The following is a 134,839-nucleotide window of genomic DNA, read 5'->3' on the forward strand; positions in this document are numbered from 1 at the left end:
TCAAACAAGACCAACCCTACAAACTGAAGGGGACGAGTTTACTACATAAACTACATGCATCACATGACAAGCTGCTCTACTCTGAAATGTCATCAGAGCAATTTCCCTCCTTCCGGGATGAGGGGGGAAGGCTTTCAAGACATGTTTTACAACTTTCTATTATTCTGTCAAACCCAATTCTGCATGTCCTAAGCTCATTAAAGGCAGCAGCAGAAGCAGAGCACCGTTTACAAACAATGCAAAAGAGGGTTTATTGAATCATCACAGTTAGACCACGCCTAGTACAGCAACATTTGCAATAAATTACAGAACCAAACCGATAATCCTAGTGCTAGAAAATACACTGTTCACACAAGCAGTGATTTCTGCTAGTAGCACCCAGAGGAGTTACTGAATCAAGGCACAATTAAACCATTCACTCAATACTGCAAAAACAGTGACACAGGGGGAAAGCAGCTGCAAAGAAACTCTTGCATCATTACGAGGATGTCAGCTGGGCACTGACATTGCTAACAGGAGAACCTGGATTTCCATGTTACCAGGGAATGTATTAACAGAGGAACTTAAAGCGAGAAAAGTCTCCCAAAGCTGAGACTCCAGCTCTCCAGAGGTAACGTTCAGAGTGCCTACTTGGAAGGGTTGTGTCTGCATAGGGGTCAGGAAGGAAGAGGAAAAACTCAAACAGCAAGAATCATTAATGCACAATGCAATCCTGATGCACAGACCACGTCCCCTGCAGACTTGTTCCTTTCGAGGAGGTTCAGCGAGATACAATCTGTAGATGAGAACTATCAGTTCAACAGGCATTCAAGCTGCAGGGTTACCATTTGCCCAAGGCACAGTGCAACCAGCATAGCCAAGCTTCCCGAATCTGAGCTCAAGCCATCAGTGGGTGGGTTACCTGGCATGCTGAACCTGCTATCCTCGCTGACAGCCGCTCAGTGCCACCAGCAGGGTGCAGGCCAGAATCACAGCTGTGCAGTAAGGCATCCCCCAGGTCCAAAGGCACAACCAAGGGACGTGCAGGGCGATTGGGGCTCAGGTCATTCGCATGTCAAGCAAGCGGCAGGCTCCTGAAGGGTGGGCAAATCACGGGAACCTGAGCTACAACAAAGACGAGACTGAGCTCTGCTTCCAGCACTCAGACCATTCAAAAGACCATGTTAAAGAGAAGGGGAATTTCAAGAGAGAAGCCAAGGGAATCCATGGCACAACACACAATGCAGCCTGTAGTCCCTGTGGAGAACACTCTTGAGGGGAGCCCTCCCCAGACATGAGGTGCAGGGAGCTGAGGCATCATCCCACTGACTGCATGATCAGGGGCATCCTCAGAGCAGGGAAACTGCAGCAAGCTGCCATGGTGGGAGATTCGGTCCCCATGATGGCTAGCTCTGCTCTCTCCACTAATTTGCTCCAGTCAAGCAGCTCTGTTCCAGCAGTGAGGGCACTGAGCAGAACACTCCACAACTGTATAATTTCACAAAGGGGTGGGGGGTTGTGCATAGAGGCCAACTTAGAAGCAGAAGTGCAAGGTCAAACACTTGGTTGCTACACCAGCAAACCCCAGCAGTAGATGCTGCAGTTCATTTTGCCTGGAGGATTGTCACCTGTCCTTAGCATGAGAAAGCCTTGCCTGTGCCTGCTGGGGATCAGTTCCCCAACTCCACAGGCGCCACACACTCCTCCCGAGGCCTCGCAGGTCCTGCTCTCTCCACAGGTGAGCGCCACGCCCACTCCGACAGGCCAGCCCTCCGAGCATCCCCCCAGATGGACACAGGCAGAATTCACAGGTTTGCATTGCTTCCAAAGAACCAGGATCCCAGCTTAGCAGTCACCCCACAAGCCTGCAGCACAGAGCTCCAAGGAGCTGTGACGACCAGAGCAATGACAGGGCACAGCCCCTCCCACTGAGCTGCCCCTGTGTGCTGCCTGGCCCCAGGACATGCCAAGGGAGGCCCCAAAGGAGACGCCTCACCACTTCTTCCCCTCCCACTGCTACCTCAGTACAGAGCGACAGCAAATGAACATGACCACACTGCAATGGCAGCACCCACAAAGAACAGCACCCAAGTGTCCTACCCTCCACACGGCTGCTAGCACTGAGAGGGGCAGCGTTACCCAGCCATTAGAGCAGGGGTTTAGGAGGCAGGGCTTTGCAGAGTTCTACCGGCAGCTCTTTCCCACACTGCACAGCCTGACACTGCACAGCCTGTCTCCGTGTCCCTCTCACTCAGTGAGGTAGGCGTGCTCGGAGGACTCTCCTCACAGGGGTTGCAAGGCTGAATTCATGTCTGACGAGCAGCACCCTGGGAACAGCTGGCCAGCCTCCTGGCAAGGAACACGGGCAGCTCCACTCTGAAGAGCGCCTGCAAACAGCCCCGTGGGTCCCATGTATGCTCGTCGGCTGGGAAGATCGAGTGGAGAGCACAAGCTAGCACCATGGGGACTCGGTAGCCAGGCAGGGGCTTGTTCTGGCTCTTGCATCACCTACAAGTGGAACTTCGTTAGCAATTCTGTTCCTGATGAGTGAACCAGAGCTGAGTCAGGTGCCCTCTCGCACAGCTGCGGCAGGGCCAATGGGGGAAAAGCAGCCCACGCGTCTCTCAGTCAGCAGTAGGCTGCAGCTCTGCACCGCGGTACGCAGCAGGAGCAGAAGGCTTGGAAAACAAGAAGCTGCTGTTTATACAAAGACTTTTTTCAGAAGAGAACTGCACTTTAGTCTGTGGCTCTCCGGGGCCAGAGAATATCTGCCATATCTAATACACCTGCTGGGCTCACTCAGTACCCATCTCACTGCATTATCCCTGGCGAGCAGCACTCAGGTATTCCAGTGAGACACCAAGCACGCCGTGTCCACGCCACCCTTTGGAAAAGGCAAAAATTCCTACTCAGGAGAGAGCCCATCAGTCTATATGGACAAACGGGAAAGAAAATCCAACACCACACGCACACACACACACACACGGGAGTGCGCACATACACTCCCTCCTTATCTTGCTCTCACCTAGATGCACACGCCCTCCCTCGCTGCAAACACCCTAGGTTAGAGTAATCAACTCAGGCTTCCCTCCAGCACCCAGACATGCCCTCCCTGGGTCCTAGTTTGGGGCATGTTGGGAAAGCAGCCCCGGCTGAGGTACGCCCTGCAGCGCAGCATATATAGCGTGATTTAGAGAGGGAAAGAGGCAGATCTCCTGGAAGTGATGGCACTTCAGGGACAGCCAGGGACTGAAGCCCCATCAGCTCAGAGGCTGGCTGGGCTGGCAGCCACTTGTGCAGGATTTGGGATGCCCAAGCCCTGCAGGCTCACAGGTGGATTTGCTGTGGCTGTTTTCTCAGCAGCCAACCTTTGGCTTATGGATCAAGAACGTCAGCTTCCCACATGAGTCCGTGATTTGGGTTTAATGAGTCCACTGCTGGAGGAGAGTGCTGAGATGGCTCTCCGGGGTCTCCCAGGGAGCTCACATTTGGCTGCTGAATCGCATCCTGAAGAAGCGGTCCCTGATGTACTGCTCACTGTCCCCTGCCACCTGGCTCAGCCAGATCACCCTACTGCCAGGGATGTCCTCTTTCAGCTTCTGCTTGGCGACAGACACCCAGCCTGGCCCCTCGCTGCTCTGCGGCCTGGTCAGCAACACGTAGCAGGCATGCCGGCTCCGCTCAAACAGAACCGCTGGAACAGAGAGAAGGGGGTTACAGCCAGACCCTTGCCTGGGACAAGGGCAGGTCAGAGCGCTGCAGCCAACCCCGAGATGCCGCAGATTCCATGAGAGACAACAGTGCGAAGGGCCAGCTGCCATGGGCAGCGTCCCCGCTGGAGGGCTCTGGGGAGCAGCACTTACCATCGAAGGCGACTATTTGGTCTGAGCTATTGTTCAGCTCCAAGAGAACATTGGGGTAGGACGGATGGAACAGATACAGATTCTGGCGAGCCGCTTTGGAGCCCTGAAACAAACAGGAGGCATCAAGGCGAGGGAGCACGTCACCCTGCCCAGTTGGGCAGAAGCCACATTCAAAACACCCCCTTAGCTTAGGGGAAATAAGCCAGGTTTTGCCCAACTCTGCTAGTTTGTGCCAGATGGTGCCAAACATGAGAGCCAGGCAGCAGACATTACCAATCCAGCCTGGGCGGACGAGTCCCATCAGTACCAGAGCTGGGTTTATTCACTGGTCTGTAACGCCTCCGTCTATTTCTCATAACATTCCTGAATGCCCCAGGTGCCCATCAGCCACACACAGGGCACAGGGAGGGGAAGGGTTCAGGTAGATGTACCCAGCTGTCATGGGGAAAACACTTAGCAAGTCTGCACACAACAATCAGGCTGAGGTTGGCAAAGGTCCAAGTGGGAGGGCAGCATCACTGCCCCTCACTCAGCTCTCAATGCCCCTTCCCTGGCTGGTTTCCCAGCTCCCAGTAGCTGATGTGCCAGTTGACTTTCCCCATCCAGGCCACTGTATGCCACCGCCACAGAGCTGGCTCAGGGCACGGAGCGGCAGACAATGCTTGAGGGGCACCAGAGAATCCACGGCCTCAAAACAAGTTCTACAGGGGCATTTGCCATAAGTGTGAAAAATCAAATCTAACCCTCCACAGGGAGATCCAGCACATGCAATTTTCTAACAGCTTGGGAAAGACGTGCAGATGCTCAGACCGCAAGTCTGCCGGGCCACCACTACCTCCTGCCGGATGAGCTGAGCTGCCCCCCACTTGCCTGCCCCAGCCAGAGCACACCAAAACCCTCGCAGCCTGGCTCTCGAAAGCCTGGCAAGCGAGTGAGTAAACTTTGGCTTAAGAAACAGCTAGCTGCCCCGCAGTCTAGCGAGCACCATTCACTGCACAAAGCAGAGACCCCTCTGCTCAGCACCTGAGGCCTAGGCTACATCCCCTGCAAAGGCAGCACAGCGCCACCACTCAGGATGGGGATTCAGCCCAGGTCATTGCAAGAGGGGTGTGGACTGTGATCCTGGCCAAGAGCACTGGGCCACATGTGAGCAGAGGAGAGCTTGGAGGGACACACCCAGGTATGCACGTGCACACAGTACAGGACGGGCAAAGTGCTGCTCCAGGGCAAGCAGATTTTGTGGGGGGAGGAAGGGGAGGAAGGGGGAGGGTGTCCTGCAAATTCCAGTTCAAGATCAGAGTGAGCCCAAGGGGCTGTGTGTGCTGCCCCGCTCGCCAGCCCTCACCGTTTCATTGGCCTCTGCCTGGTACTCTCCCCAGAAAAGGAACATGGACCGGTGATCTGCAGTATTGAGCGTGGCAGGCCTTGGACTCCTTGCTCTTGAATTCAGCTCCAGCTCCCAGTGGACTGCTCCAGAGCCACTCTCAACAATCATTATCTGTCAGAGAAGAAAGACCAGAGCTTATCCTGGAACATACAGCACACAGAGAGTCAGGGGCCCAGCTCTACACCTCCCTGCGGGAACAGGGCTTGGCTACATGGGGAAATCAGATCAGGGCAGGCTGGCTGAACCCAGACTCCATGGAACGAGCTTGGCACAGCTGTCATTTGGAACCTGTGCTCCAGTTCCTCCTCAGAGCTACACAACTTCCCATAGCTTCAGTCCCAGGCTCCTCTGACTGCCCCAGCACCTATCCTGAGTGTTTGCTCTCTCTCCAATTTGGGGGATGATCACAGCTGAAACTGACACCATAGAAACATGCATGATGCAGTCACGGAGGGGGCACCTAGGGGTCTTTATGTGTAGTTAGCCATGTCAATGCAGAGTCATATCTGGAGGTGCTGGGAGAAATCAGACCCAGAACTCTGCCTTTGAATTCACCTGTCGTTTATGGTTAGTTATGTGCAGGAGGGAAGAACTCCATACACTGTCTGGGCTGACGGAGGAACCTCCTGGAGAAAGAGCTGCACATCTCAGCAAAGGCGTCTGACATCTATCAAGAGAGCCGGCTCCGCTCCGCCCAGTGCAGGGCTAACTCCTTGTGCACACGGCATTCAAGCCCAACCAAACGCATACTGTAGCCAGCAAGCGAGCAAGGAAAGGGGGATCAAAGCAAAGAGCTTTCAAACCTTCTTCCTGTTGGGTCCAACTCCACTTTCAAGGACTATGTGGAGAACATCAGGTGTGTAGTAACCAAACACTGGCTCGCTGCAAGAGGGACAGGAGAAGGGGACTGAGACAAGGTACCAAGCAGCTAGGGAACAGGCGTCTCAGGCCCAGTGCCACACTCAGCCCACACTCAGCCTGGTGAGAGACTCAACTGATCCCACAATGGCTCAGCATTTGGCATTACTCACTGGGAGAGCTGGGGGTCAGGCCCCTTTGCTCCCTAGGTTGAAAGCTCTGCCAAAGCAGCACCCAGGTCCTACTTCTTCCCTGAGACAGTGGGAGCTTCATCCCCTGAGGCACAGGTAACCAGGCTGGGGCACAGAAAGGGGAGGTTCACGTAGTCGGCGCTGGCCTTCAGAGAAGATGTAGGATGACCCACCTGTCCACGGCATATAAGGTAATAAGCAGGCCAAATTTCTAGCCGCTCATATGGCTACAATATTTGGGGTGGGGGTTGGAGCCAGGTTATTGGGGAGGGGTTTGCAGCAGAAAAAGACACACACCAAGTACAATGACCTTCTCTGCCCTCAATCCCTACTGCGGCTCCCTGAAAGAGACTGCCCCGGAAGAACCACAATACCGCCCTCCACTCCACGAATTGCAGCCACGTCAGCAGGAAATTGACTGACTGAATGAGGCTCTCCCTCACCCTCTCTAGAATCAAGGCAGAGCGTCAAGCTCTCCCCTTTGTGAAGTGATACCAGATCATATGAAAAATGCACTTCACACGAAGGAGGCGCCATGTTTCCCTGGAGCCCAAGTGTCACTGGGTAAGCTCTTGGAAAGGAGCATCTCTCTCCTGCAATGGCAGCATTACCGCAAGATGTGGGAGGCGTTGACAGTCCACAGGGAGTCAAGAGTTTGTCCATTGAGAAGCTCAGCCATGTCTGACTTCACAACCAAGATATTCTCCCCTGATCTCCCGGGAACCTTCACCAGGTAACGAATGTCTCCAGAGCTGAACAAGGAGAGGCCAAGACAAGGAACTAATGAGCTTTCCTAGCTGAGAATACCACTTTATTCTTAGTATGCCCGATGCAGAAATCAAAGGCTATCATCCCGCCAGGAAAAGGAAAGGAACACAAGACCATGCGCCAGGCCAGGCTCTGCTGAAGCCAACATTTGGGGAGGAGAAGCTGCAGGTTGCCAGCTCTCCCCGTCCAACTGGGCACTCTCCCTCCACAGAGAGCAGCTCCCTCTGGGTGCCACATGCAAGAGAAGTAAAGCATTCGCTCTCCCTGCACTCCAGGCGGCTGTATGAGGAAAGCACTCTGGGCTTCTGCCCTTTGTTTCTTTATGACTGACGGATCACTACAACCTGGAAGTGCTCCCCTCCCGCTCTGGGGAATAAAGAGGTTTCCCTGCCTGGTCATTGCATGAGAAAGTCAGGTGCTGTCTAGTGCGTGAGTGAGCAAAAACATGTTCTGGAAAATTCCTTTAGCCTCTGCAGTTATACGTGATTCTGGTACCTGCCAATATCCCGCACTCAGACACACAGCCTGATCTCTGCCCTCAGGCTTTAGCCATGTCCAAACCCACAGAGCTGTTAGTAATCTATCTGACTGTAGTGGAGGGGAGAGTTAAGGTTGTGCAGCTCACGTGGAAATGCGTTTGGGTGTGCAATGTTTAAGTAGCCACTGGAATTGAAAAAATGTCTGTAGTGGAGCTGGGGAGTCAGAGCGCGTGGGGGGAAGCTGGAGAGTTCACACTGCTATGGATTTGAAAGTTCGCTTAATTGGCGATCGTCTCAATTTTGAGAGATTGCACAGACTGGGATTGTGCTTTACCTACAATGCAGTTGGCTGTTCAAGTCTGTGTGAGCGTGCATGCGTTCCGGTTTGTATTGATGGTTTTAGTCTAAACGAATTTGAACCGGAACGCTCCAAAGCCTGAAACCTGGCATAAATCACAGAAATAAAACACAGAGGAGACATTACACCATCCAGTCCATCTCCTTGGGGCCAACACAGGACTGGGACATGCAGGACATTTGATAGGTTTTCTTTGATCTGTCCCGATTGTTGGGCGTCCCACCCCTTCCCTCTGTGGATGATTCCACAATCTGATAGATCTTACTGCCAGGAAGTTTTTCCTGCTATTTAGCCTCAATCCATGCTCTCAAATTAATCCCTTTCGCCCTAGTTCTAACCCCTGTGTGCCACACTCAATACGTCCTCTCCGTCTTTGGTGTCTTTCCCCAACCAACATATAACAGAATTACATCCTCTCCACTTTGTTGTCACTCACTGAGTCAGTCTCCAAAGCCTTCTCCTCATTGTCTGGCACTGGAACATGCTCCTGGACAAGCCAAGAGCAACACTGCTAAGTGGATCTTAGAGACAGCTAAACCACACTGCCACATGCTTCAATCAGTGGATCAGAGCCCCCCAGTTAAATCACAAGGTCAGGAGAATGTAGTGCTGCTACCTGAGAAGAGGTATGTGATGTGTGGGGCTCTTGATCTTCTTCTCCCACTGAGGATCTTGCTTGAGGCTGGTGAGTTTACTTTCCACCCCCGTTGCCATGCTGTAGAGATCCTTCAAGGCGTAGCCATAAAGAGAATTTACTGTGCAAACAAAGAGAAATCAGAGTGACGGAGGAAGCTTACTTTGACTATTGTGCTAAACTGTGCAAATGAGGCCTTCTCTCCTGTCCTTTCCCCTCAGATATTGTGTATTAGATCCTTAGGGAAGCACAGACTAGCTTAGCAACATGCCCTATACTCACTTGGCAACAGTGGCTGTGTTTCAAACTTACATTTCAATGCACTGTCCAAAGAACATGACTACATGTAAAGAGCGCTCTCTGGGTTCACAAGATGAACTCTTATTTTCAGTACAGGGCTCCTTCTGTTGCTTAATCTTGAATGTCACTTCAGAACCTGGAAGCTAGTCTTGTGAGAATGTGGAATACTGTATGACAAGCTGGAAGAGTATTTATGAATTTCAAAGTGTTGGTCACTTCTCAGTACTGGGAGTATCTCTAGTGTTCAACCAGCAAGAGGCCTTACCAGTACTGAAGAGAACGTAGTAGGAACCAGCCTTAGTCACATGCATGAGATAATCAGGCCTTGCACCCAGACTCAGTCTGCCACTGGTTCCGATCTGCTCGCCCTTCTTCCCCGAATAGATGAAACTTTGAGTCTGCAGAGAAAATGAAAACCATAAGAATCAATATTTATTATTAACACCACTGTTGTAGGCTAGAATTCTACTGCTGCTGCAGCCCAAACCCTTGGGGAGGCTGACGGCGTGAGACAGAAAGGTGGCTGCCTGAGCACAGCTTGCACTCTGGCTCTCCCATCTGTGAGGAGCCTTCTCCAAACATCAGAAGACACTTTACATGCCTTAGATCACTTTTTGATGTTGACTTAAGACAGCGGTTTTCAAACTGAGCTCTCGTCAGGGGGTACATGTGAAAAATCTGTGATGCTGAGCAACACATTTTATTTAGCAAGACTTTGCAATCCAATCATAGGTATACTACGACCCTATTCCAGATGGGGGTATGCAGTAGACTACATTATTTGGAAAGGGGTATGCAGCCTTAAAACAGTTTGAAAACCACTGACTTTAGACAATACAATTCACAACACACCACCGATTCACAACATACCCATCTGGCCACTAGGTGTCACTGTCTGGCACGAGCCTCAATCTTTTTGTTGCGCATAATTAACCATAGGACAAGGTTAGGCCTATTAACAGTAACAAAGGTGACTGCAGAACAACTGCTTCTGCGTTTTTGCTGTTGTATTAGGTACAGTAACTCCTCACTTAACGTTGTAGTTATGTTCCTGAAAAATGCGACTTTAAGCAAAACGATGTTAAGCAAATACAATTTCCCCATAAGAATTAATGTAAATGGCGGGGTTAGGTTCCAGAGAAATACCAGACCAAAAAAAAAATATATATATATACACACACACACACACAGAGTATATGTTTCAAACAATTTAATACTGTTCACAGGTCTGATGATTGAAGCTTGGTTGAGGTGGTAAAGCTAGAGGGTGGAAGAGGATAGGATATTTCCCAGGGAATGCCTTACTGCTAAATCAGTGGTTCTCAAACTTTTGTACTGGTGACCCCTTTCACATAGCAAGCCTCTGAGTACGACACCCACCCCTATAAATTAAAAATACTTTTTTATATATTTAACACCATTATAAACACTGGGAGGTAAAGCAGGATTTGGGGTGGAGGCTGACAGCTCGCGACCCCCCATGTAATAACCTCATGACCCCCTGAGGGGTCCTGCCCCTTTTGAGAACTCCTGTGCTATATGATGAACTAACACTTGGCTGAGTCCTCAAGGGTTAACACGTTGTTAATGTAACCTCGCTCTACGAGGCAGCAGGAATGGAGGGAGAGGAGACAGCATAGCAGACAGAGACAGACACACACCTTGTGTGTGGGAGAGAGAAATACACACTGTCCCTTTAAGTAAGCTGACCCACTCTTAAGTGTGTCAGGGACTCTAACCCCCAGACGGCAAAGTTTGTTGTCTGACCGCGAGAGAGACAGGCAACACCCGCAAGGTCCGATCAAAAGCTTTTTATTGACAAGTGCACGCATTAATGAAGAGCAGCTTGTTTTCAGAGAGAACCAGCCCGCTCTTTACATCTTAGTATAAGCTTATATAGACAGTTCCGTCGCGTTATAAATTATTTACTGGAGCAAACCACCCCCTTTTTTTAACTAGAAACTAGACACCTTTAGTATACATGCATGCCTAAAGTTAGAAATGTAGGGGAGTTAAAAACAAACAAAGAACAAAACCAGGGAGTGAAAACAAGGAGGCTGGGAAACTAGGGCTTTTATTAGTTTTTTGAAGGAGCTGCCCTAACACAGCACATTTGGTACTATGCCAGGAATGCAGCTTCTCTCTTATCGCACTTTTTTCCAGCGCTTGTGAGACATGCTGCTGCTTCTTAGTGTTTTTTACTCAGGGATTACCCACAAACCTCTGTTAGCCTGACTTTGGTCAGGTTGGCATACTTGGTTTTGTCTGCTATATCTTCATTCAGGCCTAACAAACGCATTGTCTTTTTAAGTGGATCAGGAAGTTGAGACAGCAGCTGCTGCCCCAGCCTCTCTCTTTCTCTCTCCCTCTGTGTCCCCATCCTGCTCTATATGGAGAAGAAGGGGTAAGGCGGGGAACATCCTGACATTAGCCCCTCCTCTTCCCCCCTCTGGACAGCACATGGCAGTGGGGGGAGGGATAGCTGCAATTGCTAGCCTGCTGGCAACTGCTGTACAGGGAACTTAGAGGAGTGGGGAGCTGATAGGCGCGCCACTGGTCCACCCTGGTTCCAAGCCCCCACCAGCTAGCTGCAACAGGCTGCTCTTCCTGCAAGCAGGGGACAAAGCAGGCGGTTGCCAAACCACGTTAGAAGGGAGCATTGCACAACTTTAAATGAGCAGTTTCCCTAATTGATCAGCAATGTAACAATGAAATAACATTAACCAGGAGGACTTTAAGTGAGGAGTTCCTGTAATGGACATTTAGCTTTACAGGACACTTGTCTTACCAATGGCAACAGAGCGACTGGCCAGGTCTTACCTCACTGGTTTATTGAGAGAATGTCTAGGACACCAGCTTTACTCTACTCTTTCTGAACAAACCAGCTGATCTCTAACATCCGTTTGGCCAGAAAGAAGAGCAGAAGGCACTTCATTTAATGTTCCACAGTCGTCCTCATACCTTCTCAACAGTGTTTTACAGGACCCAAGCAGGACATTTCAGAACCTGATTTCCTGGTGCTGTTTGCATTTCTCTCAGCCTGGGCAAATGGAACAGGCCAGGCAATTGCACTCTTGTTCACTGTCAGTCACACGCTGTGGCTCACACACTAGGCGGGGAAGGTACCATGGCTGGGCTGCAAACTCAGCAGAGGAATAGTTACACCAAAGTACGTTTTTCATTGGGATTTATATTTTTAAAACAGTGAAATATTTCTATTCATTTGAGGGAGCGGTAAACTTTATTGAGCTAAAAGCAGCAAGACCATGTCCCTTCTGGGTGGGGAAGGGCAATGGGACCTGCCCTACTGAAATCTGCTAGTCTCACAGAGGTCCTCAGGGGGTACTTCCTGCTTTAGGATGGCACAGTAAGCAAATCTCCTGTCACTCCTAGCAGTATGTGCAAAGGGTCTACCATGGTTCAAAGTGATGCTGTATGTACCTCATCTCCTGCAGTGGTAAAGATCATCACGTCCTGAACACCGTCCCCATCCACATCTGGTATCTTTAACAAGGGAGTCACCACGGTATAATTAGCTCCAAAACTGTTAAACTGCCTCCATTGAACTTCCCCTGAAAAACACAGTTATTCCTGTTATGAGAAACATTTGCTCAGAATATTGTTTACTGGCTCTGTAGGACTAAGGAACGATTTGCCATTACTGTTACTGTTCTCTGAGATACCCCACAGCCTGACAGCCCATCCTGCATCATCATTTAGCCCTGCACACTGGGGTGTCAGATTTGGCACGTAGTAGTTACAGGTCTTCTTCGCATTTCAATTATAAATTCAAACGTTTCTGGGTTTTACTCATAGACAAAGCTCAAACCGAGCTTTCAGCTGGGGAGCCTGAATGGAAAGGACCTAAAATACAACTGGCACTGAGACAACTTTCCTAATTCTAAACAATGAACAAAAACGTGTCTGCATTGCCTGGGACTGGATCTCAAGTATTCTTGTAGGGTCTGCTCTAGGAGAAAGATTTTTCTTTGACACTCAGAAGCTACTTCTGAGCAAACTCCAAAATGAATGCATGAGCACACTACAGTATGCCACAGCTGAACTCCTGAGACACAGGGGATCTGGGAGAACCTCACCTCTACTGGGGACTGATACCTGCTGATAACAGCTAACACCAGCCCCAAGCAGATAACTGGCATGCGTTGTTCCTTTTCGTGACCTGTAAATTTGATGTGATCTACCGAGGGAAGATCCTGTGTGATTTTTAATCAGACTCCTAAGACACTACATAGAAGCCTAGATTTAAATGAATTAACCATAAGAGCGGCCATGCTGTGTCAGACCAAATGTTCATCTAGCCCAGAGTCCTGTCTTCCGACAGCAGTCAATGCCAGATGCCCCAGAGGGAATGAACAGAACATGAAATCGTCAAGTGAACATCCCCTGTCGCCCATTCCCAGCTTCTGGCAAATAGAGGCTAGGGACACCATCCCTGCCCATCCTGGCTAATAGCCATTGAAAGACCTATCCTCCATGAACTTACTGAATCCTCCATGAACGTATCAAATTAAATTAAAGTAGTCTTCAGAAATTTCTTACTGATATCTTTGCTTTGCACAGAAGCAGATCTGCCAACCTGGATGTTAGGGGACACACAATCACAACTGAAGATATAAACTGTATGTGCCCAACAACTTTTAAAATAATGAAACCTCTGTCAGCATCTTACCCAATTTACCAAGGGTAGTGGTGGATTCCCTATCAGATAATTTTTAAATCAAGACTGGATGTTTTTCTAAAAGATCTGCTCTAGGAATGATTGTGGGAAGTTCTCTGGCCTACAGTATGCAGGAGGCCAGAGCAGATGATCACAGTGGTCCCTTCTGGCCTTGGAATCCATGACTCTCCTGTATCTGAGAAATTGACACACAGCTTGTCTGATCACTCCTTTGCCAATTGTTTTTGTGTAAATGCAAGTAGCGATATTTTGATTTTGTGTTTATTATCCCATTTTATCAGATCAGAAACAGTGAAAAGGGCTTTGCTTAAATTTTCCAAATACAATTCAACCGCTACACACATGCGGTTTCAGACTGAAAGGTATTTTACCCTTCCAGGAGTGCTGGGTAATCACAGGCTCGTTCACATAAGGGCAGCAGTGCTGAATAATAAGGAAACGTTGTGCTGTCTGCAGTAATGCAGAGCAGGCTGCAGCCATGATCTCAGTAGAACGTTCCCAAAGCTTTGAAAACAACATCAGAATTTGTTACTATCACAACAGATTTGGAATGGGAGGGTTCCTCTGGGGAGCAGAGGGTAGTGGAGAATTTTACCCCCACAGATAAGAGCAAACAGACAAGGGCGGGAGAGAATATAAGTTGTACCCTAGTGATACCCTGACTCCAAAGTTGCCTAAGGCCATGAAGGGAAGGCCAGGCGGATGCCTCACATATTTAATTGCAGGTGGTTTTATTCTTTTCTGGGTAGGCAGTGAAGTGAAGCTGGAGGAATGTGTCCCAATGCTTCCAGATGGAGTCTGATTTAGCACAGACACAGGCTTGAGCAATGGCCATTTTACTCCAACACAAGGGAACGTTGGTACTTTCATGCCCTTATTTTGATCCTCATTAAGGATGAACAAAGAATCCAATTACCTCCAGTCTTCTGCTCAGTTGAGGGAGAATTTCAGTGGTGTACAAAGACCTAGACTACAACTGCACTTCCTTAGGGTTTTCAGAGTTAAGACAAGTGGAAGGCAATGAAAAACAGAGATGGAAAATGATACATGCATATGTAGGAAATCTACAACAGAACGTACTATTTTGTCTGCAAAAGAATTGTGAGACTAGATCTTTGAGGTGGTGAGAGCTAAGTCTCGCCACTGATTTGAAAACAACCAGATGAGGATGAAATGTGAGACTCTCCTTTCAGGATGTAGGACTCCCAAGGCAAATACCTTAGAACAGAGATACCTGGGGGGTTAGGACCTTTGTTAAACCATGCAAGCAGGACTCTCGGGGGGGAAAAAACCTTGCCAAATGCTCTCCTGGATTTTACTTCTAGGGTAAACTATCACTGTCCTTTGGTGGCTCTCTAGGATCATTGATTTGTAAAGGGATTATTGGGAAGGAGCTGTTTATTTCTTTGACTTCTAGGCCCCTGAAAAGGTGACGAAGTTTGGAAGGCAAGCACTGCCCTGTGCCGAAAGATATCCCATATGGGCTACCCATAAAACGAACTGCGAGCTTGACATGCTCCACAAAGAAACTGCTGAAGATTTCCGTGGCACCAAAGGCCTGGTGTGGAGAAGTGCTCACTGTATGGCATCAGGACAGAGCATCAAATGACTTACAAGTAGGCATTGCCATGCAGCCATCTGCAGGGGCGCTGGAACAATTTTTACAGTGGGGGTGCTGAGAGCTGGTGAACCAAACTGTAAACCCTGTATATGATGGAAATCATTTTAAGACAGGGGGTGCAACAGCACCTCCTATCACCCCTAGTTCCAGCACCTATGGGCATCTGGCATGGTCAGCAGAACTGTGGGAATCTGAAATTAACCAGTTAACACTGGCAGGTAGCGGGGCAGTTACAAAGCTAGTCATATTAATGTGTTTGTATATTATTGCCATTTCTCCCACCCTTTTATTAAAAAACAAAACAAAACAAAACAAAAACAAACAAACAAAAAAACAAAAACCCACTCTTTCTTTCTCACATAGGGTGACCAGACGGCAAATGTGAAAAATCGGGACGGGGGTAGGAGGGTAATAGGAGCCTATATAAGACAAAAACCCCAAAATCGGAACTGTCCCTATAAAATCGGGACATCTGGTCACCCTTCTCTCACTCTCTCACACATATACACACACACACCTCTCTTTAGGGCAGAGCTTGGCTCTTCATATGCCTTTGTACCAGCACTCAATACATTCAGGGACTTCTGTAAGGGAGAATGACTGGCTCAGTGTTACCAGAAATTTAGACCCTGGCTGACTGACATTCTGGAGTAGGCGTGAGAACTTTTTCTACATTTTGTAATGTACCCATATTGAAGCAGAACTGCCTTGTCTACACAGAGATGTTAACAGGTGTCCTAAATTTTGTCATTGAGCAAGACCAGGGTTTACTTTGACCAGTTAACATGTTGGCTTGTCCACACTAGGATCTTAAAACATATGGGCTGACACTTTTTCTCCTGGTGAAGCCAAGGGCTTGGTGAAGATGACACTTAATAGGGAGACAGCACTCTTTTCGTGCTAGTCTTGCTCAATGGAAAAACATAGGACCTGAAAGCAACTAAACCAGGGGAGGACAAACTATGGCCTGCGGACCAAATCCAGCCCATCAGGGTTTTCAATCTAGCCTGTGGGATTGCCAGCCCCATGGCGCACCGCAGCTAAGTCAAACTCCCTGCCTGCCCTGGCGCTGAGTCGCTCCTGGAAGCGGTCAGCACCATGTCCCTGTGGCTCCTGAGGTGGGTGGGGGCCCAGGAATGGGAAACCGCAGCCAATGGGAGCTTCAGGGGTGGTACCTGCAGGTGAGCCACTGTCAGACATGCTGGCCACTTCTGGGAGAGGTGCAGGGCCTGGGCAGGCAGGGAACCTGCCTTAGCCCCGCTACGGCCGCTGCCACTCCAGAGCCACTTGAGGTAAGCAGTGCCGGGCTGGAGTCGGCACCTCAAACCCCTCCTGCACCCCACACCCCAACCCCCTGCCTTGAGCCCCCTAACCCCCTGCATTGAGTCCTCTGGCGCATCCCAACCCCCTCCCTCGTGCCCCTCAACCCCCTGCCACACTCTGCACTCCCTCCCACACCCCAGCCCTACATTCATGGCCCTGCATACAACTTCCCCACCTAAATATGGCCCTCAGGCCAAAAAGTTTGTCCACCCCTGAACTGAACCCAAAATGGGCATGTAAATAGCTTCCATTATGTCCACAGATAAACAGAGTAAAATTGATTTATTTGGGGTTTGGATCCCATTGGGAACGGGGTGCTGGAGACAGGAGTACTTGCTGAGCTGTGTGCAGTTAAGTCTGCAGCTTTTGGGGTGTGTTTCAGACCCTGGGTCTGTGTTGCAGCAGATTAGCATGTCTGGCTCAAAGAGACAGGGTTCTGGAGTCCCAAGCTGGCAAGGAAGACAGGCTCAGAGGTAGTTTCAGCACATCAGGTGACAGCTCCAAGGGGTCTCTGTGACCAAACCCATCACACCTATTATATCAATATCCTCATTCAATACCAGGCACTCAAGTTCATCTATCTTAATATTTAGAGTTACTGCATTTGTATACAAGCATTTATAAAATGTGTTAAAATGTAGTTGTCTGCCTTCATGTGATGTAACTGAATGGGACACTTTCATTTGCCTATTCCTCTTCAGTTACTACCTGTTCTTGATCAATCATAGAATCATAGAATATCAGGGTTGGAAGGGACCTCAGGAGGTCATCTAGTCCAACCCCCTGCTCAAAGCAGGACCAATCCCCAGACAGATCAATACATATCCTCTCCTGTTTACCAAGATATAGAATCAGGCTGTTAATAAATCTGCCATGAGGGATGTCTCTGTCTGAACCATGTGTTCATCCACACCTGTTGGCTTTCCCCTAGTGTTTAGTTTATTTCCACTAACTTTTTAATTTTACCTGCCAGCAATCTTGTTCTATTTTGGTTTAGGTGGAGCCCATCTTTCCTATATAGGCTCCTCCTTTCCCAAAAGATTCCCCAGTTCCAAATAGATCTAAATCCCTCCTCTCTACACCACTGTCTCATCCACCCATTGAGACCCTGAAGTTCTGCCTAACTGGCCCTGCGTGTGGAACTGGAAGCATTTCAGAGAATGCTACCATGGAGGTCTCGGTCTTTAACTCATTGTCCTCACCTGGACTGCTGGAGGCAAAGTAGCTGGGCTGTTCTCCCTTTGGAGAAAGAATCTCCTGAATGGGAGCTGTGAAAAGGCTGCCTGGTGCATCTACAGTTAAAATCTCCAGGCTACTTTCTGTAGTAGAATAGGCTGGGAATTCTTTTGAAGAGATGAAAACTTGATTAAGAACAAATTCATTCAGCTCTGATGAATCCTTAAATGAGCTCGATGATGGCTCCTTTAGACATTAAATTCCATCAAAGGGAGCCAGGGATGACTAGATTAACTTTAATGGTGCAATCGATATTCAGAGTTTTTCAGTATCTCAGGCAACTGCACTGGATAACAAAGGCCTGGAAAACAAGCATGTCAGGCCACAAGCTGCATCATACACAAACAGCAAAAAGACTGTAATGATTCTAGCAACTACCAGGGCCGGCTCCAGGCACCAGCATTCCAAGCTGGTGCTTGGGGCGGCAATCTGCAAGGGGCGGCAGTCTCTGTGTTTTTGCCCCCAAGCAGCGCGCCAAATTGCCGCCGCAGATGGCGGGGGCAGTCCGTGTGCCCTTAGGGCGGCAGGCGCATTTCCGCTGTGGCAGGCGCGTTTCCGCTGCGGCGGCAACTTGCAGCAGCTTCTATGTTTCGCTGAAGCCACCGCGGACAGCTAAACATAGAAGCTGCCGCTGAATTGCCACCACCACGGAAATGTGCCTGCCGTCCTAAGGGCACACGGACTGCCTCAGCCATCCGCGGCGGCAATTCCGCACGCTGATTAGGGTGGCGAAAACTGTAGAGCCAGCCCTGGCAACTACTTCTGATTATGGACTCAAAATCTCTTGAGAGGGAACTTCGCTGTCTATGCTGTTTTTGTGAAGAGGAATTAGGAACTTTAGAGTCAATGGCAGAACAGGAGAAGGAAAAGCGTACCAGATTTCTCTGTGAATTCGGTACCCTTCTTTGTGTGTTATGAAGGGATATTTCCCCCGGAATGAGCTAATTGCGGGGTGGGGGAAACTGCTGATTTTATGGCCTCAGAACAGGAATGCCAGCTTAAGTGGAGCTTCAAAAAAGGATGGAGCATCAGAATTCTCCAATCACAAACATGTTTTTAACCTGTCCATCAAACTATTTCCAGTGTAGATGGGAGAGAGGGCTGGGGAGAGGAGGCACACAGGAAGTTAGAACGAAGGCCCAATGGTATGAGAAGGGGAAAGGAAATGAGGGGAGGAGAGGAGGCACACAGAAGGGGGGAAGAGGAGCTGGGGGACACACAGAGCCCCTGGCTTGAGTTTAACAAAATACACTTTGTGCTGACCATGACCCCCTTCTGGTTTCCCAATTTTCCCCAAAATCAATAGGGTTCTGCTCACTGATGACTAGAAAGTTTGGAACTGAGCGGATTTGGTGTTCCAAAGTTATTACATTACACACAGAGAAATGTCATCCAGATGAACGTCAGAGCTTGCTTTGCATCCAACAAAGTGGGTATTCATCCATGAAAGCTCATACTCCAAAATGTCTGTTAGTCTACAAGGTGCCACAGGATTCTTTCCTGCTTTTACAGATCCAGACCAACACGGCTACCCCTCTGATACTGGACCTTGCTTTGCTTGGTAAAAAGTACAATTATTTGAGCGGCCTTTCCTAGCAAACTAGTAATCTTTAAATATAAGTCTGATACCATCCCTGAGATGCAGAAAAGATATACTGATACATAGAGGTTACTTTGCCAACACTGAAATGCAGCCCTCGTGAGAGTGGACATAGCAGCTGTTGAAAAATATGCACAAAACTAATTCAGAGACTCACAAAGTTTAAGCCCTGAAAGGGACCGTTAGATCTCCCAGTCTGACCTCCTGCATAGAGCAGGCCATTACATTTCATCTATACTGAGCCCAATAACTTGTCTTTGGCTGAAGCGTATCTTCTAGAAAGGCAGCCAGTCTTGATCTGAAGACATCACGGATATGTCTACACAGCAGCTTCCCAGCATGGGCAGACAGACTTGGGTTAGCCCTGCCTGCTTGAGCTAGCACACTAAAAAGAGCAGTGTGGCCACAATGGCACAGGCAGCAGCTTGAGCCAGCCACCAGAGTGTGCACCCAGGGGTGGGCAGATTTGTACTCGGTGTGGCTATGGAGGCACAGGCCAGCCACCTAAGTATAAACCCACCCAACCCCCGGGGGCACCCTCGGGTGGCTAGCCCAAGCTGCCGCCTATGCCACTGTGGCCACACTGTTATTTTTAGCACACTATCTTAAAGAGATCTAGCGCATCTGTCTGCCTCAGTGGTTCTCAACCTGTGGCCCAGTCATCACACAGCTGCAGCCCAAGTGACATCCTCAGGCCATACTAGTAGTACATATATTGCGTAGCTGCAGCCCACATAACACAGAGAGAGCTGCGTATGCAGCCCACAATGGTAATTAGGTTGAGAACCACTGGTTTACCTGCACTGGTGGTGATCATTGCGGAGCCCCACTAGAAACACACCCATTCAGAGAGGATTCCCCATTGACAGCTGCTTTTCGAAAACTGTTGGTCAAACCATTTAATGTGTTCTTTACTGATACTATACAACGCTAATCAGAATGTCGTGCAATACTAAGTAAAACCGCTTACAAAATATTTGGTATATTACAGCTATGCACTGATGCCAGTCAATATAGCTTCATTATATTCCCGTTCCTAAGCTCTTTATTAATGAAATCCAGTCTCAGGTTTTCCATTATTTTGCCTGGTATTGATATCCAAGCTAACCAGCCTCATTACTCTCATAATCCATCTGGCTCTTTTTTAATATTGACAAACCATTAGCGGGATTTAGCTATAAAGGTGAAAAAGCTGCTTTGGTGGTATAAGCTGCATCCACACTAGGAGCACTCTGCCAGTGCAATGTACCAGGACAGGTATAGTATAGGCAGAACACTGGTATAGCCATACAGGCAAAACATTCCTTGTTTACTCTTGGCCTATGCAATTACCAACTTCCAGTCTAGTGGCATATTCATCTCTACCCATCCTAACTAGAGTTACCCAGTGTTGGGAGTGATAACCTTTGTGTTAGAAAATTATCTTCTATCATTTCAAGACACTCTAATGATGTTTTCCTACTAGCTGCAGAAGACCCCCCAGATTCATCCCCCAAACTAAGGTCCCTCAAAACGACACAATTTCTCTCTCCACACATTACAGACTGGTGTTTTGGGAGTAATTCATCCTCTTCTCTGGTTTGATTTGGGCGTTTGTAACAGAGCCCCATGCATCCTTCTGAGCTTTGTTAGTCGGCACATCGATCCATGTACATTCAAGTCCGTGCACTTCTGAGTTCCCAATAAATCTAAAACAGGTAATGGTGTCTAATGTAGAGTGCCTCCCTACACACACACTTATTTTAACAACTTGGTCCTTCTTGAACAGGTGATAAGCAGTGATTTTAACATTCCAATCATGTGAACAATCCCATCAGGTTTCAGGAATGCCAATTATATCACATTTCTCCTCAATGAAAATTCCCAATTGCTTTTGCTTGCTACCTGGACTCCTAGCATTGGTATATAAGCAACTGAACATTTCTTCTCTTCATATCTGACACACACACAACACGCATGAGAAATATTCACAGCTAGGGCTGAAAGTTTCTTCTCATCTCCCCCCAGCATATCTGAGCACTGCAGAGGGATGTTAGGGACTACAGCACAGATAGTACCCAACACGCACAGCAGGACAAAATGGCTGCTTCAGAACCAAATTGGCTGGGAGCATGTTGGTTTCTCACAGCCTTAGCGATGTCTGCAACGTGGATGCATTGGCTATTTTCATGCTGATGAAATACCTTGCATTAGTCTGTACCTTATTCATAAACCAACATACCATCAGGGTTCCCCTACCGCCAGGGGACAGAAGGGATAAAAAGCAATAGCAGAGGTGTGAATCCCCTGTGGTTCTGCCCCTTAGCTTACCTGTGTGAGGGCTGATTGCAGTTAGTAACTCTGGGTTCCCAATGACAAGACAGCCTGGAGACTGAGCCCCACCCAGCTGCTCAATGGCGCACTCCATCCACAGCAGGTCTTCGGTGACAGGCCTCTCCCAGAGTGTGCTGCCGTTGGTGCCCGAGACAGCAGTAACAAAGACACATGGAGCGGAAAGGCCTGAAGAAAGAACACATAGCAGAGGGAAGAGTATTGTCCTCCCCTTTACCTGTCCGTGAACACAACCAGTTCAGTGGGGTAACTTGTCCCCCCCTCCCATCCCCAGATGGCCAGCGTTAATGTTTCCCCTTTATATTCACACTGTCTCTCTCAATTCTCCCTCTTTCTTCTGGCTTGGTGAATAGTGGTTCCTGCTTCAGGACTGACAGAAGACAGCAGCACGGCTAGACACGTGCTGCACAGACATCGAATGCTAGTTCCTTGGGAGATTTATTCCTCATCTCTGTTGAGGACAACTCCATCCACCCAAGGGGTCTCTGTCATCGCAGCATTACTGACCAGCACTAAAAAGAGAAAGCACAGCCCTCACCACTATGCATCTGTTTGTTCCTGCTTAGAGTCACAGTTACCTTCATCTGAGCAGGATCTGTTAAAACTGCTGCTGCCATTGGTATCTTTGAAAACGAAGATAACATCTTGCACTTTGTCTTCGTTCACATCTTCTACAGCCAGAAACTCGTAGGTCACTGCAGAGAGATCACAAACCGGATGCTAGAAAGCAGTGCTTGGATCAACAGGATTGAAGGGCACAGTGACAATGCAGGTAAACTGGAGGAAAATGCATTTTCTTAAAAGCCTGATTGCTGCCCCCTCCTTTGTTCTTTGGAAAAGCAATGCCAAGATAGATCAGCACTTTATTTATACTAGTGTTTAAACAGTGCCTAACGGGGGATCTCTGGTCTAGGATGGGGGTCCCTAGGCACTACCACAAAAATACAACAACAGTTGTATCCAGCAGTAAATATTAGGAAACCTTATGCAGTTAGGGGAGTCAAACAGTTAAGAATTTGATTATCTCTGAAACTGTGCTAATGTAATACACTGCTTTAGGGCATGCAATTGGCTCTCTCTAATGGCTGGCACTTGCAGCTATAACAGCCTGGTACTAGCTCGCCTCTTAGGCCATGGCTACACTCACACGTCACAGCGCTGCAACTTTCGCACTCAGGGGTGTGAAAAAACACCCCCCTGAGCACTGCAAGATACAGCGCTGTAAAGTGTCAGTGTAATCAGGGCAGCAGCGCTGGGAGCGCGGCTCCCAGCGCTGCACGCTACACCCGTAAAGGATGTGGTTTACGTGCAGCGCTGGGAGAGCTGTCTCCCAGCGCTGCCGCTCCGACTACACACACACTTCAAAGTGCTGCCGCAGCAGCGCTCTGAAATTCCAAATGTAGCCATACTCTTAGTCAATGGAGCTCTCCTTTAGGTCAAAGGGCAGAGGCCAGTGCTTATAGTGCTGGAAGCACTGGGTTTGATCTCTGCTGATGTGCGTGATGTCTGTCTAATGTGGCCATGGTTTGTTACCTCAGGAACACACAAGACAGAAGCGCTGCTCCTCCCCTTAAACTGAAGGAGGACGATTGAAGTGGCATAGCAAGCTGTAAGGGCAGAGAAGGCTGTAGTGTCAAAGGTCTGGCATACAATGGAGCTCTACCTAGCTTTTCACAGAAGAGTTCAATAAATGGACATTTCTCTTCAGAATTAAGCATGAGAGTAATTTACAAGAAAGACACAATTCTCTTTCCTCACTAATCCAGTGACGGTAAGATAGAGGTACTCATTTCTGATGGAGGAAGGACCCCGTCACTGCTCTTAAGTCTCAGGTCAAAGGCACTTAAAGAACATTTTAAGTTAAAGTTCAACCACAATACATGTCAATTAAGTAAAAACATCCTCTCAAGCTTTGCCCAACCAAGGGCCAATCTGTTAACTTTCTAGTGCTTGAGCGCAGCACTAATTTGCCTATGTATAAAAGATTTCAAACACCTATCAGAAGGCCACTCCAATTAAGATAGGCCATTGCATATCAAGACCTGGGATATCTGCAGCGCACACTCTCATGGGCATCATCCTTGCAGGCCCTAGATGGGGTAGGCAACCTATGGCACGTGTGCCCAAGGCGGCACGCAAGCTGATTTTCAGTGGCACTTACAGTGCCCGGGTCCTGGCCACCAGTCTGAGGGGCTCTGCATTTTAATTTAATTTTAAATGAAGCTTCTTAAATATTTTTAAAACCTTATTTACTTTACATACAACAATAGTTTAGTTCTATATTATAGACTTCTAGAAAGAGACCTTCTAAAAACGTTAAAATGTATTACTGGCTCACGAAACCTTAAATTAGAGTGAATAAATGAAGACTCGGCACAGCACTTCTGAAAGGTTGCCGACCCCTGCCCTAGACTGAGGCCACACTTTGGCCAGGGTTCTACAATCCTGATTCTGATGAGCACAGGAAAATGAGCGCTTAGAAATACTGTTTAGTCCATCAGACTCACCCGCACGGTCATATTTCCTGTTCCATGTCCTTTGTGAAACAGGCCTCACTGGACACGGGATGATGAACGAAAAGGCAAACACCACAATCAGGCACAGGAATAATGAGAGGAAGAAGGCAGCTGTGCGCCATCGGGAGAGCTGAGACAAGCGGGTGGGCTTCCTGCAGAGTCCTTCTTTCTCTGCACAGTTCTCATGGTTATCTGGAGCTTTCCCATCCTCATTCTTCAGAGGGTGGATCTCTGCTTCCAAGTCCTTGTTATCCATCACAGAATACTCGTCAGAATTCATCAGACAATTTGCGTCACCTGCAGTAGCAGAAAGGATGGTGTTACAATAGACTTCGGAATAGATCAAAGAAAGCAAGGCACAGGATATTCAGGCACTACCTCAGAGCTTCGGATTGGAAAGCACTGAATTATTAACAGTGCCAGAGCAGGAAAAAAAAACTATAGGTGTTAAATAGGAGCTAAGCAAACAATATCACATGGCCTCAGCACAGCTTCATGTGAAACAGGAAACAACGACTAGTATTAGAAGATTCCCACGCTGCAAGGAGGGGAGAAAATGTGGATGAAGAAATATAGCTCTGTTGACATTCACCTGCAAAACTCAGTACGGGATACAGCTGAAATAGGGAAGATAAAGAAGGGCCACAAACACTTCAGTATTCTAGACCGGAGGGCCCTGACAGGAAAAGCGTGCACTGCAAGCTTTTCACTGGCACACTGATCCTTGCCGTGTAATGTAGATTTCAGTACAATTCCAGGGCGATAGAGGCGGAGGGAGACTGTGAGCTTCATACGCTGACACAAATCAGTAAGTCATTCCCTAGTGTAATGAATACAGGAGTTTTCCCAGGAGAGAGAAAAGCAAACACTGAGACATTCTACACAGGAGCTAAACAAACCCATTAACCCCGTCTCTGAGAAACCAAAGGGCACCCGACACTGCTACACACCAGTTCCAGCCTCAGGCAGGAAAGCAAGGGGGTGGGCTAACACACTGCAGCATCTGGGGACGAAGACTCCTTCCCAGAATAAAATGAAAGATAGGAGCTTAAACTAGAGTCAGCCAGTAATATTTGTGGTGCTTTTCTATCAGCAGTTGAATAAATTAACTCAGGCATTAATTTTCCTCCCTTATTCATCCAATTTTATAGACAGTCAAAACAGTATGTGTCAAAGACATGACTTTCTTTCTGGCAATCAGCAAGTAATTTATAAGTAGCACACCATTATTTGGGCAGCTTACTGAAAACCTCTCTTTCACGCATGGCAGAAGAGAGCAGGCAGTGCCTTGCTGGCATTACCACTGGCTCCAGGGAGCAAAGGGAATGCCTGGCTTTATGTCGGCACTGCAAAGTGCAGGACCCGAAGAGCACTAGACCCTTACTTGGGAGCTTCCTACCTCCCAAGTGAACTCACAATCCCATGATTCTCATCAGCCAGTCCCAACCCTCAGTAAAAAGTGAGGATCATAAGGGAAATAAATGAAAAATAGTAGATATAGATGAAAATGAGCTTGGGTAAACGCCTTCCTTTGGGTCTACTAAGGCATCTTTGGTTTCTATGTCTGTCAAAACAGAGTCACATTCATGAGATCAGTACAGCTCATGTGACACGTAAGCAAATAATCAGGTTGGTTTGCTTGTTAATTTATTCTAAAAGCCACAAGTAAAAGCTTTAAAAAAAATCAGGCATGTTACAGAAACCCAGAGCTTAAAACCTACAATCATAATAAAAATCAGCTTTACACCAGGTTAGTTTTCAGGCCTCATTAAACTGTTAGGGGAAAGAGAAAGGAAGAATGAAAAATATAATGTTCCAATGGCCTTGAACAAAAGCTGCACTACAGCTTGTCATAAAAGATTGTTTAAGAGCCAATAAACATGATGACAAAGTCAATTTTCCAGAGCCATGCCCTCAGCAGTCACATGCCCAATTTCTGTCTGAATAATTTACCTCTCCAGGAGTCTCAGCAGCAGATCTCATAGACTTTAAGGCCAGAAGGGACCATCATGATCATCTCATCTGACCTCCTGCCCATTGCAGGCCACAGAACCTCACCCACCCACTCCTGTAATAGATGCATAACTAAGGCTATGATTTTGGCACGGGTATTTTTTATTAAAAGTCATGAACAGGACGCAGGCAATAAACAATAGATCAGGAACATATAAACAAACCTGAAGCCTGAGCCCCGTCACCCGGGGCTGATGCCCGAGTCCTGCTGCCTGGGCTTCATAGGGCCCCCCCGGCTTGGGGCTCCGGACAATTGCCCTGCTTCCTACCCCTTAATGCAGGCCCTGGAAACAATGGCGCACGAAATAGGATTTTTGACACTTGTTTTAAAGGAAATAAGTGATTTGTCATTTTTTTCTCAAATCTAATGCTTTCATTGGAATTTTCAAGAACACAAAAACATCTCTTTGTATCATGGAATCTTTGACCTCCATGACAGAATCGCAGCCTTATGCATAACCTCTGCTGAGTTACTGAGGGCCTCAAATCATGATTTAAAGACTTCAAGTTAGAGAATCCATCATTTACACTAGTTTAAACCTACAACTGACCTGTGCACCACACTGCAGAGAAAGGAGAAACCCCTCCAGGATCTCCGCCTATCTGACCCGGGGCAAAACTCCTTACTAACCCCAAATATGGTGATCAGTTAGACCCTGAGCATGTGGACAAGATTCACCAGCCAGAGAGAGAGAGACGCTCTCACACACACTCTTCAATGTTAAAAGGAATCACATATGGTCATTACGGCCTGAGGCCACTGGTCCTTTGGAGCAGATACTGCATGAACAGAACTGCTTCCTCCCTCAGACCTGGATCAACTCTTATGCTGCATTTTTTCCATCTGGCAAGGGTGAGTAATAAGAATCCTATGTGCCTAATGGCAGGGCCGGCTTTAGGAAGTGCGGGGCCCAATTCGAACATTTTCGGTGGGGCCCTGGCAGGGATGACTTAAAAAAAAAAAGTAGAAAAAAAAAGCCTTTCATTTCTTTCATGTGTTATTTACTTTCCATAACTATATAAATAATAAAATTATATATTATGTACATTGCATCATATATGCTGTCGATTGGTTATTAATGACTGCCGTTTCACATGTGTGGGTCCCAGCTGCTCAATGAGGCAGGTCCCCCCTCAATGAGGCAGGTGTGCAGGGTTACTGGCCTGGGAACTGCAGGGCACAAGTGGACATGGGGCTGGTTCGAGGCAGGGCAGGGGCTGACTGGAGGTAGGGTCTGGCTGCAGGCAGGGCAAGGGGTGAGGGGCTGGTTGGAGATTGTGGGGCAGGCTGGCTTCAGGCAGGGCCGCAGGGGGATGCAGCAGGGGTTGGCAGGGCTGGAGACAGAGGAGTGAGAGACTGGCTGGCTTCAAGCAGGGGGGTGCAGCAGGGGTTGGCTGGAGACAGGGCAGGGTGTGCAGGGCAGGTGCAGGCAACAGTGTGTGTGGGGCTGGCTGGCTTTGGGCAGGGCCACAAGGGTGTGTGACAGGGGTTGACTGGAGACATGGTAGGGGGTTTGACAGGGACTGGCTGTGGGCATAGGGTGCAGAGCTGGCTGCAGGCAGGGGGAGCAGGGCTGGTGTGGGCAGGGCAGGGAGTGCAGCAGAGGCAGTTGGAGCCCCAGCCCTTTAAATTGCCCCCAAGCTCCCTGCTATCCCAGGGCTCTGGGGGTTATTTAAAGGGCCAGAGGCTCCCCAGCTTCTACCCCACCCTGGACCTTTTAAATAGCTGCAGGAGCCCTGGGGAATGCATGGGGGTGGCGGGGCTCTGGCTGCTATTTAAAGGACCGGGGTGGCAGAGGCAGCTGGAACCCTGGCCCTTTAAATAGCCCCAGGAGCCCCTCACTACCCCAGGGCTCTGGAGGCTATTTAAAGGCCCGGACCTCCAGCCGGGAGAGCGGGGCCACAGGGCTTGTTGCGCTCCGGCCGGGGCTCCAGCCAGGAGAGCGGGGCCTCGGGGCTTGCTGTGCTCCGGCCGGGGCTCCAGCCAGGAGAGCGGGGCCACGGAGCTTGCTGTGCTCCGGCCGGGGCTCCAGCCAGGAGAGCGGGGCCATGGGGCTTGTCGCGCTCCGGCCAGGCCTCCAGCCAGGAGAGCGGGGCCAAGGGGCTTGCTGTGCTCCAGCCGGGGCTCCAGCCAGGAGAGCGGGGCTTGCCGCGCTCCGGCCGGGGCTCCAGTCAGGAGAGTGGGGCCGCGGGGCTTTCTGCACTCCGGCCGGGGCTCCAGCCAGGAGAGCGGGGCCGCGGGGCTTGGTGCGCTCCGGCCGGGGTTCCAGCCAGGAGAGTGGGGCCACGGAGCTTGCTGCGCTCCGGCCGGGGCTCCAGCCAGGAGAGCGGGGCCATGGGGCTTGTCGCGCTCCGGCCGGGGCTCCAGCCAGGAGAGCAGGACCGCGGGGCTTGCTGCGCTCCGGCCGGGGCTCCAGCCAGGAGGGCGGGACCGCGGGGCTTGCTGCGCTCCGGCCGGGGCTCCAGCCAGGACAGCGGGGCCACGGGGCTTGCTGCGCTCCGGCCGGGGCTCCAGCCAGGAGAGTGGGGCTGCGGGGCTTGCCGCGCTCCAGCCAAGGTTCCAGCCGGGGCCGCGGGGCTTGCCGGGCTCCAGCCTGCGCTTCGCTCAAGGGAGCAGGACCACCCGGAAGACCCTGGAGCAGATCGCAGCCAGGGACCCGGGGTAAGTTAAAAAAAAAAAGTGTCTAAGGCGCGGGGCCCTCTTAGGCGCGGGGCCCGATTCCTGGGAATCGGGTGAATCGGCCTAAAGCCAGCTCTGCCTAATGGTACAGCATAAGATGGTGCCTAGCCCTCCAATGGAAAATCCCAGATAAAAGGTGGACAAAGCCGCTTCAAATATCTGATTAAAGAAAAGGAAAATTGAGACGGCCTTGTTGATCAGAGGTTGTTTGCATCTGGGTTCCATTTTATCCAAACTAGCAAAGTAAAGTGGGTACAAACGAAAAGACAAGCACACCTTAGCATGGGAAGATCTGCTGGAATCTAACACAACTTCAGTGTTTCTGGAAGCAAACTGTTTGTCTGTGGAGAGCTTACCGCTCCATTTCTATCCCCATAAGAGCCATCGGGGAACCGGGGGTGGGGTGGGGGATGAGGAGGAGGGGACTGCAAAGTGGTGACCGAAAACAAAGGGCCTTGAAGCAGAGGAATGAGAGCACTGAGAAAACCATGGTGCTACCAGAGCCAGTGGCAGGTGCTCACGTGGACAGCCAGTAGTGACTCAGAAGGCGAATGAGACTGGCCAGCTCACCCATCCACCTACTACATTTTATTAGATTTATACAAATGTGTTTTAAGCAGCATAAATCCCTGGCAATTTTTTTTTTAAATAACATCATTTTGTACCAGAATAGAGCTCCAATAGATATAACTGCCTCCGTATTACCACAAGAGTCAGCAATAACTCGGGGGGAGGGATAGCTCAGTGGTTTGAGCATTGGCCTGCTAAACCCAGGGTTGTGAGCTCAATCCTTGAGGGGGCCAGTTGGGGATTGGTCCTGCTTTGAGCAGGGGGTTGGACTAGATGATCTCCTGAGGTCCCTTCCAACCCTAATAATCTATGATAATTTAAAAACCTCACCTTTTTCTACAGGCCCTGTCCACATCTAGTAAATCAACCTGCCCCAGAAGTCAGAAAAAACTGGGTAGTGGACTAGGGTTGCCAACTTTCTAATCAAACAAAACCAAACATCCCTGCCATGCTCCTTCCCTGAGGCCCTGCCCCTTCTGAGGCTCTGCCCCCACTCACTCCATCCGCCCTCCCTCTGTTGCTTGCTCTCCCCCACTCTCTCTCACTTTCACCGGGCTGTGGCAGGGGGTTGGGGTGTGTGGGGGGGTAAGGGCTGCGACTGGGGGTGCGGGCTCTGGGGTGAGGCTGGGGATGAGAGGTTTGGATGCAGGGGGCTATGATCTCTGAGGGTGCAGGCTCTAGGTGGGACCAGAAATGAAGAATTTATGGTGCACGAGAGGGCTCTGGGCTGGGGGAGGGGGTTGGGATGCAGGGGGGTGCAGCCTCCAGGGTGGGGAAAGGGATGAGGGGTTGTGGGTGCAGGAGGTGGCTCCGGGCTGGGACAGAGGGTTGGGATGCAGGAGGGAATGTGAGGTCCTAGCAGCACTTACCGCGGCTCCCAGGAAGCGGATGCCAGGTCCCTGTGGCTCCATGTGCTGCCCTCACGCCTGCAGGTACTGCCCCTGCAGCTCCCATTGGTCATGGTTCCTGGCCAATGCGACCTGCTTACCTTGCACTCAGAGTGCAGGTAGCGCATGGAGCCTCCCTGGCCACCCATGTGCCTGGGAGCTGCAGGGACCTAGCAGGACCTAAAGCCTGCCTTAGCCCTGGGCCCCTGCTGTGCTGCTGACCGGACTTTTAACTTTTCAGCTGGATGTTCTTTTCAAAAACCAGACACCAGGCAATCCTATGGCAGACACAACTTGCTTCCTTGTGACATTGGGTGCTGCACATCCACCAGCTCTGCTGGCCAGAAACTTGACATGGGAAGAGTCAATGCTAGGAAGCATTCCAACTAGGAATGGAACAGAGGAAGGAATGGACTTGCATATAGATTTCCCACTCAGATTTGGCCATTTTGCTGGTTTGCCACTTTCTCCTCCTTGATCATCTGTCTGAGCAAGTGAACCAGGTATCATTTAGTTCTTGTAGCAGGAGGCCCTGGCAATACAGGTAATATTACACTGGTAAGCACCAGGAAGGGAGCCCCGAGCACCAGGACAGGTTCTTGGGATGATTCCCCAGCCATAGGCTGAGCATCCAAGTAGTGCTGCTCATTGCTACATTAAGCATCAACTGGAAGCCCTAGAGTAGCTCAACCCAGCATGTCCGCACTAGGAGCTGTGCTGTTATGCTCCAACCATAAAGCTAGAGCAGCTTCTGACATGATAGAACGCACCCATCACCCATAATTAAACACGCCCCCTATCCTACCACAATAGCAGGAAAGTGGATTCTCCACTGGACTTGGTTTGATGATAATGCCCCAAACCTTTCTGTGAGAAGTTATTTTTATAATGTGATACAAATCACTTCAAAGTCATTTAAGGTTGGACAAGGGTAATAAATTCTGGGGTAATTATACTGACAATCTCAGCAACTTTCCCTTCATTTGCAACAATGACTAACTCAAAAATATGACCCACAGCATTTGTTTCCCTATTTGGGCAGTACTCAGGGCAGGTCTACACTACAGAGTTCCAGCTGTACCACAGTAGCACTTCTAGTGCAGATGCTCCAAGTCAATGAGAGGGAGCTCTCACACTGACATAGTGCTGTCTACACTAGCGTGTAGGTGTGAGGCCAGGTTTACATTACAGACTTATATTGGTATAACTATGTCGCTCAGGGGTGTGGATTATTCACACCCGAGTGACGCAGTTATACCGAAGTAATTCTGCAGTGCAGACCAGGGCTAAGGGCTCATCTTCACATACAACACTACAGTGCTGCAGCTGCGCTGCTCTAATCCTTTAGTGAAGATGCTCCTACACTTATGGGAGAGCTCCTCCCACTGGCATAGTAAATCCACCTCCCTGAGAGGCAGTAGCTATGCCGATGGGAGATGCTCTCCTGCCAACTTAGCGCTCTCTACATGAGCGGGTTAGGTTGGTATAACTACGCATAATCCACACCCCTGAGTGACATAGTTACACTGATTTAGGTCTGTAGTGTAAACCTGGCCTCACACCGCTGGAGTAAAGGGAGAGTTGGAGTGCCCATTTGGAAATCCAATCTGCTGGTGATTCAAATGCAGCTGGAAAGCTCAGACCCTGAAAATGGCAAAGAACAGCCCAGCCCTACCCCACACTGTTTGTTCTTTGAATCACAAAGAAATCTGGTCATTAGTTTTCCAGTCGTCTCTAAACAAACAATAGACCCACTTTCAGATGTTTTCTCCGGTCTTTTAACAGCTGATGTTTTGTCTGCCAATAGTATAGAACACAGGTTACTCCCATTTGCTAAATTAATCCAAAACAGGTGTTCAAATCTGGTTAAGTATGCAATTATGTAATTAAACTCAGCTGTGTAATCAGCATCTTAACTCCCACTGACTCAGACTCACTGCTCAAAAGTGGTTTCTTATTTGAAAAACCATTTACATGCTATTACTTGCTGGGATTCCAAAGTATATGTACCAAAAGCTTGAATGAACAGCAGTTGGACTGTCACTGCTGTATACCATAAAGTAGACTCTCTCAGCCCAGGGGAGCCCCAGGCTAGTCCAAGCAGTGCAGGCATAGAAGAGAAAAGCTCCATGGCCTTGCAGTCAGGAGATCCCCTCTGCAAGTACGCTTCTGCTCCTGTGGGTAGTGGTAGTAGGTGGCTCCCCATGAAGCTCTCTCTCAAGGATGCAGCTTTCTGGTGAGTGAGGGGATGGGGATGGAGGGCCACCAGGGAAGAGGCAGTCACCAGGGGAAAGGAGCTAAAAATGATGACAGAGAATAATACCAAAAAAGAACAAACACGAAGGGGGGGGAGGGAGAGAAAAGGAGACACAATGGCAACTGCGCAGGGCATAGCACAATGGGACAGGCACCAACAAATCCGCACATCCCAAGAAGGGCTCCCAGGCAATAAGGCTGGGAACCAATTCCTTAGCAGAGGATTTCACACACTTACCGATTTAGTCCACGTTACAAACTGACCACCTTCAAACTTCTAAGATTATTCTTCTTTTCAGTGGAGATAAAAGATTAGAATCAGTCACACGTCAAAGTGAAGAAGGGCGTGGAATGGAATGTATTTATATGCTTTCCATACAACAGGGTAGGTTGCAGGGTCGCAGCTGGAAGACACATTCACTCACCGTTGTGGGATTTGACTCTACTCCTCTGCTGCAGCTGCACTCCTGTGATGTAAATGTGAATGAAACGTGCTATTTAAATCACTAAAATGTTTACAATTAACTCTCTGCTTTTCATCAGTTCATCCCCCATCTTCTCTCCAGGTTTTCTTCCCTTTAGTCTTTAAGAAAGCAAGGTACCACTAAATTTCATGAATGACTAATAACTCACTCTGTACTAGGTATAGCTACCCTCCAAGCTTCTCCTTTCAAATTACCTGTAGAGCAGCTGTTGAGCTCAAACCTCTCACTTGTTCTCATGTCACTCTGCTGGATGGATTAGCTCACTGTCCATGGTCTGAAACACTGAGCTGAAACTACCTACAGTAATATCCCACATGATGCCAGTTTTACCTCATCCCTGAACAATGCATCATGGGCAAGTAACTTTTTCTAGATCTGAGGCTAAAGTACAGTTTGTTTACATCTTTCCCAGATGGATAAATCTGTCTGAAACACAACTTGCCATTTTAAGGAACTAAACACAGCGTTTTCACATACCTTAAGGGTGAAACATTTCTGTATGCCAGACAAAATGTTTGAAACTATAAAACGTGATTGACGGGATGAAAAAATAGACAGCTTCCACAAATTGTTCTCTGTGTAAAAAGTTACATGCTCTTAAGCAGCATTCCTTTCACACTTGATGTCTCCCACAACCACCCATGATCTGCTCCCATTTTTTCTTGCGGTTTTGCTACATTCTACATGTGTCTGTGTGGAGCCTCACTGAACTCACTAGGGACCCATCTGCAGAATCAGGGCCTGACTGGGCCAAAGTCTGCTCTGCTGATGTCAGTGCTTGGGGAGCACCAAGTACAGTCAACTTGAAATCCGGAAGAAACTTTGCAAAAATCAAAAAGAATTTTTCCTCTCCAAAAAGACCTGCAGCATTTTAAACAGCAAAGTCACTTTGAAACACCCACAACACTAGGGCAGCACTAAACCTCTGCTCTGAATAGCTATTTGGCAAAAGCCTAGAATTTAGCTTCAGCCAAATAATATTTTGAATACATACTGGAAGCCAAATAGTCACAAGGCAAAACTCCATCAGCCACTTTAACCCATCTCCCTGTCAGTTATGATGATAGCTCAGCATGGCGAGGAGGAGGGTGGTTCTGAGGAGACACTGCCCCTTTTTGGCCCCTACGTGTGGCACGAGTCCCTTCTCACCTCCTTATTGTCAATGTGCATCCAATTGCCATGTCCATCGCCCCCTCACTGGCATTCTGTCTCATCTTCCTTGCAGTATCAGACCATGCCCCAAAGAGAACTCAGGACCCTGGCAGTGCATTAAGCTGTATCTATAGCTTGTCTCCTGTGAGGTTGTTCATTTCTCACTCTTCTCATTTTGCCACTGGCACCAAACTTCTCTTGAAAGCAGCACATATCTCATCCAGGAGACTTATCTTAACCCTCTACTGCAGGTGAACAACATAAACCAGAGAGCATTCAGAGCAAGTGCTTTAAGCTTCTGAGTGCTGTTCCACTTCATATCTTAGAAAGTAACGCATATGCCATTTCGTAAGAGAACAGTCATCCTGTCTGGAACAGTTCTCATTATGATCATGAGTTCAAACTGTGAGACATTTGCTGTTTTTTCCCTGAAGGGTGTCAATGGGCACAGCAAGTTATTAAAAGTAAATAGGAATGTAGCATTAACTCAGCTGGAATATGAGGGTAACTGACTACTGGTTATAATTACTAACTTCTTGATACATCGAACAATCAGATGTCATGCACGCAAGTGCCATTTACTGCCCTGCAGACTATGCAGCTTCAGTCCAATGCCACTTGTTTGGCTGATTAGTTTTTTTAGTGTGAGTGGTCTATCTGTAATAGTCAGCAACTTAACAGTATCTGTACTGATTACTGCAGAAACTATCCAGCTCACACCTCATTCATCCACAGGTGGTGTAATCTGCAATGAAAGCGTAGTGACTTCTCCAAACTTCCCAAAGGTTAAATAGCAGAGGTTTCTGCAGGATCTCTCATTACTAAAACAAGCTCCTTGTCAAAATACACTGTGGTGCACTTATTAATACATTAAATATGATTTTAAATTAAAACTAAAGCTACAATTGGGGGGGGGGGCGTGTCACATGGCATATAGAGAAGGTGGCTGCCTGACTCCTGGTCTCTTCAACTCCCCATCCCACACTAATACTCATCAATTAAGGGTTCCCAGGTATATGAACCATAAATGTCTCTGAAATATATTAATTAGATGAAGGGGACCCTTTTTGTTGTGTTACTGGGGAAAAATCAGTGGGTGCTCTGAACCCATTGGCAGCCAAGCTCCTCTCACCCCCTGCCTCCCCTCCTCCTCCGCTTCTCCCCCGAGCGCACAGCGTCCCTGCTCCTTCGCCTACCTCCCAGCGCTTCCCCCTGGCCGGCACCAAACAGCTTTTGGTGGTGTGGCAAGCTCCGGGAGGGGGTGGAGGAGCGGGAACATGGCACGCTCAGGGGAGGAGGCAGGGCCAGGATTTGGGGAAGGAGTTGGAATGGGGCAGGGCAGTGGTGGGAAAAGGTGTGGCGGGGCAGGGCCGCATGGAAGTAGTGGAGTGGGGATGGGATCGAGCACCCAGGGGAAAGTGGGGAAGTTGGCGCCAATGTTACCATGGATCCAGCTGGGAAAAACAAATGCCAAACGACCCATGCCAGCTAAGGCCAAGGAAACCCAGCTGTTTCTCACACTGGACTTTGCAGCTATGAGGACTTTGAAAATACCAAATTCGATTTTTTTAATCTCAAGACATACATGAGCTTTCTCATGATGTGGGAGAAGTCAAAGCTCGTTTGATCTATTTAGATCATGAAGAAAAAAGAACTGCCATAGAAAAGAAGGAAATTAAAATGGAGAATACTTCATTAAGGCAAAGAGTAATCCGTCTTGAGGAGAAACAAGAAAATATTGAAAACAGATTACAAAAATAATTTGTGGTTACTAACATAGGCATAGTTTGACTTCTATATTTGCAGGGGGGGGCACTCATATCACGCCAATGGAGCTGCATGGGGGTGAAAAATTCCATGCCTGCCTGAGGCTTGTGGGGGGCATTACCCTCCCGACCTTCCCCACAATACACCCTGGGTACTAGGGGTCCTTAAAGCATGGGGAAGGGAAAAACCATCAGTTTGCTCCAGAACATAATCGGAGATACTAGATTTGGATCCCAGTTTGCCTCCCCTGGACACTGAAAGGGACATTCAATGGCAGGGGCCAGCAGGAGAGAGACCAAGAGACCAATAATAACCACAAGCCCACCCTCTTTAAACTGCAAAGATTTAATGACAAAGTTAAGCTGATGACTGCTCCCAGGCAAGAATGAACTCTTAAGTATAAGGATTTTAAATTTTCTTTGTATCCAGACTAGTCTATGAATTTAAGCAAGAAGAGAGCACCACCAAATAGCATCAAATGAGCTCTTCTGGGACCAGATATTACATACATCCTCAAATATCCTACAATCTTCATAATGAAGCTGACACACACACTGTGAAATACTTCAAAACCCCAGCAGACACTTGGCAAGCACTATAGGAATTAAGAGCAGATCGCGCTACAGGTATCAGCATGATCCTCTGATAAAGGAAAATAAATGGAGATTATAAGCCCTAGAGAAAAGGAACTGTGATTGGGAAAACTAGGCAACTCAAATACACATATTTGACATATTTGATATATTTAATAGTGTTACAGGGGTATAATTATCTTTAGTACAGGTAGATAATAAATAGTTTCAATATACTGATATGCCAACAAATAATATATATGTTAATAACTATATTACGCTTATCTCCTTATACTTATAGCTATATTTATAAGTCAACTCATATGTTTATAATATATATGTATGAATATATTGGCACCATAACTGTTTACTTGCATGTTAGTTGTGATATATGGCCACTTGCATATTTATTGTTATGTTTCTACTCGTACTTAAAGTTTATATAGTTTAAAATATGTGTATGGTGGTAATATTTTCAGATTTGTTTGCAAACATATCATTTATGTCACTTCATGTTCATCTTTTTCTATTAGCCTACTGGCATATTTATATACGATGTCCATATTGGTATTTATATACTATATGCTATTACTTATGCATTCGTATCTATGAAGTTATAGGTTTAATTCATTTATACACCTTGGCACATCTAAGTATTTTGGTAAACACGGGTATAGTTCTGGCAGATTCCTAATTAATTCATATTGTAGAGGTGCGGGAAAGGGTGGGTGCAGGCATACACTATGTGAGATCTGAACATGCTTGTACTGGAAATCTGGGATGTCATGGGTAAGGCAGGTAGTATTTGCATGGAGAGGAACTCAGAGGCTGTCAATCTATTGGGCATCAATTAGCATCTAAACAATCACTGATTTTTCATGAATTCTATTAAGTTTTGTTCCTGGAACATACTGGGGGCTTAATGGACCCTCCAAGATAATCAAAATTTTGATGCACGTAATCAAATGGATGTCATATAGCTTCCCTTAAGGAGATCCATTTAAGGAATGAAGATGCAGACAGATATAAAAAACTATGGGTGGGGAATTACTATCACACCTCTTTCTGAAGCAAGGGAGTTGTGTTACTAATCCACAAGAGCCTAACTCTTCAATTTAGGGCTTGGCTACACTTGCAAGTTAGAGCGCATTAAAGCAGCCCCGGGTGCCCTAACTCCTGAGGTGTACACACTGGCAAGGCATGTAGAGCGCTTGGACTCTGCAGCTGGAGTTAGAATGACCAGATAGCAAGTGTGAAAAATCGGGACAAGGAATGTGGGAGGGTGTAATAGGAGCCCATATAAAAAATCCCCAAAATATCAGGACTGTCCCTATAAAACCAGGACATCTGGTCACCCTAGCTGGAGCACTCCTGATAATCCACCTCCATGAGAAACATAAAGCTTGCTGCGCCCCGGCTGAAACGCCCGGGCATCAATGTGGACGAAGTGTTGCATTTCTGCGCTGTGACTGGTCTCCGGAAACGTCCCATAATCCCCTGAAGTCAAGTGGCCACTCTTCTCATTGGTTTGAAATCAGCTTCAGGCATGCAGATATTCCCTTTCAAAGCCCCGTTTCTGACAGCCAGCATGCTTATCTGCTCCGAGACAAAGTAAACCATTACTGTGGGATGCTGCTGCTGTGAGTGTGTGGGAGGGGAGGGCGAGGTCTGCTGCTGTCTGAATTTGCAAGACAGCATGCTGACACGCGCTCAGCCCCCCAAAACACAGTATCTCCCCCTACATACACACAACACACTTCCTATCACACTCCACCCTCACCACCCATTTGAAAAGCATGTTGCAGCCACTTGCACGCTGGGATAGCTACCACAATGCACTGCTCTTTGTGGCACTGCAAGAGCTACTAATGTGGCCATGCCAGTGCGCTTGCAGCTGACAGTGTAAACACACGTCAGCGTTTTCCCTGCTGCGGTCTCTGAAGGCTGGTTTAACTCCCAGCGCTCTACCTCTGCAAGTGTAGCCAAGCCCCTAGTCAGTCACAGTCAGATCCAGAGGGTAGGTACATAATAGCTGAAAGTATTTTCAATACTAAGAGGATAATTTGTGGGGAGTGTATATAATCCTAGTAGTGGGAACGCCCCCTTTATCACAGAAATAACTGACATTATTTCCACAGAGCTGATGGCCCAGTGGAGCTAGGAGGAGATTGGAATGCTGTCATGGATGATATCAGAGACAAATCTGTGCTCCAGGTGAAAATCTCAGGCCAGTGCAAACCATCCATTATCTCTACTGAAGTATATTGGACTAGTGAGTATTTGGAGACTGAAGCACCCTACAAAGCGTGACTACACATATTTCTAGACAGTTCATGCCTCCTATTCCAGATCTGATTTGTTTATGAAATTTAAGGTGCTAGTTCCTGCATGTCTGGAGGCTCAAGTCAGTAATATCATCATCTCTGATCATGCTCCAATTTCTCTTCACGTAGATAGTGGTCATAGCGCTACAAGAGCCTCAAGGTGGAAGTTAAACACACATCTCCTTAATAAAGACCCTACATTTCTTCAGATGATTGAAACTTCCATTACCAACTTCCTGAAGGAAAAGACAAATACTGTCTCCTCTACTCCAACTTTATGGGAAGCACTGAAGGCTATCTTAAGGGGAGAATGCATAAAATTTGCACCTGAGAAGAAAGGAATAAATTACTTAGTTCTTAACAGAGGAGGCTGCTAAGGTTTTGTGTACACTGACAAGTGAAAAATAAAACTTTTATCCTTCAGAAGTGTTAAAAAACAATACAAAACAAAAAAAACCCCACGCTCTGAAAGACAAAAGTTTTGTCTGAGGACAAGCACTGGTGTGAACAGGGCTTTATCGGCAGGAGGACTCTCCTGCTGACAACGGTAACGCCACTCGCTAAGGCCACTCATTGGAGGTGGAAATTTTTTGTCGATGGGAGAGCTCTCTCCTGCAGACAAACAGCGGCTACCCTCTGCACCTTTTAGCAGCACTGCTGTAGCGGTACAGCTGTGTCACTAAAAGCTGCGCAGTGTAGACACAGCCTAAGTGTGGAGAAAAAAACCAAAGATGATCCTTAGAATAATGAGCTGCTGCACTCTCACATGACCTCAGAATACAAATACATGAATGTATGTCCACCCAGATTGAATTCATGCTTAATAGAATTAAACAGAGGCATTAAGAATGCGGGGATAAAGCAAGCAAACTTCTGGCGAGGAAAATTAAAATGGCTTTATCCAATGACACTACATCCTCTTTGCTACAGGACAACAGTCATTCTGTACTAGAACCTGATAAAATTCACAGTATAAAGACTTTTATGCACCCCTTCATACATCTCACAGTAAGTTCAATTCCAATCTATTTGACCAATTCTGACAAATGGTGTTATCTCCTCCACTTTTCAGTTAACTCAAGGAATGTATCTGGGGTACCTTCTATTGCGTCTATTATTTGATATAGCCATGGAATCATGAGCAGTATATATCAGACACCCACCCCTCCATTGAAGGAATTACCATTTGGGGTAAAGAGTACAAGATCAGCCTATACCTGGATGATATTCTGCTCACTCTCAAAAATTCTTCCTCTTCGATTCTCCCTGCAGTAACCTACTTCAGCGAGATCCCAGATTTTGTATAAACTGGAACAAGCCTCAAGTGACGGACATTTCTTGTAGACCAAATCCATCTCAAATACAATCATTCTCCTTTCATTTATGCAAAAAGATAACCTATTTAGGCATCAGGATATGTTCTGATTTATCAAAGAACGCAATGCCATCCACAGCCTCAGAAACCACCCTGACATTATCATCAAAGAGGCTGATAAAGGAGGTGCCGTTGTCATCATGAACAGGTCTGACTACCAAAAGGAGGCCGCCAGACAACTCTCCAATACCAAATTCTACAGGACACTTCCCTCAGATCCCACTGAGGAATACACTAAGAAACTACAGCATCTACTCAGGACACTCCCCACACTAACACCAGAAGAAATCAACATACCCCTAGAGCCCCGACCAGGGTTATTCTATCTACTACCCAAGATCCACAAACCCGGAAATCCTGGACGCCCCATCATCTCGGGCATTGGCACTCTCACTGAAGGATTGTCTGGATATATGGACTCTCTACTCAGACCCTATGCCACCAGCACTCCCAGCTATCTCTGTGACACCACTGATTTCCTGAGGAAACTACAATGCATTGGTCACCTCCCAGAAAACACCATCCTAGCCACCATGGATGTAGAGGCTCTCTACACAAACATCCCACACACAGATGGAATACAAGCTGTCAGGAACACTATCCCTGACGATGCCACAGCACAACTGGCTGCTGAGCTCTGTGCCTTTATACTTACACACAACTATTTCAAATTTGATGACAATATATATCTCCAGATCAGTGGCACTGCTATGGGCACCAGCATGGCCCCACAATATGCCAATATCTTTATGGCCGACCTGGAACAACGCTTCCTCAGCTCTCGTCCACTCACGCCCCTTCTCTACCTACGCTACATTGATGACATCTTCATCATCTGGACCCCTGGGAAGGAGACTCTGGAAAAATTCCACCATGATTTCAACAGCTTCCACTCCACCATCAACCTCAGCCTGGACCAATCTACACGGGAGGTCCACTTTCTTGACACCACAGTGCAAATAAGTGATGGTCACATTAACACCACCCTATATCGAAAACCTACCAACCGCTATGCCTACCTTCATGCCTCCAGCTTCCATCCCGGACACATCACACGATCCATTGTCTACAGCCAAGCACTGAGGTACAACCGCATCTGCTCTAACCCCTCAGACAGAGACCAACACCTACAAAATCTCCACCAAGCATTCTCAAAACTACAATACCCGTACGAGGAAATAAGGAAACAGATCAACAGAGCCAGACGTGTACCCAGAAGCCTCCTACTGCAAGACAAACCCAAGAAAGAAACCAACAGGACTCCACTGGCCATTACATACAGCCCCCAGCTAAAACCCCTCCAACGCATCATCAAGGATCTACAACCCATCCTGGACAATGATCCCACACTTTCACAGGCCTTGGGTAGCAGGCCAGTCCTTGCCCACAGACAACCTGCCAACCTGAAACATATTCTCACCAGTAACTGCACATCGCACCATAATAACTCTAGCTCAGGAACCAATCCATGCAACAAACCTCGATGCCAACTCTGCCCACATATCTACACCAGTGACACCATCACAGGACCTAACCAGATCAGCCACACCATCACTGGTTCATTCACCTGCACATCCACCAATGTAATATACGCCATCATATGCCAGCAATGCCCCTCTGCTATGTACATTGGCCAAACTGGACAGTCTCTACGGAAAAGGATAAATGGACACAAATCAGACATTAGGAATGGCAATATACAAAAACCTGTAGGGGAGCACTTCAACCTCCCTGGCCACACTATTGCAGACCTTAAGGTGGCCATCCTGCAGCAAAAAAACTTCAGGACCAGACTTCAAAGAGAAACTGCTGAGCTTCAGTTCATCTGCAAATTTGACACCATCAGCTCAGGATTGAACAAAGACTGTGAATGGCTTGCCAACTACAGAACCAGTTTCTCCTCTCTTGGTTTTCACACTTCAACTGCTAGAACAGGGCCTCATCCTCCCTGATTGAACTGACCTCGTTATCTCTAGCTTGCTTGCTAGCATATATATACTGCCCCTGGAAATTTCCACCACATGCATCTGAAGAAGTGGGTATTCACCCAGGAAAGCTCATGCTCCAAAACGTCTGTTAGTCTATAAGGTGCCACAGGATTCTTTGCTGCTTTTACAGATCCAGACTAACACGGCTACCCCTCTGATACTTATCAAAGATAGTATCTGCAAACATGAATGTCATACTCAGAGAAGTGACAAAAGACATTGAGAAATGGCATTCACTACCAGTATATTTATTGGGAAAGGTAGAAGCTATTAACATGAACGTAGGACCAAGATTAATGTATGTGTTTATTTTAATTCCACTTAAATTTCCTGCTTCGCCTTTCACAAGAATAGAATTGTACAACAAATTTTATGGAATACAAAGATACCACGGATAACCTACAAGATACTTAAGAAATCATGGCAAAATGGAGGGCAGGAGATTACCTGATTTGCAATTTATATCACCTGGCTTTTCAATTAAGGTTTTTAATAAGATTGTTCTGTCCCACCAACTCCTCCCAATTCCCATTGTGAGTTAAGATTGAAGACAAATTAGTTAACCTCTTGGGTGCTCTCTCTCGGCACTTCCATTTTTAAAATGGTTGCTTGCACCTTTAAGGAAAAACACAATATTTACCTCATCTGGGAGTGTTTTTCAGAAAATCAAGTTGATTGCCACTTCTAATCTCACCAACTCTCCATGCAGCAGCAGCTCTATGTATTTTGCCACCCCAAGCAGGGCAGTCAGGCGGCTTTCGCCGGCATGCCTGCGGGAGGTCAGCTGGTAATGCGGATTCGGCGGCATGCCTGCGGGAGGTCCGTCGGTCCCGCGCCTTTGGCATACCCGCCACCAAATTACCACTGAAACCACGGGACCAGCGGACCTCTTGCAGGTATGCCGCTGAAGGCAGCCTGACTTCCACCCTCACGGAGACGAGCAGGCCGCCCCCCGCGGCTTGCCGCCCCAGGCACGCACTTCGGGAGCTGGTACCTGGAGCCACCCCAGCTTCCATGCCAATCTGGAATAATCCTCATTTAAATTTGCTAATAGCTCAAAACTCAAATCTGCCTGGTTAACCAAGGACATATTAACCATAAAAGATATTGCTGAACACACAATTTTAGCCTTCTTCACATATTTTAGGCCTTGGCTACACTGGCGCTTTACAGCGCTGCAACTTTCTCGCTCAGGGGTGTGAAAAAACACCCCCCTGAGCGCAGCAAGTTACAGCGCTGCAAAGCACCAGTGTAAACAGTGCCCCAGCGCTGGAAGCGTGGCTGCCCATGGGGAGGTGGAGTACATGCAGTGCTGGGAGAGCTCTCTCCCAGCGCTGGCGTTGCGACCACACTCGCACTTCAAAGCGCTGCTGTGGGAGCGCTCCCGCGGCAGTGCTGTATGGTTGCAAGTGGAGCCAAACCCTTAGGGCTTGGCTACACTCGAAACTCCAAAGCGCTGCAGTGGGAGCGCTCCCGCGGCAGTGCTGTACGGCTGCAAGTGGGGCCAAACCCTTAGGGCTTGGCTACACTCGAAACTCCAAAGAGCTGCAGCGGGAGCACTCCCGCGTGGGGATTAGCTGGCAGTGCTGGGAGGGGAGCGCTGGGGCACTGTTTACACTGGCGCTTTACAGTGCTGTAGCTTGCTGCGCTCAGGGGTGTGTTTTTTCACACTCCTGAGCGAGAAAGTTGCAGCGCTGTAAAGCGCCAGTGTAGCCAAGGCCTCAGTGATAAATGCCAGCTACCAATAGAACAAGGTCCTTTCTACAATAAAGTTCAACTCAAAATTATAAAGGAGCTGGAGAATGGCTGGCAGGTCACAAATACTCCACTTGAATTGCACCTTAAAATGAATAAGAATGTTAGCCAAAAATATTTTGCAGGTAACACATACAAATGGCTGAACTCCTTAATCGGAATATACAGTACCATAAAAGAACAATGGAAAATGAAGCTAAAAATCTCCATTTCTTCTGACAAGTGAGATAATATCTGGCACAATGTACCCAGAACATGCAGTTCTTTGCTTTTGGGTTTCTTTCTGAACAAGTTTACAAGCATTACTGGACTCCTGGGTGACTGCGATAAAGCTGGACTCTCTCCACACAATAAATGTTGGAGATAAATAAATTAATGGAGGTCACTGAGTCCAGCCCACTGCCTTTTCCCTAGCAGGACCAAGTACTGACTTTTGCCCCACATTCCTAAGTGGCCCCCTTAAGGATTGAACTCACAACTCTGGGTTTAGCAGGCCAATGCTCAAACTACTGAGCTATCCCTCCTCCTGGAGCTATGACAGCTCTAATGCAAACCTGCCTTACACTGACCATACAAAAACTAAGTATATCCACACTTTGGGGGAAAAAAATGTGTGGTGTTCTACCGAAGGCAACTAGGGTAAGGATTTCCCTTAAACCAAGCCTCTGTGTTTTGGGCATTCTCAAATCTCTACTCTTTTGAGTAATGCTAAGAAATGGACTACTGCAGCACATATAGTGGCCAAAAGAGTCATTTTGCAAAAACGTAAACCTGCTGTTCCCCATCACATTCTTCAAGCGAGCCAATATCACCCTCATGGAAAAAATGACATTAATCTATAGAGGCTTAAGATCCAACTGCGAAGACACTTGGTTGTTTATGAGAGCTTGACAAATTGACTCCAAGTACATTGAGCTTCTGTTGTGCCTTTTTTGAGAGTGTGGAGATGGGGGGGGTTGCTATAATGCTTAGGAGTACTTATCTGTGAATATTAAAATACTGTGTTATTGTTAAATGTGTACTCGTGCTGCGTTTTCTTTGTCACTGTACTTCAATGTCTGTATGGATTTATTAAACTTCCGAAAAATAAAATTAAAAATAAAACTGTTAAAATCACCAAAGTACATTTTCTGATGCAGTCTCTTTGCTCTATCATTTTCCTTCATTTATTTGATCATTCAAAAACTCCACAATATGCACTAAGTCTCTCAGTCATTAATTTACAGAAATGAGGTCTTCAGCTGTGTTGAATAAAATGGACTTATTTCACTGTAGTGAGGCAGTGTGGCTCCCCTCAGGCCCAGAGGAGGAACCCACCCTCCACCCCAGGCCCCGTGGACATTTTTATCGGGCCCCTGCCCCGTGGACCCAATCGGCCCCCTCACCCTTTCACTGCCAGCCAGCTGCATGATCTGCAGCCGGTTCTGTTCCAGACCGCGCCACGGAAACATCTGTACACGCTCGTGCTCCATACCCTTCACTACCTCACCCTCGCATCCCGCCCCAATACCAAATGGCGAGACCTCCTGCCACCTCTCGAGGGTGGGGAGCCCTGGTGGGCCAGTTTGTACTCTGCCCTGGTCCCGAGGCCCGCCGGGAATATCAGTTGGCGGCTCCTTCACGGGGCCGTGAGCACGGGCGTGTACTTGGCATGGTTCACATCTGTCCCTAGCACCTGCCCTTTCTGTGGTGAGAAGGAAACCTTGGCGCACATTTATTTGGAGTGCGCCAGGTTGCAGCCCCTGTTCCGGCTCCTCCTGAATATTTTCTTGCATTTTTGGTTGCACTTTTCCCCTCACCTTTTTATCTACACGCTCCCCATCCGTGGCCCCACAAAGTCGCGGGATCTCCTTCTCAACCTCCTTTTGGCCCTGGCCAAACTGGCCATCTACAACACCAGGGAGAGGAGATTGGCCGACGGGATTTCCTGCGACTGTAGGGCCTATTTCCGTTCCTCCGTCTGTTCACGCATCCGGGCAGAGTTCCTCTGGGCGGCGTCCACTGGCTCCCTTGACGCCTTCGAGGAGCAGTGGGTCTTGTCCGGGGTTCTCTGCTCGGTGTCCCTATCTGGTTCCCTTCGTTTGGCCCTATGACCTCACTCCCGATCCTGTTTTTTCATTAGTTGCCCCCCGTAATTACTTGGTGTCCCAGACCTGTGGGTCCTCCCCTTAGGCTGGGGGGAGGCCCTTTAGAAGTGGGCGGGCTTTGCCCGCCCACCCCCGCTGGATGTCAATAGGCCCAGAGGAGGAAGAGCCCAGCCGGAGTGGGCGGGGCTAAGGAACTTTGAGCCCGCCCCTCAAAGGGTCAGATGCTGACCTGGAACTATAAAGGCCGGCCCTCAGAGCTCAGTCAGGCTCCAGCAGCTGGAGAGAGCAGATGTCCTGCAGGGAGTTTGAGACTGGGAAACTCCTGTGACCCAGGCCGGCTGCCCAGACTGGCCTGAGCTTCCCCGTGCCTGCTACCTGGAGGAGTCCCCGGAACTTCCCCGTGCCTGCTACCCGGAGCAGCCCCCAGAGCTGTCCTGGCCTGACTATCCGGAGGAGTTGCTGGACCTACCACGCAGCCCTGGCTGTGATGAGCCCATGCTTGTGGACCCTGCAGAGGCTGATGTTAGGACCCAGGTAGATCCGAGGGGGAGTTTGGAATGGGCCTGGGGGCAGCTGACCTCAGTCTGGCTGCAGCCTTACCAGAACCTATGTCAGTGTGTTGCAGTCAGGATCCCCACTGACTGAGCAGTGGATTGTTAGCAGCTGCTAGGGCCCCAGACTGGGATGCAGTGGAGTGGGAGGGCCTGTGTCCCCCCTGCCACCCCTCCAGGGGTGGCAGACTCCCCCTCTCCCTGGCCTGAGGAGGCTGAACCCGGTTATTGTTGTTCAGCCCTGCCCAAGGGCTTGAGCTTCCTGACTCAGTGTTTGCTGCCCCGCCCTGACCTAGCCTGAGCCCCTTGCCCCACAGGGCAGGCGATTGCCACGAGGACTGCCGGGCCAGTTTCCCGGACCCACCGGTGCATAGTGGGCCAGCATGGCTCCTCTCATCTCCCCCCCGACCCCCCCGGAGAGGGTCGAGCCCTGGCCGCACTCATGTACATGCACCTATTCTTGTCTTCAGAAATATGATCTTCCATTTCCACAAGATCATTTGCCCACTCTCTCCCTCGATGGCTTTCCCTAGAAATAACCCACTTCTCTGGAATGAAAGTTTGTTTCCTTCTTTCCTACACTTTTATGCTGGAGACCCAGATAAAAGAAATATCAGATACTTTATAGAACATTCAGCGTGCTGCCACAGGACCCAATCTTGTGAGATGCTGAATGTTTTCAATTTCCATTGACAACTCGAAACCCCTCAGGATATAGCCCTCATTCCTGTGGATTGTCTGTTAACATTAAAGCCAACCACAGTGGACAAACCCCATTAGCTGCCTGTTTCATCATGAAGTGTACATCTGTTCTAGCACATGCAACTGCTCTTCCGGTAGGAAGGCAGCAACCTTTTGCAGCGTGCAGTCATGTGTTCCTTTCAGGAAAGTTTTAGTTTTTAAAAAGAATTAGTAAGAAGTTGTGATTTCACACATACAGGTCATTTCTTAACATGTTAAAGCAGTGGTCCCCAACACGGTGCCCACGGGTGCCATGGTGCCAGCCGCGGGCACCCACCTAGTGCTCAGCAGGGGAAGAAGCTGCAGCCCTGCGTCTACTGGGGACAGAGAACTCCAGGGCTGCGGGTGCCGGTGCTCTCTGTCCCCAGCAGGTGCGGGGCTGTGGCTTCTTCCAGCCCCGCATCTGCCGGGGATAGAGAACTCCAGGGCTGCAGGCGCTGGTGCTCTGTCCCTGGCAGATGTGGGGCCTGCCTAGTGCCCAGCAAGGGAGAGATGCGAGGACCCCCTGCCTGCTGGGGACAGAGTACTCCAGGGTTGCAGGCTGTGCAGCTTCTCTCAGGTTTCTCCCTGCACTGCCCAGAACTGCTGCCAAAAAAAAAAAAAACGCTCTGCCTCTGCAGAATGGACCGAGTGCTGCCCCATAGCACGTGCTGACACAGGCACCTGCTTGCTCCACTGGTGCCTGGAGCCAGCCCTGTATGTGAGTATTCGTCCTGCACTGATACTGCTGTTTTCTTGTGCTTTGAAATTTATTTTTTTTAACATTTTGCTCCAAAATGAGTGGCTCAAATAAGAGACAACGTACATATTATTTCAACCCAGAGTGGGAAGAATATTAAGTATGATTTTCATATTTAATGTACAAATACAAAATAAGCCTTGAAAAATTGTTGGCGCCCACCACACTCTTCTGAAAACATGAATGCGCTACTGGCCACAAAAAGGTTGGGGACCACTGTGTTAAAGGATTTTTCTCCCTGTTAGAACCAAGTCTGCAAGTGTCAAGTTGTAAAAATTAAATTGATTTTGGTTATCCATTTGAGGGAGGAGGAGCTCAAAACCCCTACCCCTCCTCCCAATAAAATGGCCAAATAGAGAGAGAGTGAATTAATGAAAATTTATTTTAAACTGATTTTTTATTTTATTTAAATTTTCTCTTTTTTAAAAATAAACCTGCTTAAACTGAAATCTGAGTTTAATACAAAATGTTAAGGACTAAACTTACTATATATTAAAACATTTAAATAAATATGCTGAATCCATGAGTATCTACCCTGAACTCTAAGAGTTAAAGGCTGCTTGTCTAGATAAAGAGAATCTGTGGAAAAACATACAACTTTTGAGGTCAAACTTTATAAATAATGCACAATAGGTCAGCCTAAGTTACACTCATTTTCAAGAGACTTAGGCAAGTAAGAATTTAAGCTCCAGTTAGGAGCAATGGAAGCTCCCTAAAAGTGTGTGTGTGGGGGGGGGCCTACATCATCCCTTCCCCTGAACCCCTCCCCCACCACCCCTTTCTCCTGAGCCCCCTGCTTGCAGTTACAGCCAATAAAAAGTGATGGGGCCATGCCCCCTGGACCCAGTCACTTTCACATGGGTATACTTAAAATTTTTCTCAGGCTGACTTGAAATAATCCTTTTAATTCACTGATTAGTTAATCCCTCTGTTCCTTTAATAACTCATTTAGTTGTAAATGTTAAACATCTTCTGGTAAGAAGTTTAAATATGCAAAACATTTAAGATTGTTTTGTTTAATTAAATTCCATTTACCATCCCTAATGTAGCTTGACACAATTTACAAGCAAAAAGTTAATTAGCTAGTAAATGAGCAATATAGCATTCACTATTTTCTAACATACTAAAAATGTGCAATTAATAAGAATTTGAAAATATTAAGCGATAATTGCTTAAATCAATGTAAATAGCATACCTCCTAAGTAGCAAAAAGATTAGCAAATCTAGTGTAAAGGCACTATTTAGCTGTAAATCAACGTTTTAATGGTTATATCAACCAAGGAGAATGCACCTTTTTCTAGGCAATCACTGAACTATAAATGGAAATGTTGATTACAATCAATTATTTAAATAGAGGCTTTCCACTTGGTGATTTAAATCAATGCACCCTGAATAGAATGTAACAAACCAGCCAGAAAACCAAGTTTTGAGTGCTAACCAGGGTTTTTTTCCAGCAAAATAGAAAGCACTTGGAGGCAGTGGCTTACAAGGAAAGTGCCTCCTCAGCATTGCTATGTGACAGTCATCTAAAAAGAATGAATTCATCTGAGGGGGGGGAAAAAAGAGGATTAAATACTTAAAAAACTGGAGTACTTGTGGCACCTCAGACTAACAAATTTACTTAAGCATAAGCTTTTGTGGGCTACAGCTCACTTCAGATGTAACACGAAAGCTTATGCTCAAAAAAATTTGTTAGTCTCTAAGCTGCCACAAGTTACTCCTGTTCTTTTTGTGGATACAGACCAACATGGCTGCTACTCTGAAACTTAAAATTGTGACTTTGCAGTAAGAAGTAAGAAAATGCGATAAACTGACTAATGAATGCTGATAAGCTGGGAAGGTGTTTAACATCCTGAATTCTAACACTGTGAGCTTGTTGTGTGAACAAGGCAATTTTTTACTGAACCCTCCCCATCGCCCACTCCAAACTCCCTTGGCCAATAACCAAATGGCTGAGGCCATCATGCAGCAGAAAGCAGGAGACTGAAGGAATTGTTTTGGTTAGAAATCACAATCACAGTAGGTATTAGGGAACCTCTCTCACAGAGGAGTAGGGACAATTTGGGAAGAGAATCTTCATCTTTAACATATGGAAGTTCAGCCCATGGAGATGAAAGTTCCCAGTACTGCAGTGTTTCACCTTGCGCTGAACAGCCTTGTCAAGATGGACCTTAATTAAAGACAAAGGCAACTGCAACTAATCTAATTCATACCAGCTAAACACAGCCCTCAGTTCCCTGGTCAGTTGTCAAGTGTGGCCATCCACTGGGCACGTCGTCACCAATTTACCATTGCATCCTTTCCCTAGAACAGTGGTTCTCAAACTTTTTTTTCCGCAGACCACTTGAAAATGCAGAAGGTCTCGGCAGACCACTTAACAATCTTTCCAAATGTTTGCACAGTTAGTTAATTATTGTAAAGTTGTTAAATTGAGGCTCTCCACTTGGTGATTTAAAGTGTGTGCTTTTATTTGTAGAACAAAAGTTAATAACTCATATTTTAATATCAGTAATCTTACCTTTCTAATGAGATGGATGTGCCCTCTCCCTCCCCCTGTGGCAGCCCCCGAGCTGGGACTAGGAAGGGGTGGGGTGGGGAGAGCTCCTCTCTCCCACACCACAGCATCCCCACAGCTGGGACTGAGAAGGAGGGAGGTCTCTCCCCAGCAGCCATAGCCCTGGAGCTGGGGAAAGTTGCCTCTTTCTCTTGCCACCGCAGCCCTGCACGTCCCAAATTCTCCCCACCCCCTCACCTTACATGTGCATCTTCTCCAGGGTCCAGGCACCTAATTAGAGGAGCAAAGCCTGCACGGCCCCACTAATTAGCTAGATGGCCTTCATTCACTTGTGTGAGGCCGCCCAGGTGCACACCTTAGAGGGAACTATCCGTGGACCACCTGAATGGAGCTCACAGACCACAGTCTGAGAACCTGTGCTCTAGAATCAAATCTATTCCCTTCTCCAGGTGTGCAGCAAGCACATTACACAAGTAACATTGCTACAAGGAGTGCTTCCTTGTATGCACACAAATCCTTCCAATCTCATCATTCAAGCCATTTTTTAAAATCTAGGAACAAAAAGTCATCGTTTTGGCCTTCTGCTCCAAAGATCTTTAGTGCATAACTTAAAAACAAGCTGCCACAATTTGTATTAGACATTAGCTGCACTGGCTTGATGGAATTAAATGAACTATTCTTGGCTCCAAAGTCAATAAAACAGAGCTTCCAGACTTTGGTTTCAGAGCATGCAGCTAAGAACAATTTATCTAAATCATTGCTCCATGTGAGGGGAACAACAAGCTGCTAACACACATCACTGCACTAATGGCACCTTTCCACAAGCACTGAAAAGCCCAGGCCTGGCTGTCATTATGCAGTCATTTAAGCGAGTGGACAAAAGGGGACTCATTGGCCCTGTGGATTACTACCATAGGCTTTCGCCCATGTTAGAAGAGAGCTTGCCAGCAGAATCCTAGCCAATAATGCACATTTGAGTAAATAAAAAAAAATTACAAAATTCAACACAATATTCAAGAGACCTGGAACAGCTGGGAACTTTGCAGGTCAGCACTGCAGTACAAAAGCAGAGATACAGTTTAAACAGGTCCTCAATTTCTATAGCACCCTAAAAAAAACTACACTCAATATTACAGTTGCAAGCAATGCCCTCAAAAGCCAACAAGAGCAAAGCAGATCAAAGCAAGCATATCTATCACACTGAGGAGATTTAAACTTCAAGACTCCTTATATGAAATGGAAAGGGAGGTGGATATTTGCTGTTTTTTAAATTAAATAGGCAGCTAATATTGTGTTAAAAATTATGAAGAACAAGTTTAAGCTTTGTTGTAACATGCGCTGTTTGCCTGGACTGCTCCAGACCTGAAAGCTTGTGTAGGAGGAACTCTGAGTTGGCTTCTTAAATATCTTCATGCTGTTTCACATCTGGTGCTCCTTGATGAAACATACGAGCCTTGTCCTATAACAGGTTTATTCAAAGTGATACAAGCTACAAAAGTGAGATCTTGGAAGAGTTTCTATTTTCATAAAGTAATAAAAATACTGTAATGATAAATAAGTGTATAATAAGCATGACAAAACAAATTTTATATTTCCAAGATCATTGCTTTTAAAACTTTTACTCAGGTAAAGGAGAAAATCCCTTGAAGTATTCATTTTTTAGCAGGTGGTTTGCAAGACTTGACATTCTAGCGAAAGGGGTTCACAAATTGTTAAAGTTTGGGAACCACTGGGCTAGATGGACCTTTGGTCTGACCCAGTTTGGCCGTTATGATGTAGGGTGGCTCTTTCCTTGCATTCCCAAAAATGGAAAAACTAAGTAGTCTAAAATGTTTGTCTAAAATCACGTTTTTCAACAGTGAAATGTAGAAGGTTAGTTACTTCAGTATGTGCCTCAGAGCACATAGCAAACTAATGTAAGAATTTCATTGCCTGTCGCTGAACTGGAGTTACTTTGGGCAGGGAACTCAAGCGTTGAACTTGCACATAACACAACAGTTTAAGCCGTACTCCTCTCACATTACATTTGAAACTACCTGGAGAATGTTGGGGAGACTGATTTACATTAATCAAGCTGAAATTTGGCAAGGAGCTTTGGGCTAACACCTTCATTCATGTGAAAAGTTTTAGACCTCAGTTTTGGATGTCATACAGAAAGATACCTCCAGTTGTAGCATACTCTGTCAGCCCCTGCTGAGGAATTAGAGAGTATCCGGAGATAAAAGAATGAATAAGTGCAGCTTGAAGTTCTGCTCACCGTATAGAATACCACTTTCCACATATCAAGCCAAAAGAAACAACTCAGTTAATTTTGTGTGGTTAGAGGATATCTTTGAAAGTAGTTCTTGTGAGTTGAACTGTACTAAAAATAAGCGAGCAATACCAACTGTTTGAAATTCCTGAAATGAAAACAGTAATGTCTTGGGGCCCGATTCCACGGAACATTCACCTGACATCTGGGTGGAGGCATAGTGTGCTTGTGCAATACAAACACTGGACCCAGGTTTATTCCCTTCTGATTTTTTATAAGTTGACTGTAAGCGTTAGAGATCAAAAAGACATACTTAAGTGCAACGTAAGTGCATATCCAAATCCATTGTCACCGAACAGTGTTCTCTTAAGCTTTTATAATACTTTGCTTTAGGGAGTGTGTTTTCATGGTAGCATTCAGTTTACAGAAAATGTTAGCAGCAGTCTTGTAGGTTCCATGTCAGTTCAGTCTGAGATAAAGGGCTGTGCTCACTACAGGGTGAATAGTTGTTGATTTCTGAACATCGGGGAAGTTAATCTGAACATCTGTGATGTTAGGAAGTACTTACTATTTATTTGTATTACCATAGCAACTAAGAGTCCATGCCCTGAATCAGTACCCCATTGTGCTAGGTGCTGTATAAACACAGAATAAAAAGACCTTTCCTGCTCCCAAGGGGCTTACAGTTTAAGTATAAAACAAGAGACAACCGCTATAGATAGATGGGGGAGCATGAAAGCAGTGAGAGTACCGTTCAGCATGATAGACTGTGGTCTCAGCATACCAGCAGACTAACCGCTATCAAGTTTATTGAAGACATCATGGCAAAGGAGTGTGTCAAGGAGGGCTTTGAAGGTGGATACTGCAGAAGCTTTGTGGATGTTTACAGGGGCACATCCCAAGCCCGGACCTGAGGAACAGAGGCTCAGTGACTCACCTAAGGTCACACAGATAATCTCTGACTGAGCAGGGTATTGAATCGGGGTCTGCCAAGTCCAGGTTAGTGCCCTAAGCGCTGGGACCTCAGAACATAAGAACAGCCATACCAGTCAGACCAAAGATCCATCAAGCCCAGTATCCTGTCCTGTAACAGTGGCCAATGGCAGGTGTCCCAAAGGGAATGAACAGACAGGTTATCAAGTGATCCATGTCCTGTCACCCAATCCCAGCTTCTGGCATACAGAGACTAGGGACACAATTCCTGCCCATCCTGGCAAATAGCCATTGATGGACATATCTTCCATGAATCCATCTAGCTCCCTTTGGAACCCCGTTACAGTACTGGCCTCCACAACACACACTGGCAAGGAGCTCCAGAGGCTGACAGTGTGTGTGAAAAAATACTTTGTTTTAAATCTGCTACCTTTTAATTTCATTTGGTGGCTCCTTGTTCTTATGAGGAGTAAATAACACTTCCTTATTTACTTTCTCTATACCACTCATGATTTCATAGATCTCTATCATATCCACCCTTAGTTGCCTCTTTTCCAAGCTGAAAAGACTTATTAATCTCTCCTCATATGGAAGCCATTCTATACCCCTAATAACTTTTGCTGCCCTTTTCTGAACCTTTTCCAATTCCAATATATCTTTTTTGAGATATAGTGACCATATCGACATGCAGTATTCAAGGTGTGGGCATACCATGGATTTATATAGGGGCAATATGATATTTTCTGTCTTATTTATCTATCCCTTTCTTGATTCCCAACATTCTGTTCACTTTTTTGACTGCCGCTGCAGATTGAGTGGATGATCTCAGAGAACTATCGACAATGACTCCAAGATCTTTTTCTTGAGGGTAACAGCTAATTTAGACCCCATCATTGTGTGTGTGTGTGTGTGTGTGTGTGTGTGTGTGTATATATATATAATTATATAGTTAGGATGTTTTCCAATGTGCATTACTTTTCATTTATCAACATTGAATTTCATTTGCCATTTTGTTGCCCAGTCACCCAGTTTTGTGAGATCCTCTTGTAGCTCTTCGCAGTCTGCCTGGGACTTAAGTATCTTGAGTAGTTTTTGTATCATCTACAAATTTTACCATCTCACTGTTTACCCCTTTTTCCAGATTGTTTAATAATATGTTAAATAGGATTGGGCCCAGTACAGATCCCTGGGGGACACCACTATTTACCTCTCTCCATTCTGAAAACTGAACATTTATTCCCTATCTTTTAACCAGTTACCGATCCATGAGAGAACCTTCCCTCTTATCCCAGGACTGCTTATTTTGCTTAAGAGCCTTTGAGGGACCTTGTCAAAGACTTTCTGAAAATCTAAATATACTATATCCACTGGATCACCTTTGTCCACGTGGTTATTGACCCCCTCTCGAAGAATTCTAGTAGATTGGTTAGGCATGATTTCCCTTTACAAAAACCACATTGACTATTTCCCAATAAATTACGTTCATCTCTGTGTCTGACAATCTTGTTTTTTACTATAGTTTCAACCAATTTGCCTGGTACTGAAGTGAGGCTTACTGGCCTGTAGTTGCCAGGGTCACCTCTGGAACCCTTTTTGAAAATTGGCATCACATTAGCTATCCTCCAGTCATTTGGTACAGAAGCTGATTTAAATTATAGGTTACAGATGACAGTTAGCAGTCCTGCAATTTCAGATTTGAATTCCTTCAGAACTCTTGGGTGAATACCACCAAGTCCTGGAGAGTTATTACTGTTTAGTTTATCAATTTGTTCCAAAACCTCCTCTCCTGACACCTCAGTTTGGGACAGTTCCTCAGATCTGTCACCCAAAAAGAATGGCTCAGGTTTGGGAATCTCTCTTACTTCCTCAACAGTGAAGACCGATGCAAAGAATTCATTTAGTTTCTCCGCAGTGGCCTAATCGTCCTTGAGTGCTCCTTAAGTATCTCGATCATCCAGTGGCCCCACTGGCGGTTTAGCAGGCTTCCTGCTCCTGAGGTACTTCATATATTTTGCTATTACTTTTGGAGTGTTTGGCGAGCTGGTCTTCAAATTCTTTTTTGGTCTTTCTAATTATATTTTTACACTTCACTTGCCAGAGTTTGTTCTTTTCTATTTCCTCATTAGGATTTATCTTCTAGTTTTTAAAGGATGCCTTTCTGCCTCTGCTGCTTTTACTTTTACCTTAATTTATGTCAATGGGAACATCTACACAATAAGTAGAAACCTATAGCAGCAGGTCTCACAGCCCAGGTCTACAGACTAGGGCTCCCCCTACAGCATTAACAATAGCTGTGTAGACATTCAAGCATGGGCTAGAGTTTAGATTCTGAAGTCTAGGGAGGGTGGCAGGCTGCAGAGCCTAAGCCTGAACATCTATACAGCTAATCTGTACACCTGGCCTCTGAGGCTCAGTACTGTGGATTTCTGTCTACCATGTAGGCGCACCCAGTGCGACTGAGATGTAAACATGGGCTTCAGTGTGCAGGTTGTAAGGTGCAAGGAGAACATAAGAATGGCCATACTGGGTCAGACCAAAGATCCATCTAGTCCAGTATCCTGTCTTCCGAGAGTGGCCAGTGCCAGGTGCATCAGAAGGAATGAACAGAACCGGTAATCATCAAATGATCCATCCCCATTGCTCATTCCCAGCTTCTGGCAAACAGAGGCTAGGGATACCATCCCTGTCAACTTTGCTAATAGCCACTGATGGGCCTATCTTCCATGAACTTACCTAGTTATTTCTTAACCTTGTTATTGTCTTGGCCTTCACAACATCCTCTGGCAGAGTTCCAAAGGCAGACTGCATTGTATGAAGAAATACTTCCTTTTGTTTGTTTTATCTCAACTCAAGTTATGAATAATCTGTTCCTGGCCATGATCTGCAATTTGTAGCCAGATGAGCAATATGGCTGGGGAGGATGGGAAGAGGGCGTGCATACACACAAACTGGCAATGAAATTAGCTAGAGTGCTTTTAATTAGACTCTTATTATTTATGGAAAGTCTGTAAGCAGACACTCTTATTGCAAATTAAACAGGTTTATTTCAATTTAGTTACACTGAAATAAACCATTCTTAATCTGAGCATCAGTGCCCAGAGCCACACAGATAGGAGCAATTAAAGACGATTCATGTATTTTAGCCAGGCAAGTAATCACACGTTCAGGCATGAAAGGCATATACACAACCTGAGTGTTACAGGGTTCCCTACAAACTGCTGAAGCCTGGTGATGGGTGGCTGTGGTCACTTTCCAGAGAGCCCCAAAGAACCAGCTATCCATGGCAGTCCTGCCACTCCCCAGCACATGGGGCACTGTGGGTACTGCTTCTCCCCACCAAGCCCCATACTGGTAAATTTCATGCCCTCCAGGGCCCTGGTGTCTGGGAAGGATCCTGCATGGGAGGGTCACCAGAAAGGGCCCAGCCCCATACAGGGGAGTCATGGGAACCTCCTTCCCCCCCCCCAAAAAAAAATTGTAGGTGATGGGGGGATAACACCATCCATTCCCCCCCCACACACACACATATACACAAAGTCATAAAGACCAGTCATGATGAGTACAAGCCACAAGGCGCGGGGGGGGGGGGGAAGAAGACTACATACAGGAACCCCCCAGTACAAGCTGTAAGGGGCGGGAGCTAGCCCTACACTAAGGGTCCCTCCCCCCAAGTACAACCTGTGGGGTGTGGGACTAGCCCTACACTCCCCCCCCCCAGGGACCCCTCCCAGTACAGGTTGTGGGGGTGGGGCTAGCCCTGCACACACACACTCTGTACAACCAGTGGGGGTGGGGGTAGCTCTGACCCACACACACAGTCACGTACGCAGGCCCCCGGCGCAGATTAGGGGTGGGGGGCCCCGTACCCCTCCGCGCACGCGCACGCGCACACACACTCACCCTCCGCCACTTGCCGGCCGGCCTCCCACCAGCTCCGCTCCACTCTCTTGACTCCGCCCCGGGGCGTGTCTCCGCCGGAAGAGAGGAGGCAGCGCAAGCACCACACCTAACTCCGCCCCGCTGAGGGCATGACGCCATTTCCGCTTCTGGTCTCCTTAGGTTCTCTGCCCGCGGAGTTCGTTACCAGGTGCGCTTGCGCGAGACCGGAGTGGCCCGCTGGCGGCCGCCACACGAACTTGTGCGCATGCACGGGTGGCTGCTGCTCCGGGTGCGAGCGTAGGGCTCCCTGGGGCCTGGCCCGAGGTCTGGGTACAGGTGCCGCTCTTCCAGCCGTGGCGCCTAGGGCCGCTGGTGTGGGGCAACCCTCCAGGATTAGCCTGGGGTCTTCAGGAATTAAAATTATACCTTGTGATGAAATCTCCAGGAATACCTCCCACCAAACCTGGCAGCCCTCAGCTGGAAGCTCCTTGGGCGCTGGTGGTGCCTGAACAGGAGCCTGGTTAGCATCTGCATCCACCAAGCTGCACTTCATGCTCAGGCACCTTGGTCGGAGGGGAACAGCTGGGGCAGGCACCACAAAGCAGCAACACAGGTTGGCCCAAGCTGCTGTGAAAGTCAAACTATGTTTTTCCCACCTGTGATTATCCTGCCACTTGGCCTAAGAACCCTCTGCCCAGCGCTGCAGAAATCTTGGCCCCAGATTAATAGCAGTTTAGGAAGCAGGAATGATTTTGGAAATGTGTGTGTCCGCAGTGCAGAGAACATGCAGCATGGTGCTGCAAGAGAACTGACCAGTAGTGCAGCACTAACTACACCCTACCCTCTACCTGCTACCGGCCTGTGATTAATTTAAGGGCAGCAAGTCACCCCAGAACCCTTTCAAACCAATATTTTTACTTGAACCAGAACTAAATCTGAATCAAAATTCTGTCAGTAAAACAAAATTTGGCTTATGCTTAAAATATTTTTAAGCTCACTAGTTTAAAAAAACACTGTGATCTTATTTGCTTTATAAAATAAGAAAGTGATCTAAGAGAGAGACACCTCTGAATATGTAAAATCAGTTATTCTTAAAGTTGTTGCTATATATGGAATCACTCCAAGGCACACATGTTGTATTACAGTAATGGAGCAAACGTAAGGACCAGGAAACTGAAGAACAAGCATAACAAATTCAAAATAAAGGGGAAACACAGAATTTACTCGTCAGGGAAGCTGCTCAAGAAGATACAGACCAAGATTGAACTGATTTGAGTCATGTGGTTCAAGAAGCTAAACTTAGGAGGCAATAGATGTAATATTGCAGGGAGGTCATTGTTCTACCCATGCACTGGCAGTTGAAGACTCATTGAAGGAATGTGCAATTCTACCATAACTTGTAAAGCTTGATATCTAAAGAATAGAGAAACCAAACAATATTGGTAATCATTAGATAGGGATAGATAATATGATATATAGAGGCAATATGATATTTTCTAAATCCATGGTTCGCCCACATCTTGAATATTGTGTACAGATGTGGTTGACCCATCTCATATATTGGAATTGAAAAAGGTTGCCCTTTTCTGAACAAAAATGATTCAGGGTATGGAACAGCTTCCATATGAGAAGAGATTAAAAAGACTAGGACTTTTCAACTTGGAAGAGACAACTACTATGATAGAGGTCTATAAAATCATGACTGGTGTAGAAAAAGTAAATAAGGAAGTGTTATTTACTCCTCATAACACAAGAACTAGGGGTCACCAAATGAAATTAAAGGCAGCAGGTTTAAAACAATCAAAAGGAAGTATTTCTTCACCCAATGCAGTCAACCTGTGGAACTCTTTGCCAGAGGATGTTGTGAAGGCCAAGACTATAACAGGGTTCAAAAAAGAACTAGATAAATTCAGAGAGGATAGGTCCATCAATGGCTATTAGCAAGGATGGGTAGGAATGGGGTCCCTAGCCTCTGTTTGCCAGAAGTTGGGAATCAGCAACAGAATGGATTGCTTGATGATTACGTGCTCTGTTCATTCCCTCTGGGGCACCTGGCATTGGCCACTATCAGAAGGCAGGATACTGGGCTAGATGGACCTTTGATCTGACCCATGATCGAACATGAACTGTCTATGGGTGATTTTTATGATACGGGGTTAAAATGCAAACTAGAAACATCAAAAGTATCTTCTTTTTACTGTCTTCAATGAAAAAACAAGACATCTTTTTTGAAAATTATATTTTCTCTCATTTATGTACCTTGGCCCTAGTGATCAACTCCTGTCAGAGGTCGACAAAATCAAGGCAACATTTAATTTACCCAAAATGTGGACAAAAATGGAAATGTTTCATTTCTCAAGCTCATGGAGCACACAGTGCCCACTTTAGATCACCTTTTCCAGACAGCCTGGCCTCCTGCCAACATTGCAATAATGGTGTCGTGTAATCAATGTCAGACACATTTGAAATATCTGATGATGATTTGGAACTTCATAAAGCTCATGAAATCTCCAAAAAGGAAGAGCTATCTGGACAAAGGAAAGTGCAAAAAAGGGACTGGGACAGTTCTTGGTTCATTTACAGATGAGCCATGTCTCAATAAGAAAGAAAACATATTAAACTACTGGGGACATCATAAAAATGGCATGTCCAGGCTGTATCACCTGTGAAACTGTGCTGGCAGTTCCGGCAACATGAGTGAGTGCTGAAAGAATGTTTTAAGCTTCCAGTGTATCCTTTCACTGCAAAGATCCATTATGAGAGAGCAAGCATTGTTTGCAGTGTTGCTGGAGTCATGTTGGTATCAGGATAACACACACAAGGTGGGTGAGGTAATATATTTTATTGGACCAACTTGTTAGTTATAGAGACAAGCTTTCGAGCTTCAATCTATCAACATCCTTGAATTGTGGGTATCACAACTGGACACAGTTCACTAGGGACTTGTCTAGCTGAACACTTAGTTCATGGCAATCTGCGTTGTAAATCTACCCTGCACTGGCCTGCTGTGCACCAATTATCTGCATGGACTCCATCACCCTGCACTAGAAGTCCCACCGTCACTATAATATATATTGCTTTGAGTGGGAGTAAATTAGAGCACACTACGGAACTCAGTGAACAACCGCCAGGTCCACAGGGACAGTTAATGTATGGCTGGCTAGAGCAAGTTAGATATGTACCCCTAGGGTGACCAGACAGCAAGTGTGAAAAATCAGGATGGGATGGGAGGTAACAAGAACCTATGTAAAAAAAAAAGAAAAAAAAAAGCCCACAAAATCAGGGCTGTCTCTATAAAATCAGGACATCTAGCCACCCTAGCACCACTGCTTGCTGCAAACTAAGTGCATAGACAGAGCTTATGTTAAAATGCCCTGAAAAAGGGGCAGTTGCATGAACAAGATGAAATAAGTCTCAGTTCTAGTCCCATGCTAGATAGTACCAGAAAGCTTAAAAGGCAGGCCAGATTAGTCACAGCTGAAGATCGATTCCTCAACCACCTATCATGGGGGGAGGTGGTAGTGATGTGGAGATTTAGGCTGCTATCTTATGTTTTAACCCCTTCAGCAGTAGCCACATGCTTGGAGCTGAGAGGGTGAGAGAAGAAAAGTGGAAGTGCAGCTAAACACACTGGCCAGGAGAACAGTATGCAAGTCATAGCATTGACACTTGCCTCAGTGTTTCTAGCAGAATCCTTGCTCAGTGTATTTGATAAGCTGCAGTATTTGCACGGATTTGGTAGTTTCAACCATGATGTCATACCATATACAGGTACCAAGCTAGTTAGTAAGGAAAAGTATCAGCATTACTTCATTTGCTTAGTAAAACATCTGAAGTGCCAACAATTCCCTCCTTTTATTTATAGGTGAAGTATGGTGCACTTGGTGAATACATTGGCACTGAAAATGCAACACAGTATTGACCAGCATATGCTGTAGAAAGGCACAGGAACAGCCCTTTTGGATGGGGTAACAGCAACAGGTAGGTACAGAGACAGTTCTGGCCAATGCAATAAAGAATTGCCTTGAATTGCAATGAACAGAGTCTCTACCCATTGAGCACTCACTCCAGGAGGTGGCAGTAGCTCAGCATTTGGAAATGCACCATAAAGGAAGCTGCACCTTTCCCTATGCAACAGCTTGTTTTCACTCTTATCAATTTCCAAATATTTAAATATAAAGGCAGCAATGGTTTGCATACATAAGAGGCATTACATTCCCCATGACATGGAGCAGGATCGCTGTCGGTACTGGTCTCCAGAATGATTGTGCAATGATTTTTCCAAAATTTATAGTGACCCAGTAATTTGCAGAACTTACTGGTCAGATAAATGGCTTTGGGATCCATTAAAAGGGACCATGTCAGTGCAACATCAGCAGAGTGCAGACACTAGACTTGTACACAAAAGCCGGAGTACCACTCCAAGCCACAAACATAAATCTTTAATGTGAGTAAGACTGGCAAGAGAACAGCATATTTTACTTACATTTTTATACTTAGACCAAAACTCCTCATAAGCAAAGGTGCTATAAAGAACAAAATGCTCCAACATGATAAATCGCAACATACAACAAATCAATGCATGGTGGGTTCCTTTCTAACACTCCATTACACTTGTGTGATCAGCTTTAGAGTTTTATTTGTTATTAAAGCCTTTGTGTTCCTAGAAAGGAAATATGCTGGGCCAGGCCCTGCTCTAAGCAACATGTACATCCCTGCCATTGGCTTCAACAGGAGCTGCAGGTGTAACTGAAGACAAGAGTTGAGCCCAGCATATCAATCAGCTGCCAACCTGTGTGATGTTCCCTCATCACAGGTTAATTTATTCTAATGATGACCTTGTAAATAAGAGCCCTGAAAAGCAGGAGCTCACCAATTGTGATACATAGAGATTACAAAACAATAATTAAAATGCAGTATTAGTTGTAAAACAAAAAGGAACTAGATTCCCCCGCAATACCTAAACATGCATCTAGAAGACTAACACACCAAGGAAAACTCCTGCACCTCTTCAAAAAACAAAAAACCCCACTCCCTTGCAAATTAAAGGAAATTGAAGAGTTAAGTGAATTATCAGAGGCTCAGCAAGGAAAAAAAATGGCTGGAAAACCCTAACACGCTGGCCACACTAATGCAATAGTATTTACAAATACCTTAAGTTTCCACTACGGGAAAATGGTAAGATTTAACTGTTAATTTCAGATACCTGCCTAACCTAATTAATGAGTAGGTGGGAAGTCAAAACTGGGCAGCAGTGGCTGGAGTTACATTACTTTAGTTCATGATTCTGCACATACTAACTGCTTCAGCTAAATTATTCTGTGAAAAGTCTCACAATAGCACGATCCTTGTGATCGCCACTGTGGCTGGCACAGTGAACTCAGAGGAAGTTTTTCCTCCCTAATTTTAAAATTCATCTAGTTACAGGTATTTGATTCTTCCCACACTGTGTTACAGTCCAGGCTCCTTTCACCTCAGTTGTAAGCACCAATGAGACAAGTCAGTTCAGTGTAAATTCATACACACAAAAACCAGGCCAAGGGCCCACCCTTATTAGGCAACCTTCTGTCTTAAGAGGCCATAGCTCACGGTGCCATTACATGTACAAAGTACAATTCTGCTCCACCCTGATTGGAAGGCTTCCTCCATTAAGCATGACTGAACTCCGTTACGAAGAGATCAATCCAGATATTGTGTTTCACTTGAACACAGGCCTTTTTATAGTAGGTATGTGTAAATATTACTAGGGATAGGCCCAAGTGTATCTCAGTATTGTGCCCCAGGTACTTTGGTCATCGTCATGAAGATGAACTAGAGTTGTTTAAGAGGGAAATTAGGGGCTAGTTTTGTTTGTCCTAAATTAGCTGGAATACAGAGATGTTTCTCAAACACTGGAAACACAAAATGAGTTGCTAAGCACTTAAAAAAAGCAAGAAAAACCTTAAATTCCTCTGAATGTGCACAAACCAAAGGAAAAATGTGAACTGAGGTAGCACCAGTGCTACTGATGATCTCAAACTCGAATTGTGTGAAGGGGCAAGTGGACATTCCAAAAGGGCATCAGTGTTACAAATGATACAGCAGGATACGTTTCCAATCACAGCACTAGCTCTAATTGCTGCATTCCTTGGGTCATGCCAATCAACACATGTAAATCACTGACCTGTGTTGAAGTCAATTCATCAGATTTATTTATTCCTACTAAAACAAAATCCTGGTAACCAGTACGTAACTCTGTATCTCTACAAACTCACAGCTATCTGCCAAATAATACAAATTCAAAACTACAAAAGATGAGTTGTGTTCAGTAAATATAAATGGGAAATTTAGGCTTGTTGTAGAATGTTTATCAGACTATTTACAATGCAATACAGATCATTGGAGTTCAGATCTCGCCAGCTTCTCTCTCTTCCGATCTCTTGGAACGAGATTTGCCGTTTGTGCTCTCATGCCGTCTTTCAGAAGAGCTCTTCTCTTTTCTCTCTCTGTCTCGTGACTTTTCTCTTGAAGATCGGTCTCTAGAGGATCTGAAGTACAAACCAAACCACTGTAACATTTTGCCTCAAAAAGCATTCATGAATGTGCACTTGATGGCAAAGAGCTGTTCCTATCAGGAAATAAAGTATGTCTCAGGAGGTACATGCACAGATAATGCTAGGTCAGGACTACAGGTCACCCTGCAGTGAACTGAAAGATCAGACAGTCTCCGGTGAGCTTTGTGTAACAGCCACCATCATCTGACTATTTGTAGAAGTCAAGGAACATTTCTCAGTGGTAAAAGAGACGTGTAGGCTTTGTCACTCTTCCCTTAAATAGCTTGACACAAGAGACTCTTTAGGGTGTTGCCTACAGGGCAACAGTAGAAATGTGTATGGTTCCTCTCACTTCAGCTCTATTTCAGGTTCTCTTACAGCACTTTTGGCGATACTTTGAGACAGTGGCTTCATGCCTAGAGTGCTCCTTTACATTAAATTGACTCTCCTTCTTGGACTCAAATGTTTGTGTAGTCCTGGGCTTTTGGTACTTTGCCTCTTGAGAACTGTCAGTTTTGCCAGCATCCTCTGTTCAAAACATAGCTGTAATTTTGGACTCAGGGACCACTCTGCTAGCACGTTATCATGAGGTAGCTAGGATTTTAATCAAGGCTTGACTACTTCAGCCTAGGCAGAATTAAGTCAACTAGCTTCCTTAGGCCCAGTCTTCCAGTAGTGACCTATGCTAAGAGTCAACTAGTCATCGAGCAGCCTTCAAGAGGTGCTATTCCCATCAGGTTCCTTACACCTCCAGTACCTTCAGAGGGCATGGGAAGCATTTTATTCTAGAGCTCCTACGATATAGGAACATTTCCTTGAAAGTCACAAAAGGTTGGCATAGGGTTTCATTTACACGCAAGCTTCAATTACTCTAGAAAGTAAGGCTGAGACACTATATCAAACGCTTTCATAAGAACCCAGATACATCAAAGCCACCATTTTGTCTTCATCTCTACTTCAGTCATTCAGCCCCCAAAACAAGCTAGCCTGTTTGAGAAGGTGTATTCTTTAGCCCTTCCCCTCAATGGTGCCTCTTGCCCATAATTCCATTAGTTTCGAGATGTTTGGAGAGCTCTGCTTTGCTATGGAACAGTAATTGTCAGGCTCACTAATTCCTTTTTAGAAAATGGAATTGCCACCGACTTTTCGCCAATCTTCTGGAACCTCCCCAGTTCATGAGTTTTCAGAAATGCCTGTCACTGGAACAATAAGTTTGTTAGCCAGTTCCTATGGGGCACATGTTATCCAAGGGGGCTAGTTTGTATATGTTGAAGTTTTCCGAAGTATTCCCTTACCTGCTCTTTAGCAATAGTTATTACAGGGTCTTCCTCACTTCCTAATTGTCCAAACTTCTTTTCTTTATTTTTCATGTTCAAGACAGATTTAAAAAAGGACTTTAGTATCTCAGCCATTTGTGAGTCAACATTATTTTCATGCCCCCCCTTATTTATTAACAGGCCTACTTTCTCTCTGTTGATCCTTTCCCTCCCCCTTCACATATCTGTAAAAACCCTTCTTATTCCCCATAGCTCCTGAGCTAGCAGTCGCACAAGCACCATGTGTGCATAATGCATTGTATATCATTTGCATTGTACTGAGGTGGGTTCAAGAAGGGGATGCAGTACTAAACACAGCTTCCTCAAGCTGTCCAGAGCACCGTTAGAGCATGCTATGGCCGACTTCAGCAAAAAACCTGGTGACATGCGTGCACACACAGGATCAGCATTTAGGTCTTTGGCTTTTGGTCTTACAAGTACTGCAAGGGAGCATGCTCATCCCTTGAGGTGCAGAGTATTTAATATTACTTAGATGCCTTCTCCCACCCTTCCAATAACCCAGGGACTGTTTTAGGGGCCAGCTCCCAAAGAGACACATCAAGCTCTTCTGTAATATGGGACCTTGAGGGAAGAGAGAAGTAAAGGGGAAATGCCGTAACTCCTGCAGTCCCCTTGCCCTCCCAAAACAAGAGAATTCCTAGAGAACCATCCATCCCTCCTGCCAGAACATGCCAGAGACCATCAAGATGTAGTCCAGGCTCCAGCAAAAAATATACCCCTTTCCCAATGACAACCCACCAGAAAAGAACATGTGTCTGAGACCCCCTTAAATGCTGAGATGATATAGAACCATACCAGGAGGCAGCTGTGCAAGCAGTAGCCAGCCAATGGCATGCTGATGCTCAAACATCCCTTTTGTACTTTGCTTTTAGCAGGCCAAGAGGGAAGTTCCAGATTTGCCCCAGCAGGCTCTTTGGCCTTTTTCTATAGAGGCGTGAGTGAGGGAAAGGTTTCCCTAGCAGCGGACCCTCGCGTTGTGATTCAAAAAGGAAAGCAAAGGTTCTCCTCTAGACACACATCTCTAAGCTGGGACTCCATTACACCAGTCATGCCTCAACTTACTCCCTGGCACCATCATCTGCAGATGACCATGGGGAAGAACGTCACAGACTTGGGGGTTAGTCACAGTTCTTACAGAACAGTGGTTTTCAATCTGAGGGTCTGCAGACCATGTCTAAGATTTCCAAAGGGGTCCACACCTCCATTTGAAATTTTTTAGGGGTCTGCAAATGAAAAAAAAGGGTTGAAAACCACTGTCCTACATGCTTTAGTTCCTAACTTTAAGGTTAGCCCCACTACATCTGGGTGGAAAGCCATTCACAACATCAAGGACTCCCACAGAAGGGCTCCCCCTGCTGGTGGTGTTGTGTGAAAGGGAGTACATACTTGTGTTTTGAACTCCTGTCTCTGGAACCCCGGCGGTGACCTCTGCTGTGGCTGCGTGAGCGGCTCCGATGGCGTCTGTGTCTATCTCGCTCTCGGGACCTGGAGCGGGACTTCCGTTTCTCACGGGAAGCGGATCGTGAGCGCCTTCGTCTCCTGTCTCGAGATCGTGACCTGAGAGAACACACAAGCTGTTTCAAACCCCAAGGTTCTGTAAACGTGAGACACCTCCCTGTCAACATGGTCAAGACAGGGGCATTCCAGAGTAACAGTGCATCTGAAGAGACAGCAACAGCCAACTTCAGTTGTGCTTCACTATACATCCTTCCTAACATAGAAGGCAGCCCAGCCCAGGGAGCACACACCAGCCTGGGATGGAGGGCAATCAACCAGAACCCAAAGCTGGTAAATTCCAAACGGGAAACCAGCTGGCAAGCTCCTAACCTCAACATCCATTCAAACACATGCTGATATAGCACACAGCTACAGTGCGGCAGTCAGAAATGGGATCCACACATTAAAGGAAAAGAAGCTGAGGAATAAATGGCTATGGGAAGTGCCATGCAAGATCTTTTGAAGGACTGCAAACGAACTCTATCCTATGAAAATGCTGCACTTTAAAAAGTAAACTCATTTCAATCTGTCCTAAAACAAGCAGCAGAGGGTGACAATATATTTGTAAGGAAGTGGGGAGAAAAGTTAAATGATCACAAAGTTGTTCCTGGCACAGAATGCCATTGTACTGGATGTGCCAGGGACATCCGGAATCCATCTACAGTTGCAGGAATCTCAACAACTTTGTACTTACAAAGCGCATTCCATTCAGGGACTGCAAAGCTCTGTGCACACAAACGATACAGACATCTATTGCAAACAGGAATCCAGCACATTCACTTGTTTAAATGCTGGAGTTAATGTGCGCCATGCCTGGATGTCTGGAGTAGTTGACACTTCTTTTCTCTCAAGTTACCACATTCCTCTGCCCGCAAAGATCACTTTTAGAGACTAGGGAAGTGTAGGGTCCTGAAAGTGCACTTGTGGCAGTTCCCATTTTCATTCAACGAGGGCAACAGGTGGGTCTGGGAAATCACAGCAGCTACTGAAAGTATTACTAGGCTTCTGATTACCATACTCAGGAACCAAACACAATTAAACTAGGCAGGAACAAGCATATGCATATGCTGCATTTGAAGAAGCCTTCGTAAGATTTACATACTCACCTTCTGCGATCTCTATTTTTGGAGCCAGACCTAGAAAGAAGAGCAAAGTTTATTTCAGAGAATGAACAACAAAGACATCACTATGGGTTTTCATAAGATCCTCCATTCTATAACATCGCTGTTCTCAAGGACACTGCAGCACACTGAGTAACTTGGCCCCTCAACTGCGGCCACCAGTGTAGTGGAAATCAGATGTACATCAATGGCTTGTTCAACTCCAAAAAACTGCACTGGTCCAACTTGGTTTCGGGTGCTCCACGTAACAATAATTAAATGCAAAACCAACACACCCCCATTCGCTGTAGTGTTAAGTATGCACGCTGCCCTCTGTTATGTACAGTCTTAACATCTCATTTGTCTACCACCTTAGACCAGTGGTTTTCACCCTGTGGTCCGTGGACCTGAGAGTCTGCAGACTATGTCTAAGGTTGTCATTACTATAGAACAGTGGTTTCGAACCTGGGGTTCGTAGACCTGAAAGCCACTGCCTTAGACACATGTAGCTGAGATTTCTTGGGACCATGAATTTTAAAGCTATCTAAGGAGTTGCACAGTAGTTCAGACTTAAGGTTGCATGTTCAACCTTTAATTCTGCAATAACTCCATTCTGGCAGTTTAACCTTGCACACATCCATTAACAGAAAATTACATGAAAGAAATGTTGAGTGAAGGGTGAAGTCTTGTTTTAAATGGACATTATTAAACAAACAACACTTGGCTAAGAGAACAGAACCCCATACTCAGGAAGAGACTTTACTGAGAGGGTGCATTTACTGAATGAAGTCAGTATGTATCATGACTTAGCCACAAGGAAACATTATTAGTTAATTACAGCACTGGAAGAGAAAAAGGGAGCTAGACAGATTGAGCACATGCTGACAAGCTGGGCTTAAGGTACAGCTGATACATGAGAAAGAAGTTAAATCAATGTTGTCTTGCTCCCATGATGTAGCTCAACTTGACAAACAGAACAGCAGAGCCTTCTTATAGGCAAGCAAGGTTTAAGATAATTTTTGGTGTTCCCTACTGTATCTTCAGATAAAAATGTCACGCTCTAACAGGTATGGAATTTGACAGCTTTAGGAAAAAAATGTTCCCTTCAAAAGCACTGACCACTATCCGACTCTCCAGAAGAGGCCTGAACTTTCAGACGGGTGGGAATGTGTGCTCTGTATGGGTCAAAGGCTGAAGTAGGGCTGTGATATCTGCTCAGGCAAAGCCATATGGGGGGCCTGCAGGTACCAAGTGAGGTTCCAGGCCAACAGTTTAAGCACTTAGCATGTATAGCGTTGTGTATGTCCAGAAGCATCACGCTCAGCTGGCTCTGGCATGGCATCCAACACTAATAGCTGGCACACCAGCAATCCCACACCTAAGGAGCCATTAACCTGCATCTCCCTCCTGACCCTCAGGAACCAGGCTTTTGGAAGGATATAAGTAAGGAGGAGCTGAGAAGGGGCAGCCTCTGGGGGAACTGAGCCAGCATTGTTGGACAGTCTGACCAAAGAAACTGAGTATTTTCTCAAGGCAGCCAGGTCAGGTTTGGTGACTTTCTGGCAGAAACAAGCTCCACAGTTGAGAGGCTACCATGGAGAGGACTCTCCTTAAATAGACAAATGACAGCATCCAGGCATGCTATGACCGTGAGGTGGGTCAGAGAGAGAGAGGCTACCAGGAGGCAGCTGGATCGTAAGCCATTTAGGGTTTCATTTTTAGGAACCAGCACCTTGCATTTTTGTGGGTTCAATCATGGCAGCCAGCACAGTGACCTCATCCACCAGCCACATCAGTGCCTGCTGGGCAACCCCCCGATCAGTCCAAGGTAAAGCACATTGTAGCAGCATTTCCTAGATGCCACAAAGGCAGGACGACTGAAGCAAGGTCTCTGATGAGAGCAGAGAGCTCCGTTTTTGGCCATCCAAAGGCAACAAAAGGATTTTCTGGACACCATGTTGGGGGTCTCGTTGCGGAGATGTATGCAGTAATGCCCTGAGACTGTGGACAATTTTCACAATGAATGGGGAGATGCTGCCAACTGATAGGGCACTCAGATGTTGCCAGTTCCCCCAGAGGCTGCCCCCTGCGAACAGGCACGATCGTGTCCAGGCTGAGCTTAAGCCAGCTGGTTTCCATGCAATATCCTTGTCTGTCAGTCACACTGGTGGAAGCAGGAAGAGCGTTCTTTCTGGGTCACCAGCATACAAACACGATAGCTCACGCTGTCTCACTCTCCCCTAGGGTATCTACATCCACACTGAACAAGAGGCAACAAGAACCACCCACAGCTGAAAGCCACCACGAAGAGCAAACATCCTCTGGGATTTCTCAAACAGGAATGAGCAGAACCATAGCAGGAAGATTCCTGGCACTCCTGTTGTGTCCAAAGGTAAGTCAAAAGCACCTCACTGGTAAGGTATGAAAGGCTGCTGAAGAAAGGGATAAATAGTAAGACAAAATATAGTATTGCCTCTATATAAATCCATAGTATGCCCACATCTGAATACTGCGTGCAGATGTGGCCACCCCATTTCAAAGAAAGATATATTGGAAAAGATTCAGAAAAAGGGTAACAAAAATGATTAGGGGTATGGGACAGCTGCCATATAAGGAGAGATTAATAAGCCTGGGACTTTTCAGCTTGGAAAAAAGACAACTAAGGGGGGATATGATAGAGGTCTATAAAATCATGACTGGTGTGGAGAAAGTAAATAAGGAAGTGTTATTTACTCCTCATAACACAAGAACTAGGGGTCACCAAATGAAATTAGTAGGCAGCAGGTTTAAAACAAGCAAATGGAAGCATTTTTTCCACACAACGCACAAAACCCGTGGAACTCTTTGCCAGAGGATGTTGCGAAGGCCAAGACTGTAACAGGGTTCAAAAAAGAACTAGATACATTCATGGAGGATAGGTCCATCAATGGCTATTAGCCAGGATGGGCAGGGATGGTGTCCCTAACCTCTGTTTGCCAGAAGCTGGGAATGGGCAACAGGGAATGGATCACTTGATGATTACCTGTTCTGTTCATTTCCTCTGGGGCACCTGGCACTGGCCAGTGTTGGAAGACAGAATACTGGGCTAGATGAACCTTTGGTCTGATCCAGTATGGCTGTTATGTTCTTAATTAGTGAAGATGGCTGCCATCTGCTCCTTGCCTCGACATCTTCACTCACAGATTGGTGCTGTTTCACTACAATGTCCTCACCTGAAGTCTGTTCATGGAATTAGTGCATGGCAGGAGCTATTTGAGCAGACCCAGCAGCACCTTCTTAGTAATTTCAGAAGGAGAGAGACTGGGCCATAGCTGAAGCCGTGCGTTCAGAGTTAGTTTCTTAAGCAGGGGATAAGCCACCAAATGCCTGAAAGTTCCTAGGAGCCTCTAGCTTTCAGCAATGCAGCTGAAGATTTAAAAAATAAAAAGAAAAAGTCTATGTAGTGCTTTTTTTCTTAATCAAGTGCACTCCTAGGAGCTTACACAGGGTCAACAACTTAGCCCTTAATGACACCATTATTTTGGAAAGGATCCGTCTGTCATTTTCAGGACTCTTATAACAGCCACAATTAGGAGAGCTGCACTCTTTTACAGCCCATCCCTGCAGAAGGACTCATTTGCTTTCACTCACCGTCTGCCCATTCTCTCCTCTCTCTCTCTCTCTTCTCTCCGCCTCAGACGATCTTGGTTTCTTTTCTCCTGTTTTTCTGCCACCATTTTCTAAGTTGAGAAAGAATTCACACACGGCGTTAGACACACAACAAGGGAGTAAACTAAGACAGCAGGAAAACCTTGCAGTTGGAGGCAAAACGCGGTAATTCAATAGATTTGTGCAACATTTGCCTTTTCCAACACATCATGTCATCTCTTTATTGGTTTGAAAGGGATTCAGATTCCAAGGCCACAAGGGACCACTGCGATCATCTTGTCTGACCTCCTGCCTAACAGGCCACAGAACATCCGCATAGACTCCTCATTTACAATTTCACTTTGAAACCTATTAGCTAGCCAGCTTTTAATCAATTTGATGTGTGCCATGTTAATTTTTTATCACTTGAGTTTTTTAATCAAAAAGTGTTGTGCGGCATCATGTCAAATAACTTACAGAAGTTGCAGTATATTATTACAGTAACCCTACTACCTTTATCAAACAAATCTGTAAATCTCATAAAAAAGACATCAAGTTAATCAGACAGGATCTAATTTCCACAAACCCATGCTGATTGACATTAATTATATTATCGTCCTCTAATTCTTTATTAATTGAGTCCAGTATCTATTACATTGCCCAGGATCGATATCAGACTAACAGGCCTATAATTACCCATGCCATCCTGTTTATGCTGGATGTGAGGATATAAAGAACTGCTTATGAGATGAGACAAAACATGGATGGTACAGACTTTGTTACAGATTATTTAACACCTCAAAAGCAATTGCTTACTTGCCTGCCAAGACCTCTATTCAAAAGTCCTGTGTTTCCCCTAAATCCGTTGAAAGCATCACTAACATATACCTGTGCAAGGCATACAGCTCTGAGTGCCTGTGGCTGTTAGCAGTAGCATTAGCGGTTTAGGCTGTAGGCTGTATGGGGCAGGGATTGTCTCTCACTGTTTGTATGTAAAGCACCTAGCACAAGGGGATCCTGATTTTGGTTAGTGCCTCTAGGCCTCATTATAATACAAATACTCAATCATAGCACAGAATGGAGAACCCTGATCCGAGCAAGCAGAAAGCACCAGTTCACTTGTAAGGTTTGTGAAGTGACTGACTTGGCTGAGTGTCAGTTCTACCATTCACATGAGCCAAGCTACTGTCTGTGAATCCAACTTCACTTCAAGCTCATGTTTTGAAAATCCTTCCATCATCAATACTTCAGCTTCTGCTTCACTTAGACCTTCATTGTCTGCACTCTGTAAACACACTCTGCAGAGCTACAGCATCTCACCAGTAGGTCTGAGTGCTTTATAAAAACACTAAAAGCCAAAAAATATATGTATCATTTTTAAAACAAATGACAGACTTCCCACTGCAAATTGTGGCCCAGTCCTATGGACTCCAGTTCAGAACATACCAAGAGCCCCATTTATGCAAGGAGGAAGCCAGTCTAGTGTAATTTTTTGCCCTGTTCCTCTATGGGTACAATTTCAGTTACGCAGACATTACAGGGCTGAACCAGAAGTGAGGTTAGGCAAACCTCCACTTGGAGTTTCATCGATCTTGAATTCAGCGTGTTTCAGAACAAAGACTGTGTAGAATTTCTATACAAGCCAAAGCCAGCAGGTTACAAAACAAATTAAATGAATAAGTATTCACAGGAGAGCTGTCGGGCCACTGCTGGCCAAAGTGGAGGGATGGGGTTTAAAATATAACTGATTACCCTCAGCTGGTCCAATTTTTCACGGATCTGAATGAAGCCCAAGTGTAATTTGCCTCCAAAGTGATCAGCGAGACGCCGGTCGTTGTCATGGAGACCAAGATACGCTGAGCAGACCTCACAGACGCGCAGCTTCTGCTGCTGGAAACTGGATGCGGGCATGGAATTGCGGTATTCTTCCTGCGGAGAGGCAGACTGAGCTCAAAACCAGAGGAAACCACCCTAACACATACAGGACACATGCAACCCTCAGAAAGCTTGGAGTGAGTATTTTAAATTTAAACAGGAATCTCATTCTCAACATTTGGACCACTTCTAACGCTCCAGTAAAATCTGTGCAAGAAATTACTATTACTGTGCAACCTCCTGCTTTAATAAAAAAAAGACCTAAAAAGCACCCACTAATAAGAACACAGGAACTGCCAGATTGGATCAGACCAATGGTCCATCTAGCCCAGTATCTGCTCTCTCATCATGTCTAGTACCAGCTGCTTCAAAGAATGAAACCCTGCAGCAGGCATTGTTAGATGGATGAAAGCTTAGAGCTTCTTTCATTCTTTGAGACCAATCACTTGCTAGCTCACTGTGCAGCTGCAGAGGGGAGGCTGCCCAGCTGGCTGCTATGTGCTCTGTTTACTAATTCAGTTCACCATTACATAAAACATCGGAACACAATAAGTGTTGATATTGGCAAACCTCTGCTTCTTTCTTCTTTGCTCGGACCTTCTCCACTTCCATCAGGATCTTTTGGGATTCATCCACATTTCCTTCAGCTCCCAGCTGCTCAGCTTTAGCCAGCAGTTTTCCTATGTCTTCATTCAGCTCGTGAACTTTTTCTGCCTAAAGACAGGAGTTTGCTTTTAATAAGACAAAGAACCCTGTAAAGCTTGTGGGATTTGCAGACAATGAATCCTTCACTTGCATTCATAGCTACAGATACATAGGGACCTACAATAAACTATTCCATCGCCACCATGACCCAGGGCTGGTTCCAGTGACCTGCAGTCCCCCCACAGAGAGGGGAGAAAACTGTCCTCTCTCTCCAGATCCCAATTTCTATCCCTTGTTGTTCCTGCCTGCCTCCCACCACTACCAGGATCTTTTAACGATGACTGGAACTTCCTTCAGGCCCACTCCCCCCCCGCATGGATGACAGCTTCCTTGGGGGATTCCCTCCCTAGCATTTGCTAACACCCCCGCCTGAAGTTTTAACAAATGGGATGGAACAAATAATTACACAGGGAAGGGCCCAACATCCAGGTGCTTGAACCAGCCTTGCAAGTTTCACTGATCTCTCCCCAGCCAGGGCAGCTCTGGGGCTGGGGCCAGGGAGAGGCACCTCTCCCCATCTGCGTGGCCCTTGATAGCCTGCTGTGCAGCACGCAGCTTAGAAGTAACTTAGATCTCCTGTTTTAGAAATCACATTTTACCATAGATAGGCCTAGTCATAACAATGCACACAGGCCCTCAAAACAAATGTTGAACTGAAGAGTGATACCTTTGCAGACACTTCAGCACTGATCTCCTCTTGAGTTTCGGCCAGACGTTTCTTAGCCAGCTCAGTTCTCCGGTCACACTCTGCGATAAAGGACTCCAGGTGATCCATAGCCTGTGTGTGTTCAAACCAAGAACTGTAACTATGGATGCTTTTTGCTATAAAAGCACCACTTGCTGGGCTCTGGCTCTCTCACTAATAAGAGCCAGCCAGGAGGATTCCTTTACGGATCACAACCCACCACACAGCTTTCCTTTTTTACCCGAGTGGATGTAGGGCAACATTTTCAAACTGGGATCAGACGGCCCACTGACCTGATCCAGTACAGCAATTCCTATATTCCTCATGCTAGCAGCACCCACTCTGGGGAACACACACTTGTAAATGGATGGTGGAGATTAGCCTGTCTTTTTCCCTTCATCTGTTAGTCTTTTGAAGCAGTGATACAGTTGGGATTTGAGCTCCTACTCCACAAAGGAGGTTGTGCTCAGCCCTAACACCGCCTCCCCCCCCATATATATATTTTTTAACTCAGTGTCATTTACTCCTCTAAGGGGCCAGGATACAGTGTTTCCTCAGGCTATGTACACACTACCACTTACTGTGGTATAATGTACATCACTCAAGGGGGTGAATAAGCCACCATCTTCCCCACCCCCTGAGTGACATAAGTTATGCCAACCTAAGCGTCAGTGTAGACAGTGCTATGTCGGTGGGACAGCTTCTTCGGCCGACATAGCCATCACCACTCGCGGGGACAGGAACAATTAAGTTGACGGGAGAGCTCTCTCCTATTGGTTTAGAGCGTCTGCAGTAGAAGTGCTGCATTGGTGCAGCTGAATTCACAGCTGTAAGCTCTGTAGTACAGCCATAGCCTTAGTGTGAGGGAAGAGAGGTAGGATGCGAAAGGAAAGGTAACTAGGAGACCAGGATATCAGTGATCTCATAAAGGGGGGAAGGGGAATGGCAGGGTGCCAGTAATTAATGAGACAGTTGAGAAGACAAATTTACAGGTTTAGCTAGAAAAATACTGAGCTAATAAAGGAGGAGGAGATAGAAAACAGTCAGCAGAAAGAGCATTGGGTTCTGTTATTTCAAGAGAAATGAAATTAGGGCAGGGAGCAACAGAATCAAATGCCAGACTCTTGTGACACCAAGATGAGGCAAATTCAGAGTCAACAGCTGCTTGAATGCTTAGGGAAGGGAATTTCACTGACCCTTGTCCCCCTCCCCACCTTTCCCAGGTAAGTAACGACAGCAGGGTCATTACACCTTATTTTGAACATAGATGTGAACAAAGAGAATGAAGACTGCTCTGAAGAGTTTCTGATCTGGCTGTAACTTGACAAAGTCTCTACATTCTGAGATCTAGCAGGGGATTCACACTTAGATGGCAGATGTGGTGCACTGAAACACCACTACATAGAGAACTGGTGCACACAGATATGCCGGAGTAGCCGGGCTGGGAAAGCTAGCATTGATTTTACCCTTGAGCAGCTCCAATGCACAAAATCAATGTGGAAGCACAGGCTGACAAAGGTACGATTACACAGAGCAGGTTTCTAATGTTAGAATTCACCTCTCTTCGCAGCTCATCAGAGCATGATATTTCCCGCCTTGCTGAGGACAGTGGCAGTTCTGAGCAGGAAAGGAATGCAGCCTGTTTTTATTCTTAGGTTTTGCAAATGCCGTAATTAATTTTAACCTTTCAATTCATCATCAGGCTGACATGGGGAAAGGGACTACAAATTAGCAAATAGTACAGTAAACAGAAAGATGAGCAGAAATGTCAGCTGGACTCTGCTGCTCTGATATCAGAAGTTACACTGATCTGTTTACACACAAATAAGTAAAAATCACAATACTTACATCCAGCTCAAAAAACAGGTCCCTCTCTTTACTTGCAATCTCATAGTCTGCTCTCAGCGCCAAGTCATGGATCTTTGTACATTCTCCCAGGTCCATGCGCTATGGGAAAGTAAAGATAAGGTCAATGTAAGAACTTTCTACTGCTGCAACAAGCACTGATATTTAACTGCTGACAGCTGTGTAAATGCTCATTTCATGTATCACACCCGCAAAGGCAATTTAGAAACCGATTTTCTTTCTTGATTTACCAATATGAGAAGTGGCCACAAGAGACATGTTTGGCTGGATTATTCTTCCAGGTGCTTCTGAAGTAGAACTATTTGACTATATGCAAGCAAAATATATCATTCAACAGTCAGAGGCAGATAGAATGAACTAGTTATCTGACTCCTAATATTAAAGGGCAACAGGAAAAATGCATGGGGTTACTGAGAAAGCGTCCAAGGAAACCCAATACAACCCCACAGCACTCAGGTGCTGCTTCCCAGTTAAGAGTAACTCAGTCTGAAGGTGAAAGGATGGGGCCAGTGACCAGTATGTCCACATGTCTGCTAGCAACTAACTTGTGGAGTAGTATTAAGAGTTCCATTGACAGCTACCTTGCACAGGGTTAGCCCAATGCAGCTATGGATATGAAGTCCCGCTGGACCAACGCGGTGGCCTCTTTTGCACAAGCCCATACGAATGACCTGACTAGCAAGCAGGATTGATAAAAATAATAAAAAAAAACACTACTTAAATAAAAAAAGTGTTTTAATTTAAATTACACATTTAAAAAACCTATTTACAATTAAATTTAAAATTGATAAACTATAATTATTAAAATCATGTAAATTAAACAAAAAATAGTATTAAGGAGTATGTGTTTGCTGACCAGCTTTGAAGCAAGTCAAACCACTGAACTGGTGGAAATCACTAGCTAAGCACCGGGAACCAAAGTTTGTTGAAATGCTAAACCAGTTTTTGACAACAGTACCCTTTTCTGCAAGTGGAGAGAGAATATTTTCTTCACTTCAGTTTATTCAACTACTTCAGGCCCATGACTAGTTAATTTGAAGTTAGGAGTTGAAAAAGCAGGAAAGCTCTTCCAATCGATGAATAAAACTAGGTATGAGAGGGTGACATCTACTAGTTCTAAAATGTTGAAGGACATGGTGACCAGGAACAATAAGGTCAATTCAACTAATTATAGGTAATACTTCCTTAGTTTTAAATGCCAAACATGTTTTGATAAAAACTCTTTTCTTATGCATCCTGCATATTTAAAGGAAGTTTTATGCAATAAAAATGTGAAATGCTGTTTGTGTGTGTTTTTCATTACATTTGAATTACAATCCAAATAGCGCTTGACACAAATCAACAGTTAAAAATTAGTTTAATAAGAAATGCATCAATCCCCATTTTCTAACATAACAAATAACGTAAAAGAATAAGACTAAGAATATATATAAGCGGAGTTATACAACTGCTTAAATGAAGGTATATAGATATAGTTTACCCTCCTGGTTAGCAAAAAGAACCAACAAAATAACCACCAAATTTAGTGTAAAAGACTATATTTAGTTGCAATCAACATATGTTAATGGTTACCAGCCAGTGAGAATCAACCTCTCTTTAGGAAAATAACTAAAAAGTAGAAACACAAAAAAATTAAAATACGTGATTTAAAATCGCATTGATTTAAAACTAATCCGCCTTGCTAATAAGAGACTAAATGGGACTGCCTCCTTGCCAAAAGAGGCTTCAATCACTTATGCCATCTGTTCCCAATTTTTAAATCTATTTCCAAGGTTATCAACCAAAAAATTAAGGGGCTTCAAGGTTTTAATTAAAATATTTACAACTGACCCCTCTAGTTTCATCCCTGCGTTTATCAGCATCTACTGCCACGCACTTGGGTTGTTTTGTTTTTTAAAATGGAAAAAAAATTTATTTACTATCTGGAGAGCTCCAGAGCCAAAGGCCCATTTAGGAATGGAGAACAAATTCCATCAGAGCTTATAGAGTCATGCCGCAGAGATGTGTATGTATGTATCTATACTCCCAGATGATTAGCGGGGTTGAGCAGGACTAAGGTTAAAACTAAATATCTCTAAATTAGCTAGCCAGTAACTGAAGAAAATACCTAGAGAACTGCCTACAAATGTCTGATCTATAGGGAACAATCTTGGAGCAGCAGCCCCAAGGTGATGGAGGACAGCTCCAATTTCTATTATTCTGCAAACAAGAGAGAGCAGTGCAAGTCATGCGCACTAGCAGAACAGGTACAAAGGAGGAGGGCGGCTGAAAGTTTCAGAATGAAGCAAGCACATTAACACAAAAAAACAGACTACACAGAGATGAAATATCAGTTTTAAAATGATTACTTGTGACATCAACATCATTGTAGTTATTAACAATGAAACAACTGCTCTAACTGACTTATCAAGCCATTTACTCTTAGTTTGAGCTGCCAAATGGAGACATGGCTGTGGCCTTTAAATACAGCCACCACTTCCAGGAGCAGCCTTGTTCCAAGATCCCTTTAACAGGGTAACATTTGGATTAAGTCTCTAGAAAAAAGCTCTGAAGGACTAGTAAGATATTACGATCGTGTCGAGCCCAAATTTCTCCAAGGGAATCTAGAGTGGCTTCAGGTCAGTATTGGTAATTACAGCTTTCAGCAGTATCAGACCGGCGAGTATCCTTTCACCCCTTTTGTTCTGTGGGGCCATTCTAGCAGAATTCCTTTCCAACACCAGCCAGAGGAGGATTTTCCATGAGATAAGGAGGTCCAGTCACAACCTAGAACCATCTTCTCCTGAAAACAAGGTTCAACATTTTTTGCAAACAGAGATAACACTTCTCCGATTTGATAGGCAAGCTCTCAGGCTAAAGACCTCACTTTCAAGAAGTCCCCCAATTCATTCTACACTCTTCCCTTCTCTCTCCAGATCTCATGAAAAAGCAGTGCATCTCGGAACTTATCTCCCTTGGGGTAATCATCCTGCTTTCAATCAGCAGAAAAGCCTTGATTTCTCTTCCACTTTTTTTTTTGTGGTAATCTAGATGTCTAAAGGTTTTCACAGAGCCCTTTACCTCAGCGTACCAAGCTGATTTCCTGTTAGAACACTGGCTTTTCTGATCAAGAAAATCTCTCAGAATTTTTCGAGTTCCACAGGCCTCAACAGGCTTATCTTCATCTGCCAATATTACCCGGCCATTAAACATTTCTATGCTATAAGGGATGACCACTATCAATTAAAGGCAATGTCCTTTGGACTATCATCTGTTTCACGGGTGGACTATGCAATTGATGTCTCAGCATGGCTACCAAAATGGATAACAGGGCACTGATATTTACCCCCTCCCTATCTTAACAACCTACTGATTGCACGGTCACCACACTTGCCTAGCCATCCAGATCCTAGGGCATCACATGTTTCTAAAGGAGCTCTTCTGCAGATTCAATAACTCCATCACAAGAACTCTTAACCCCAAAGAGCATCTTTCAGAACTAACTTGGATGCTATGAGTTGCCCAAGGAAAAATTTAACCAAATTCAGGTCCTCATGGATGAGATCTCTGCCATGCCACAGGTTTCATCAGCTCACCACTGTTTCTTGCTAGCAGGCACAATGGTAATTTGTGCCAATACAATTCTCTGGGCGACGCTCCACCTCTGTCACTCTCAAAACTATACGATCAGTTCATAGAGCTACCCAATTTAGGAAATATTACCAGCCGACACTTCCTCCAGAAGTGCTGCAGTCCCTCCACTGGCAGAAATACTGCCATTGTTTGTTCCACAGCAATCTGTTGGCAGATCCACCATCGATCTAGACAACCACCAGGCCAGAGCTATCTGCATTCACTTCAGGACAAGTAGTCCCTCAGAAATTCCAGCTAAGCACCAGCCTCTGGGAGTGCAATAGTCCACCTCCCTCCTCCATGTTTCTCCACCTGATTGGTTGCGAATTCTGAAGGGTGACAACAAAACAACTGTAGCTTGTCGCAACCCACGAGGTGAAATGGACCACAAAAGCGTAAACAAAGTCTTCTTCACTGGGAAACTCTGTACCGGCTCCCTACGCCACACAGGTCTGGAACCAGGCTCAGCAGTCATGAGACAGCAAAAAAGAGAATGGAAGCTGAAGCTGAACCAACAAGTCTGATAGATTGCTGAGAGGTGGTTTCTCCTGCCAGTGGATGGTTAACAAACCAGCCCAATGGGAAGAATGAAATTCCATCCTGGCATTGGCATTCGCAAGCCTGGTGAGTGGACATCCTGTCCCCAGGATAATGACTTTTCATGCTTCCTTGAAATATCCATGATGGCCAGATAAATCTAACAGGAGCAAGCCACAGTTGTTACAGGAGACAGCCAGCTCTGCTATAGTTAAGGTGAGAGCACCTTTCTGTTTAAAGGTTAACTCTTGTGAGTGCTCTAAAATCTGTATGGTTACTCGAGATGCCTTGACATTTGGTGTGCCTCATGGGGTTGCCAGGTGGGTTTAATGATCCAAATTTTAGATCCTTTCGGCAAAGGATTCCCAAGGTATATCCATCCTGAAATAAAGCACACTAGCTTTTCTTAAGTTGACAGATTCTACCAACTTTCTTTTAGCAGACCTAGGGATCAAACTAGGTCTCCAAGAGTGGTCACATGGTCTGATTAGCTGGACTTTTAACCCCCTCGGTAGTGCATGGGACCCACCAACACAAATGTGCACATAGGGTGCTTAAGAGGTTTGCTAGCCAGCCACAACTCATAGGACCTGCACAGCTCAAGAGGACATATTACAGCCATCAAACCTGAGCAATACTGAGGCACTGTAAATCCAAATCCAACTCTGGGCAAAAAAACAAAAAAGAAAGAAGTAGGCATGTTGCTATAATATGCCCCTGTCAAAGGATTTGGGGGGGGGGGAGGGGGAGAAAAATGGAGGCGGAAATCTGAGTACAGCAGAAAATTCAGAAGGTGCTCAAATTCTGTCTGAAAAGATGATAGATTAGACATGTGAAAGGGGAGGGGAGACAGAGGTGGGTGGCAGGGGAATTGGGATAGGCAGGGGCATTGGTTAGACTCACATTCTCCCCTCTAGGGGTGTCTGAGCCCCCCTCTGTGCCACCTCATATGTGCCATGATCTAGGGGGCCTTGCCCCTCTTGGGGACGTCCAAGACCCCCTTCGATTCTCCCCATGTGAGCCAGCACCCTGGATAGCTCTGCCCTTTTGAGTGAGGAGTTAAGAATTCGCATGTTAGGAACATACACAAGAATATACAACATGCTGAAACTGGGGTAAGGAGTTGAGACCAGGCATGCTTGATGTATATCACCCCCCTCTTAAGTACTAGGGAGGAGGTGACGAGAACACTCACTGACATGAATGGGGCAGATTACACGTCTCAGTTCTATTTTTTCAGGATGTATTCAACTCCATGGGGTGCTTTCAATCTGCTGACACCATCACATTGATATGAACTGAGCCTCCTATGTATTCAAGATTATACTGTGTGGGGGATCTGGACACAGCAAAGCACTTGCTGATGATTAATTTCATACAATTATTATAGCAGAGAAGACTGTTCTTTTAAAGGACGATTTTTTAAATGCTCTAAAATCTGCATGTTTACCTTGAAATTTGCTGTGCTTCATCGGGGATGATCCAAATTTGCAATCATTTGGGCAAGCAGTTTCTAAAGCAACTCCTGAAAATTCTACCAAAATTTTCTGTATATACCTGGCTTCTAAAAAGTTGATGGCTTATTAGGATGGGAAGTAGAAGTTGAACTAGAAATGATGGCAGGATTGGAGGCAGTGATGAGAGAGAATGTCTTTTCTCACATGCTTAAAGTTCCTGTAACCACCATCTAACTGTCAAATTTTGGGGACACAGACCATGTTTGACATTTCCCTCACCAGCTCTCTTAACAAGTCCAGGACCTTCAGAGTAGCATTCTCTGAAATGCTTTCACTTTCTCCATGTGACAGGTTGAGCGTTCTGGAGGGTGACAACAAAAGAACTGGAGGCAGTCAGACAGAACTGCAGGATCTCAAAGCATGGATGAGAGGGTGATTTTTGGAAGAGGGATTTAGATTTATTAGGAACTGGGGAACCTTTTGGGAAAGGAGGCACCTATACAGGAAGTAAGGGCTCCACCTAAACCAAAATGGAACCAGATTGCTGGCATGTAAAATTAAAAAGGACATAGAAAAGTTTTTAAACTAAGGGCTGGGGAAAAGCCAACAGGCACAGAGCAGCACAAGGTTCACACAGAGACATCTCTTAGGTGAAGATTTATGAATGGGGCTACTCTATATCCTAGCAAACAGAAGAGGATAGAAGCTGATAAAAATACAGGTAGGAACTGAAGAGCAAGTTAAACAAAAAAGAGTCCCATTCACTTACATCAGATGAAGGCAGACAACTAAATACTTACAAATTTAATAAATGCTTGTTTACAAATGCCAGAAGTTCAAATACTAAGCTGGGTAAACTTGAGTGCCTGGTATTAGATGAAGATATTGATATAATAGGCATCACAGAAACGTGGTAGAACAACAATAATCAACAGGGCACGATAGTACTAGGGTATAAAACATGTAGGACTGAGAGTGTGTGTCATGCTGGTGGGGGAGTGGCACTACATGTGAAAGAAAGCTAAGAGTCAAACATAATAAAAATCTAAAATGAATCAAACTGTACCACAGAATCTATATGGATAGAAATTCCATGCTTGAACAAAAGGAGTATAGCAGTAAGACTATTCTACCAACCATGTGGCCAGGATGGTGATGGGGACTGTGAAATGATCAGGGAGATCAGAGAAGCCATAATATCAGAAAATAGTAACGGGTGATTCAACTATCTCCATACTGACTGGGAACATGTGACCTCAGGATAGGATGCAGAGATAAAATTTCTGAACGCCAGTAAGGACTGCTTCTTGGAGAGCTAGTCCTGGATCCAAAGGGGAGAGGCAATTCTTGATATAGTCTTAAGTGGCACACAGGATCTAAATCAAGAAGTGAAGATAGCTGAATTGCTTGGAAATAGAGACCATAATGTAATTAAATTTAAAATGCTTGTACAGAGAAAAAAGAAACCCACCCACCCATAGTAGCATTTAACTTCAAAAAGGGGAATACACAAAGATGAGGAAGGTAGTTAAATGGAAATTAAAAGGAACATTCACAAGAGTGAAATACCTGCAAGCTGCATGGAAACTATTTAAAAACACCTAATAGAGGCTCAAACTAAAACATATACCCCAAGTTAAAAAACAAAAACAAAAAAATAGAGGACCAAAAAACCACCACCGTGGCTAAACAGAGCAAGAGACTGTTAAGAGACAAAAAGACATCGTTTAATATCTGGTAGTCAAATTCTACTGAGGAAAATAGAAAAGAGCAGAAACTCAGGCAAGTCAAGTGCAAAACTATAATTAGGCAGGCAAAAACAAAACTGAAGAGCAAGTAGCAAGAGACACAAAAACTAATAGTAATTTTTTTTTAAGTACATCAGAAGCAGGAAGTCTGCTAAACAATCAGTGGGGCCACTGGATGACTGAGGTGTTAAAAAAGCACTTATGGAAGACATGGCCGTTGTGGGAGGAGCTAAATTAATTCTTTGCATCACTTACTACTCAGGGAATTCAAAATTAACCTCCCTTGCAGATTTTACTTTCCCCACAGAAAAATGGATTCACACGCCCAGGGCATGCGTCTGGTTTAGATGTCAGGAAGACAGAACCTTTCCTCTTGTTAGCAGCAAGTATGCCAGCTCCAGCTCCCATATAATAAAGAGAAAGCTATAAATAGTAACTGCATTTTAAGCAGTTTAGCTTGACTACAGCAATATAAAATGACTTCTTTTATAGTACTTTAATATTTACCATCAGAAAGCAAGGCTACAGAAGAATTCAAGTATTTGAATTTATCTCCAGCATGCAGCACCCTAGTTCTAGTGTGGCGATGACAGAACACATGTTGCATTTTCTTTTGAAATAATCTCAGTTTACTGTATCTGTCTGGTGGTATCCATTTTCCGTAAGTAATTTTTTTCATCTTTACTCAGTTACCCCAAATTAGGATACTTTTAATTGCATAAAATCTCATCAGCACCATCAAAATCCTACATTCTCTTTTTTGCTCCTACAGAATGCATTTGAACTGAACACTCAAGATGAGCCAGATTTTTCCCAGGGAAGGAGGCAGAAACTAGAAAAGCAGGGAGGTGCAATTGGGTTCCTTCTTTCATCTGCAGATTAAACAAAATCTGCTTCGACACTTAAACATGCTACTTAGTCAAACCAGTCCTAAGAACTAAAATTACAGTGAACTACAAATTGCCATTAATGCTTTAATATATTCCCCATCAAAAGAAAGTTGTTCCCTGGGGAATCCATCAGGACAGGGCCACATGCAGTAAGATTGGAGACTGGAAAGATGAGGAATTGAGAATTAAATTAGATCGAAGAGAAACAAGGTTGTTTAAAAACATCTCAGAGTTCCACAAATGAGCCTTGATCCTGCCTGCTGAGGGCAGAGGGTGGGCTGGAAGGGGAAGTGGCCATGTCCCATTTAAGATTCATACATTGCAAAGTCAGAAGAGACCATTGTGATCATTTAGTCTGACCTCCTCTATAACAGAGACCAGAGAACTACCCCACAATAATTCCTAGAGCAGATCTTTTAGAAAAACATCCACTCTTGATTTTAAAATTGTCAGTGATAGAAAATCCACTATGACTCTTGGTGAATTGTTTCAATGGCAAATTACTCTCTCTGTTAAAAATGATGCCTTATTTCCAGTCTGAATTTGTCTAACTTAACTTCCACAGCCACTGGATCACGTGAGACCATTCGCTGCTAGACTGAAAAGTCCATTATCAAATATTCACTCTCTGTGTAGATACTTTACTTACAGACTGTGACCGTCACCCTTTGAGATATGCTCAAAGGGCTCAGTCTATCACTATAAAGCAGATTTTCTAATCTTTTAGTCAGTCTCGTGGCTCTTTTCTGAACCCTCTCTAGTTTATCAACATGCTTCCTGATCTGTGGACACCAGAACTGGATGCAGTATTCCAGCAGCGGTCACACCAGTGCCAAACACAGAGGTAAAAATCTCTCTATTACTACTCAAGAGACCCCAGTTTTATGTGCCCACAGATCTCATTAGCCCTTTTGGCTGCACCTTGAGAGCTGGTGTTCTGCTGATTATCCACTATGACACTCAAATCTTTTTCAAATCCTGCTCCTCAGGATAGAGTCCCTCATCCTACAGTCCCCCGCTGGCCTACATTCTTTCTTCCTAGATGGGTACATTTATATTTAACCATATGAAAACACACTGTTTGCTTGCACCAAGCTTACCAAGAAATCCAGATTGCCCCATCAATGACCTGTGCTCTTCATTATTTTCTACTCCTTCATTTTTTGGGTCATCTGCAAACTTCAGTGATGGTTTTAGGTTTTCTTCCAGGTCAGTGGTAAAAGTATTTAATAGCATAGGGCCAAGAACCAATTCACCTGTTCAGCGATGATTCCCCAATTACAATTACATTTTGAGACCTATCAGTTAACCAGATTTTAATCCATTTAATGTTTGGCATGCTAATTTTATATCTTTCTATATTTTTAATCAAAATATGTGATACCAAGTTAAATGCCTCACAGAAGTCAAGAATATTACATGAACGCTAATACCTTTATCAATCAAACTTGCTAATCTCATTTAAAAAGATACCAAGTTTGTTTGAAATTATCCATTTTCCATAAATCTATGTTGATGGACATTATCCACTTTTAATTCTTGATTAATAAGTCCCATAACAGCATTAGAAAGTTTCAAAGGCACCGAGTATGTCAAACTGACAAGACTATTCTATTTTAGTACCAGATACAGGATTCCTAAAACCCTTCTCTTCTGACCACTTCCATATAATTCTACAGGCAGATTTTTTTCAATAGCAACATCTGTGTGTCACAGATGGTCATACTGAAAGTCATGCACTAGGTACATTGAGAATGTGCAGAGAGAGTCTGATCTTTCCTAACTGGCATCTCCTAAGATATATATATGGCACAGGGATGTGATTTGAACAACTTCCACTGCCTTTTATTTCACCATATCTTACTACTACCAAGACAGTCACTTACTGTTCCTGCTAGGATATCATGAGGGCAGCAGTCCAGGAGGTGGCTCTTGCAGACACGATCATCTGTAAACTTCACCCTTTGCCTGGTTTCATCTCCTGAAATTCATGTGTTGGTTTAAATAAGAAAGCATTAGAATGCTGATAAAGCATGATGGTGCTGGTATGATCATTTCGCCTCTATATGCAGATTAAAAATACTTCATGTTCCTGTTCCCCAAGATTGTTTGGAAAAGCTTAGAGGAGAATAAGGTATTCTGGAACTTTTATAATTGGCAACTGAAATATTAACATTGCATTTAGATAACCAGTACACCACATATTAAATGCAGTGCTGGAAAGCCAGATAGCGCCATGGCCTGTTACCCCTGCAAATAGACAGCCTAGCCAGGAAAAAAAGACAACCTGGCTGATAGCCCAGACAATTTTTTTATTTTCTCTTTTAAATATACAAAGGATAGGGGCAGGAGATACCGAAACCCATGCTATCAGAGGGCCATGAATCACAAAACAGGGCTGTGCCTGGCAATTTCTACAGGCAACTGCTACTTACTAAATCCAATAAGCTAATACTTCAATCCTATTGGTTTGGACAGCCAAATATGCAGTGTGTTTTCCAAGGCCATGCGAGGAACGAAGCTTTTTAAGTGTCGGCCTGGAACACAAAACATGTACTTCCCACCCCACCATCCCACCCTCAGAACACACTTTACACTTGGGAGCCACTTAAACAAGACAATATCAGAAAAGCAAAAAAGAAAAAAAAAGAAACGAAGTTAGTCAATACACACTGCGAGCTCCAACACATACTATACCCTTCTGCATTCTTCAAGACCTCAGCTGCAGAATTTTATGCCCACTGTTGAAAAGTTTTAAAGGAAAAGTTTTCTTGCCCACACCTGCAGTAAGGAAGTCAGGGGAATGATACATAAAAGTAAAGGCAAAGTGGCAATGGTATGTGACAATTTTATAGCTAATCTGTGTATATGACACAGGTATGTGTAATACTAAAGTATGAATATAGTTTAGGATTTGCAAAGCATCCAGGATTAATGTAGTGTCTATTGAAAATGTTTTTTTTTCTCTCTCTCTTTCTTTCTTTCTTTCTAAGCTACACTCTTAAAATTACTTGTGAAAAAAACCAAACACTTTTTTTTGTTATAACAGCTTTAAAAATTGGTTGTGACTCACGGCTCGATGAACATGAGGCTTTTCTGCAACTCCCTTGCAGATTGATGTAGGCAGGCAAAGATACACTGAACCTTTATAAATAAAATAGAGGGGCCACAATTGTTCAGTTTGTATGAAATAAAAATATGGGAAGCAATTCAAAAGCAACTCAATACACAAGAAAGAAAAAGCACTTATTCACTTACGAAAAAAAGTGCAAAGTACCAGGACAGCCCTGCTAACGTGCCAGAATGAGTTTAAATATTATTAGCTCAGGAGAAAAGAAAATACAAACCATCGCAGGAAAATAGTTTTGCATAGGATGCAACATTCCTGTCCTTGGCAACTGGTATGAGCTCAGTTTCTACATACAAACCTATCTAGCATGCATCTGCGTGTAAAGCACTGACTGAACACAGAGCTTTTCCTCTGAGCTTAAGGCCGAAAAGTCTCTCCATATAACTATATATTAAGTCAGGAAAGTTAGACTTCCAGCTCACCTTGCAATGCAATAGCAGAGGCACTCAAGGCTGTTTTAGGGGAGGCTTAGATTGTCTCTGTTACAGAACCGCACACTAAGCACATATCCTCTGCTGAAGTTTCCAAAGAGTCCCAAGAGAAAGTCTGCACAGGCTAGACCTAGGCTACTCTGATTAATTACTATAAAAGAAGAGGCTCCACAATTTCAAACCCAGGCTCCCTATAAAGGAGTCAGCCAAATCCCACCTGTGGGAACTCAAGTTGACACAAACAGAGAGAAGTGTCAAACAGGCACTGGAGTCCTGAATCGAGTTGTTCAAAGGTGAGCTGCAGGCGCCCTGGTGAGACACCTGGGCAGTCAATGTGCCCCCCTCCCGCCCAGGATAGGTACTGAAACAATCACAGACTCTGGTTAACTCTGACCATGCAGATGTTTCCAGCAGCTGCCGAGGGCTCTACACAGATGACGACAGGCGCCACAGCTGGACAGGGCCCCTGCAGGCAGAGGCTAGGGGAGCATCAGCAAAGTTCAGGTGCTGGATACGGAGCCTCCACAGCTGGGGGCAGCAAGAGAACCGGGCTCTGCCCCTGCTCGGGAGAGGGGCTCAGGCCCCGGCGCCAGGGCCCCCGCTGGGACGGAAGCGAGCAAAGGAGCGAAGATCAGTCCTGGGAACCAGACTCGGGCCCAGGAGCCAGGCCTGGCGGGGGAGAAGGGGGCGGGCTCAGCCCAGGAGGCAGAGCTCGAGAGGGGCGGTCGGACCCCGGATGGGCCCCCCACGGCGGGCGCTGACCCTTCCCTAGCTGGAGCGGCCCCGCTCAGAGCCCTCGCTGGCGCTTGTCCGGGCCCGGGCCCAGCGCGGCCGATGCCGGCCCCCAGCCAGGCCGCGGCGCTTCCGGCAGGCCCCGCCCGCCCCTACTCACCGTCCCGGGCCGTGCCCATGAGCTGGTCCAGCAGCGCCCGCATCTGGGCCTGGGCCGACATGGCGGGAAGCGGGCGGCGCGCGGCTCCTCACAGTGGGGACGGAGCGAGCGGGGGGCCCAAGCAACGGCTCCGGCGCCGACTCCGGCCGCAACAGCAGCCAGCGCGGGGCACGCTGGGCGGAAACAGCCCCGCCCTGCTCCCGCGCGGCATCCTGGGAGATGTAGTCCTGCCCAGAGCCGGGCTCCTAGGAAACCGGGGAGGGGGCCCGCTCTGGTCCATCACTCCCCCCCACCCATGGGCCTTCCGCAGCCACCACCGCCGCCGCTCCTCCTCCCACTGACCCGCCAGGGCCGGGCTGAGGATGGTGGGGGCTCCCGAGAGCCCCAATAGCACCTCAGCACCAGGGGTCTCTTATTCCATATCCCAGCCACCACCACCCCCAACATACCAGGCCATGGTCTCCAATCTAACCCCACGTGTCACCCAGGGCCGGCTTTAGGAACTGCGGGGCCCTGGCAGGAATGACTTAAAAAGAAAAAAGTGTAAGAAAAAGCCTTCCATTTCTTCCATTATTATTTACTTTCCATAACTGTATAAATAATAAAATTGTATATTACGTACATTGCATCCTATATGCTGTTGATTGGTTATTAATGACTGCCGTTTCACATGTGTGGGTCCCTGCCACTCCCTGGGGGTGTGCACATGTGTGGGTCCCCGCTGCTTCCTGCCCCCCCTCATTGAAGCAGGTGTGCAGGTTACTGGCCTGGGAACTGCAGGGCAGCAGTGGACATGGGGCTGGTTGGAGGCAGGGCAGGGGCTGACTGGAGGTAGGGTCTGGCTGCAGGCAGGGCAAGGGGTGTGGGGCTGGCTGGAGACAGGGGTGTGTGGGGCGGGCTGGCTTCAGGCAGGGCCACAGGGGGTTGCAGCAGGGGTTGGCAGGGCTGGAGACAGGAGTATGGGACTGGCTGGCTTCAGGCAGGGGGGGTGCAGCAGGGGTTGGCTGGAGACAGGGCAGGGGGTTTGGTAGGGGCTGGCTGTGGGCTGGGGGTGCAGAGCTGGCTGCAGGCAGGACAGGGGGTGCAGCAGAGGCAGCTGGAGCCCCGGCCCTTTAAAAAGCCGCCAAGCCCCCCCGCCCCCCCGCTATCCCAGGGCTCTGGGGGCTATTTAAAGGGCCCAGGGCTCCTCTGCTTCTACCCCACCTGGGACCTTTTAAATAGCCGTGGGAGCCCTGGGGAATGCATGGGGGCAGCGGGGCTCCGGTGGCTATTTAAAGGACCAGGGTGGCAGAGGCAGCTGGAGCCCTGGCCCTTTAAATAGCCCCCAGAGCCCCCAGCTACCCCAGGGCTCTGGGGGCTATTTAAAGGGCCCGGAGCTCCAGCCGGGGCCGCGGGGCTTGTCGCGCTTCGGCCGGGGCTCCAGCCAGGAGAGCAGGGCCACGGGGCTTCCGGCGCTCTGGTCAGAGCTCCAGCTGAGAGAGCGGGGCTATGGGGCAGCCGTGCTCCCGCCAGCGCTTTGGTCAGGGGAGTGGGGCCATGGAAGACCCCGGAGCAGACCGCAGCCAGGGTAAGTAAAAAAATTTAAAAGGTGCCTAAAGCGCGGGACCCTCTTAGGCGCAGGGCCCGATTCCCAGGAATCGGGCGAATCGGCCTAAAGCCGGCCCTGGTGTCACCTCTACCCCAGAAGTTCTGCAGTCTCGCTCCAACCCACCCAGAAAGCTCAACAACCACGGGCATGGAGCGAGGGGGGGGGGGATGAGCCTTCTCGGGCCCCGCCCGGCCTGGGACAATTGCTCCTGAGAGGATCCCCACCCATTTATACCTGATGTTCCATGGCTCTGCTGTAGGCCGAGGCCATTAGGCGTAAGGCGTCCCCCCGCAACACGGAGAGGGGAGCACGAGCGCTCCAGACAGGAGAAGCTCAGTGGGTTGCTTGTAACAAAGGCAACCATGGACTTCAACCATGCAGGCCTCCTGTCAGAACTGCCCCACCTGTACAAGCAGCACCCACACGCATTTTGGCTTGCCTTGGCAGGTCGCAGGGCCCAAAGACCCAACGTCCTGCAGCCCCAAGCCCCTCCGTGATGGGCCCTTGCGGACAACGCCACTTTGTGAGGCACGCCCTGAGAGGATGTGACCTCGGCCAGGCTGTTTCTGCCTGGCCTGAGATGGGTGCAGGTGCTATGGGAGGGAAGGGAACAGTAGGCAGAACCAACCTATGGCACCAGACTCTGAGAGGTCCCCCCAAGCACTGAGCCCATTGGTTGGCCACACCAGGCGGGCTTGTCCACATGGCCTCACCAGCTCTAGAACTCATGGAACAGCTACCCCGGGCCATCCTGCCAAATGGTGGTGCTGGAAAGGGCAAGCATGCAACACCCAGCAAAATGACGGCAGTGGCCTGTGCCCAGCTTGTGGCTCCAATTGCTTCCCCTGGCCCTGACCTCTTGGAGCATTTACCCTTATTCCACAGATCATTGACCTCCTGCCCCAGCTGGAGGGGCACGTGGGGTTAGAATGGAGGCCCCTGGTGGTGCCGGAGAGAGTAGAGGAGGCACATGGGATTAGAATAGAGGCCCCCAGTGTGTGTGTGTGTGAGGGGGAGTATAGAGGAAATACATGGGGTTAGAATGGAGGTCCTGGGTATGTGTGTGAGGGAGAGTAGAGGAGACGCATTGGTTAGAATGCAGTGGGGAGGGTAAAGGAGGCACAAGGGATTAGAATGGAGGTCTCTAGTGGCGGGGCGGAGGGTAGAAGAGGAACATGGGGTTAAGAATTAGGGATGCTTGCACCTCCTCCCACACCTCAACCCCTAGCCCTGAGCCCGCTCCCACACTCCAAATCCTTTGTCCCCAGCCTGAAGCCACCTCCTGCACCCCAAACCCCTCAGCCCCATCCCAAAGCCCACACTCCCAGCTGGAGCCCTCACCTCCTCCTGCACCCCAACCCTCTACCCCAACCTGGAGCTCCCTCCTGCACCAGACTCCCTCATTTCTGGCTCCATCCCGGAGCCAGCACCCACAGCTGGAGTCCTCACTCTGTTGGGTAGGAAAGGTTCAATTTATTAGTGTCCATAGTTGTCATTTTGGATTGGTAAAAGGACAACTTGTCCTCCATCTTGGCCCCCCTTCTCCTTCAGCTTTTTGGCACTCTTTTCAAGTTTGGAGTCAAAACAAGGAAAAGGCGGGAAAGGCAGTGTCTTGTGGCAGTAGAATCTGCCTAGCAACAGGGTACGGATATAAGGGAGTGTCACCCTCGAACAGCACTGTGTGTCTGTGGATGCTGTGAAAGCAGGTCATCCCGGTGAGGCATAGAAGACAGAATACCAGCCTTGCTATTAGCTAGACCCCTGAGGGATTAGGACTTGAGGTGAACCACTAATATCTACCAAGTTTCCCTTAACTTGCTGCCACTCACCTATTCCATCGTCATGGGAGATTGTCCTGCATGCTGAATGCGAACACTATGAGATCAAGAACATAAAGCAGAAGACACCATACTGAAGATCTACTTTACCTGTCACCAAAGTTCCTGAGATCCTGTTCCTGCAGCGTTCCTGTTTCTGGCACCTGTCCCTGAGATCCTGGTTCCTGTCCCTGTTCTCCTGTCCAGTGTCTGCAAGATAATGGTATAGTCCTTCTTGGTTAGTCCTGTGTACCCCATTGTGTATAGGGTTTGGGTTCATTTACATCATTTGTGTTAACAACCAAGCTGTTACTGTATTTTCTTCGTTTGCAGGGGGTCCTAGCCTGTTAGTTACTCTTAATAAATATAACCTGACTGTTTGCAACCTCAATCTGCCTTTGTCTTAACTACACAATTACTGATGCTAGATGTGGAGGGGGTAGAACGCTGCAGTTAGCCCATCTTCTTGTAAAGTAAAGCCCGTGACAGTTGGAACTAGGTTAACAACCCCCTCCCACACTCCAACCCCCTGCCCCAGCCTAGTAAAAGTGAGTAAGGGTGGGGAAGAGCAAGCAACGGAGGGGGGAGGGCTGGAGTGAGGGGGGGCCGCAGGGAAGGGGTGGGGCAGGAGCGGGGCAATGGTGTTCAATTGTGTGCAATTAAAAAACTGACAACTCTAGCTAGAATGGAAGCAGGGGGTGGGGGACAGAGGGTAGAGAACACACATGTGGTTAGCATGGAGGCCCCTGGTGTGTGTGTGTGTGGGAGGGATAGAGGAGACACGTGGGGTTAGAATGGAGGCCCCCGGTGCTGGGGGGAGGGGGGTAGAGGAAACACATGGGGTTAGAATGGAGGCCCCTGGTGGGGGGAAGAGTAGAGGAGACACATGGGGTTAGAATGGGATTATATGAGTAATTTTACCAGGTGTTCTATACTCAGCAAAGGGAAATATGGTCACCCTAAGTAAAGTCCTCTCATCAGCCAGGGTTCTCACAGCAAAGTTCTTGGTGGCCTCAGTGTGTGGCTACCAACTCTTGCTGGTGGCTGCTATGATAACTTTTTGTAAAATAATTAACTTTAGGAAAAAAATAAATATGCACATATACATGTCCAAACCTTAGTAATTTATATATGTAGGGATTATTTTTCAGACAATAAAAATTATGTATGGTTGCCTCTATTCTTTACTGCAGTGGTTTTCAACCTTTGCAGACTACTGTATCCCTTTCAGGTGTTTGATTTTGTCTTGTGTACCCCAAGTTTCATCTCACTTAAACTGTTGTAAAATTAAGCATATGTATAGATGAGTTGATGTACCCCTTGGAAGACCTCTGTGTATCCCAGGGTACACATACCCCTGGATGAGAACCACTCCTTTATTTGATCTAAGCTGAATAGAAACACAAATAAGATGCTTTGCATGTTCTTGTCTTTTTTTGTTGTTCCTTTTGCTTTTTTGGTTGCTTTTTTTTTTTTTAAAGACTTGCTGGTTAGTAAGTCTGCTTCTGTGAAAAGTGATATTTGTATATTAATATCACTTTTCACAGCAGCAAACTTGTTAGCTAGCTGGGAGGCAGTGAAAAGCATGTAAGCAGAGTCTGAATGAACTCTCCCCTGACATCTAGTGGTGAGCTGTGGAAAAAGACTTCAGGCACTGATCTTGTTTGCATGGACACACCCACCCTGGCTACCTGCTCAGCACTATGGGACTGCTTGCCAAATAATCATTTATGGTTGGTGTTGGATCCCCAGGAGCCTTGTTATTGGGGCAGGAGTAATAAAGCGTTGTTATCCTGGTTGTGTGACCCAAGGGCAGCAAAACTGTACCTGGCATACCCTGATGGAGGGACTCACTGGGCAGGGGACATGGATTCCAAAACCCAATGAGATGAGAGAAGGTAGGCACTGGTGTAGATGTCCAGACACCATTTGACTCCTCCTCTCTCGATGGTATAATACAGGGGTCAGCAGCCTTTCAGAAGTGCTGTGCTGAGTCTTCATTTATTCACTCTAATTTAAGGTTTCATGTGCCAGTAATACATTTTAACGTGTTTAGAAGGTCTCTTTCTATAAGTCTATAATATAGAACTAAACTATTGTTGTATGTAAAGTAAATAAGGTATTTAAAATGTTTAAGAAGCTTCATTTAAAATTAAAATGCAGAACCCCCCGGACCGGTGGCCAGGACCCAGGCAGCGTGAGTGCCCCCGAAAATCAGCCTTCGGCACGCTTGCCATAGGTTGCTTACCCCTGGTATAATACAAGAACTAATTTAGATTCAATTGATAGCTTTGTTATATGCTGCAGAGCTGAAATCACTGATACCTAGGTCTAAATATTAGACCTACTTTGGGACAGTGTCTTATTGCATGAGACTGCCCAGTGTGCACCAGCAGTGAAGCTCCCCCACTAACAGTGGAATTCACTAAGAGCTGTGTTAAGTGGGGATCCTTGAAGATATCTTGGTGAGTGGCCAGCCAGGCAGCTGGCGGAGAGGCGTGGTGAGTGGCCAGCGGGGTGCCGGTGGAGAGGTGTGGCAAGTGGCCAGCGGAGAGGGCCGGAGCAGAGCCCTGCAGAGAGGCACAGCAATTGGCCATTGGGGCAATGAGCGAGTGCCCAAACAGTGGAGCATGTAAAGTGCCTGCTTACCCTGCCCCCCCTCCACACACACGCAGGGTGGGAGGTGTCATAAACAGATTGTTAAGGGTTAATGTCTCTTGTACCTGTAAAGGGTTACAAGCAGGGAACGGGACACCTGACCAGAAGACAAGATACTTTTAAATTTGAGCGGAGGGAAACTTTTGTGTGTGTTCTTTGTCCGATGTGGATTCTTCTCTCAGAGGGTCTGAGAGAGACCAGACATTACTCAGGCTCTCTAAGTTTCTTTTCTAATAGTAAGTAAAAACAGGCAGTTTAGGTTTTTTTGATTGTTTTTTTTTCTTTATTTGCAACTGTGGATCTGGCTGGTTAACTTTTGTGTGTGTAATTGCTGGGAATATTTTGATTTGTATTGGTACTGGGGGGAAAGTCTCTTTCTGGTGTCTGTAAGCTATAGGACCCTGTAATATTTACATCTTGAAGTGACAGAGAATTCTTTACTTTTCCTTTCTTTTATTAAAAAATCTCTTTTTAGAGAACCTGATTGATTTTGTTTTGTTTCCCTTGTTTTAGTCCAGGGGATTGGGATAACTCACCAGGACGGGTGGGGGAGACAGGAGGAGGAGAAACAGAATCTCTCTTTGTTTTCCTTGAATCTGTTTGCCTCTTTGTGGAAGGGAAGGGAGATGCTTCTCTGTATGGTGATTTAGAGGTTAGATCGGTATCTCTCAGGATATCCCAGGGATGGAAATTCTGAGAGGGGGAAAGGTGGGGGGAATGGTTTATTTCTCCTTGTTTTAAGAACCCAAGGGATCTGGGTTCTTGGGGTCCCCGGGGAAGGTTGGGGAGGTCAGAGTGCCCCACAACACTATATTTTTGGGTGGTGGCAGTGCTATCAGATCAAGCTGGTAATTAAGCTTAGAGGATTCAGGTGCTAGTATCTCATTTTCCGAACTCTAAGGTTCAGATCTGAGAAGGAATGCTATGACAGGAGGTGAACTCTGCAGATGAATCTCTGAAGTCTGGGGCTGCACTGGCCAAGGACAGCAACTCTGAGTGCGGTACAGAGAAGGGATGAGTACGTTAAAGGAACTTTTGGGTTGCTGGACTTAAGAATCTGAGGGGGAAAGGACACTGCCCAACTTACTTGGGGGTGGGTCTTTTGCTCATGGTTTATGTTTATGAACTCTAGTTGTGGTGTTTTCCCAAATTAATGCTGAGTTACTTCCCTCCTTTTATTAAAAGTTTTTGCTATACAAACTCTGTGCTTGCAAGCAGGGAAGTATTGCCTCTTAGAGGCTCCAGGAGGCAATGTGTAATTGTCCCAGGTCACTGGGTGGGGGCTCAAGCCAGTTTTGTGTTGTATTGTTGAAAATGAACCTGGCCCTTGTTGCTGCTGGCTCCACCTGGCAGAAGGGTTGCAAACGGTTTTGGAGCAGAGCCCGCAGCTGGAGCGCGGAGCAGCTCCAGAGCAGTGGAGCTGCAGGTTTTTGCCTGGAGCTGGAGTTGAACTGGGGCACAGCTCCAAAGCCTTGGTTACAAATATCACTTTTCACAGCAGACTTACTCAGCCCTGTCCAACTGGGGCACAAATTAAGTGTTGGCTGGAGAGGTGGGTAGGGAGGCACCAAGGGCTGGGGTGGATGGGTGAGGAGGCAATGAATGGGGTGGTGAGGCTGAAGCCCCACGGCCAGGGGATGGAGACCTGCGGCCAGGGCCTTGCAGCCAGGGAGCGCTGCTGGACAGCCAAAGCCTGCAGCTCTAGGTCAGAGCCTGTGGCTGAAGCTGGAAGCTTGCGCTCCACTGCACCCAGGAGGGTCGGGAACACACAGTGGCTGTCTGCTCCTCCGCTCTTTGTGGCTCCAGAGCAGGACAGGGCCCAGGATAGATTGAAGTACCCAGGGATACTGTGTGTGCCTCTCACTTAAGGCTGTTTAGTGCCTGAGGACTTTATACTTATTAATTGGTTGGTGAATTCAAAGTACAGAACTCACAACCAATTTAGGGTTTGTGCCCTGGCTCTTAACAGTCTGCCCTGAGGTTGATACTCGGGCTTGTGTACTGCAGTACAGCTTGACAGCAACACTGACCAATGAGACTGTGGACAGTGACTATATACACTGGAGAAATGCAGTTGCCCAAATGCTCCAGGGCCCACAATACAGGTCTCCCCCAACCCCAGGCTGGAATCACTCCAGGTCCTGCTAGCCCAGCCTGAAACCCTACCTGGCTGTGCTGCAGCAGGTCAGGTTGAGGGGAAAAGAGGTTTTACCCCATGGAGGAAGCGGTGCTGGGCAATGCTCCAGTGCCAGAACGGAAGTTACTGCAGAGTCTGCAGTGAGGTCCTGATGGCACTTGGCAGTGCACCTCTCTCTCCCCTTAGAGAACTGAGATGCCCAAGCCCAGGAGAATCTCCATAGTGGCCTAGGGCTGATCTCTTGTAGCAGGATGCGGCCAGGGTGAGAACAACTAGCTGCAACCCAGAGGGACAGGGTTTTGGGGTCCTTCTTGACCATGGAGCCCTTTCCCAAGCCCTTGGCATGGTAGGGAGAATGGGGGACCCTGATGTGTGTGTGGGAGGAGGACAGAAGGGAACCATGCTCTTGGAGTGGCAGGGCAAAGGAGGGACCTCTTCTGTTAATTCAGATGGAAGATCTGGGCCTAAAGAGTCAAAGGTGTTAACAAGACTGTCACTGTCCAACATAAAGTTTTCAACAAGGTGCAGGGTTTGACATACAGAGCCCTCAGCTGCTTAGTACCACAGCAGACACACCAGAGTCACGCCACAGGTTACAAATTTACCAATTGAAGCGCATGCGCGCGCACACACATGCTTTACAAGCCCCCCAGTCCCCTTTTGGGTCAGGACTCCTACAGTTACACCATCATGAAATGTCAGATGTAAGTTTCTGACACCATGAAACTGACTATTTTTAAAATCTTATAACCATGAAATTGACCAAAATGGACCATGAATTTGGTAGGGCCCTAGGTATGAGATTGGCACCACCATTGCCTGGGCAGAGCCGTGGGAATGATCCAGGGCTAAAGAGATTTTTAAGGGAAAAATTAAGAGCTCTGTGGGTCCCCAGGAGGGTGTGCCCCCTCCCACCCCACAGCTCCCCAAGAGGATCCATGTGTTGAGGATGAGAAGGGGCAGTTCCCTGTTCAGGGCCTGTGAGTCCATCTCCTAAGCTGCTCAGTGACTTGGGAAAGTGGGAGTCAGTCTTTCCAGCCCCTGAGGCTCTTCTGGAAATTCACCCTCATCTCTCTTGGGTTTGTCTTTCCTCTGGATGCCAGGGGCCCCTCCCCTGATCCTTCCTAGACCTGCAACTCTCAGCCTCTCCTCCCCAGTCTCCCCTCTGTTCTGGGAGCACCAGCTCCAGGCAGAGGCAAAGGACAAGCAGAAGCAAGCAAGATGGCCATGGAAAGCCCAGCTCATCTGTGCCCCACGGGGCAGCGCCCCCATGCTGCAAGCTCTCAAACGCCCACTAGAGACTGGCTGCAGAAGCTGGACCCCACATGGCCCAGGCACACAGCACCCCACAGGAAGAGATGAAGAGTTGCTGGGACAGCTTGCTCCAGCTAGGGAGGGCTGCGTCCCCCTGAGGCCGAGCAACTGTAATGCATGTGTCACAAGGTGACCACTAGAGGTCACCCACATTCCGCCTCCCCATGTCTGACAGGTTGTGGCTGTTGGGATTCATGTGGGTGGTAGGGCTGACAGTTTCCGAAGTGGCTGCCCCAGTTGGTGGCTGCCCAGCTTGGGAGCCCCTCACTCAGCAGTGGTCGTGTTGTGGTGGGAGGCCCCAACTGCCAGTTCATGTGTGTGGATTAGGGGAGCAATCCTGCTTTCCTTTGTAGATAGTGTCGAGTCCCCCACCCCACTGTGAGGAGAAGCCTGATTACCATAGGGCCTGCATGTCCACAAAGGACAAATCCAAGAACCCCAGATGGAGATGTGTCCTGGGTGTTAAGTCAGTCTGTAATTCTGGGGGGCATGAGTCATGCTCTGTGAATGCTGGGGACTGGCAAGCCTGAGCCAGGGGGCAGCAGCAAGCACTTGATAGTTCTGAAAATCCAGTTCAAGCACCTTAAGGCTGGGCACCCAAAAATGGAAGCTGCCCAAATAAGTAGCTGCTCCTGCAAACATGGGTGCCTGTTCCTTGGTTTACACAGATTATCCAGGTGTGAGCTCAAGTTCCCCTGCCCCTGGAAAGCTGGACATGAAGCCTCTGTCTATCATGGCAGCTGCCCCATAGGTAACCAGGCAAGTTCCCAGGCAGAGCCCTATTTATCACTCTCCTCTAGAATCTGTACATAACAATGTATGGGGCTGAAAATTAGAAGGGTGCCTCTGCAACAGGTTTCACTCACCACTGGAAGCACCCCCTGGTGGCTGGGCGATCAGCTCTCATCTGGTCTAGTACCCCTTCCATCACAGGGCTTGGGATGCTCTCTCTTCATGGCTCAGCCCTCTGGCAGGCCATTAGGTAGTTTTCCTCTTCTGAGGTATCAGCATCTCACCAGACCAGCTTCCTGGATGCTGACTTCAGCAGTCCTGTGCCACTTCCCAGAGGCTGGTAGGGGGATCCAGGGCCTACCTGCTACTCCAGCTTCCAGCCCAGGGACCCAATGAGCAGCAGCAAAGGTCTGCACAACCTCAGTGCTCTTTCCCTGGACTTCTTCCCATTCTACATGCTTTCTTTCCACAGCTCCTCTGGTAAAACCCTTCCTGCAGGGCAGGCTTGAGCTCAGGCTTCCCCTCAGCAACTGCAGCCTCTCTCCCTACAGCCCTCTTCTGCTTGCAACTGCCTGGCTTTATGCAAGCTCAGCCTGCCCCCATCTAGCTGGCCTACATCATCAATTAGCTTCATCAGTCAAGCCTGGCTCTCCCCCAGGTGCAGCCTATAAGGTTAATTGGCCCCTTCTGAGCCAGTTGAACCCCCTCAGGGCTGGGGTGAACCCCCCATCACTGCCACTAGGGTGGTGCCTGTGTCATTTTTTTACCAAGTTTCATGCAAATCAAAAGGAGGGTTTTGAGGCTGCAGCTCCCCATTGTGTGCCAGGTGCTCACAGCTTGCAAATTCATATAGTTTGTTTTGCTCATTTGTAACTCCGCGCATAGGGCTGCAGACGTGAACCACCCATCAATGGACTCCTGTGAGCCTCTTAATGTGGCCCTGCCCCTAACAATGTCTGGGGCAGGGTGAGGGAGAAAGCCGTAGGGGTGGTGCCCAGTGAAGCAGAGCTCTGAGCTCCAGTCCTAAGCTAGCCTTGGATCCAGTGAACTTCTCCTGCTTTGCTGGAGAGAGAGGGTGCTCTTTCTAGACAAGCTGGCACGTTCTTGTGGGCACAAGTCAGTTGCTGGGAGATTTGGGAAGGAAGCTGTTCCCTTTTGTCACAGCCGGACAGTCACAATGGGAGCATTAGCAAAGCAGGAGGGAGTCTCCATCCCTCTCTGTCCTGCTGCTCACATAGGCCATACGTAGTCAGATTTCACCACCTCACCGAAGAGCGATCAAACAAGGTGCTGCCATCCCTATGAGGGCAGAGTTAAAGGTATAGGGGCAGTTTCACCCCCACAAGGGCTGAGTTATGTTGTAGGGGCAGTGTCACCTCGCAAGGGCAGAGTTAAGGCTGTGTTATATGGACAGTTTCACTTTAATGGTGTATTTCCTGATTCTTATAACATTTGTTTTGTTTCTCAATGCCTCACTAGCATCATTATAAAGGGTGTGAGTGGCATAGACTCAGTAGAGGTCACGCCTTCCTCTGAGTCAGTCCTGAGCAATGCCCAGCCTATGGTGCCAAACAGCACATGAGATATTAGCTGAGGTTCTGACCACTCGAGGCCATTGCAGTCACCATGTCAGGTGAGGGAGGAAAAGGAAGTGGAAGCACAATAACCTGACCATTAATCAGAATGGAGCCCTTGTGTCCCAGGCCCAGCAGGAGCCAGCAGCAATGCAAGGGGAGGAGAGGGCCCTGGTGCCTCCAAGGCCAAACAAGGGTGGTAATATGATCTGTCTCGAAGGCTTTTGGCAGTGGTGGGCAGCCAGGGGCCAAGTTCAAGGGAGAGTTTCTGGAGCCCAGGACTCTCTGTGGGTCAGACCCCCTGCTGGTGTAGCACCACTGAAGTCATCAGAGCTGGGGTGAGTCACAGCCAGTGAGGACCTGACCCCGGTTTATAAATGCACCTAGTGCATTTGATTTTGCAGCTCCCAGAAGAGAATCAAGCCAAATAGCCTTGCCTCATGGCTCAGGGCCAGGGTTGCAATGCATTGGCTGGCCTGTGATGTGGCAGAGGGGAGTTCTAAGCCCCTTTGTGGCTCCATGGTGTGCCCTCCTAGCACTCCTCCCTGCTGCAGGGACACATGAATTAACCCCTGGCTTTGATTAGCTCAAAGCACACAGAAAGGTCTCGCGGGAGGGCCTAATGTTCTTCTAATGGCTTGGGGCGGGCCGCCGTGCTGCTGTGCTGAGTGGCTGCTGTCATTTCCTGCAGCTCCTCTGGAGTGCTAACATATTGGGCTATTGATTTTCCTGCAGGAAGATCAATAAGAGGTGTGAGAATAGCAGAGACTCCGAATCCTCCCAAAGGGATGGAGCAGGCAGGGCTCAGAGCAGGGCTCAGGCTTCCAGCCTGATGGGGTGATAAGGCCTAGGTTGGCAGGGAGCTGTGTTTTGATTGGAAAGAGGAGGCAGAAGAGGCCATTCTGCAGAAGCATATGCTGGGACATATGCTCCATCTTCCCTGACTGCATCATCAGGGTGCTTTATTATTGAACAGCCAACTAGGCGCCTAATCAAACACCCTGTTATGAGGAACAGGTTGCAAGATGTCCCCCCAGCCTGGCCACTCCTCCTCCAGAGCCAGACTTTGGGCTTGATGAAGCCCGCAGCCTCAAACTCCTTTGACTGGGGGGGCCTAGAAATGTGGAGGAGACTCCAGGCTTTCACTGACTAGATCGGTGGGGTGCTGGGAGCTGAAAGCCCAAGTGTGCATCTTCTCCTGGCACCGGGGGCCTGGCAGTATTGGCCACGAGCCCCCGAGTTTCTAGAGGAGTCAGACCCATTTGTGTTGAGGCCACACAGGTTCCCTCCCAGCAGAGCAGGCTCCTCCAGGAGACAGCCAGCATAGCCACTGGCTGAGAGGTGGGGGTTGGGGAGCCCAGGCCACCAAGGGTTCCTGCCTTAATCCCAACTCAGACTCAGCTACTGGAGCACGTCAGTCGTATATATCTCTACCCAATGACTCTGCCCCAGCAGCCACACACCTAGCTCTGGCATGAGCAATCCCTCCTGGCTGTGCAGCCAGCATCCGGCACCTCACCCAGAGGCAAAGCTTCAGCCCCTTGGCTCTCCACAGGGGTCAGGGAGGGATTCCCCCCATATGCTGGTTTAGTTTGTTTTTCCCACCCTCCTTCCTCTGCAGCATGTGGGTGCAGGTCATGGGCCAGGATTATCTGGGTCTCTCTCGCTGTTGGGCACGGGGCACCTTGGTTCCCCCCGAGCTCTGCATGTGGCAGGGGACAGTCTAGTCTCCTGTGAACTGTGATACTTCAGTCTGCTGCAGGCTTTTGGGTGGAGTGGAGGTGGGGGTGGCATTGGCTCTCTTAGAAAGCAGGGCCCTGGAGCCATCACACCAGGTGAGGGAGCATCCAGTGGATGTTCTTCCCCAGGCCTCTTCTCCCTCCAGCTGTTCTGTCCTCAGGCGAGCAGGCTCCCCCCATACCCAGCTCCTGTGTTCCTTCAGACCCATCCCACAGCTGCCATGCTCGCAGCAGGCATAGACTGGTGGCTGCTATCCCTGAGTCGGCCTCCGCCGTCCTGCCCCAGCCGGCCCAAGGGCCTGTCAGCCCCCTGCCCATGGGATAGAGTGGGTGTGCAAGGCTCCTCCAGGGGACACTCCTCTCCCTGTGCCACAGGACTGCCAGAGAGGCTGCTCCATGTCCAGCCCCTGGCGCCCACAGTGGGGCAGCTCATCTCAGTTTATCCAGTGCCTGGATCCAGCTGGTGCCTCCACCCCAGTCCCTTGCACGTGTGCCTCCGGGTGTTGGGGGGGGGAGCGGGCAGAGTAAGAGACCACCTCAGACCTACAGATGGGGACAGTGAGGCAATGCCACTCCCTGCCCCTCCATCGCACCAGGTGTGGGGCTGGCATGGAGGGATTTCCCCATCCCTTTCGCATAGATGGAGGGCCGCAGCAGCCAGAACCCAGGATGGTGGGGCTGACTGGGGAGCCAGGCAGAGAGGCTCCTGGGGTTCCCATGTGCTGCTTGCCTTTGGAAGCACCTTGAGCTGGGCTGCGGCTGGGGGCGCTGGGTTACCCCTTGTGCCCGCTTGCTGAGCTCTGCCTGAGGTAGCCCCGGCAGCTGGCAGGGAGCCTAGGCAGGGCTTTACGAATGTGAGGTGAGTGGCCATGCCGTAACCATGGCCTGTCCCCAGCCTCCCCGGGGCACGCAGCATCCTCTGTGCTCACCCACACACCCTTTTCAAAGTCTTCTGGGCACCCACCACAGCCCCTCTTAGCCCCCAACCTGTCAGCTTCTGAAAATCTGGCCTAAGCCATGGCTCACAATGCCCCAGGTGTGCTATGGCCTTGTGCCCAGCCCCAATCCCAATCACACCGCGACCCTGTACCCAGACCTGGCCCCTGCTGTACTGCAGCCCCATGCTCAGCCACGCCGTGGCCCCATGCCTAGACCCAGCCACAGCAATGCAGCACCCCTGTGCCCAGCACCAATCCCAGCCATGCCACACCATGACTCCAACTCCAGTTCTGTGCTCCATGTGCACCCTCCTGAGAGCTCTGCGTTGGAGACTGCAGCTAGGATGCCGTGGGCTGCGCCCCTCAGTGGGGCAGTCCTGGTCAGTACATGCCTGAGAACCACTCGGGGAAAGTTCTGATCACGGGGGCAGGAAGAGCTGAGAGTGTCATGGGGAGAGGGGTGCTGGGCATCAGCAGGGGCCTTCTGCACATTGCAAACTAGGCCTGGCTGTCAAAAAGCTCCCTGAAGGCAGCCCGGGAGGCTGCTGCTCAGGGAGGGAGGTGAGAAGCAAGTACCTTATCATTACACCACTGGGAGACGCTTAGACCTCCCTGCACTAGTGCACTGAGAATAGCACTGTCGCTGTGGGTCCATGGGCAGCGGCAAGAGGGACTTGTCATCCAAAGTACAAACCCACCACAACCCCCTGGCTACGTGCCACTATCTGCTGCCTGCAGTACTGTGGCTCTCCTACTATTTTTAGCACACGAGCCCAGTGAGATCTAGCAGCTCCTCGGGCTGGGAGCCATCACCCAGCTGCAAGTGGTGACGGAGCCTTCAGGTCCTGCTCGGGGGAGAGGAAGGCGGCTGGCGGAGATCAGGGGCTGTGCACGCAGGACCAGCATTGCTTCTTCCTCTCCCTGTTCCCATGCAGCTTCAACTGCGGCAGAGTGGCTGGGATGTCCTAAATCAGCCACTTCTGATCAGTTGGCGTCATCCTTCCTGGAGGGTCCCCGAGCCCTCCGCAAAGCTTCATCATGCTGATTTTCATACTCAGGAATTTTAATATGGCCTCCAGCTCTTGCCTTTGGACACAGAAATGGGCAAACCCTAAGATGTGCCAGGGCACAGTCTGGGCACCATAGTACAGATCTGAGGAGCCCATTACGTGATGGGGGCAGCCTATTACAGGCCCTACATTTGAAAGGCACCACATCTGGGGTGGGGCGCTGTCCCTGTGGCAGGGGTAGGGGGTATTGATGAAGGAGATCAGTGTTGGGGGCTCAGGCATTTCCAGCTGTGGAAGCACAAAGGTCAGCTCCAGGATGCTCAGGATCGACTGGTGCCAAGGGAGTGCCAAGAACAGTCCCACAGGGCATGGGCACAAATAGCAGAGGTTGGCTGCATAGTCCCCGCAGCATTTGTAGCCCAAGGAGGTGAAGTGACAGTGACATCATGGCACCATAATGAAGGCTTGTCAGCTGCTGCTGGGATCTGGCTGGAACTAATCATGTTTGCTGAGCAGGCAAATGGGCTAGATGGCTGCTATTCCAGCAGGATCATTGCCAGTGTGAACATTTGGAGAAGAGAACAGTAAGTGCTCCCACAGAGTGGGGGCCACCCTGTGAAGGGTACAGGGAATGGAGGCCATGAACAGTGCCACAGGCCTTTGTGACTGGGCAACAGAGGACGGCTTCCTCTGCTCTCCTCAGCTATGTACCTCATAGGATCTTGTTTCCTGCACGCTGTACCTGCCCAGCAGCCTGCTATCTGCAGAGGGCAGTGGACATAGTATTGGAAGGCAGGTGCAGTCTGGCTTGGAGGAGACACCCCAGAAGGGCTCTCTCTCTCCTGGGGACTTGACATTGGTTCTTTCTTGCTTTGTTATTTTCTCCCTAACCCCCAGAGATACAAGGCTGAGATGGTTGGAGCTCTCTGCTGCCTCCTATGGGAGAAAGGGGAAAAGTCATCTCTGGCAGGTTCATTTACATAGTAGCATTTCACCTCAGTGCATTTCTATGCAGAGTTTCATGCTTGAGTGTTCGGAGTTTGGTGCGTTCTGGTATTAGATGATGTGTGTAAACATATCTGGTGGGTGGAAGAAGTCTGAAAGGTACAACCTGCAGAAAGAAGGTCACCACAAGCCAAGAGTCCGTGGTCTCTGGTTGGGTAATGCAACCAAGCTCTCCAGTAAGAGAAGAGGGGCTAGAAGTGGGAAACTGATAAGAAAGAGGATTCTGCTGTACAAGGGATCTCTTAGCCAGAAATTTTGGACTGTGCATGGAATGGAGTTTTGTGGCTGGACTGCTAGAAGGTGAGGATCCTGTTCTGGATTGGTGGTTGCTGCCCCAGCTGTGTGGACTCTGGGGTCTAGGCTGAGGATGCAGAGTAGATTCTGTGAGACTGGACCAAGCAGCTGCAGTTCAGAATAGCTACAGGTCTAGAGGAGCTGCACTGTCATAGGGAGGTGTACAAAGCTTCCATCCTGGTGCCCACTCAAGCACTGCTGAGCCTGTTTGGACTGGTGGGAGGGGCTGTCTGCCTGAGAGCAGGGCTGGCTCTAGGCACCACCAAACCAAGCACGTGCTTGGGGTGGCAAATTTTCAAGGGCGGCATTCTGGCCATCTTTTTTTTTTTTCTTCCAGCGGCAAAAGCCTAGAGCTGGCCCTGGCAGTAGCAGCACGTCGTGCACGGGTGGGTGCCCTGGGGCTGCTGTGGTTCGCGCCATGGGGGAGCAGCGCCCAAGGCTGGGGTGGGGTGTGTGTATGTGTGGGAATAGAGAGCCCAGGGTTGGGGCAGCAGGGGGTGTATGTGGGGGGGGGGGGGGAGAGGGAGCCCAGGGCTGGAGTGGGGGGGGGGGTGAGAGCCCAGGGCTGGGGCAGCAGGGGGTGCTTGGGGGGTGGCAAAAAACCTAGGATTGGCCCTGCCTGAGAGTGTGGGCCCCCAGCAAGCAAGGTAGCATGAGGACTGGGATCAGGGAGGCTGCATAGCCCTCTCACTCCCTGGATGTGCTCATTTTCCTTGCAGTGCCACTAACAATGATCCAAAGGGCTCCTGTGTGTGCAGGAAGTACCTGGAAAGGGAGATTGTTTAGCTCCCTGAAGCTAAGAGTGGGAGTTTGTCTCAGTGGGGGACGGGGCCTCAAGCCAAGCCTTGTATTTTGTTTAGAAAAGGTCCCCTAGATGGATTATTAGATTCAAACCTCACTGCTGCCATTGACACATGGCAGAGGGGAATATCCCTTAATTAGAGGGGCACCTGGGATTGTAATTAGGTTGCCAGAAACTTTCCACTATAAAAGATTATTGTGATTTTGTGTTTTCTGAGATACTCATTAATGCCGCTGCTGTTAGCAGCAGGGCCTTTGAAATTCAGCAGTGAGACGCTCTGGGGCCAGAGAAGTGCCTTTTCTTTGTCCGGGGAACTTCTGTTCAGATGTGGCAGAGATGTAATCCTTTGAAAAGGGCCCTTTCCCTGCTGGTTGGTTGCTTCGTCAGCAATGGTTTGGTAGCTTGTCAAAAGAATGGAACATGATGATGTGAATCTAAAGCCAGGCTCCTGGTGCCCCAGCACAGCGCGCACTGTGCTGGGAATGCCAGAACCAGACAGCCTCTCTGGGAGGTGAGAAGAGCATGCCAGGCTGGGCACCCCCAGTCCAGCACATGGCACCAGTGGACCACATGCGGGAAGGAGCTCTCTCCCCCGCCTCAGGATAACAACCTTCTTCTGCTGCCACCTAACATAGTTAGGTCTGCGGTTCAAGCTGTGCTTAAGGGTCCTGCCCAGCGCTGTTCCTATGGAATAGCTCCATGCGTGGGATGAGAGTGGCGAGTGCTCGCTCAAGCTCCCAGGTCACAAACTCTGCTTTGCACTAGCTTGTGGGTTTGTCTCTCCCTTGGTTTGTACAGCACCTCACACAATGGGGCCTTGAGCTCAGCTGCAAGCATGCCTGCAGCAGAGGCCAATATTGCCTTAGTCACGATGAATGTGCAAGAACTGGCAACAAAATTCACGCACAGACATGTTGGGAGGCAGGAGGGGGAGCAGGGACAGCTCAACAGGCAGCCAGACCAAAAACCACCATTCAGTCCTGTGTTAACTCTTTCCTGGAGGAACTAGACACCTGATTCTTGCCCTTTTGGGGCTGGCGATAAAGGGGAAGCAAAGAGCAGATCAGAGCACCTCTCTGGGGGCCATTCCAGCCTGGGCCCCTGGTGCTGCAGCATCTCTGAGGGCAGGTGCAATCCACCTCACCACCTTAAGGGCAGACTGTATGGCCTGGAGTTGAGTCCCGGGGACTGGTCCCTGCCTCCCTCTGTGAGGGCATATTGGGAACACGACCCCTGCCTCAGCAAAGGTGGGGGGACCCTGTGCACATGCCTAACCCCCTGGGAAACATAGTGGTCCCTTGCTCTGGAGGGGGAGCAAGGCCATTCCACCTCATTACAGGCACACAGTAACCAACAGTCTATGGGGGAGCCCTGGCCCTTTATCCTACAGCTTTTGGGCTGGAGCAGACAGCAGTCCCAGCATCTCTTGGCCTAGAATGAGTCTGCAGTCACCCCAGGTGTGGGATGGCAGCAAGGGGTAGGGGGACCTGGGCCCATCCTACTCCCCCAAATTCCAGCCCAGGGCACTAGCAATGGCAAGTGGTCCCGCCACTGGATCAGCGGGGAAACCACTGAAACATGCTACCTCACTTCCCGGCAGCACAACCGGCTCAAGATCTAGTTTCCCCTTGGCTACATCCTACCCTACTTAGTTCCTGGTGCTCTGTTGAGCTGAGGGCTCTGTCTCATTGCCTCGCAGTCAGGTGGCAGCCACTTCAGCCCCTCCTTGGGATCTTGTCTCCTCAAAAAGCAGGGTGCTGCTCCACTCAGGGTTCTGGTCTGGAATCTTGTAGAGGGCAGCTCAACTCCCTGGAAGAGATGTCTGGTCCCTCCAGTGATCCAGCCCTAACTGAGCTCCAGGGCTCTCCTTTTATACTTCCTGTCCTGCCCTGGTACTTCTGGCGATGGAGGTGGGGTAGATTTGGCTCTGCCCACCAGGGGAGAGTGTAGTGGCCCCTTGCTCTCCAGTTTGGAGGGAGGCCACTCCACCTTACTGCAGGGAGTGGTGCTCAGTGTGAGTGGATCCTTGCAATGAGGTTGTGTGTGTGTTGTTGTGTAAGGTCACAGCTGTGTGCAGGCTGCTCCCCTGGGCATGGGTCCTGGTGTGAGCGCTCCCTGCTCCGGTGTGGGGGATGATTGGGCTCATCCATAGCAGATGGGCAGTTAGGCAGGGAGGGGGCCTGCTCCCATGAAATCATTGCTAACACCACTATGTGGGCCTCTCAGGCTGTTTACAACCCACCAGCTGTTGGAGGCAGCTCAGCGATTCCCTCAGCTGCTGCACTTCCTGGCCTGTACTCCCCGCTGAGGGGCTGACCCTCCGCTACTCTCCGGGGTATGAACCGCTGCCCATTCAGGATAGCACCCTGCCCTGGGGTGGGGCGCAAAAGAGCAGGGTCACTGCAGAGTCAGGCCCCAGTGGCTGCAGGGGCTTAGCACAGGCTGGGAGGGCACTGCACAGACTGGGTATGGCCCTCGTCTGGCCAGAGGCCTCAGGTCAGTCCCAATCAGCATTTAATGGGGCCGCAACCTGCCAGCCTCACAGCCACTTCCCAAGCCCTGGGTCTGTCTGGGGTTTCTGAGGGTTTATCCTGGTGCTCAACGCTGTAAGGCCAGCCTGCGTGTTAACTGTACCCATATGTTTGTGTCCGAGGAGACGTTTCCATCCCACGAATGCAGCTGGATTCTATGAAGCCACCTCAACTGTACCGGCGTTTAGCCTCGACGCCCTTGTGCAGCGCACTGCCATGGCTCAGCCTGCGAGCAGAGACCCACCCGGCACTGTGGGCCCTCCCCACCTCTCGGGGTGCCCAGAGCCTGGCTCACCCACGGGCCGGATGGGAAAGTCGAATGACACAAACAAGCAAGAAAGAAGAAAAGCAGAGTCTGCCCCAGGAGGCCTCACTCCATAAGGCTAGTGCCTGCAGCCTCAGCCCCTGCTCCCTAGACTCTCCATCTCTGTGTGTCTGTCTGGTTGCTGGCTTTGGCTGGCTTCACCAGGCTAGTGCCACCCCTGCAGGCAGCAGTTCCTGGGGGTAGCGGCTGCGGGGAGTTTGCCTTGCAGAAAGCAGAGACCGTGTGTGCTCCCAGGCCGTCCTACAGCCCTGTCCTCCCCTGGCCTGGTGAGGGCTGTGCCCCTGGGATCACAGGGCACAGGCTGGCCATGGGGCTGCAGAACCTTTCAGCCAGGCCCCACTGTCACCAAAGGAGCTATGCTGGCCAGCACTTGGTCCCACCTGGCTTGTCAAGCTGCTCGCTGGAGGCTGCCCCGTGCTAGGAACATCCCCTACCAGTGGAAGAAGGGACAGGGCACCTGGGGTCAGCTCCTGGCTCTGCGAGTGACCTGGGCAAGTCCCTGCATCACTCTGGGCCTCAGTTGCCATCTGCACAATGGGGATATTGGCCCGGCCATGGCACGGGGGACTTGTGAGGATAAATGCATTAGGCCTGTGATGGCGATGGGGGCCACAGGAGCAGACAGACAATGGGAAGCTGGCTGTGTGCAGAGCCGGGAGCTGAGCTAACCTCCTGCAGAGATTCTCCCATGGGATTCCTGGACACCAGGCTCCCTGTGGCTTGTGTGCATGCAGAACCCAAGCACCTGGCGCCTGGCCCTGAAGATGAGTGGGGCCTTGGGGGAGGGGCTGTGCACCCAGCACACCAGTGGCAATCTCTGGGCCCAAAACATGAGGAAACGTTAACGGACCAGCCCTGAAGTCAGGACGCCCCTGGAAACTGGAGACCTCGTCTGTAAAGCGATGAGTCCTCGCTTGGACTGTCCCGCTCCTGAGTCCGGGCTGTCTGCCATGCTGCTTCTTAGAAGAGGCTGGGGGGGCTGTGCTAATCCCAGGAATTGTGGGGCTGGCTGCCCGCTGTGCCTCCCAGTCAGGGCAGCTCATTAAGGCCTGTGCGTTCCTAGGCTGGGCTGGGAAGTGGGGGGCTGTGGCGAGGGAGCATGCTGCTGGAGCAGGCTGAGTCCCCGAGGAATTCAGCACACTCTGGAGCTGTGCTGTGCCCTGCCAGCAGAGGGCGGTGGTGTTCCCCCAGCAGAGGGTTTGCAACACAAGAATAGGCCGAGGCCAGATAACAAAGCTGCTGTGTTCTCCAGCTGGGTGTTTACTAAATAAAATTATGAGGCTGTTATCTGTAATTTACAATAGCCACTCTCACCAATAAATCAATTACACCAGGGGCTGAGCTTTCCCAGTAAATCACTTACTAAACCATTAGTCCTGAGCTTCCGATCACACCAGCTTGTGTGGGCGCAAGCCGGGCAGGCTAGTGAAATATTTCAGCGGCTAATTAGCCCTGGTGCATTTGGGGGTGAAACAATTCTTGCATAGGGAACTGATGAATGAGTTCCTTGCTCTTATCTGGAATGTTTCGGAGCCAGTGTCTCAGGCAGTGTCATAAACAGATAGTTAAGGGTCAATGTCTCTTTTACCTGTAAAGGGTTAAGAAGCTCAGTAAACCTGGCTGACACCTGACCAGAGGACCAATAGGGGGACAAGATACTTTCAAATCTTGGTGGAGGGAAGTCTTTGTTTGTGCTCTTTGTTTTGGGTGTTCTTTGCTCTTGGGACTAAGAGGGACCAGAAGTACATACAGGCTCTCCAAATCTTTCTGAATCAGTCTTTCATTTTTCAAAATTGTAAGTAATAGCCAGGCAAGGCGGATTAGTCTTATGTTTGTTTTCGCAACTTGTGAATGTTTCCTTTTGCTGGAAGGATTTTTACCTCTGTTTGCTGTAACTTTGAATCTAAGGCTGGGGGTGGAGGGTGTCCCTCTGGTCTATATGAATCCGAGTACCCTGTAAAGCATTTTCCACCCTGATTTTACAGAGATAATTTTTACCTTTTCTTTCTTTAATTAAAAGCTTTCTTTTTAAGAATCTGATTTTCCTTGTTTTAAGATCCAAGGGGATTGGGTCTGAACTCACTAGGGATTGGTGGGGGGCAAGGAGGGGGGATGGTTAATTCCTCCTTGTTTAAGATCCAAGGAGTTTAAATCTGTGTTCACCAGAGAATTGGTGAAGTCCCTCAAGGCAGCCCAGGGAGGGGAAGTTGGGGGGGGGGGGGGGGACAGGGAGTGTGCCAGACACTGAATTTCTGGCTGGTAGCGGCGTACCAGATCTAAGCTAGTAATTAAGCTTAGAAATGTTCATGCAGGTCCCCACATTTGCACTCTAAAGTTCAAAGTGGGGAAAGAAACCTTGACAGGCAGTGGGAATGTGATGGCAAAGGGTGAGAGTCGCTCGCAGCTGGGGAGCTGAGATCTGACTCTGGGCCTAGTCTGGCATGGCCCCCATGCCCAGGGATTCATCTGGTTAAACCAGGAGTGTCTAGAAAGTCTAGAAAGGCTGCAGGATGCTCCCTGCCACTCTGGAGTGAGCGCACTCACATCAATGGAGCTGCCCTGCTGTAGGGAGAGATGAATGGAGTCCTGTGTCTGTAGCTCTGCTGTGATAACTGGGCCTACCCGTGTATTCGAATGGTGACGGGCAAAAGGGAGATGGGCTGAATTAGTCTAAACCAAAAGGCCTCATGATAATTCAAGAGCTGTATTATGATCATTCCTGGGAAACGAGACGTGCAGGACCAGAAATCAACGGAGCAAAATTGATGTGTCAGTAATTAGGCCTAATGAGTGAACATAACCCTGAGGGGATGGGCTGTTCCGCTGGCTGAGCCTTCCTACCAAGAGTTTTGGGGGGAGAAAGCTGGCTGTGGCGACACTGGAAGACAGGAGGGGAAGGGGCAAACTTCACTATCACGGCAGCCATCTCCTGGGGGACGGCCTGTTTTGCAACCCTGCTGTAAGCTGACAGCAATGCCCTAAACAGTTTGCCACTGGTAGCCATTTGCCAGCCCTCAGGGTGACCGATCAGGCTGTGGGCATGGCCCGTGTTTTCCCTCACTAAGGCTGCACCTGAAAGCCAATAGCAGTGCCCGAAGCTGCATCTTCTCTCTGCTGTTCTTCTCTCTCCCCAGTGCGTGTCTTGTTTTGTCTTCTAGGAAACAGGACTGGACTTTAACAGCAATGACAGCTCCAGTGGGCTCAGCGAACTCCCTTTCCCCAAAAATACCAACGAAAAGACCACCAGACAAGGGATTGTCTCTTTGAAAGACTCTCGCCAGCTAAGGATGTTGCTGAAATTAAAGCCTTTCTTCATACTTTACATTTCAGACCCTTTGACTGGTTTTCCTCTGTATTTTTAATAAAAGGTTCAAAGGCTGTTTAATGGCGTACCCTGGCACTAGGCAGGCGGAGGTCTCTGTATGCCAAACCCCAAACCTTGTTTAACACTGTTAATGTTGGCCAGTGACTGGGTTGTGTTAGCACCTGTGGGCCCCTTATTCCATCTAAACCAACACAGCAGATCACAGGCAACTGGGCTGTCTCTAGTCCTGCAGCTGATTCGAGAGGCTGTTTCTAACGGGGAGGCCCCCATCTAGGGCATGTCCCTTGCCCGGTGTGGCCAGTATTTGCACAGGGCTTGTTTGATGAGCATTATGTTCTTCAGAAGATGCCTACTCCAGGAGTCAAAATAGCATGAAATTTAATTTTACGCCTGTTTGACAAACCTTGATTTCGCCTCCAATCAGCAGTGGAGATAAGAGCCCTCTGCACAAGTGTGCAGGGCGGTTTGGCAGCTGTGACTGCAGATTTAATAGGTGAATCTACAGGAACAACACTTGAAAATCCCCTGGGAAGTCAACCATTAAGGTGAGCCCTATCTTCCGTCCCACTGGCTCCCTTGCTGCAGTGTTCTCTGGTTGCTGGGCGCTAAAGCAAACCAAAGCTCTGTTTACTGAGTCTACTATTACAATACAGCTACCAAATATTTGCCAGCCGTCAGTCCAGCTCCACTATAAATACTTCAGCCCCAGGTGGAGGGATGGCCAGGGGAGAGAGAGAGCCTGGGATGCTACGCATGGCACGGCTGCAGCAGCGAGGTAAGTGCTGAGGCTCCAGCGAGGAGGGTGCAGTACAGTGACTTGGTGCTGATGACACCCAGCGACTGGGGACTGGGTAGGAGGCACCTGGCTTGTTAAGGAACCAGGATGGTATTACAGTCGCTTGCGCAGCAAAGCTGACCTCTTTCCCCCTCAGGCTGATCGCCTGGGGGAGCGAGAAGTACTCTTCTCCATGCATAGCTGCAAGCAGGGCTGGCTTTATGGCCTGCGGGGTCCAATTGGAATACTCAGCGGTGGTTTGGGGCTTCGGTGGCACTTTGGCAGCAGGGGGTCCGCTCCGGTTCTTCCGCGGCACCGAAGGACCCCTCGCCACCGAAATACCACCATAGACCCCTGGAGCAGACCCCCTGTCACCAAAATGACACCAAAGACCACTGGAGCGGGGCCCCCTTAGGTGCGGGACCCGATTCCAGGGAATTGGGAGAATCGGCGTAAAGCCGGCCCTGGCTGAAAGAGAAGCTGTGGAGTTGGAGTCTTCTTTCTAACCACTCCCTATTTAGCACCTGGCTCCTCTCTCTCCCCAGCAGCTGAGCGCTGCCAGGGACAGCCAGGGTCAGAGACTGGCACCCAGGGTGCATTGAATGAGTCAAGGAGAAAAGGGACATTCTGCCTGGGCATGCTCAGCCCCCGGTGCTCCCAGCCTTTGGCCACTCTGCGTGCCCAGTGCTGAGAACACGAGTGGGCCCCGCAGATGAGAGATCCCAGCTGGATGGGGGAGGTGTCTGGGGACAGCAAGGCTGGGCTGTCTGCAGTAGGTTGGAGGTGGGTGAGCAGTGGCTGGTGTGAATGATCCCTGCTTTCCCGGGCTGGCTGGACTTTCCCGCTGCGCGATCCCCTCGTGAAAACACCATTGGCCCAGGACACGGGCGGGGGCAGCTGCTGGGTGACGGCACTGGTGGGGTGGGATCCTTCTCTCGTTTGCTGTAGTTCAGAGAGACCCCCTGCTATCAGTGGAGCGCGCTGGTGTGCAGGAGCTGGAGCTCAGGTTCAGGCCCATTCTGCATCTGTCTGTAGCATCCCCTACCTAAGAGCTGAACTCACTCCCACAGTGGGGCATCCCCAGCGTCCAAGCATCTCCTCCCTCAGTACACCCACGGTCCCTGTTTTCCCGGGGTAGCACCATTCAGTGCAGGGGTGACCCCCGGGCTGACTCCCAGGCTGACTCCAGCCAGCTGGCTCCCAGCACGGTGCTGTAGTTTGGAGCATCCTGCCCAGCTCCCAGCCAGAGCATTGCTCCTGCCCTGTATGGGCGGCTTGGGACACTACTCTAGCCCCTGCTAAATCCTCTCTCATCCCCTCCCATCCCACCTGCATGCACGCTGCATGGGATGGTCCTGCCAATGTGCAGCACACCGGCCAGACCCTTGGATTCATGGGGACAAGGGGTGAGGCTGCCCACTTGGCAGCAGGCTGTGTGTGTCAGTCATACTTTGCCCTTCTCTAGCATCCTCCATCCACAGAGCACAATGTGCCTCGCACACTACAGCAGTGTCACCCTTGCTTTACACATGGGGAAACGGAGGCACAGAGCAGGGACCTGACTTGCCCAAGACCACATGGCAAGGCACTAGCAAAACTGGGAATCAATCCCAGGATTCCTGATTGCCAGTCCTCTGCTCTAGCCACTAGACATGGCTCTCCTACCCATCAATTCCTTTCCTAGGGCCTTGCTGTTTGTTGTGGCTCTCCTAGCTTTCTTTGTATTGGGAGTGCTGTACTGGTAAGAGATGGGGAGCTGAAGCCACCTAGGCACAGGGCAAGTGATTTGTCCTCAGTTTCTCCTCCAAGAACATAGAAATGTTGCCTATTTTCCAGGACACTGCTGAGGTGCTGGGACTGTTTGCCAAGCGCTGTAAGATCCTCTCTGGGAAGGGCAAAGAGTTGTTAGCATCTTTGCTGATGATGGGAATGCCCCCCACACACACTGAATGGGCACGGAGTGCCCTGAAGGCAGTGAGCCAATGGGGGCTGCTCTGCAGGGGACAGGCTGCAGGAAGCTTGCGCTGGGTGCAGGGAGCCCAGTTCTGCAGCTGTCTCTGCATTCCAGACTGCAGGGGATGGGGATCTGCAGCTATGCCGAATCTAGGCGTGGAGGGGCATGCAGCAGCTACTGGGGCTGGACCAGGCCCAGTGGAGTTCCCCAGCCTGCAGTCTGCAAGCTTAGACACAGGGTTGTGGCGCACACGTCTCCCCTGCTACTGGGTGGGTGCCACCAGCCCTCTCTGCTCAGTTTGCTCAGGGAGGTGAGTGCAGGGAATGAGGGAACGCTGGCGGGTCTCTCTGGTGTTCTGGGGGGTGGGTCCCACTTGCATAACACCTGCTATAGGGCCCTCCCCACCTGCATTACTGGCCTCTTGCCTGCCTTGCCTCATCCTGGGGTGGGGCTTCAGTGCCTTCCCTGAGCTGTGCGTGTTCTACCCCCAGCGGTGTTCAGGCAGCAGGGAGGGACAGCCCCAGAGCTCCAGCACCTGAGGGTGGGGGCTCGGGGTGCAGCTATAAAATGGCTGGGGATGGGTGCTCTCTACAGTAGTGAAGGAAGCCAGACACTGGTAAATGCCATGCCCCATGCACGTGGCTAGGGAGCCAGGCTGCTACTGTCAGCAAGGGCTGGGCCTGTGGGGAGGAGCAGATGGGGGCCATGCCCTGGCACCAGCAGCATGCCAGGAGGACTAGCTGGGCAGTACAAGCAGCACTTGCAGTGGGGGGTGCCCAGCAGGAGACGCCTGTGCCCCAGTGGCTGAGTCAGCACTCACAGGTCCCCAGCTGTTTTCCTCCAGCCGGGTGGCTAGTCCTGGGGCAGTGGCAGCGGAGCTGTAGCGCAGACAGGGCATGGCAGGGATGTATGCACTGCAGTACGAATGCCCGTTGTGTGCCCGCACCCTTCCAGCCCTGCCAGAGCTGCTGTTTGCTAGCGTAGGGCCTAGAGATAAAGGCCCAAGTGGGGCAATACAGCCCCAGCCAGTGCAGCAGGCAGGCTGAGGGAGAGGGAGTGTCTGTAGGGCAGATGGTTCCCTAGCTTCCCTAGGACAGCTGCTGGGGAGGGGAGCGCATGTCTGGAGCGAGGCGCCCAGCTGTGCAGGGAAGTCATCAGCACAGTGCGCCAGGGATCGCAGGGGGGAGTACGTTGTGTACAGCTCCTTACACTTGCCACAGACCTGCGCTTCCTCAGCACCCGCCGCTGGCCACGCACCCGCCTTCCGATCAGCAGCTCGTGTCCCAGCAGGACAAGGAGGTTCCTAGTGAGGCCGCTGGAATTGGAAGGCCCTATAGACATGACTCTAAATCAGGGTTTCTGAAACAGGGGTCATCGTTTGCCTAGGGAAAGCCCCTGGCGGGCCAGGCCAGTTTGTTTACCTGCCCCTTCCGCAGGTCTGGCCGATCGTGGCTCCCACTGGCCGCGGTTTGCTGCTCCGGGCCAATGGAAGCTGCTGGAAGCAGCATGGGCTGAGGGACTTACTGGCCGCCACTTCCAGCAGCCCCCATTGGCTCGGAGCAGTGAACCGCGGCCAGTGGGAGCTGCAATCAGCCGAACCTGCGGACAGGGCAAGTAAACACACCGGCCCGGCCCGCCAGGGGCTTTCCCTAGGCAAGCGGCGACCCGTTTGAGAAACCCTGCTCTAAATGCCTACAGACCATGCAGTCTCCTCCCAGGGCTGGGAGGGTCAGTTATGTTCTGTCGGATGCTTGGAGAGTGGCCCTTCCCGGCGCAGCTCTCTGGGGCTGTACCGGGGAAGTGTGGGGGGGTCACAGCCCTGTGCCTTTCTCCCCTGCCAGCTCAGCCGCCACTCCAACCACCTCCCCCCGGCTCAGGCAGGCAGTGTAAAGCCGCTGAATGGGCATCAGCACTGGGAGGAGACAGAGGAGCTTCGGCTTGAGCCCCAGAGGGGCCAAACCCAGCCCCTGGGTCTGAGAATCCCACCCCCCGGGTCAGCTAGCTCTGGGGAATCTGAGATCCCAGTGCTTCGGCTATGGGATGGGGGTTGGGCCGTGCTCAGTTCTAAGCAGGCTCCAGCTGCACATGGGCAATCGGTGCCTCCCTCCCAGAGCTTTCCCGGGGCTGGCCCAGCCCATGCTGTGCCTGGACCTTAATGGTATAAGAGCTGAATGCCCTCCCCACCCCACCCCACCCTACCCCCTCAGCACGCCCCGGGCAGGCGTGGGGTGACCATCATGGCAGGGCAAGCAGACACAGAGGGGAGATGCTGATCTGTTACCCTGGGTTCTCTCCAGTTACTCCCCATTGACACAGGGTGACCGAGATCCAAAGCAGGGGCTGATCCCTGGCCTGGGTCATGGGAGGGAGGCTCTGCCTCCTGCTCCTGCCAGACCTTGCTGACAACAAATGCCCCAAGCTGCTGGTTGGAAAATGTGCCCAGCTGCACACCAGGTTCTCTCCCTGCCCCCGGCTGGCTGGCCTTGTGCTTCTCAGGCCCAGCAGATGTTAGGGGGGTTGTTTGTTTGCTTAAGCAGCATAAATCCCATCTCCAGTTGTGCAATAAAGCTGTTATCCTGGATCCGACCTGCTCCACACATGGCAACAGCCTGTGGGTTCTAGTAACACCCGCGCTGCTGCCCCCAGAGCTGCTTCCAGCCAGCAGGGGCCCTGCTATGAGTGTCGGTCACGGAGCGGGGTCACCACGATCCCATACTGCAAAGCACCCACCTTTGAGCTGTAGAGAACAGGCACTAGCCCCAGACCGCAGCGCACCTCAGCAAAGGCAGGGGTGCAAAACAAGACTGCGGGGGGAGGTGCATGAATACAGAGCTGCTTGAGCCATTCCCACTGTAACTGACAGATGGACAGGCAGCCCCCAGGCGCGTGGAGAACCAAGTGCAGGATCCTCCAGCTCTCAGCACCACAGTTCAGCGGGGAGGCACTGACATTGCGCAGGAGGAAAGCACCTACACGGCTGGGGTGGGGAGTTAACACACAGAAGGGAGCAGAAGTATCACTGCATCAGCCTTAGCCCTCCACCGGGTCCCATCCACACAGCCCTAACCATGCGTTTTCCCTTGTGTCCTCCAGCGTGACTGCACGGCCCAGCAGCACCTGTCCATACACAGTGAGGTAAGATGGCTGCAGGAGTGATCAGGAACCTGGCAGAGTTCAGGCTGCCCACTTCCTTTCAACACTCATTCCTCCACCCCACCCCTCCCCAGGACATAGACTTCCAAGACCTGTCAGAGGAGGAGGAGGAGGTGGAAGAGGAAGAGGACTACGATGTGGAAGAGGACAGCCATCCCTGTCACAGTCCTGGCACAGAGGGGCAGAAAGTCACAGCTGATTGCAGCCAGAGTGATGCAGAAATGACCCTGCAGCTCCTGAAGTTCTCCGAGCTGATCAGCTGTGACATTCAGAGATACTTTGGAAGGAAGGCCAAGGATGAGGACCCCGACTCCTGCAACATCTACGAGGACTGCTTCTCTCCCCGCCGGCTGGGGCGGGAGCGGTACTACGCAGACCTGATGCGACTTGCCCAGAGCGACGAGCTGGATGACGAGGATGCCCAGGGCCCTGCGCCACCCCCGGGGCAGCTCGACCATCAAGTCTGGAGGTCCATCTGTAACAAGGATGGGGCGCAGAAGCTGGGGCCATTAGCAGAGCTCTTTGAATACGGATTGCGCCGCTTCCTCAAGCAGAGGGTGGCTGATGGCAGGAAGCTACAGCTGGAGAAGAAGTATGCCCACATCATGCCCATGCACAAGAGGAAGCTGCCACAGTCCTTCTGGAAGGAACCGTCACTCAGCCCCCTGTGCATCCTCAACACAAACCCGCCTGACTTCAGCGACCTCCTGGCCAACTGGACCTCAGAGCCCGGGCAGGAGCTGCCCAGCGCCGGCAGGGAGCTGACCGAGGAGCTGGCCAGGCCAGCCATAGAAACCGATCAGTTCAGTGTGCTGTGAGGCAGAGGAACTGGGAACCCAGCCAGCCCGTGCTGGACAGACGCTCCATGCCCATAAAGTGCTGCTGAGGATTGGCTCTGGATGGGAGCACCATGCCCACCCACAGTTCTGACTCCAGACTGAACCACGCCCCCAAACCAACACCTGGCCTATGCACCACGGGCTGTAGCCTGCTCTCACCCCTGAAACCGGGCAGGCTCCGAGTCCCTCCAAGCTGCAGCATCAGCCTTTGTGCCCATCCTGTAAAACCATCCACGTCTATGTGTCCTGAAGGGATGTTGGGCAGTGTCAGGCTGCAGCTGCTGCCATCTGATAGTTGCATCCCCACCATGTGCCATGCTGGTTAATGATAAAGCTCACTCCCTTTTTATGAGACAGGGCTCTGATGCCATGGGTGGGGGTTGGGAGACACATCACCTGGGATTTACCAGCAACCCAGACCCAGGCTGTGGCAATGGAGATGTTTGATTTTATTTTCCTCGGATTGCAGTGGCACTGGCTAGGGCGAATAAACGCTTCTTTTGAGTGCATGTGTATCAGCAATGCCCTCTGATCCCACACATGAGGGGCCCACGGCACTGAGACAGAGGCTGGCCCCAAGGGCAGCTCACAGACTGGGCCAAATCCTAGTGCCACTTATTTCAGGCTTTGATCTGGCTCCTTGTACACTGCAGGCAGGTGGGGGCCAGTGGGATGGGGTGTGCGTCCCTGCCCTGTTGGACACACTGTACTCTGGCAGTGCTGAGCGCTCACTGCGCTGGCAGTCAGAGGAGAGGGGCCTGCAGGCACTCAGTACCGCTGAGGAGAATCAGGCCTGAGAGTCTCACTGTGGACACCCAAACCACCCGCATTTCACTTCCAGGGCAGTTGAACAGAGGGGACGAGGAGGCAGACACTCCAGTGTGGTTGTGGGGGGAGGCTCTCACTCCACATTCGACTCCAGGGAGGGCCAACTTCTCTTGCTCTGGGTGCCCATGAGCATCCTCTATAGTGGCTCTATGCAGGTGAAGCAGCGAAAGGGGGCGTGGCTGAGGAAAGTAGGTGTGGCCTGGACTCCCCAATGCTGAGCCTCAACTGTGTTTTCAGCCCCTCCTTTCCAGCCAGTGTAAGTTAGAGCAGCCTATAGACTACTCTAAAGTGGGGCAGGGAGTGCAGAGGAAAGCCTTATGCCACCTTTGCCTGCTCCCTGAGGCTGGCAGCACCATCTCCCCTGCTGGGCACTGTAACCAGTTCTCAGCAATAAGACAAACCTTCTGTCTACAAGAAACAGCCCAGGGAACACACCCCCATGGGGCCTCTCGGGGAGTGGCCTCTCCCACAGCACACCGATGGGGAATGTCACTTGTGTTGCTGGCCCTAGGAAGTTGTGTGTGCCTGCCTCCCAAAAAGACTCACCCAGCATCCATGCAGCCAGATCCTGCTCTCCTGGAATGGAGGTGGGGGCTTTTAAATCTCTCTCAAGCAACTCCCACCCTTCCAGTCATCCCCCTTGCTGTTAGCAAACACTTCTTGTTCTGGGGGGCAACACATGATGGGGGTGCTCTACTCACTGTAGGATGATGCCTCCTGGCCATTGTGGGGATTAGCTCCAGGAGGCCAATGCCTCTTCTGCAGCTGTATGCCATGTCTGTGTCTCTCTCTCACTCACTCCAGGAGCTTCTACTGCCGCTTCATGACTCAGCCCTGGGCCAGGTCACTCAGTGTTCCCCCCCCCTCCCGGGGTACAGTCCTTCAGCCTCTATCACTCCCAGTGCAACCCAGGCAACCTTCCAGTTCACTACCCACCCCAGGGGTGGGCAGGGGAACCTGGTCCAGCCTACTACTCCAGATCCCAGCCCAGGGACCCTACAACACACAGCCAAAGTCTGCTGAGTCCCCAGCCTTGCTACTTCCTACTGACTCTCTTCTCTTCAGGATACATGCCCCCAGGGGGGTGGGGGGAGGGATTGACAACTTTCCCTGGGTTCCTACCTTCCCACTCTGCTAAGCAGACAGTGACCACAAACATACTCCCAACAACCTTTGCTACTGCCAGCCTCCTGGGTTTATATTAGCTAAAGCCACCTCTGCTCAGGTGAACTTCCTCTTAATTAGGGCTTTCTCCACCCTTAATTGTCCCCAGTTTGCAGCCTAACTGGCTGATTGGGCCACCTGGCTTGCCTCAGCCCTCTCCCAGCCAGTGTGGGGAGGACACCCCGGCACAGGGCATCAGATGGGGAACTAACCTCCAGTCTAGCAGGTCATTTCTCTGTCAGCTTTGGGGCCAGCAGTCCTCTGTGGATGACAGAAGGGTCTGAAAGCATGATCCTAAGGGGCTCCTAGCTGCAGCCTCATCTCCAGGAAGGGTGTGACTGCCTCCTGGCACACAGAGCTTCCCCACCAGAGAGCACAGAGACAGGCACGTATCATCATCCACAGGCAGCTGAGAGTCCTCAGGCCAGGAATAGGGCTGCCTTATGCCCATAGCAAGGAGCAGTGCAGAGGCCCAGCACCCAAGGACTGCTGTGAGCCACCATCACTCCCTGCTCCAAGGGTCTGGCCTTTACAGCAGGAACTGTGGCTTGGCTGCTGGTTGACACAGTGGGGTGCCACACCTCCCACCCACTTGTGCCAGGGGAAGGGGAGCAGGAAGACACATTTCCAATGATGAATAAATGTGAGAAAACTGAAGCTTGCTCCTGGGCACTTTGGGACCTGAAAATATAAGCAAACTCCACCCAATAAAGGACTGGCGGAGACCCTGGGGGGTGGGGGGGTTAAACTAGTGTAAATTTTGGATTCTTTGTAACTTGAAATCTTTAAACCATGATTTGAGGAGTTCAGTAACTCAACCGGAGGTTACGGGTCTATTACAGGAATGGCTGGATGAGGTTCTGAGGCTTGCAATGTGCAGGAGGTCAGATGAGATGATCCTGATAGTCTCTTCTGACCTTCAAGTCTCTGAGCCCCAGCTGGCTCTGCTCAGAACAGGGCCAATCCCCGAGCCCTGGAAGTCAGCTGTTCTGTACCAAACACCACAAGGGGGCGGGGACAGGAAGGTGCTAGAACCTTCTCTCTCTCTTGTGCCCATCGGCAGACTGGGGAGAGGGGTTGGTCATTGCCATGGTCCCTCCCCTTGCACATGGTGCACCCTGTCCAAGGCTAGAGAGCTGATACTGTAGCATCACCTTCCAGGAACCCCCAGGCTCTCATGCTGAGCCTGCAGGAGCTCCTACAGGGCTCCAGCCACAGCACTCCCTTCAGGGAGCGGGCAGAGTCCAGGGTATGAAATGAGCATTCATTGTTGATGGAGCAGGTAGAGTACTTCCCATGTCCCAGCCTTGCAGTACACACAGACTCAGCTTCAGTACCTGTCTGAGGCTTGGCTGCTGGTCACTTCCTGGGTGTAGTTGTCCCTGAAGTTTCCATCCAGATCTGCCCTGGCCTAGTCTCCTCCCCAGGAAGCTGATCCTACTCCTCCCTGTCCCAGGTGGAGTTAATAAGCCAGGCTCATCAGCCAACATTCAGCTGCTGAGTATAGGGCTGAGTCGACTGCAGGGCCCAGTCTCATTGGGTGTTTGCCTGAGTTTGCAGAGAGCCTGAACCAACAGCTGTGAGGACAGTTTTTCCATTCATATCATATCACTCAGCGATGATCCTTTAATGTCAATGGTGATCCTTCAGATGGCCCCACTGCTAACTTCACTTCCCAAGTACATAAGGAAGGAGAGGGGGCATCAGACTATGAAGAACTATACACCTGCACGGAGTGGCTGCTACTATTAGTGCCAAGAGTGGGTGAGCCTGGAAGTTACGACTTGTATTTTCCTCAATCAAGGAGGAGACATCTGAGCACCCCCAAAGATGAGCCAAGCCCACGGCGCCTTCAGAGCTCACACGATCGATTCTGATCGTCTCTGGAGAGTGCTGTCTCGCGCTGGTGGCTTGAGCTGAGCTGGTGAATTGTTGAAGATCCCCCCCGCCTCGCATCCAACTGCGTATCATTGATTAGATGAGAGGGAGCTGCCAGCCTGCGCTGGTTCTCTATAGAGCAGGGTGGGCTCTTTACCAATGGAGTTGCTGGCTGGTGTGTGGGCATTTGAGCACTGATCAATAGCAGCCAGCTTTTAGTTTAGTGTCTGAATCTGAATCCATGTAGCAGTTGGAAGAGTTGTAGGGTGATTAGCAGCAGTACTAATACCAGCTCTGAAGTACCGTAAGGGCTATCTGGGGGAAGTTATTCCAGAAAGAGGTAGGGTATGAAGTTAAAGCCCAATATCTACTGTGGAGGCAGGGCCGCCCAGAGGATTCCAGGGGCCTGGGGCTATTGGCGGCAGGTGGCTCCGGTGGACCTCCCGCAGGCGTGCCTGCGGAGGGTTCGCTGGTCCCGCGGCTCTGGTGGAGCATCCGCAGGCATGCCTGCGGGAAGTCCACTGGAGCCGCAGGACTGGCAAGCGGCAAGGCGCCCCCCGCGTGGTGAAATGTCTAGAGCCGGCCCTGTTCGGCGGCGGGGGACCCTTCCATTCTGGGACCCACCGCCGAAGTGCCTCGAAGACCCGTGGCAGGGGCCTTCCGCCGTCGAATTACCGCCGAAGCGGGACCCGCCGCCGAAGTGCAGCCCGCTCTTCGGCGGTAATTCGGTGGCGGGGGACCCCTGCCGCAGGTCTTCAGGGCACTTCAGCGGTGGGTCCCGAAATGGAAGGGCCCCCCACCGCTGAATTACCGCAAAGACTGGGTTGCACTTCGGCGGCAGATCCCGCTTCGGCAGTAATTCGCTGGCGGGGGGTCCTTCCCCCCAGAGCGGAAGGCTCCCCCCGCCAGCAAAGACCGGGATAGGAAGAAGCTCTGGGGCCCGGCCCCGCAAGAGTGTTCCGGGCCCCCTGGAGCAAGTGAAGGACCCCGCTCCAGGGCCCCCAAAAAACTCTCGTGAAGGCCCCTGCGGAGCCCGGGGCCTGGAGCAAATTGCCCCTCTTGCCCCCCCCCGGGCGGCCCTGTGTGGAGGACAGGCGTCCACAGCAGGAGGTGGTGTGAAATAGCCATTCCAGACCATTCCCTGTGTACACAAACCCTTATGAACACAGCTTGGTGAAGAATAGATTTTCCAATTCTGTGGCAATTTCGAGACATTAGCAAATAATCGTTTTGGGTCAGACTGAGTCAGAAACATTTTCATTGTGTGCTGAACGAAATGGTACATTTGCTTTTGACCGTGTTTGAAGGGCTTTGACATTTCTGAAAACAAAAGGAAAGGAAATTTGGAAATAAAAAATTGTTTTTTAAAAAAACAAAAACAAAAAAAATCCAAAACATACATTTGTTTCCTAGATGAAGAGTTTGGTGAACCTGGCCAGAAGGAGAGCCCTGGGGAGCTCGAAAACTTCTCTCTCTCACCTCCAGAGGTTGGTCCAAGAAAAGATATTACCTCCTCGACCTTGTCTCACAAATTGGGGAAGCGTTTCGGTGTCACTCACTCTGCATTTTTTGCTCCCAAAAAGCTTCAGCTGAAAAACAGAGCTCGTCTCTGGTTACAAACATGAAGCCAGAGACATGCCCAGCCCAGAGCAGGCTCCTGTGACCATACCACGGAGTCAGCAGAGCGCCATGACTTGCTACCTTGCACGGTCAGAAACGCAGGAGACTGGGGAGCCCCAGGGGTCAGTGCTTCAGGAAAGGGCCTGAGGTTTGTGGAGGGCAGCTGTAGCTGGGTACATGCACAGAGGCAGGTTGAATGAGGGCACAAAGAGACAGTGGGAGAAGCAGGGGCACAAGTGGCTGGGAGAGTGCAGGTGGGGTTGGAGGGAGATCAATTAGGGCTGTGATGGGGAGCGGGAGCACTGTGGACTGGACACCATCCAAGTCAGGAAGGCATTGGAGGGGTTGGGTCGAGGTAAGGTGGCCAGCTGGCTGCAGGGGAGCGGGCACTCATTCTGTGCAGGAGTTCTTGGGTTGTGTTCACCATGCCTGACCCTCTCTCTTTGGAAAGGGCAAGCCAGGCCATCTAGGTTGTTCCCTCAGTCCCCCTCCTCCCACACATACTGGCCCCTGTGAGAGGCCCCATGTGTTTATCTCTGGGCTCTCTGCCTTACTCCCTCCTCTGATAAGAAACTGCCAAGGGCCGTGGGCATCACTCCACTCCTGAGTGTCAGTGCCAGGGCCAGCCCTGCCCTGCAGGTCAGCCCGGGGGTGGGTGATTCCTGCCACATGCCCCACTGGGGTTAATGGGGGAAGCACAGAGGAGAGGGTGAGGGGCTTCTGGAAGGAATGTCTGGGACACCCCCCCAGGGGCAGTGATTGGGAAGAACAACAAACAAAGTAATTTATCTTCTTCTGAGCAAACCTCTTATCTGCCAGGAACACCCCCTATCTCCCTCCTCCACAGCGAGTCAATAGCTCCTGCCAGACTAGGTAAACCATCCCTCCATGCAGGGGAGGGCAGCTGAGATCCAGCAGCCCTGCGCCCCCTCCCCAGACAGCATGGCTACACCCTTCACGGTGGGGAAGAGTGTGCTTTGGCCCACCCACCCTGATCTGCACACAAACCTGCAGGCCAGGCTGCCAGCAACCAGCGACAGAGCTCGCCTGGCATTGGCTCTGGCCTGTGGTGATGGAGTGACCTGGGCATAACCAGGGGAATGTGTAATGAGCAGGGATGTGACCCTAGTAGAAACCCCTCCCCCAGTGCCTGCCATAGGTCACAGTGGGGACAGGAGGCAAGGGTAGGACCCCAATCCCCCACCCCCAGCAGAGCCCAGCCTCCTAAGCTGTGGCTTCACTGCTGAAAGGGGTGTGTTTACACTGACTAAGCAGCCTCACTCACACTGCGAGTGCAGACGAGGTGCAGGTGGTCTTACTGCCACGTGGCTAGTCCTGGTGCATGTTGGTGTCCCCTCCTGGAGTCACCTGGACTAGCCACAGCCCGGTAAACATGCCAAGGCTGCACTAGGACTTGGGGTGGAGGGAGTTGCCTTACGGTTGTCGGGCATCTGCTTTTCAACCGAAAAGGGACCCTGGCGGTTCTATTCAGCATTGCTGACCAGGCCACTAAAAGTCTGATTGGCTGCAAAGCAGGGCTAAGGCAGGCTCCCTGCCTGCCCTGGCTCTGTGCAGCTCCTGGAAGCGGCCAGCATATCGCTGTGGCCCCTAGGCCCAGGAGCGGCCACAAGGGCTCCATGTGCTAAGCGCTGGCTCCGCAGCTCCCATCGGTCGGGAACTGCAACCAATGGGAGCTGCCAGGGCAATGCCTGCGGGTGAAGGCAGCGTGCAGAACCCCCTGGTCCCTGAGCCTAGGAGCCAGACATGCCAGCTGCTTCCAGGAGCTGCCTGAGGTAAGCGCCACCCAGATCCTGCACCCTGAACCTCCTCCCACACCACAACCCTAGCCCTGAGTCCCCTCCCCCACCCAAACTTCCTCCTGCAGCACATCCCCCCTCCACTCCCTATGTGTAGGAGCAGCCAAGGGGCTCCGCACACTGCCCCTGCCCCAAGCACTGCCCCCTCTGCTCCCATTGGGCAGGAACCACAGCCAATGGGAGCTGCAGGGGCAGCGCCTGTGAATGGAGCAGTTCACAGAGCTGCCTGACTGTGCCTCTGTGTACTTCCAGGAGCTGCTTGAGGTAAGCGCCGCCCAGAGCCTGCACCCTGACCCCCCCTATGCCCCAAGTCCCAGCCCTAGCCCTGACCCCCCCAGGCCCCAAGTCCCAGCCCTGACCCCCCTTCCTGCCCTCTGAACCCCTTGGTCCCAGCCCAGAGCACCCTCCTGCATCCCCAGCCCCACTCCAGAGCCCACACCCCCAGCCAGAGCCCTTGCCCCCTCCCAGACCCTAACCCCTCAATTTCATGAGCATTGATGGCCTGCCATACAATTTTCATACCCAGATGTGGCCTCAGGCCAAAAAGTTTGCCCACGCTTGGTCTAGACAAACCCTCAGACACCTCAGAGGATGGATGAATGCAGGAGCACTCACAGGCAGGTTTCCATTGCCATTTGTGCTGGGTTGGCGAACATCAGGCTCTGGGGGGTCTCCAGCCAAGCATTTTCCATCTTCATTATCCACTTGTGGAACTGAATGCCCCATTGGGTGCATTTTATAATGCAGGACACATGAAATCTCCAGCCAGCATTAAGGGCACCTGCTGATTCCCTTACTCCCGCCGAGTAGAGCTCAGGCTCCAGCGAGTGCCATGGATTTGATGGGAATACTGCCAGAAGATGGGTATGGGTAAGTGAGTGAGTAATTAGCACATGCTGCAGCCCCCAATTTCTTTGCAATCATAATTGAGATCTGGGTGTCAGGACTGCGCTGTCTCAGGCTAGGCTGGTGTTGGGCCCGAGTGGTTCTGGAGGGGGAGGCGTCTCAGCGCCTGCTCCCAGCAGCACAGGCAGAGTAGGGGCAGTGCTGTCCTGTGCATGGCGCTCAGTACAGTGGGAAATCTGCCCAGAACACCAGCCCCTAAGCTTCCAGTTCCAGGGGGAGAGGAAGCAGGAGAGCAGCAGATTGTGCTGAATCCCAGCTTCTTGTATTTAGTGCTAATTTCAATGCACCCTCCTCTGCCCTGCCTGGCCTTTAGGACATGCCCTGGCCTGGTGCCCCCCCAGCTCCTAGTCCAGCCCTTCAGCTGGGCGATCAGTCTGTCATTAGCAACCAGCCCCCAGATTTTGCAGCGCACACTGCGAGGGGAACTCCATGGATACTCAGCAGCGGAGCTATCTTGGCAATTAAGAGCTGTGCGTTCGGGGGTTGTTTATGGATGCTAAAAGCTTATACTAACACTCCTGCTCTGTGCCGCCTGCCGGGGCTCGCAGTGGGAGCAAAGGGCCAGCATCTCTATTTGCAGACCTGGAGAGGCTGCGTTTCAGAAATATTCAGCGACTCCCTGCATTAACATTCCTCTTGCAGCATTGGCACCAGAGAGAGTACACCCGCTAACAAGGGAGGGGAATTGGAGGGGGGCCCCCCTGCTCTCCTCATGTCTCCACTGGGCTCCCATAATGCTTTGCTGGCTGTGCTGCGAGTCACAGCCCAGGGAACCTCCTGACACACACTGATGTGTGTAGCACTTGCCCCAGTAGTCACAAGCCAAAGTCAGCAGGAGAGCGAGTTGTGGCAAGCATGCAGACACAAGCCTGGTCTAGAAGCCCCTCAGCTACGGCGTCACATCACCACTTTGGAGATTGGGCCAGGTCACTGGGGAGCTCCAGTGCGGCACCCCCAGCTGGCGCATCCTGCAAGTCAGGCCTTTTATGTGCACGTGGGGAGTGCAAAGGCAGGACTACTCCCTCTCTGCATCACAGCCTCTGTGGGAGGAGGTGGGCCTGGAGCACTACCCTGGCTGGTAAGATGGCCTCTAGCAACTGTGGCAGCCTTAAGACTGCTCTAAGTTCTGCTAAGAGCTAAACTGGTCTCGAGCTGGCCCCAGGATCAGGGAGCTGCAAAAGGTGACTTATAGCAACATGGAGCTCACTCAGCTGGGGGCTGAGCCCAAAGCCACAGCGTTTCCTTATCCCCACGGTGACCCCTTGAACAGAGATATAGATTCAGCTGCTGCTCCCCACCCCCAGGACACTGCACCTAGCAAGCCCCCAGCTGCTTCCTGCCCCCAGTGGGCCTGGTGACTCTCCCTCTGTGATACTGTGCCTGGGGCATCTCACAGCACCTAGCAGGACTGGCTGGCTGCTGCCCTTGGAGCCTGTGGGTGGTGGGCAGGCCAGGTGATGCCTGGAGGATCACAAGGCATCCTGCATGGGAGGCTAGTGCACTTTGGAGGAAGGGGGAGCCGGTGGAGGGATGCAAACAGAGGGGTGGCATAGCCAGCACTGCAGGCAAGGACGACCATCTTTGCTGCTGCAGGGTAAGAGAAGACTACAGCAATCATAGGGCCACAAGCCAATGCGAGCCTGAGCAGGAGTTTAGCAGTGTGAAGGGATAGGAGGGGCCTATCTTAGAGATGTTTTGCAGAAAGGATTGGCAGATGTGGCTATATCCTGGATGTGAACAGAGAGAGAGGTCAAAGGTCAAAGAGTGCCAGGTAGGCTGGGGGTGGTGTTCACAATGATCGAGAAAGAGGATGCAGGGAAGAGTGGGAGGGAAGAGCTAAAGTTCTCTTTTGGTCATGGTGAACATAAGCTGATGGCTAGATGGGCCTGGCTGAGACGGATCTGGAGCAGAGAGGCCGATCTGCAAGTCAGATTGTATTGCTGGATGAGGTGACCCAGGGATGAGCTGTAGTGAGAAAAGGTGCCCAAGGAGAGAGCCCTGCGAAATCCTCCCAGCAAGCTGAAACAGGGCTGAGAAGAAACCTCCACAGAACACACTGAAGGAGCCATCAGAGAGGTCCAGGGGGAACTAGGAGAGGGCAGAGTCAGGGAAGCCAAGAGGACAAGATTTCACGACCAGCTGGGGTGATGGTGTCCCAGGCGCACTGGCTCTGAACATTGGCTAGAAAGAAGGCAGATTCTTTGGCGAGAAGAGTGTAAAGGCAGGTGGAGGGGGTCCAGGATGGAATTGGAGGACAGGAACCTCAGACAGCGATTGCAGATAGTGCACTTAATGGGCTTAGAGCTGAATGGGGGATGGGGCAGTGGCTGGAGAGACAAGTGGAGTCAAGAGGGTGGGGGGTTTAAGATGGGAGAAACTAGAGCATGTTTGTATGGTGAGGGGAAAGAGCCAGAGGGGCGTGGTTAGGAGAGGAGTAAGGGAGGGGGTGGGAGGGAGATCTGGGAGGTGGAATGTGGTCACAGGGACCAGCAGAAGGGTTAGTGGGGTCAGACAGACACTTCTGCACTGGGGAAAGGGAAAGGAGAAGAGTGTGGGAGGGGATGGGGGAAGGGAAGGTGAGCTAAGGGGATGGGAAGGTCCTGGTGCACTTTTCAGTTCTCTTGAAAGAATTCAGCAAGGTCCTATGTGTTGAGAGCACAGAGGCCAGAGAAGCGGAGGGCTTGAGGAGCAGCGAGAAGGCAGCTGGGATCGTGGGTGTGGGCTGCAGTTCGGCTGGAGAAATGGAGCTGGTTCACAGGGAAGATGCCAGGCTGGCTTCCTCCCCTAGTTCTGGCAACAGGGTTACACCAGAGCTGCTTTGCAGCACCAGGGCAGGCTGGGGGAGTGAGTCAGGGCTGGACCTTACAATGGGAGAGGGGCCAAAGAGTCCAGGGGGACGCATGGAGAGAATGGAAAGGAGGGAGGGGAGGGCTGAGAGCAGACGAGAAGTCACCAGCTCCAATGGACTGGAGGTCACGGAAAGGCCAAGTGCCAGGGCACAATGGAGGGGGCTGCTGGGCCATGGTGAAGGAGACCAGGAGATGGTCAGAGAGCGGGAACTCAGAACCAGAGAGATCAGAGGTCAGGGCTTGGTGCAGGCCTAGTCCAGTGACCAGCTCTGGTGGTGACGTGACCCAGGGCTGCAGGTCAAGGGAAGAGGTCACGGTGAGGAAAGAAACGGTTACTTACTGTGTATTCCTCTGTGTGTGTGTGTGTGCGCGCGTGTGTGCACGTGCATCTGCTTACCAGAGAATTTGCCTAGCAGTACCTGTAGGGGGCAGTGCTCGCACCTCAAGATGGTAGCTCCTCCCCTGGCTACATGAGGCCATGCAGTCTCCCCTCCCCCCACCAGTTCCATTGCACCGAACACCCAGAGATGAAACTCCGATGCAGAGGGGATGGAGGGTGGGTCACGGAACGCACATGTGCATTACGTCTCGAAGAGCTACAGTTACAGTAAGTAACCATTTCTTCTTCAAGTAGATGCAGCCGTGTATTCCATGTAGATGACTCACAAGCAGTACCCCCTCAGGAGGCAGCGCTTGGAGTCCACCCAAGCAAGGATCACAGGACGGCTTTCCTGAGGGTTGTGTTCCTCTTGGAAGATGCAGTAATGGCGTAATGGTTTGTAAACCTATCTGTGGACAGGACAACCGCACAGCAGCCCAGCAAGTGTCGAATACTGAGACATCACCGAGGAACGCTTCTGATGGCACTTGCACTCTTGTGAGTTCGAACTCATTCGACCTCACTGAGGGGGCATAGTGGAAGCTATTTCACATGCAGTCTTGATACAAGATGTTATCCATCTAGAGCTCATCTGTGAAGGACTCGTGTGACTCTTCATACGCTTTGCATATGACACGAGCAGGCGGGGTGAAGCATGAACCGGGTTAGTCCTGCCCTGACAGAAGGCTAGACATGTATGGAGATGCTGCTCCTCTGAAGATGAATGTGGCTCAGGAAAGAACACAGGTAAACATACGGCCTGGTTCAAATGAAACAGAGGTCACTTTTGACAAAAGTTTTGGATGTGGTTGTAAAGTCACCTTATCTTTGGAGAATTGTGTATAAGGAGATTCTGCCATCAGAGCCTGCAACACACTCAGTCTCTTAGCAGATGTTATTGCTACCAGGGAAGCAGAAAGAGACAAGATGCTAGGGATGCGAATGGAGGTTCCATCAGCGCTGCTAGGACTGTGTTACGGTCCCATGGAGGATGTATACGAAGAAGTCCTTTTAAGAATCTTGGTACCATGGGATTGGAGAAGGCTGATCTTCCCTGAATGGACAGATAAAATGCCAGTATCATTTCCCGGTGCATTTTCTGTGAACTAAGCGCACCTCCCGTCGGCTGAAGGTGAAGCAAATCCTCCAGGATGTCCTGGATGGAAGCCAGCAGCAGCTGAATTTCATGGACCAATGGCCACATGGCAAACAATTCCTGTTTTTCTGAATAGGCCATGCTGGTAGAGGGCTTTCTACTATCGAGCAGAACCTGCTGAATAGCCACCGCACACCGCTCTTCCTTCTCAGCCAGCCATGGAGCAGCCACACCGGGGTGCAAGGTGCAGCTGTAATTCTGGGTGAGCAGGTTGGAATGGAGAGGAAGCGAGATGGGAAGTTGAACTAGCAGTGCAAGAAGGTCAGGGAACTAGCACTGCCTCAGCCACGCCAGGGCAATGAGAATGAGGTTGGGAGCAACCTGTCCTGTCGGACTGTGTTGTTCACCATGGTTACTACTGAGGAATTTGGAGCTAAATGGGGGAAAAAAACCCTCAAATCCCTGTGTGGGAATGAGGTAGCTTCTGCATGTGCTTAGCTGCATGTGGTACCAAAGCTGGTGTGCTCCAGCGGGCCTTAACAGGCTCAAGAAGTGCTTCGTTAGACTCACCCAGGGGCAGATGGTTGAAGGACATCCACTAACTTTTGGGTATTCTCCTGCAGGAACTCCACTTGGATACCAGGGAAGCAGCAACATGCCACCACAGGGCCTGGTATGCCTTGAAATCCTCCAGTACTGATGGGGAGGAAGAGTCTGGCACCATGGAATTGTCTGGGGATGAGGATGAGGCAGTTAACTGTGCCAGGGCTGGGATGACAGGCCCGGGATGACAGGCCCAGGTAGGACATTGCTGGGGGCTCCTCGGGAGAAAGGTTCACCGGTACCTGGACCTGTGATGGATCAATGATCACCACCATCACCTGGCCCTGGCCAGCTCTCTCAGTTTCGAGTGGGAGCTCCGTGACTGCAGAGTGGCCCATAGATTCCACAGAGACCACTAGTATGGAAAGGGCATTGGTAGCTAGTAGGCCCTGGGACAGGGGCCCCCATCTTCACTGCGAGATGAGTGCCAGTCCTGGTACCCGCATCACTGCATGAATGGCCCTCACTCAGGCAACGGAGAGTGGGAGAAGTAAGACCATGACCTGGACACTGAGGAGTCCCAGGCTTCGGAGGGCAGTGGTGGGACCAGCCCTGAGGGTGCGAGCAGCTAGTCTGACTCAGCCCCCGAGTGATGAGGAGCTGGTGCCACCAATAGAGACAGTCCCACCTGCACTGAGTCCACCTCTGTCATTTCTGGGGCCAGGAGCAGTAGCAACCCCGATGTCAGCATCAGTACTAATGTGACAACCGGTGCTAAAGTGCAAAGTGGTGCCTGTTGCCATGGCAACATTGGCAGCACCGGCCACGTGGGGACTGAAGAGGTTCCTGGTGCCAAGGAGGGCCCTGTGCCAAGTCCAGTACTGGCTCCATTTTCACTGAGTGTAGAAGGGAAACCCCTGGGTGTGGTGCAGACAGATCCATAGATTCATCAGCCCACCGAGCCAATGGGGCTACAAAAACAGCCCTGGCAAAGTCCTGGGCCAAGGGAGAGGGTGGGACAGAAAGGCAGAGGATGCCCCTTGCTGCCCGGTACACCGCTGGTGCCAGTGTCGTCCTTGCGGGTACTGGAGTCAACAGTACTGGGTCTCTGACCCCACTGCGTGGTGCTGGGGAGAAAATGGCGGGACCTGCTCCATCCCGTGCACTGGCATTCGCACCATGCCAGTCTGACCTCCTCACCGTTTCCATGAGTGACACCCCCAGAGAGCTGTAACCACCCGTTTCACTGTGTTGCATTACGTTTAACTGGCGTACGATTACTGAGGTGTGAAGTACTCCCAGTCTGTTCTTGGGGGCTGCCACTAGAGATCGCAAAGGTTGGGCTCCAGCACCAAGAAATAGAAAAGAAAGGAGGGTGTTCTCACATGTTCCTTTCAAGAGCAAAAGCCCCATGCGGCTGCTGTCCTCGTGTGCACTGAGGGAGTGCATCCGTGGAGAGCTGAGACGGCCATTAGACGGGAATAGTGCAATCCGAGCAATCTCAGCACAGCATTCGAAACGGAACCCCCTGCTCCAAATATGATCCAAGGCAATCGAAGTGGGCATAGACTGGGGGTGGGTGAGCGATTAGTGCTGCCCCCTAGTGGCACATACACGAGCCATTACAATTTTAAGTGACAAAACACCAGCTGCAACTTCTGCTC

The 134,839-nt window shown here is 49.1% G+C and overlaps 3 protein-coding genes across 10 annotated transcripts; 1 reads left to right on the top strand and 2 right to left on the bottom strand.

The window, feature by feature from the left end:
- Window positions 1–226: 226 nt before the first annotated feature.
- On the bottom strand, window positions 227–57,761 carry FAM234A (family with sequence similarity 234 member A). Of its 4 annotated transcripts, none has more exons than XM_050968260.1 (13): window positions 57,685–57,758; window positions 53,648–53,761; window positions 24,135–24,440; window positions 22,206–22,322; window positions 21,607–21,795; window positions 12,259–12,389; window positions 9,083–9,215; window positions 8,500–8,638; window positions 6,890–7,030; window positions 6,033–6,111; window positions 5,188–5,340; window positions 3,843–3,945; window positions 227–3,673 (listed from the first exon to the last, which is right to left on the bottom strand). In XM_050968260.1, exons 3-13 carry the CDS (start codon window positions 24,421–24,423, stop codon window positions 3,462–3,464), a joined length of 1,686 nt encoding a protein of 561 aa, XP_050824217.1. In that variant the 5' UTR covers window positions 24,424–24,440; window positions 53,648–53,761; window positions 57,685–57,758; the 3' UTR covers window positions 227–3,461. The 4 variants fall into 4 exon arrangements, with proteins under 4 accessions (XP_050824217.1, XP_050824216.1, XP_050824215.1 ...); XM_050968259.1 differs by lacking the exons at window positions 53,648–53,761; window positions 57,685–57,758 and adding exons at window positions 26,097–26,211; window positions 32,788–32,881; XM_050968258.1 differs by lacking the exon at window positions 53,648–53,761 and having other exon boundaries at window positions 57,685–57,761.
- Window positions 57,762–62,083: 4,322 nt separating this feature from the next.
- LUC7L (LUC7 like) lies at window positions 62,084–89,726 on the bottom strand. Of its 5 annotated transcripts, none has more exons than XM_050968392.1 (11): window positions 89,586–89,726; window positions 88,206–88,276; window positions 87,019–87,113; window positions 76,871–76,969; window positions 75,005–75,115; window positions 74,203–74,346; window positions 73,510–73,686; window positions 71,761–71,849; window positions 68,137–68,166; window positions 66,920–67,090; window positions 62,084–64,190 (listed from the first exon to the last, which is right to left on the bottom strand). In XM_050968392.1, exons 4-11 carry the CDS (start codon window positions 76,964–76,966, stop codon window positions 64,049–64,051), a joined length of 960 nt encoding a protein of 319 aa, XP_050824349.1. In that variant the 5' UTR covers window positions 76,967–76,969; window positions 87,019–87,113; window positions 88,206–88,276; window positions 89,586–89,726; the 3' UTR covers window positions 62,084–64,048. The 5 variants fall into 5 exon arrangements, with proteins under 5 accessions (XP_050824349.1, XP_050824345.1, XP_050824347.1 ...); XM_050968389.1 differs by lacking the exon at window positions 88,206–88,276 and adding an exon at window positions 65,492–65,553 and having other exon boundaries at window positions 64,094–64,190; window positions 89,586–89,723; XM_050968388.1 differs by lacking the exon at window positions 88,206–88,276 and having other exon boundaries at window positions 89,586–89,723.
- Window positions 89,727–113,399: 23,673 nt separating this feature from the next.
- PERCC1 (proline and glutamate rich with coiled coil 1) lies at window positions 113,400–120,692 on the top strand. Its single transcript, XM_050968451.1, has 2 exons — window positions 113,400–114,149; window positions 119,197–120,692. The coding sequence occupies exon 2, from the start codon at window positions 119,244–119,246 to the stop codon at window positions 120,072–120,074; it is 831 nt and encodes a 276-aa protein (XP_050824408.1). The 5' UTR covers window positions 113,400–114,149; window positions 119,197–119,243; the 3' UTR covers window positions 120,075–120,692.
- Window positions 120,693–134,839: the final 14,147 nt, after the last annotated feature.

The sequence above is a fragment of the Gopherus flavomarginatus genome, chromosome 9 (assembly GCF_025201925.1).
Source record: "Gopherus flavomarginatus isolate rGopFla2 chromosome 9, rGopFla2.mat.asm, whole genome shotgun sequence".
NCBI lineage: Eukaryota > Metazoa > Chordata > Testudines > Testudinidae > Gopherus > Gopherus flavomarginatus.

Coding starts and splice junctions, on each gene's coding strand:
- FAM234A (XM_050968256.1), bottom strand. CDS start 53,633: ATGCTGAGACCACAGTCTATCATGCTGAACG. Junction 9,216..12,258: donor TTACCACTGCAGGAGATGAG/GTACATACAGCA, acceptor TTTTCTCTGCAG/ACTCAAAGTTTCATCTATTC. Junction 8,639..9,082: donor CTACGTTCTCTTCAGTACTG/GTAAGGCCTCTT, acceptor TTGTTTGCACAG/TAAATTCTCTTTATGGCTAC.
- LUC7L (XM_050968388.1), bottom strand. CDS start 89,646: ATGTCGGCCCAGGCCCAGATGCGGGCGCTGCTGGACCAGCTCATGGGC. Junction 76,970..87,018: donor ATGATATCCTAGCAGGAACA/GTAAGTGACTGT, acceptor ACTTTCCCATAG/CGCATGGACCTGGGAGAATG. Junction 67,091..68,136: donor AAAAATAGAGATCGCAGAAG/GTGAGTATGTAA, acceptor GTGTTCTCTCAG/GTCACGATCTCGAGACAGGA.
- PERCC1 (XM_050968451.1), top strand. CDS start 119,244: ATGGCTGCAGGAGTGATCAGGAACCTGGCAGAGTTCAGGCTGCCCACT.